Genomic DNA, 144,179 nt, shown 5'->3' with positions numbered 1-144,179 from the left:
ACAACACAAAAAAAAAAAAAAAACTTTGCTGGGAAAACATATTTAGAAACATGTTTTCTTTTGCTTACAACCATCTTTATTTCCGTCACCGGCGGATGTTTATAGCTGTTTTTCGTTCGCCAGCGCTTGCTTGGAAATCTGAAGAAAAGAAAAAAGGTGTTTTTCGGTTTTAACCGATTTTGTATTTTCGACTCCGGCGGATGTTTATCAGTGTTTTTCGGTTAAAACCGGAAAGTATACAGCTATAGTTATGACGAACTCGGCATCTCGTGAATACGGGTGGTAGAAGCCGAAATTATTTCGAAGATAGATTAATTAGGCCTGTGTGGAGCGGCGAGTCTCAAGTAAAAGAGACGGCGAGGGTATGAAGTTTCTACAAACGTTTTAATAATGTTTTAATATTCCTGAAAGGTTTGAAGACTCGCTACGAGCACATATGTGGAAAGTTACCTTGGCCAATCTATTTGTTGACCATGCATGCTGTTCCGATTTAATCTAAAGACAACATTCTTGAACCCGCTTGTCGACGCAGGAAACTATCAAAATTGTCAGATATTTCGTGGTTCTGTCCTGCACCGCGAGACGGACGCTTTCGGTGTGCTACGCCGATACCGGCACACCGTCGTTCAATATATAGCACGTCAATTCGTTGTCAGGCGAGATGCATGAACAAACCTTTTCCGCAACTCCAACTGATGTTTCGGCTTTCCAATCAACTTATTTGATTCGCAGGGCTAAGCATTCTAAAAAGGACAGCGGTCCGACTGTCTTCTCATCTCGACAACTTTTCTGTCGCTGTGCTGTCAGCACGCTACCGTTCGATAAATCAATTCGTTTTCACGCGAGATCCATGAACAAAACTTTACCGCAACGCTAACTGATCTTTGGCTTTCCAATCGAAGTATCTTTATTCGCTGGCCTAAGCAATATAAAAGGGGCAGCGGTCCGAATGTAGCGCGAAACACATGTACGACGAAACCGTCCGATCCGACGTGCGAACTGCCGGATTGACCTTCGGGGGCGAGGGTTTTCGTAGCACCAGAGAGCGTTGAACACCCTCGCCTCCGATTGCCTGATCGGACGTCGGACCGGACGGTTTCGTCGTACATATGTTTCGCGCTTGTCTCCTCACCTTCGAAAACTACTCTGTCGCTGTGTAATCGGGACGCTACCGTTTGATATAGGTATGATATAGGTATGACGACGCTCAGATAGGGGGTCGCGATCAGCCAATCAGGGCTCGGCGTTCTGACGTCACCGCTAACCCCTGCGCAAGAAGCAGACGAACTTGCCCTCCGCATGGCAGAACAAACGTATGGCCATATAAAAGTATCGCAACCGGCGGCGTAGCTGACGACGTTTTTGTCGGTTTTTATAACAGTAGCTGCCTTTGCACCGCCAAGCGAAGGGCTCGATCGCGTTGCGCCTCTTCGAACAGCAGCGCTTATGTGTACAGTCACTCGCTTTTTCTTCAACGACCTTATCAAGATTTCTTCAATGCCGGCGTCAAATAAAAGTGATCATGCTCGCCATCGTCTGCTTCCAGTTTATTCGGAGGCCGTCTGGCACAGGGGAGGAAGCGGAAATTGCGTCACAGCAGGTTTGGAGCCGCGGGATGTTCTTTTTTTTTTCCCGGCCGTTCAGTAGGCGCTTCGATGACTCCGACTCGAGGGACTCCGTTCGGAGCTGAGGGAGCCGCTACTGAACGCGCCGTCATTCGTACAGCGGAACCGAAAGGATAAGAAGTAATTTTTCTGATAAAAATTGCGTCCCGCGGGTAACGGAATCAAACACGAGCTTGAATTGTGTGCGTCTGCTGCTTCATGAAGGAAGCAATGGATCTTTTCCGAGAAGCGTTCTGCGCACGCGCGAGCGCCCGATGCCAAGCGGTGGAAGTCGGCACGAAAATTCAAGGAAATTCAGAATGAGGCTGTAAATCGACGAGTAGAACATGTAATTGCAGCATATATATAATTGTGTTAAACAACAAACGAATGTGGACGGAAAGAAAAACACGACGTTTGGGTGGACGCTACGGATTTCCCTCTTTAAAGTCGCGTTAGGCCTACCTCGTTGCGTTGGGCACGCGACGCTGCTCAGAGAGCGAAGCAACTGGTAGCGTAGCTCCCATTATCGATGGTAGCGCAGGTAGGTCACATCCTCGATTTTTAGTTCGTGCAGCCACCGCCTGGTGCCGCCGGTATTTGGAAAAGGTCCATTGACAAAACCGTGCTTTGTTTGCGTTTTTAGTCGCTCCGTTGCCGTACAGACGCTGAAATATATCAGTGTGTAAAGAAATGCTCAAAACAAACGCATCAGCGGCCCCCGAGATCTTTATCACCATCCGTGTGCGGGAGAAAAATTGAACATTCGTCGACAAAGCCACCCCAGCAGAAACTTTTGACTGCCCAATAAGCATCAGGGAAAGCTAAACATAGTGGCTTTACCCGAGGCTTGGGCAACATCGTCACGTTGAACATTTCCCTACGTCAGCTAATGTTACCGGCGTATTTTATTTGAGGAAGCTCTCGTTCTCGACGTCCTCACCAAGGCTAAAGTCCCACGAACCGTTCTGCTGGATATTCCAACAGACCCTTTCAGTGGTTCGCGCATAATACCATGCTGAGACGGATCAAGGCGGGCAGCATCATCAGTTTTCTCCAGTGTAAACCCCAGCTGCTTTGTAGTCAGCTGCTTGTGGAAATTTACGCCGTCTGTAAATATCTCTACGACAGCCGAGTTGCTTGAAGTCATCGCAAATAAAAACAACAGGTTGCAGCGACCAACCTTTTAGATAAGCACTGGTAGCGACTGCACTCTCGCATTCTCACCCATCACGTCGAACGTAAATGCGCTAGTGTCGGTTTAAGATCGGTACCTCGCTATTTTTTTTTTTTGTCTGATTTGAATTTTGGGCGTTTGTCTTACTTTGTAACTGTGCAGTGACTAGCGTCACATCCGGCGGAACCCGAAATAAAAATTAAAGTTACGTCTGACGTAACTTTACGCAAAGAATTCGAGTTACGTCCGGCGCATAGAGTTATTATAATGTACACTAGAGGTTCAAGTGGCGCTAGTGTGCTGACGCAAATTGATGCAGAGAGCAACCAGTCGAAAATTGACTTCCGGTAATGCATTTCTATGGGAAAAAGAGAGTGCATTTTCTCCCTGAGCTCGATCATAAGAACAAATATCCCAAATAATTCGTACGTACTAGGTAGTTTGGAACATTTCTCAGTCAGGCCGACGAAAAAATTGGTCAGTTACGGCGTTTTTCTCTCGAATTCATCGCACTAAAAACAGTGCTAAAACGGCTTCGTACATGTATTGATGTGCACTGTCGGACACTGTTAGTGCGAACGCGGCGTCGGCGATTTCCAGCATGGGGGATATATATGCCAAGCGAACGAAGGACATCTGGAAAATCAAGAGCGGCGGCAAGAACTACGCAGCAACACCGGATCAGTAACTCGCAGTGCATGTACGATCAAAATAAATTGAAGGCCACGTAATCTATTCAATTTTAAATAAGTGAGTGCCGCTTTATTCTTTCTGTCCTGAGCGAAGCTGCGTGTTCTACGTTCAAAATATCACCCGCGCGCTAGACATCTTTGAGAACAAGTGCGCGATAAAAGCTGCCCGGCAGAAAAAATAATGCGAAGGGACACCTTTCATATCCCACGGACTTTATTCTCTACGTTGAAGGTTTTCATCCGCTCATGCACGACGGGATCATTTTCATATGGTGACAGGACTGGCATATTATCAATATACAAGCGTCACCGGAATGCTGGTGAGCCTTGAACACACTCTATATTCGTTTCGGTCCTAATTTTGCTTTGAATCGCCGCTTGTTTTTACACACCTGCTGCGGAACACACGTTTGGGACTGAAATGCAGCGAAGTTAAACATCGCTCACTGCTGAAGAAAAATGCGCTAATTAAAGCAATTAGACTTTTACAATGTTAATTAAGACAAATACTATTCGGTACAACCGAAATAACCAAAGTGTTCCATGTTATTTTCCGGCGAAGAGACAAAAAGCACGCTCGTTTTCCCATAGGAATGCACAGGAGCACCGCAAAAGTAGACTGGTTGCTGTCTGCTTTAATTTGCGTCACGGAAGTCGCATAGACACTAGCGCCAGTTGAACCTCTAGCGTACATTATAATAACTCTATGGTCCGGCGTAACCCAATATGAAAATTAAAGTTGCGTCCGACGGAACTCCATATAAAAATTAAAGTTACGTTGGACGGAACCAATGTGAAAATTAAAGTTACGTCCGACGGAACTCGAAATAAAAAATAAAGTTCCCCCCCCCCCCCCCCCCCACTGCCCGTTTCGACCGTGTTCGCGCTAACGGTGTCCGACAGTGCACATAAATTCACGTACGAAGCGATTTTAGCACTGTTTTTATGCCACGAATTTCAAATAAAATTGCTGTAACTGACCAATTATTTCGTCTGCGTGACTGAGCATTGTTCCAATGTGCCTAGTACGTACAAATTATTCGTGATATTTGCTCCGCAGCGCAGAGAGAAAATGCACTCGCTTTTTCCCATAGATAAGCATTACCGGAAGTCAATTTCTGACTGCTTGCTGTCTGCTTCAAACTGCAACAGCACACTAACGCCTCCTAAACCTCTAGCGTTTATTGTAACAACTCTATGGCTCAAACCCACCGAGGCGGCTCGGAATTATTGTTTGAAAGTTCAACTCTATGCAGAAGCGAACTGACAACGTTGTTAACTCCGCCTCAATAATAGATTTAAAAAAAAATAAAGGATGGCGAAATGTTAGGCTAGGTGGCGCAAGGTGCCCCCCGTTACAAAGGGTATGGTCATTACCATTCATCCATCTATCTATCCATCCAGCAAAAGGGCCGCCGCCGCCTCCCTACCGCACTTATTTGACCCCTAGCGCCATCTAGGGACAGGCGCGTCGGTTAAAAAACTCTTAAAAAACAGAAGTGGTCCCCCAGGTTCCTCACGAACCCTTTCCCTTTTCATGATCCTTCCCGTGTTGAGCAACCTCTCTCGCTTGTTTCGCTTTTTCTTTGTCCCCCTCTGTAACGCCGAGAAGCGTATTTTCATAGCAACGTTAGTCGTTAGACCATTAACCCATGGTTGGCCCTTGCTCCAGTCCGTGCTTCCGATCCCGAAACAGGCGGCGTTCCTCCACCCTTCCGTGTTCCCGTTGCCCGCGGGTCCGATGTTGAGGTGATTTACCGGTATGAACTATGTGATTTTCCCCGTTGAAGATGACCTTTCACCGTTGCTTCCTTTGTCCGTTTTTCGCGGAGAAACTTACGCGCGTAGTAACGCACATTGCGGAGGTACACAGCTCTCAGTCGAACTTCGTTGTGCGCTGTGGGGTTGATGGCTGCTGTCAAACGTACAAGGTGTTCCAATCCTATCGCACTCACCTTTATCGCCACCACCGTCAGTACCTCACGCCATCGGATGGCAACACCTCTGAATCCTGTGACGTTGATACTGAAGAACCAGAAGCTTGTGGGAGCACCGACCCCCTGCATTCAGATGAGGGACCCTCTGCTCGCCGCGCGATGCCGGGCCTACCGCCCCTCCATGGGAGACCTTCGACCAATTCGTGCAGAGAGTGCAGAAGAACATCTGCATGTTCTTCTTCAAGCTAGCAGAGGAACATAAAGTTCCCCATGCTACATCAGAGAAAATCTTTGGCGATTTTCAGTGCCTTCTTCAAACCATACTAAGCAAGTATGCAAAACAGGCCCAACAGGCCGGGGAGATATTTGGTGCCAATGACCCGAAGGACAGTCGTAGAATATTTGGCAACGAGTTCCCAGGATGCTTGTTCGAACAAGTGAAAAGCACGTACCAGCGAGAACAGTTCGTCATTGGCAACCTGCCTTACGTGAAACCTGAGGACCACTCTCTGGCAAATCCTCAAAGCTTGTCTTTTCAATACGTGCCCATTGGCAAGGTGATCAAGAACCTGCTTCAAGTACCTGAGCTGTCAAAACATCTCCTACAGGAGACTGAACAAGAGACGACCGGGCCGCAAATACTGCGGTGCTTCCGCGATGGCAAGGCAATCAAAGAAGTGCAGACTGGTATGCACAATGAACCTGTGCATATGCTGCACATTCTGCTGTATACGGACGAGCTGGGCATCACGAATCCCCTAGGGGCAAAGCAGAAGAGACACAAGCTACATGTGGTCTAATTTTCGGTGCTTAACCTGCACCCACGCTATCGGTCGGAGCTCAAGAACATCCACCTCACCTTGATGGCGAAATACCAGGACGTTGAGAGGGAGGGCCTAGACAAATTGTTACAGACCCTCCTTCATGACCTGAAGGAGCTCAACAACAATGGGCTTCAGGTCCAAATGCAGGGAAGCATCGTCACCGTGAAAGTTGCGGTTGTAGGAGTTTGCGGTGATAATCTCTCCTTAAACAAACTTGGTGGGTTTTCCTGCTGCTTTAGCAGTGGCAGGGTCTGCCGCATTTGCATGGCCCTCAAGCCAAAGCTGCCAGACCTTACAAAAGAGGGACTGTGTGCGTTAAGGAGTGCAGCCACACACAAAGAACATCTGACATCAATTGCAGTCAACTCAGCACTCAAGAAGATGTATGGTGTCACAGGACCTTCTCCTATGCTGGCACTGGGACACTTCTACATCACCAAGCAGCTCATGTCTGATCTGATGCACGACCTCTTTGAAGGAGGAGTTGCACTTGTGTTGCACCACGTCCTTCAAGGCCTTGTCTCCGAAGGAACGCTTGAATTGGCAGATTTCAAGAACGTAGCTGCCTTCAAGGTGGGTTTTCATGACAAAAAAAACCAGCCCGAAGACTTGGACCCTAACTTTGCCAAGGACCATCGTGCCTTAAAGGGCACCGCCTCGCAAAAGGGGTGCCTTTTCCGGCTACTGCCCCAGATGCTTGCATCCAACATTCCCGAGGGCAACGCACACTGAAATCTGTACCTGAGGTATCGCGAGATTGTCGACATGGTCCTTGCAACCGAAGTTCCAGCTGGATTTCTACCATACCTGGAAGACCAAAATCAAGATTTTCTTCGCGCCTACCATGACCTGTACTCATCCGCCAGCGTAACTGCCAAACTGCACTACATGGTGCACTACCCTCGTATTATCTCGGAGTTTGGACCCCTCCGGCAGTTCTGGTGCATGAGGTTTGAGGAAAAACACAAGTACTTCAAAAGCATGGCCTCAAAAGTGAAGAACTTCCGGAACATATCCAAAACGCTAACAATGCGCCATCAGCTTCTGGAAAGCTATCGACACCAGACCTATGTCCTCGACAAGCCTCTCTCTGCCCTGGGATCAAGAAAAGTAGACCCTGGCACGCTGCCCCCTTGCGCACAGAGCTTGGCAATCAAAGGTCAAGTTTGGGAGGCCAAATCCATCAGCACCAGCACGGGCGACTACCGCAGGGATGCCATACTCGTCATGGACAAGACAACCAGTCTGAGCTTTGCTCAAGTGACTGCCGTGTACATAATTGATGGGGACCCAATCCTTTTTCAGGAAGCGCTCCAGGTGCAGGCTTTCCGCAGGCACAAGTATAGCTTCAAGGTGCACCGGACGGGCAACTTCTTCCTTAGGAAGCCAGGAGAAGAAGTGTGCTCGCAACGCCTTGGCTTGTACTTGGATGGTGAACTAGTCCCAAAGTGGGATCTTTTCTTTTATCCATGAATGCTGAGGCCTAAGGACTAAGTGTGTGAAACATTTTCGTAGTGCCAAGATGAACCTCCTTACTTTTATTTGTCAGTGTCGCATGTTGAGCGTTACACGAGCGCCTAAAAGGAGAACGGTGCTGGGGAAATCTGTAGGGATTTTCCTTGTCCCTACCATGCTTAATTAGCCGTGGGACTGTGCATATAATAAAGTAATGTGTTGTTGTACTTTAATTTAAAAGTACACTGTATTTAAGCACCTTTGTTGAGGTACATTGCCCCCAATGTACTTACAACTTTACTTGAAGTACATAACCTCTCAACCACGTTGCACTTGACTTTAAGAACTCTTTTTATGTACTTATCCAACACTAAGTGTGTCTGTTGCTACTGTGTGATCGACATTCAAGTCGCCAGGCTGGCAGTCGTACTGCACTGGCTAAATTTCTCGTCTAAAGTGGAGACATTTGGGACATACTTTTGATAGCCTCACTTTCTTCTGTTTGAGCTCCCATACGCTATCTCAGGTTGGAATATTTTTCTTTTTTCATCACAAATACTGTACCTCGACCAAAATATGGTAGTTCAAAATGGCTAGTCTAGGAGTAAACTCAAATTGCTTACACACAGCTTCTTGGTGGCACTTTGCATATATCCCTGCACCCAGCTAAAGTGCCACCGAAGCTAACCGACCATACAATTCAATCGGAAAACATGTGAAACCACAAACTTGGTGATGCCCCCCTTGTTTGCACATATCCTGTAGGCTTTGTTTCTGTCTACAACTGCTTCTCGACTATTACTTTCATTGTTGGCTTTAGTAACAATAGCGTGCATTAAGCTTAATTCCTGGTTAGCTTCCATTTATAATAGAAGAGACAGAGCGCATGATTGTATCCACTGTCACCTATTTGATAGTGATTCACTAAAATTTCTAAAGTAAATTAATTCGCGCAGAGGAACATATGGCTATTGCTGGTTGGTCAGCCACCCAAATGATGTGACGGGTCCCTGCTTTGGATGGGCAACTTAGACAGTGCAGTATGTCTGGTTTCCTGGGGGTCTTTAGTGTGCATCACGCAGTAGTGATACACAAAAGTGTGCCAGTACGATGCTCATCCAGATCTAAACGGGGAGGGGTTGCTATTGAACCCAGGGTGCCTGGCTTCTGCAGCGCGAAATTTAGTTCCATGTCCTCTAAGTTAAAACGCCCTAATCTAGTCACACCTGCAAAAGAGAAAACAGCACACACACACGTGTAGTCGGTGCCGACAAGGTCTTCAATACCGTATACACAAACTCAACTCTCCTACGTCACGCCGCGGTGGTGGTGCGCCGGATGCACTTCCGGCCTGGGGCGGTGGGCAGAAGTCACCGTGTCAGACATGCATTCCTGTGTTCCTTTGGAAGAAACTAGACAAAAAACCTGCCTCCTCGTCAAAATGCTGCGATGGGGGCCTTACCAAGAGAGTCTGGAAAGGTTTGAAGATCAGTTTTCATGTGTTTTCGCCCCCTCCGTTTGTCCGAGAACGTGGATAGTAGCCGTGAAAAGGGCAAACCAGACGCTGCCGAACTACGATTGCGTGTGCGGGCCACACTTTGGTGTCGCCAGATGTATTTGTTTGGTTCCAACATGAACGAGAAAAAACTCCCAAGTTGTCCGGACCACCCACGGGTTCAGTGCGTCTTCAAATTCACACGGCCGCCTCATCGTTCAAACTTTCGTCTGCTCTTTCAAAGCTGTCTGCTTTTTGTCGTCTGCTCGTTCAAACAAAAGCGACCCGTAGACCAAACTTTGACCCGGTGATTGCAATAAGGAGTAATTGCAGGCCTCAAACGACTTAAGTAGGCTCGGTGTAAACAGTAGATACAAGATGTTAATTATTGGTACCGGTGGCCATCACCGACTTGTTACGCTTGGTCTGTTACCGCTTCCGATTTTCAGTATCGACGTCGATCATCGCCGCTACCTTCTACACTTTTGCAGCACGAGCGATGTCGTGACCGAAAATAGCTACAAGAATCTCGTCATGGTTTTGGCGTCCACTCTGCAGCGTTCATGCGAATGAATCGCCGCACGTCAAATTATTGAGGGAAAATTTAGCGGCGTAACGAGCCTTGATAATTTCGCTCAGGCGATTAAAGTGGTAAGACATTGCGATGAGGACGTAGAATCGACAACTCCAACGCGAAAAAAGAGTATGCAGACTCACACAGACGCCGACGTGACATTAGAATGGTTTGTTGACACGGGATGCGGAGCTTTTTGCCCGTACTCCATTGTGCATGCGTTCGAACTGTCGTCTGCTCTTTCAAACTTGTCTGCTTTTTGTCATTAGCGCGTTCAAAAAACAGCGGCCCGTAAACCAAACGTTGACCCGGTAATTGCGATAAGAACTAAGTGCAGGCCTCAAAACGCTTTTGAAGGTGGGTTGGGGTAAGTCGGCTAAGTGTAAACAGATACAAGAAGTTGTTGATCATTGTTACCAGTGGCCATCACCGACTTGTAATGCTCGATTCTACGTGCAGTTTTCAGTATCGATGTCCACCATCCCAGCTACGGTCCACGCTTTCGCAGTCCGAGCGACGTCGCGACGGAAAATAGCGAGCAGAATCTCATCGTGGGAGTCGGGCTTTAGCGCCCATTCTGCGGCGTCCACGGGAAATGAATCGCCGCACATCACATTATTCACGCAAAGTTTTGCCTCGATAGGTTTGCTGAAGCCGCTCAAGTAGTCAGACATTGTTAGGAGGACGTAGAATCAACAATTCCAACGCAAAAAAGAGCACGGGGACTCCCATTGACGACGACAACAACGCGATTCAATGGTTTGTTTATGGGCGACGGCGGGCTTCTTGCCCACCATCCACCGCGCATGCGCGGCGCCGGTGGCGTCCGCTAGGGGCGCTCCGGTTTGTTTGTAAACATGAGTTGGTGTATACGTACGCGCGCGTAGGACACATGATACAGTAATACAGGATAATTTCACGGTGAGCTAGCGGCAGGTCTTTACAGCAGCAGTCGATTAACTTAGTTTTAAATACTATGAATACACCGTATAAATTTTGCTCGGTTTTTCGGGAAGAGGAGCTCTCCATGGCACCTTCTTGTTCTTGTGGGCAAAGATTGAAGGCACGGCATTCCACACTAGCTTATGTTTGCCACCGTTCCCACATTTTCCAGACGAATGATCCTCGTCAAACTTATCCTACAAACATTGCAATTTGTGTTCATTCATTTCTCCGAACTTTAACATTAATTATCGCAATAATATAACTTACCTCGCACAGCCGAGTACAAGAGGCAGGAGCAAAGCCCTTTCTGCTGACGCGCGACAACCACAAACGTCATAGTTTTTGGTTTTTCTCTTCCTTCGGGATACGAAAAAGTCATTTTCCTGCCTCGTACCGGTTGCCGCACCCAGTGGTGGAACTGACAAGTGGTGATTTGGAGCAGCTCTTCTAGCAGGGAACAATGCAATTTGGAGCAGATTCCCACTTTTGGAACAGACAATTCTGAGCTTTTATCTCAAAAACTTGCATATAATCTCTTTAAAAGTTTGTGGCATGGACATCCTTTGACCAAATGATGGAATGTTATGGATACGCATCATAATAAGGAAGTCGACTTTGAAGGTGATTTTTCTCTTTCTCTAATTTCTGCCAAAATCATATACTGAGGGTGCTGTTCTAGAAATAGTATTCCCAAGAAGCATGCGGTGGAACTGTTAGCATGCCAGATGGTGCTTGAAGAAATGACCAGCGTGGCAAAGAAAAAGAGGTCTGCGATGGGGCCAAGTGCCAAATGCTGAATCTGTGACATAGCACGGCTGCGTTCGCGCATCACGTCGGTGGCCATGAGCAGTGACGCTGGGCTCACGAGGCGGATGCTCCGCTGGCCTGACTGGCTGGCTGCTCGATGTTCAATCTGTACATATGATGCCGTTATTTTGATGTGATAAATGTTCTGCTTTCTATTTCCCTGTTGCCGGCCATGACGTTTTCACTCTGCGAACCGCAGAATAGAACATGGTGTCAAAAGTGAAGCTGCTTTCCAATATGCTGTAAGAGGAAGTGGTCAACAACAGCTATGCCTCAAGCTCCTGATTTGCCCAAGGCTGACAGCTTCGAAACATTCGACCACAGCCAGCTTCAAGTACGCCGCTGAGAACGAAGCCCGAGACCATGGCATCCTTCCAGGTTACACAGCCGCAGCCATTTATTTGCTTCTGCAACTCCAAATGACTGGCCAACCTGGAAGAAAAGATTCTTTTGCTACCACACGGCATCGGTGCTGCACGAAAGACCTGAAGCAAACCAAGTACGCAATGGTGTACAGTGCTCAACGAAACGAAATGGGCCAGCGGAACGCGTGGCCTCCAGAACTTGCTGCGCCATCTACCGATAAAAGACGGGCTGCCTGGTGACGCGAGTCCGAGGTGTGCAAAGCTGATACGAGCGCTCATCGGCTGTTCCCACGCTGTGCACAACCCCCGATGGGTAATCTCTGCAGAGTGATAGCCTTTTTTTATTATTTAATCGCCGCGTGGTTTTATCGCGATCTGTTTGACGCCCTGTGCATACTTTTATCTTGTCTCAAATATGAAAGAAAAGGAACAAAAGGGCAATATTTTTTTTTCTTTTAATAAAAAGCACAGTGCCATTTCACTTCACATTTATTTTTCTATAAATTGTCGGTTCACTGCCATCAGTATCCATTCGTGAAGATGCCGTCGCGAGTGCCAATTCACGAACGCTGGCGAATTGTGGCCCTATGCCGCGCGGGAATGCCCCAACGAGAAGTCGCCCGGATGACAGGAAGGACCCGAACCGCAGTGGCCCGAATTTTCACGGCGTTTCGAGACGACAACGGCCGCATCCATGACGCTCCTCACGACGTCCGCCCAAGGTCCACTACCGATGAGGAAGATCGATGGATCATCGCGGCTGCAGTCGACCAGCCTTTTATTACGGCCCGTGACATTCGAGGCGAACTTGGTCTGAATGTCAGTGACCAACTTGTGCGACGCCGTCTTGCAGAAGCGGGTATTAGGAGCTATGCTGCGTGCAAGAAGCCAATTTTAACTCCTCGACAAAAAGATATCCGCCTGCGGTTTGCCATGGAAAAGACATCATGGACGATTCAAGACTGGAAAACCGTTGTTTTCAGCGACGAGTCCTCTTTCTCAACTGACTGGCACCAAGGAAAACAAGTTTGGAGACCGCGAGGTGCACGGTATGTTACTTTTGAGCAACACGACAATTTTTAACAAGCCGGATCTTATAATTTGTGATTTTGATGTTTCAGGTATGATGCCCCTTACTTGCAGCGTGTGGGCAGGAGTGGGCGACAAACCGTTAACGTCTGGGGGGCATTGTCAGCGGAAGGACTTGGTCCACTTGTAAGAATCCAGAGGCTTAACTCCGAAACGTATTGCGACGTCATTGAGCACGAGCTCATTCCTTACGTTCTTGAGGGACCTTTCCCTGACGGATGCTTTTTTTTCAACATGACCTTTGTCCTGTTCATCAGTCAAATCGTGTGCGTGACCTTCTAGAGGAACGCGGAGTGGCGGTTATGCCATGGCCCCCAAAAGGGGCTGACATGAACCCCATCGAGAACATCTGGGGAAACATGAAGATCCAGCTATCCCGGCGAGGACTTCACTCCGTCACGACTGACCAGCTATGGGATGCTGTGAAGGAAGAATGGGACAGGCTGCGGCAATGTACATAGTTGGTGGTGAATCTTTATGAATCCCTTCCGCGTCGCATGAATGCTATTTGTGAAGCCAATGGAGAGTTCTGCAAATATTAGAGTAAGGTGCTGATAATAAAACAAGCACGTTACTTATATTATTTTTTTTCTGGTAGGCGCAGCATTGTGTAACATGTCAAATAAACTATGTTGACACAGCACACGCTTTTTAATGACTGTCAGACGCTCGCTAAAATTGAATAAAACCACGAAAAAATAAAACTATCTGCAGTAATATATTATAGCTGCAAAAGGCCGGACGCGCTGGCTCATCAATCTTTTATGGAATAAAAAATGAAGCTTTATCTTTTCTTTTTTATATATTTGAAGCAAGATAAACTCATGCACATCATCACGACAGTGTCTCTGAGGAAAAATAAACGTGGTCACTCCGCAAAATTATGGCCTGCGCAGATTATCGGGGGTTGCGCGCCTGTGTGCGAACAGCCGCTGAGCGCTCGTATCAGTTTTGCGCATGTGCGACTCGCGTCACCAGGCAGCCCGTCTTTTATCGGTAGATGGCGCAGCAAATTCTGCAAGCCACGCGTTCCGCTGGCCCATTTCGTTTCGTTGAGCACTGTACCTAAAGGGCACCCAAGCCGAAGAGGTGTTCAACACATTCACACTCAGCGACGCTAAAGAGAAGAACTTCGAGTTGGTCCTGAGCAAGTTCGACGCCTACTTCATTCCCTGTCGGAACATTATCTTAGAAAGGGCGCGCTTCAACACCCGGATTCAGCAGGACGGTGAGATGGTTGAAGACTTCATCACGTCATTGCATGCACTGGCAGACACCTGCAATTACGGGGTCCTTCGAGAAGAACTCATCCGAGATAGACTCTCGTGGCCTTAAAGATAGAAAGGTGTCTGAAAGACCAACTCGACACAGACCTAAATTTTCTGAAAGCATTGACTGTTGCATGCCAACACGAGACTCTTCGTCAGGAACAGGCACAATTGGACAACGGACAAGCACAAAAAGTCATTATAGACAACGTATGAGCCAGAAAAAGTCAGCCGTTCACGCGAAAGAATTTAGAAAAAACTCCCGCCGATGCATCAAGCCTTTCAACTACAAAGACTGCAAAAACCTGAAGTGGCAGGAAGCAGACAGGATCTTGTAGATGGTGTGGCCGTTAACATCATTCTAAAAGTGTGTGTCTAGCAAAGGTTGCTACTTGCAGAAAATGTTCAAAGAAATGGCACTTCACTACCGTCTGCCGTTCGACACCAACTGTCCGCAGCGTTTAAGAAGAACCAGGTTTTCTGGGCCTTGCAGAGCACGAAATATGGATGTGGCTGTGATCGACAGCAAGGAAGGTGTGTTCAGGGTCGACACAGGAGCAAACGAAACCATACTTCCAGAAGACCTCTTCCACACCTTATTCATAAAGATACAGCTCCAGCCAGCGAGACGTCCCCTCAACGGCCCCAGCAATAAACCACTCGTTGTTGTGGGCAAGGGACGAGAAAGTCTCGAAGATGTGTACATACTCCGAAGTCTAAAATCACTACTTCTGGGGAAACCCGCCAATGAAAACCTTGATGTTCTCAGAAAACTCGCAGCATGGGTCGGCATCATCGAAAAAGAAAATGTTGAGTCCAAATATCCAAACCTCTTCTCTGGTCTTGGATTCCTGAAAGAAGAATACGACGTCAAATCAAAGCTCGAAGCCAAACCGTTTGCTCCAACGTCTCCTTGAAGGGTACCCCTGTTACTCTATGAGAAAACAAAGCAGGAACTTATTCATATGCAGAGCGAAGGGGTGATCTCACCGGTTGCTGAGCCAACATCTTGGAGCGCGACAATGATGGTTGTGAGTAAATCATCTGGAGCACTCCGCATCTGCGTCGACTACACGTAACTGAACAAGTTCATTTTGCAAGAATGGCACCCCATCCCTGCCGTGGAGCACATGTTGGGCCTGCTTCAAGGAGCGAAGTTGTTTTCCAGGACGGACGCAAATTCTGGATTCTGGCAAATCTTAATCAGCGAAAACAGCAAGCTTCTTACCGCCTTCGTCACGCCATTCAAGCAGTTTTGTTTCAACTATTTGCCATTTGGCATCTCTTCAGCTCCCAAGCACTTCCAGAGACAAATGGCGTCGATCCTAGAAGGTCTCGACAGAGTCGTCTCCCACATGGATGACATGCTCATCTGGGGGTCGATAAGACAGCAACGCGATGAACGGCTACGACGCTTCATGAGTCGTCTCAGTACTACAGGAGTCACCCTGAACATGGACAAGTGCCAGTTCAGAAAACCCAAATTTCTTTTCTGGGTCACCTCCTAGAAAACAACGAAGTACGACCCTACAATGAAAACTTTGTGCTGTTGCTGAGATGCCCAGCCCTACGTCCAAGAAAGAACTAAGGCGTGTGATGGGAATGGCAACATATCTGGCAAGATTTGTCCCAAACATGGCCGAGTTGCTGCAGCCTCTGTCATCAATGTAGTCATCAAAACAGGACTTTGTATGAAAAAACCCACAAGAAGAAGCCTTCAAAAGATGGAAGACCCGTTTGTCATCAGATTCTGTACTCGCCATATACGACCCGAGCAAAAAGACTGTGGTGACAGCGGAGGCGTCTTCGTACGGTCTGGGTGCCGTCCTGCAGAAGGAGGAGAACGGACATTTCAAAGTCATAGCCTATGCATCAAGGGTTCTTTCTGACACTGAGTGCCACTACGCACAAATTGAAAAGGAAGGCCTCGACCAAGTTTGGACATGTGAAAACGTTTGGGACTTCCTCGTCGGAAAAGTCTTCCATCTAGAAACTGACCACAAGCCACTGGTTTCTATTTTTGGATCAAAGGCGATCTACGACTTAACAACACGGCTCCAGAGGATGCAAATGCGCCTCACGAGATATACCTACGACATTTCGTATGTTTCTAGAAAAGACCTCACAGCGGTTGACGCCCTCTCCAGGTAAACAATCCGAAACAACAGAGCTCGCCGAGGAGATACAGGGCTTCGTAGAGCACGCGACGTCCTCTCTACCGGTGACTCATCCGAGCCTGAAGCAAATCGCCGCTGAACAAAAGCTGGACCTGGAATGTAAACAGATCATAGAGTTATGCACAAGTGGATGGCCATCTCGCCGCAATGTAGGAGCAGACCTAAGGCATTCTGGCCATTCAAAGACAACATTGCCATGGGGGAAGACATCTTGATATGTGGTCCCATTGTCGTTATTCCTCGAAACTTCCGAGTCAGTCCTCAATCAGCTTCATGAAAGACATTTTGGCATAGAAAAATGTCGGGCACAAGCGAGAAATTCGGTGTGGTGGCCCTATACTGACACAGACATTGAAAACCTGGTACCGGACACGAGCGAAAAATTCGGTGTGGTGGTCCCATATTGACACAGAAATCGAAAACCTGGCAAAGTGTAACGTATGTCTGAACCATAGTCGAAACAGGAAACTGCCAATGAAACCAACGGAATTCCCAGAAAGGCCCTGGCAACGTTTGGGATGGATCTGTCCTTCTTAAATGGTCAATGGTAGTTTATAGTCACTGACTATTACTCACGGTATCCCGAGTTAGTCCGCCTGAACAGCCTTACCAGAGCAGCTGTTGTCAACCATTGCAAGTCTCTTTTCGTGAGACACAGGATTCCAGAAGCGGTAGTCTCAGATAACGGGCCCCAGTTTCTCAAGACGTGCCATTCTGAATTTGCAAAGTGTGCGCAGAAGTACAACGTCTGCCACGTAATCTCGAGTCCCCATTACCCTCAAACTAACGGGCTTGCCAAAGCAGTGGTAAGAATAATTAAAGGATCTCTAGATAAATCGAAGGATCCCTACGAGACACTCCCTGCGAACTGGACCAGTCCCCTCAAGAAGGGCTACAGCCCTTCTGAGCTGCTGATGGGAAGAAGGCTTCGCACGACAAACTCTCAGTGACAGCAAAGAGTCTTCGCCCCCACATGCCTGACGAGAAGCAGCTAACATAATTTGAGGGTGAGCATCGCCGTGAGCAGAAACAAGACTACAACTGACAACACGGCGTCCGGGATCTGCCCTTACTGGATGACGATATGGACGTCTGGTTGATTGATCTACGTCAAGGTGTCTTCAGCAGCCAATCAGAAAAGCCTAGGTCTTGCTGGGTGGGAACTGATGGAAAGTCTGTTCGCCGAAATCGCACACACACCTAGTCTTGCTTCCAAAGCAGAGTTCACGAATTGTAGACATTACCGAAGACTCGAACGCAAGCACCAAAGTGAGCGCATCGTGCCAATACCCAACTTATACACACACAAAGAGTGGAAGATGCGCTGTACCTCCGGAACGCTTTCGGACACTGTAGGGAAAGCGCAGGACTGAACTTTTGGTCAGTACCTTGGTGCTAACTAACATGAACAAACTTTTGGAGAAGAGTAGAACTGCATACAGTCCTAGATTATTTCATTTCTTTTTTGTTTCACTTTTTGAAAAAAACGGGGGGGGGGGGGGGGAGAGATGTAGGACATAGCACAACTGCGTTCACACGTGCCACATTGATGGTCACGAGCAGTGACGCCGGGCTCACAAGGTGGATGCTCTGCTGGCCTAGCTGCCTGCTCGATGTTCGATCTGTACATATGATGGCATTCTTTTGATGCGATAATTATTCTGCTTTCTATTGCTTTGTTGCCGGGTTTTCACTCTGTGACCCGCAGAACAGAACACTGAAAAGCAGAGTTGAGAAGCTTCCAGTGCTTGACGAAGGCTTGCCAGAACTAGGGTTTGCCGAAGACAGGTGACGGCTGCAGCTGCCCAGACTGTGAGAAGTGCATGGCTTACCTATTTCTTTATGGCGAGAATTGCTTCAAGATATTTCACAGAAACAATAGAAGCGAAAAATCTCCTTCAACACTGTTACAACAGGTATGCTTATTTTCATTCCATAAAAAAAAAAAGAAAAAGCCAAATTTAAAATTTTTTTGCATTGACTGGGACAGCATTTACACTTTAGAGTGTATTTTATTTCTAATGAGCGATGGCTGAAACACAGCAAAAAAGACATTTCTGGAATTGCAGAGAGTTCAGGGCTGCAAATATCAAATTTTCTTTTCTGTTTACTACTAGGCAAATCTTCACGGCAGTTTGATACTTTAGACCCATATTACGGATAAAAAATACAGGACGCGGGATGGCCAAAAAAACATGCTTTTCGTTTAAGGCTCGTCAAATTATGAGGCGCTGGAGAAATGCAGCCTTCTGCGTTAAGTCCTTATTTCAAACTCTTTTTGTTCGCCTTGCGCCCATTGAAAAGCATGCGGGAAGGGCCTTAGAACGCACCTGGTATCGCTGCGCCGCAGCATTCTTCCTCACGTCTGCTTTCCTCGCCGTCGCCATGGCAGTGAACGCCGAATGAATAGAAGCATGCACGGTACCGCCACGTGAAGCCAGCAACAGCTGACGCCATTTTACGAACGGGGTCAGACGTGCGGAACAACGCTGCGGCGCAGCGATACCAGGTGCGTTCTAAGGCCCTTCTCGCATGCTTTTCAATGGGCCGAAGGTGAACAAAAAGAGTTCGAAATAAGGAGTTAACGCAGAAGGCTGCATTTCTCCAGCGCCTCATAATTTGACGAGCCTTAAACGAAAAACGTGTTTTTTGGCCATCCCACGTCCTGTTTTTTTTATCCGTAACATGGGTCTAAAGTATCGAACTACCGAAATGGTTATACGCACTACACGGAGAGCTCATGCCATTTCGGTTACCCTTTTCGGACGGCACATGTATCACCGGGGAGCGCGTTAACTTAACCCCCCCCCCCCCCCCGCGCCTGCGTTCCTGCGTTCCGTATGCGGCTACTAATTACAAAACTTCACCCGTAAACCCCCCCCCCCCCCCCCGGGGACAGCGGAGCCGGCAACCCAAGCCCCGCTGTCCCCAATTGCACCTCCGGAAAGGGACTGGAAGTCCCATACCATTTAGTTCTGCCAAGTTTCGTTGACAACATTCGTTTTTTTTCAGTGTTAATCGTAAAAAACAAATGTCGTAAATATCGCCACATGCTCGACAATAAACTTTTTCTAGAAAACAAATATAAAAAAGCACGCCCAAACCGGGGATCGAACCCGGGGTCCGCTGCGTATGAAGAAAAACCTTTACCACTATGCCACGCCACTTTTCTTTCTTTATTGCCGGATTTTTACACAGTCAAATAGGCAGACATATTGATCAAAACATAGGAAACAGGGCAAGGCTAAACTAAACCAGTCGAAGGTGACTGATGTCGGGGGCTAGAAATGTTTCATGGGCAACAGTGCCTCAGTGCACGGAAGCCACTCAGGCTCACACTTCCGTGCTCTGTTGACTTCAACAAACAAAGATACACTTTCACTAAAATATTCCGCCGCCTCCCGCACATTATTGTCGGCATTGTGTACAGCCATTCGGGACTTCCAAATACTATGCAGGCCCAACAGCATAACCAGGTCAAAAGGAAAACCTTCCTCGGTTTTAACCGAAAGATAACAGATTCCATGCGCGTCGAGGGGGAGGCCCTTTTTCAGGGTACGTTGGAGGATGTCCCAGAAGAAGACCCCATCCCAGCGCTCAAGAAACACGAGTTCGACTGTCTCTGGCTTCTTGCATAAAAAACAGTGATCCCCTTACGGTACGAAAAGTCTCCTCGAGGTTTAGCCACGTCTTGACCGGCAGCGTACCTGAATGTAATTTAAAGAAGTCTTGGTGCCTGCTGGCACCACAAAACTAACGCACCTTAAAACATCTTGCCCTGGGCCTGCACAGTATAAGGCTCTGTATAGAGGTACAGGGAACACACTACCGCACACAGACTTATACAATCTTTTCCGAGGAACATCACTCAAACACTCAACTGAAAAACGAGATAACAAAAACTTACATGAGGCAACCACTTCCTTTACATATCCATGAATGCCACCCGACATAGAAGACGTAGAAACAATCAGCTCAGGCAACCTGCTTGCAACTCTCACTTGACAAACGGTGCGCAAAAAGGGGTTACTTACGTCTCGAAAATACATGAACAGATTAAAAACCTGGCGTAAAAACAAATGTGTCAAACTAAGCCCCCATTGCGTACGCGCCGGAAAAGATTCATCCGAGTTGATCGCTCCCACGTGGAGCCCCAGACAAACACCGCAAATACCCGGTGCAATTTCTGCACATTTGCCCACGAAAAATGCAAGACTTGTTGAATGTACCACAGTTTGCCGACAAAAAACAAATTGCGAACTGTGGCCCGTGCAAAAATATTTTCTACTCTTTTGCGAAGTTCCACCGCCTGCCGACGCCAATAGAATTTGCTGTCGCAATAATTTTCTAGAGGCACTCCCAAATATTTTACGGGGGTGGTCACCCACTGCATGTTGGCAAACGAACATGGAGTACACTCTCCGTGCCAAAATCCCAGGCATTTGGCCCAGTTAACAGAGCTGCCACTAACTTCGCAAAAACGTTGAAGCGTGTGAACAACTCGTGGTTGGAACAAAACACTGCAATATCACCAGCATACGCCAACACTTTAACTTCGTTCGCATGAAGCTCAAAACCACTGATGGAACTGTTTTCAAAAATACTAATGCAAAGGGATTCTATGTAAATACATAAAAGAAGAGGAGACAAAGGACACCCTTGGCGGACGGGTCAATTCACTTTTATATCTTTTCCAATCGACTTGTTCACCATAAGTCTCGTCGAGCAACCGTTGTACGCCATGCTGACACCTTCGCAGATAACAGCGCCGACGCTCACATGATCGAGAATGGTTAAAAGCAGGTCGTGAGGCACACGGTGAAAGGCCTTTTCCAAATCTACCTGGAGCATCGCAACGCAAGTACGCATTGCGTCGCAACACTCGAGAACACTGCGCGCTTTATGGATATTGGTGAAAATAGTCCTCCCTTTTATGTCGCAAGTTTGATGGGGCCCCACTATTTCTGATATTACAGTTCGCAACCTCCTTGCTAAGATCTTCATTAAAAGTTTGTAGTCGACATTAGTCAGACTGATTGGCCAATACGCTGTGACCTGCTGCAACTTAACCGCTTCATTTGGGGATTAGCACTGTGTGCGACGACAGAAAAGATGGAGGCAACATATTCAAATCATATGCTTCACTGAATACTTTGGCTAGGACTGCGGCAATCTCCTGTATCCGAGTCTTATAAAAAGCAGCACTTAGGCCGTCTGGGCCAAGAGACTTTCCCGGGTTTAGGTCTTCTATTGCAAAGACCACTTCCTCTACGCTGATGGTCGATTATAATAATTCTTTCGTTTCGTCATTTATGCGCGGTAAGGAACCCAAAAATTCATCTTTAAAAAGCTGGACATCTACTGGACAGGACGCAAATAATCTACCATAATATTATAAAAATGCCGAGCTCGCTTTCTTCCTTATCGCTCCTAACTGACCCGTTCCTCCCTACCCCCATTATGTCGTTACGCCGAGCATATCTTTTCCCAGAGCTCAGCGCACGCTTAGTTGGCGCTTCGCCAGTTGACCATCCTTCGGCTCTGGCTCTAATAATCGCTTCACAATATCGTTCCCGATCGAGAATCTCCAGTTCACCTTTTACAAAAGAAATATCGTTCTTGAATGCCCCAGGCACTTTAGATTCTTCATTTAGCAGTATCCGCAAATTATTACACAATAACATTTCGTTGCTTCTTTCAGTGCTTTTAAGTATGCCTGCCCGCTCTAATGCTTTCATTTTTATTTCCTGCTTAAAAAGCTCCCATCTCACGCCATATCCTAATTTTTTCTGGCTCTTCAGTGTTTCAACCACGGCCTGCACTTGGGCAGTGAAAACGTCATCCTCCAAAAGTTTCGCATTCAATTTCCACAATTCCCAGCTAAAAGCTTTCCTGGCTTGGGATTTACTACACATACAGAGGGAAACTAGACAGTGACAACTAAAGGAAACAGGGTATATGCGACATTCAAAACATAATGGTATCAAATCTAAAGAAACATACGCTCGATCTAGACGGGCGTGACTCGACCCTTGGAAATGGGTGTACTAGATTTCGCGGCCATTCCTCAAACATTCGCCAACATCATTTAAGCCGGACTCGCTGATTAAACTTAGAAGGCTCTCCGTGCTTAAATCGCGATAGGGCATTGAACTCGACTTGTTCCCAGCAGAGCAGATGCAATTTAAATCGCCAAGAAAAATAATAAGGCTCTCACTTTTGCAGTACTGATGCATGAAATAAAAAAAAAAAACATCCGTTGCTCATCAACCCTACCGGAGGGGTACAGGGTACACACAAATTACCCTCCAATCATACGATGAAAAAGAAAAATCACATACAACAAAGCGCCCTGACGCACACGTCGTCACCATCTCGACTGTTGCACCCAAACTCTGGCGTACTAACAGCAAACAGCCCGCCGACGATCGAACCGCGTGACTAACAGACACTTCGTAACGCGCCGTAAAAGATCTAGCCATAAGATTGGTCTGGTCCTCACTCTCAGCCTTGGTCTCCAGCACAGCGATGATGTCGAGTTCCTGTTCGACTGCTAGTCGGTAGAGTTGCCTCTTCCTCCTGCGATCTGAGAGGCCTCGGACATTAAGGGTCGCTATTTGGACAGGACTTCGTAAGGAGACCACGGGTTAGTGAGGACCAACACGCCTGCACCGCCGTTCATTGTGACAGTTTGTCGCGTGATCCTCCGCGGTCTGCGCCAGACCGCTGGTGGCCATCCACTCCGCTCCCGCCCGACACCATCCTCCACCTGCGTTCGAGCTAACGCAGCCGAAGTTCCTGGCCAATCGTGTCCGTGACGTCTTCGAACCTACACTTCGCAGAGCCCAGCTCAGCGTCCATCTCTGGTGTGATGGGGACCTCGTCTGACAACGGCAAAGCACCAGCCACGGCACTCTCCGTTGGAGGTACTGTCAAGCGCTCAACTGTAGGTTGATCTGCAGGAGCCGCAGTCGCCGGCTTGTCCGGCCAGCACGGGGCTGCTCACTTGGGAGAGGTGCCGGACGCGTCGTCGCTCTTGGCTTGCTTGGCCTGAATTTCATCTGGCGCGGCCACTTTCTCCGCCTCTTCCTCGTCCATCATTTCATCGTGGTCTTCGTTGACTCCTTGTCCCATAGCTTGGGCGTAGGAGCGGACACAGTCGTCACGCTCGTGGCCATAGGCGCGCCACTCGGAGCACCTGGGGGCCCGGCAGTCTTCATGGATATGCCCGGTCCTACGGCACCGGAGGCATACTGGGGCCGTCCCAGGCACAACGACCAATACCAAGCTGCCTCCGAAGCGCAGCTGATGTTGGAGGCGGTCAAGGGTGACACCCTCCCGGAGTACCAGCCTCACTATCCGAGTGGTAGACTCGGCTCTCTCGAAGCCCGGCACGTTCCAGTGGTCGGACGCTACGTCCTTCACCTTGCTGTACTCCGAGAAAGCCTTGCGAGTGGTGTCGTTCAACACGTCGAACGCCACCCAGCGTAACTTGATTCGTACCTCCTGCTTGGAGGGGTCCATGACAATGCAGGTGCGTCCCTTGACAGTGAGCCGTCCTGCGTTACCAGCTCGAGCTTGGCCGCGCAAGTCCTCAGGTCAAGCAGCCAGACATGAAACATCTGGTACGCCCTTATTCCGGCTACTTCCCCGAAGACCCCAGTTTGTCGAGCGGTTGCCAGAAATCCTCAATCCTGTATGGCCTTCCGGCCATATCGCAGTGAAGGACGACCGCTTTCTTCATTGCATCACCTGATGGAAGCTGAGGCAAAACAAACCTGGACTCACTTGAGCCGGGAAAAAATAGTACTACCGCGGCCGGCGAGGGCCGTTATCGCCGCTCCTTCCGAGCTCATGATTCGAACGTCCGACGCGTTCGGCAGCCGGAAGTAGAATGACTATGCCACGCCACCGCTTCGGAATCTCCTTGCAACCATTCGTTTTATACGAGTTTCGCGTAGTGCGTATTGCCATTTCCAGTCGAGGTGCACGACGTAGTGCGCATAGCTTTACTCATATGAAAATAAAATATAAAACTCCCGCTATATACGCGATGCGCGCGAGTCATTATCATAGCCACGGGACACAACGACGCACTCAAACCAAACCCGAGGTCGTTTTTCGCCGACTTTCAAAGTGCGCAAGCGGTGTCGCATTGCCCTGTTCTTAGCGGCACCGGGGCATTTTTAACACGAACAAGCAGTCCTAAGTGATCTTCCGGCACCGTAATATAGTCACCAGCTACGTTCGAGCAGAAAGTTGACTGCACTGATTAAAAGCTAGCAGTGTGTCGCTGACGCGTCGGCACAAAACGCAGAGCAGGTATTACAGCTCGCCGTAGAAGCCTCTCCATGCTGACAAAGCTGTCGGCGGCAGCGTGTGGCTTCTCTCGTTCATTTGCATGTGCTCTCTTGCGAATGAAACCACGCGTCAGAATAGCATGGGTAAGAAACGGCGTCTACAAGCCGAGCATGAGCGGCGACGGCGACGAACCTGGCAGCCAACTCCCACTGCAGCTAAGTTAGCTACCAGGCTGTGCTCGTCGAAATACCTACCCGATTTTCGATTCTTTTGAACTTTGCTGTCTCTTATTTCAAGTCCCTTGAACCACATACGATTGTTCCAATGGGCTTCACCAAAGCTGCCTGTTCACATTGACAGATTGGTTCAACAACGCGTTAACCCTCTAGAGCGTTCGGTGTTGCGACCTCTGGTTGCGGCACAGATACTTACACTTACACCATTGCTGGGACCATTTTGTGCCAAGCAAACTACACTTCACATTTCTTTGCTTCAATCTCACCGTCTGTTTCTTAAACACGCACTGCACAACTCCGTACTAGGGCCAGTCCTGCTTCATCATTTTTTGTTTTGTATTTGAAGTTCGCAGGGTGAATGTTTCTAGTTCCGGTATCAACCGGGAATTGAACTACGCATAAGTAATTTTACCATTGCATTACAACAGCAAATAATTAACCTCGTTGATGCCTAAAACTTACTAGTATAAGCGAAATATCTATAAGAAAATAAACTTCTTTATTTTTGTTTTACTTTTCGAAAACACGTAGCCATCATGACCCAACTAAATCCAACCCAAGCACGAGTTGATAGGGGTGTAAGTACTGGTGTGCAGTTACGCCGATCCGTTTTGGGGTGGAGAGGAGGATGCTGGTAGTTGGTGTACCATTACACCTGCTTAGTTACGAAGGGTGTGTGTGACCGGAAAGGGGTGCACCTGCGCCCGATACACCCAACTACACCCTTTTTTTCTTAGAGTGTGTGACGTGGTGGACACCGTCATTATACCCTTCGTTCGGAGTGGTCTCTTCCCCGACGGGAGCTTCCTTTTTCAAGATCTCGCGCCCATCCACACTGCGCGCACCGTGAAGGACCACTTGCGGCAGTGCGGCATAGAGGAGTTGCCATGGGTTCCGAAGGGCGCAGACCTCAACATCATTGAGAACGTGTGGGGCCGAATGAAGGCGGCCATGGTGCGGACTCCTATTTATTCCGCCACAGAAGACCAGCTGTGGGACGCAGTCCAAGCAAAATGGGAACGTTTGAGAGGAGACGCGTCTTTCGTGTCAAGTCTTTACGACTCGCTGCCGCCAAGGATGGTGGCTGTAGTCGAGCTAAACGGGGATATGACCCGTTACTGAGCCTGTTTTAGTTGACTTGATTTTTCTTTGACTGCAACCATTCAATTTTACTATCGCAGCCATTCAATTTTACTTCAGCAATAAAGTTTGCACTTTTCTTACCCGACACTACTGACACAACGTCGTCGTTACAGCAATTGGCTGCAGCAAACCTTATGGGCAGAAATCTTAGACGTCTGCACCCCACGGTCACCAACACACATATATCACAGGCCAAACGGCAATAACAATAAGGAAGACAAGAACCACAAGCTATAAATGCAGTTATCAAAGTCAGGACCACGTTAATTAATGATGCAGACGCGCTGGCCGACAATTAGTTTATGATCACCGCGCCCGAGATAGCTCTAGACTTCACAGGAAGCGGGGTTGGCGAAGCTGGCGCAGACTGACGCGAGAAGAAAAAAAGTTCCAATGTTTATTTGCTTTAACAAATACTGAAACTAAATCAGGAAAGCAGATGAGCACATTGGAAGAGCTTTCATTTTAGGGTTCACCACCTTTCGGGTATGCCGAAGTTCTTGCTATCACCAGTAGCATGCGCATGGTAGACAATAGCCGCAGCAGACAACACACGTAGCAGACAACACACGTAGCAGGCGAGGCGCGTAGCAGACGACAGGCGTAGCAGACGACACACGTAGCAGACGGCAGGCGTAGCAGACGATACACATAGCAGACGAGGCGCGTAGCAGACGACAGAAGAGCGCTCAGATGACGTGATGCGCGCGACGAGAATATAATCTCGCCGCACGCGCGATGCGCATGCGCAGTAGTTGCGCGGCAGTCCGGTAGAGCGCTCTGATAGTGCCCGCTGCCACGCGCTCCGGCGTCCCCACTAACTGTGATCAAGATTGTACATGATGTGGGCAACCGGTACGGCGTATCGGCTTCGCCGGTACGTGGTTACCAGTTACCGGTGTGGCCTACCGGCGGTGTCCGTACGTGTTTACCGGTCACCTGTACATGATATGGGCAGCCGGTACGGCGTATCGGCTTCGCCAGTACGTGGTTACAGGTCTCCGGTACAGAGCTAGCGGTTACCGATATGAGAATACAGGACTCCGGTGTGAACCGGTATAGGCCGATATACATTTGTACAGGTTTTTTCAGTAGGGACCATAAAATATTTGGATAATTAAAGTCGCTTAGTAACATTATTGAAGCATTTCGGAAACGTACCATAATTTTATTAGTTGAATCATGTAAATTGTCAACAAAAGTCGCACTGAATGATGGTGGACAATAGCAAACGCCCAAGATAAGCGTTTTGAAACGCATGCGAAGTTCAACCCAAACAAGTTCCAGGCTGCTTGGGACATCTACAGTAGACGAGATAATGTAATCGGCGACGGCAATCAAAACACCACCTCCGCGTCGTTCTTCTCTGTCACGCCGAAAAACTTAAATCGCCTGGTACACTCAAGAAGCTCGTTGCTCCCATTTTTTGCGGAAAGCCACGTTTCAGTAAGTACCACTACGTCAGCATCGCATGTGTCAATGACAGAGCTCAGTTCATCACGTTTAGGTGATGAACTGTTCGTGAAAAGAAGAGAAAATGTTAGTGAAAAGAAGAGAAAGTTTATTTTTGTTATCAAGCGCCAGTCCACTACCCTTCACGTGTTGTTATCGCGAAGCGCTTGCCGGTGATGCGTCACATTCAGTGTTCGAACTTCGATTCAGGCTGCGCTGGTTAGTGGTGCTAGCATGTTCAAACACACAGTCATCGATTGGGTTGTAACTGTAGGTCTTGTTATTTATGTCAAGTTTGTTGTATTTTAGTTTAAACACCGAGTTCTGCGTTTTCGCAAATTCAATCAGCTTTCTGCGTGCCTGACTTGTCGGAACAGAATAATCCTCGCTGACGGTAATGCCACTAGGCTTTAAGTTTGCTCTTGAAAATAACATCTGTTGTTTTAATTTGAAGGATAAAAATTTTACCATCACTGGTCTGCATTTGTTATCCGAGAAGACACCGAGCCTATGTGCACGTTCAATTCAGAGAGGTCGACACGACGTTCAGTCGCTTTTCCTCAGTCTGGGCCCAGGTTTCTGAATGAGCATCCGTAAAGCAGTAAAACAAAAAAATTATCGCGTCGTGACCTGTCCTTGAGCTCAGCCTGGCTAGCCCGTAATCGCGAGTTCTCATCAATGAGGCTATCAGACATCTGCCGTAACAATGACAAGTCTTGCTGTAGGAGGTCGCTGGACGAAGATTTAGATTCTACCGCAGTCAGCCTTTTATCGATATCTGTTATTTTGCTCTCGATTAATTCCTGCCTTTTCTTAATATCATTTACGGTGCTGACTAAACTTGATTGGTCTTTTTACATTTTTACAGTGCGCGAGTTAACACCTTGTAACATAACTAATTTAGCTAACTTGAAATAATGCACCTCAAATGCCTCTTGGCACATTTAGCATGGACCTTCTGTTGTGGCCATCATTAAAGCTTCTATCCCTTTGCTGCTGCATTTTCATTATGTGACTGTTGCAAATTTGGTTCTAAACCAACCAGCCATCTGCATCTTTTGTAGAGGGAGTCACGGTTTATACCCATTACAGTTCACGCCAGAGTAATTGAAAAATGCTGGTTATGAGTTGTAGTTTGGCGCGGTTAAACTCATGCCAGGAGCTCTTGATTTATTACTCCATTTTCACATTTCACATAAAAACAGTGCCAACAAGAACAAAAAAAGACTATCAAAGTATCAACTTCTAAGAACCTTTAGTTCAGCACCCATGAACATACAACACATATTGCACGGAAGAGATACACAGCCCTTTACATTATACATAACCTGGAACAAATTTATGTGAGCACAATAAAACTGCATGTTCGAATATTTCATTGATAAAAACATTATTTACACTGATTAAAAAAACAAAGATTAAGAATGCTGCACCGCGGAATGCCCAACATAAACAGAAAATAATCTGATAAACAACCACACACATATTGTTTTTCTACTTTGACATGCGAGCTGCATGTCAAAGTAGATTGCAGTTCTTGGGGCACAAACAAAGCAAGCTGGCAATCGACACGCAGCTCGGTGCCCGCAGTGGCGTGGATGGTGTCGAAATTAATTCTTCCCAAACCGTGACTAGTGGACTGCTCCGAGGTTTTCTTTGGAGGGCCTCGGTTGCACTCTTGGAATCATGGGTGGAGGTGGTGGGGGGAGTGCTGAGACTTCGGCGTTGGCTTCCCTGAACGATGACAGACGCTGAAGCCGTTCCAATACTTCGTTGAACAAAGTGTCCCCATACTCTGCAAAAGGAGGGAGCAATGTAATATACATTTATATATTAATTCACAAGGTAAGTGCTGTAGTCTTGAAGGCAAAAGTAAGTGAGCACTTTCTCAAAGTGCATTCTTGCAATTATGATAACCGTGCAGTAAACCACTGCATTCACAAAGCTTACATACGGTGTGTAGCACAAGAAATGCAGGAGAGGCTACACCCATAAGAACATTCTATGCACCAAGCTTGATCCCTAGGCAGCAGTGGGACGTCGTGTTGCTTTTTGGTCTTTTGGATTCCCTTCTTTGTGTACATACCTATATAAGGTCGTAAAGCTTGGAATAAACGTTAAGTCTCTTTGGAGATTTGTGCTCCTGCTGTCCTCCTTGTCCCCACTCTCCAGGGTTCAAATAATGTTTGACACATTGGCGTTTTATGCACCTAAGCGCATAAAGTGCCCAACATAAAGCACTGAGTAGAGCTTGCTTCATGTGGGCAGAGTAGCTTCTCATGTTGAATTGAACTACAGATTACTCTAAAAAGAGTTTCTTGAGACAGCTCACCATAAGCTGGCTCCGTTGTGAGGGGGAATGCTGCCAGGTGATCTTTCCGGGCTTTTGGGGCCTTCACATGCGACCTGTCTTCTCCCTCAGCGGTTTGGGCCTGGAGTCGCTTGCTATGTTCATTGAAGTGCAAAATGGCGAGGTAGGTACTCGGAAAGAAATGTCAAGTGTCCCCAGGCAATGCAAACATATACAAAAAAATTACAAGCTGGGTTACCGGGCACGCATTCCCTCATACGAAAAAGCAAGGGACTTCGGTGCAAATTTAATTAAGACGCTTTGAAACGACTCTAGTCCATATGTATGGCATGAGGGTGACACTTTCTTCAGGTCACGCAACAATGTTGGTGCCATCACCACTTTCAGAAATGCTTTATAGGCTGGTGATCCTGGGGAAAAAATGACTGGCATTGTTACCTGGATGCAGTTAAACAACAGAAACGAAAAGCTCACCTTGGCTAAGCCACTCTTTGTTTGTCAGGGGACCATGCAGACACTGAGTGAGGCTACCTTCGTGGCCATCATGAAGATCCACAACATGCCGTTTAATCGTATGCCACAAATCCAATGCCGTTGGTTCATCTCCTTTACCAACCGCAGCACACCAGTAGAGATGGTTGCTGGTGGGCTGAACCCAGCTTTTTAGTTTTTGTTGCAAGGTCGCTAACTGGCTGCTGTGAGCTTCTTCGTGATTCCTGTTAAGGTAGATTACATAATTCTTTCAATAAATGATGCACCAGCAGTTCATGCTACACGTTTGTTAGTTCCTACAGTTGCGCTGTATTTTTGTCGCTGATCGACATACCTTTTGACATGTGCCAACTGTCAAAAAAGTGTGTCATGGTCTGGTGGTTGTTGGCAATTTTCTTTTTATTGGCACTGTGCCGGTCTGTGGTAATGGACATGATGTTTATGCCTTCATCTTGCAGGTAGTTGAGGGCTCGGACAAAGCCCACCTTCTCTATCTGCGAGCTGGATTTCACCTCATCGCACTGACAAAGAAGTAGATAAGTCAGTAGCCTAGAGCAAATACTGGTACCACTATCTCATCTAATGTTTCATAGCAGTGCTCACAATGTCATCATTTGTCTGAAAAGAATACTGACTAAACAAAAATAATTTGTCATTGCGAAATGATAGATTATAGTGTAAGGACACCACTCAAGGGTTTATGTTCCAGAGTCGCATGCTTGCATAAAAAAAAAGTTAAGTAAAAACCACAGAACCAGTTAGGTGCCCTGTGATGTTGGAGGAGTCGTGGAAGTCACTCACTGCGACCATGCAATTAATCTGTCTTTAAATATAAGAGTTTGTGGTGCTGCCAAAATCCAAGGCATTACTCCAGCTTTAGAAATAATTGTTCACTATTTTACACCGCAAATATTTTGTACATGAAAACTCAGAAGGGAGGGACACTAGCCTCAAATAACCAAATCTTGACAGGCAGTTTCTAAACACAAAACAAACAGATTTCCAGCTGAAAGTTTTCTGCGTGATAGGCCCAGATAAATAATGTTTCCAAGATATTCTTGGCAACCATAAATACCCTCTCAGTGTTACTTTATGTAGGGTTCCGTGCTTTGGGTTAGCTACGGAAAATACAAGGACTGTTCTTCCAAGAAGTAAATTTTTTTATTGCAAATTCAGTTTTTTTTTTATAAAACTTTCCTTATTTCAAATTTCCAACTCTATGCGACAGGGGGCAACGGTCCCGAAGCAGCGCATCAACACTTTTTTTACACTCGGTAGGTTCAGGAATGTTCAGTCAGAAAAAAAGGTGACGAGAGAATTGTCCGGAACTGTTTACAAGATCTAACATTGCGAAAAAATGGAACCGGGCCGCATGGTGTTTGAACCTTGTTCCCCAGCGTAGTAGCTGTGTGCGTTTCCAAGTTTGCCACGCACACGGCACTATATGCACAAGCAGGAACCAGGAACATTTTCTATACCGAAATACATGAGGTATATCATTCAAGAAAAATTTGTTCTGGTGCTCAGCCAAATTAGAGTTTTTCTGGTAAAATCATCTTGACAAAAACCGAAACAGCAAGCGTTTTAATATTCTTATTTGATATATGCAAAAAGCATGGAAATCAGGACACAAATCTCATGCATGACTTTATTCCTTTTAACTACAATCACCTTGTAGCCCATTTCTATTAGTTCTCTCACCTTATGTATGGCATTTTATGTAACAGGAATGGCTCAAATAAATAAACATTCTTACCTCACCAACTTGCACTTGCTCCTTGTGTACAATCTTGTGGAGAGCATTGCAGTAGAAGCTGTATGTGCAGTATTTTGCGCTGTAGCCCGGCGAATCGCAACGCCCATCAACAGCCAGGTGCACTCCTCCTGCACTCCTCATGCTTTCTAGAAACTTTTCCTGTTCTGTGTTCCATACCTGTGTAAGAAAACTCAATTTGGAATAGTTTTTTTGGATTACCCGTAGACCTCTGATATATTGCCAGATATGTCACTGAGTTAGGAGTGTGTGCAGCTGCCATGCAGATACCTAAGGTAACAATGCTGCCACTGGTCAATCACTAGATTGTCATAAATGACAAAGCAGGCAAAGTATCGGGAATGAGATGAGACTGTGGCGTCCCAAGCAGCTAACTTTAGAGCTAAGCGGATGAGGACAACAAATAACTATGACTCCGCGCTGGACTGACAACCGAACGCTGCTTCAGCGTTCGGCTGGAGTTTGTGCTCTGCTGTCGCCTAAGGGGGAGGAGGGGCTCTTGTGTTACCACTCTGACCTGCTTGAACAATGCAGCATGCACGGTGCGTATCCCCGTTCAGCACAAACGCCCAAGTGAGTTAAGCTCGCATTCTCTGACGGCCGCTTTCGGGAGAGATCCGACACTAAAAATAAACGTCACCTCAATTACTATTAGTATTTTTACGTTCAAACGTGCAGCCCTCTCCCTTTCGCAACTTTTCGTCTGACCCCCTCCTTGTCGGGTTCATGATGCCTCGGCCTGCCGTTGCAAGAGGCTGCCGACCCCTGCTATAGACTATAGTGCTTCTAAATACACATTAGGAATTGCTAATGATCCTTCAATACTAAACGTTTGGCTGTAGATAAATGCACAACTTGTTATTATATCAGCAACTTATCTGAAATGCTTTGACCCAGTTCACTCATGTACAGTTGCACGGAAGGAAATAGTGATAGTGGGTGAATTGCTTTTACTAGACGTCGTGCCACCCCCGCACTCGATGGAGGCTGCAATTGTGTGGCTGCTGCTTCAGTGCTTCGGACCCTTACTCGGTGCATCCCAAAATTTGATGTTGTCTCCTAGGTGATGATACATATGTCATGTCGGAAACTGTCAACCCTCTTTTTACATTTCACCACATGCAGACTACTCTGTGGTTAAAAGAATGCCGAGTACATACACAGTATTCCCTGAACCATTCATCACATACGGAAATCAGATATATGACTATTTAAAGCGTCTGTTCATTCAAAGCATATCAGAAAAAATTGTATCTGCTGTCTCCATAGTGTTCTTTCAGACTGAACAGAATGAGCTGCAAAACGGTGATTTTAAAACTTACATCACCTATAGCTGGCGAAAGGCACCCCTCCTGGTACCTGTAGAATGTGCGGTCACAGATTACTTGGAGGTTTATGAGCCGCAGCATACTTAACGTGACGGTGGGGTTCACCCAACTGAAGAGAACAGCAGAGGAAAGGACAATATTCCCCGCACTCCTGCCTGCCACCTGCGGTTCACTCGTCCAGTTCCTGATATGCTCACTTGTGGGGGTTGGTCTCGTCGGCACTATAAAAAGATTTGTAATCGAAGCTGTAAATGAATTGTATAATATATAAGAACGCACTACAGTGGACTCTTTATAATTCTAACTCGGATAATTCAAACTTCGGGTTAATTCAATATATTAAAATTTTAGGTGTCCCACTATGGTTTTAATGTATTTATAAGCTGCTGAATTCAAGCAGTGTTTTTGCTTAATTTTTACTATTTCTTTGTCGCAGCGGGTTGGCCCCGTTGAGTGCGCATCTCACCTAGCACGCACATAGTGCAGTAAGGCAATACTCGCGCAAAGCTCGCGGGCAAGGCTTTTGTACAGTATGCGGGTGCTCGGTGAGAAGCATGTTCAATAGGGCTAGCCCACCTTGCAAGCAGTATACCGTCCCAACAATCTGCTTTCATTATTTTTGCTTGTTTTTTTCATTTTTCTGATTGCGTTACATTCGAGATTAAAGAAAGAATGTTTGCATATAGCGAGCACATTTATATGTTCCCTCGAATAGAATAGCGGGGAGACTTTTTAGGTTTAAATTTATGTCAAATCTGTCATTTATCTACCACCACAAGTAGGCATTGGACCTTCTGAGGTCACAGTTCATACACATTGTTATATTAAAACTAACAGGGCTTAGCAGTGGACGGTCGGGAACAACCTTCACGAGTTCAGCTGAATTTTTGTTGAAGCATGGTAAAACGGTAATAAAAGGTTTGGAGAAACTATTCGATAGTCGACTACAAATTATTCTGCCAAAACTACTACTCGTATCGAACTTCGCCAGTGTTGTCTGTGCGTATAGCGAATTGCTACATTGCCTCACGTAATTTTTAGATAAATTTTTGATACATCAAACAAAAGCTTGCGATATCCTGGAGTTTGAAATAATGAGAGTCGACTGCAGTTAGTTAAAAGGGACACTGGCATTCCAAAAATTAGTTGTTCTTTGCATAAAAAAGCTAGATTCCACTGTGTGAAAGCACTCCTTCATTTCAGGGTCACACATATGCTAGCAAAAAAAGGCAAAAAGAAACGCATAAAACCAGCGAGGTTCTTCCCAATGTCTCTCAATACAGGCTGTGAGCATGGTAGGTCACTCTGCATTTAAATATACAATGTTTCTCTAAATCCGTGTTTTTATTGTTTCAGTAACCGTAAAAATAGGAACTTCAGCTGTCCTGTTCATCAAAACATAGAATGTGGCATTCTAGATGTCTTGAAACTTGTAAAAAAATTATTATTCACGTCGTACCTGTATGTGACCTTGCTAGTAAGGAGATGAAGAGTCAATCTCTACCGACGGTCACCTAAAGAAGTGCAAAAAATGCGAGGACAAGGAAGTAGACAGACAAGAGCACACTCGCAACTGGTTTTTATCGTCGTCGTTTTCGCTCACCACCCGTCACAGGAAGTCAGCAGCATCCTGTCGACTGTGCCAGTCAACTGTCAGAGGCAGGGGGTCGGTAAAGATGGAGACGACGGGTGATGATGTTCACCCAATGGAAGTCCCACAGGAAGTCGAATTAGAAAAAAAATAGAAACTAAAAGTTGTTCGATCCCATTGGAAATATTCCGACGTTGGTTGGTTTACAATGGCCAGCATGGCGACGTTTATTTCAAAACGAAACAAGTCAGCGGTAATTTACAATACAAAGCTTCCAAAACTAAAACCCATACCCAGTCTGAAAAACCTAATCCCTCGAGAATCCTCTCGGCACCCCTTTTCTAGACTCGTAGTGGCCTTGCTTCCCTCCATAGACGGACCACTCAATTCAACTTTGTCCATTGTCACGTGGTACACTCTTACCCAAAGACCAGCAAGCTGTCAACGTGATCCCCCTCCGACACCTCAAGGGTCAAAACCAAATTCCTTGTAGATTCACTAAATGCTCTCCTGGCCACCTGGCTGGCGCCAGCCAGTTAAGTTATTGCGTTGATTAAAAGCGAAGTTTCTACACAAAACGGCGAAATACACCAGACACAAGCACACACGCTTAAAGGCCGGAAGTGCGGACAGAAGTACTACTGTCAGGGACACGGCTGTTTCTGCGCCCCAAACAGAAACCCAATCTGTTTCTTAACCACCGGGGTCCGACTCGTTTTCACCGAGCCCCGCGGCTGCTCAAAGTCCTCCGCGCGTGGGGGCGGTAGGCGACTCCCCGTTCATGCTCTCCTGCAAGCGTACCCCCTGCCGCGGCTCTGAGAGCAAAAGCCCAAATATGCCGACACAAACATAAGCAGATAAAAAAACAATGCCGACTTAACTATAGAAAGATAAGCTTTCTAAACAAAACATACTTATTAAAAACAAAATCCTGTGTTACTTAACAGCCACTTTCGTTCATAATCCGTCTTTTTTAGCCGCCTTGTTGAACCTGCGCTGTTACTTAGTTCACACTCCATTCTCTACCACAAAAGAAAGCAGACACAATCCTCACGCCTGGAAGTTCGGTCTCGCCCCAGCATCCGCGTACGCATAGGCCTCCGCCTTGTGATATCGCCTCCCTCTTGCCGTTGTCCTTCACTAAACTGCTCTCTGCGCGGTTGCGCTGCTATTTCCACTGTTTTGTCAACAAACGGGCGCCGTCGGTATTCTTGGCTTGTAGTGCTAATGCTGATGCATCAAATTTTCCAGCCTAACACGCACTCGTGTGAAAAACAGCGACTTGCGGGAGTGACAGAAGCCTACAGTCAAAGTGCAAATACCGTTTGGGAGTGGTCAGCTACTTACATATTCGCGCTTCTGTTATTTTTGCTTCTTTTCCCAGTCAGAAAGTTCACCAGACCTCTTTGGCATGTTGTGGTGCTTCCTGGTGTAAACATCAAACTCGTCTAATGTGTCCTTGTGTTTAATAAAGAGCCTATTGGGTTATGGTGTGTACAGCACACCAGATCTTTGTGTCCTGGTGTGTCCATCAGGCCAACTTATCGTGTGTCTGTGCGCAGTACACCAGCCTTGTGTATCCTGATGTGCACATCCGATCAAATTAGCGTTTTGGTGTGCAGATCACATCAGCCTATTGTATACGGAAGTGCACATCAGATCAGCTTAGTAACAGTTGTGATAGCCTTGCGTATCCGAAAGTGCACTTCAGATCAGCTTGGTGATGGCTGTGATTGCCAAGTGTAGCCTTATGTGCACATCAGAGCAGCCTAGTGTGTTGTGTCGTGCATTCAACCACCGAAAAGTGTGTCCTCGTGTGTACATCCGGTCAACTTAGTGTATCTGCTGTCCAGCACAGACCAGCTTAGTGTTTAAAAAAAAAACACGTTTAGAGTTTATAAAATGCACAGAGAATATTTGCCGTAATATTTAGGAATAAACATTTTTGTGGTTAATTAAATGGAAGAAAATCATTATCTGACAAATGCATTTCCTTTTTGTATCTCCAAGGAAGAACACGGGCCTTGAAAACCCAAAAATATCGGAAACTGCTAGGCTTTTGTCTTGCATAGGTAAAACGTTCTACAGGGTGATTTAAGGAGACGCCAGGCTCTTTAAATCGACCCAAAATTCGTTTTTTTAACCTATCACGCTATGATTTTGTGCGGCGTTGCCCACAGATGGTGCATTTTTTTCTTTTGCGAAATTTGCAAAGAGCGAACTTACCTGAGGAAAAAGTAAAGAAAGAAAAAGGTTTAGCTCCTATGGAAACGCAGCGACGCCACCGGTCTTCGAACAACACGGCGCCGTTTCGCACGAAAAACAAGAGATGGCGCAACGAACGCCGCCAACGAACGAGCATACGGCGCCGAGAGCCGGCGTCTTTAGCAGACAATCTTTTCAACTCAAAAGCGCCGCGCGTTCCCTAGGTGGCGACAGTCACCTTAGGAACGCCTTTCAGGTGGTAACAAGGAACTGGAGTTTCTTGTCTGCTAAAGACCCCGGCTCTCGGCGTCGTATGCTCTTTCGCTGGCGGCAGTTGGCGTCACGACCGCTTGCGCCATCTCTTGTTTCCCGTCTGAAACGGTGTTATGTTGTTGGAAGGCCGGTGGCGTCACTGCGTTTCCATAGGAGCTAAGCTTTTTTCCTTCTTTACTTTTTCCTCACGTAAGATCGCACTTTGCAAATTTCACAAAAAAAGCACCATCTGTGGGCAACGCTGCTCAAAGTCTGAGCGGGATAGGTTTAGAAACTGAATTTTGCGGTTGATTTGAGGAGCCCGGCGTCTCCTTGAATTACCCCGTAGAATCATAACCGTTTAGCGATACTCTGATGCCTGTGTCACGGAGCTCTTTATTATATAGTTTTTTTTTCATACCATGGTGCACACTTGGTAGATCTTAGAATGGCGCTATACTGCAACTAATTAGGCCAGCTGATAATCCTATCGATCTTTCAGAGCCATCCGTACTTTGGAGCTCCTCCCCCTCAGTGCACAGAAATAATCGAGCTCCCCCTCGCCCACTTTGATTCTCCTCGCCTACCCTTTGTTCATATGATTTTCCTGGAAACCAACCAGCGTCAAGCACCTCAGTCTTCCTCTCCTTGCCGTCAACCACTCATTTTGAAGCCTCGCGGCCACGCTTTTATCGGAGGTTCACTTGTGTGCTTCACGAAACGACGAGCATTTAGCAAAAGAACATATAACGTTAAATTCGCAAATAAATTCATGTTGCGAAAACTCCTTTTTGGGGTTGTACATTTCATTAGGTACCTTCTTTTTTATTCTCAGCACCTAATTTCTTTTTCTTTACTTTTTCCTCAGGTAAATTCGCTCTTTGCAAATTTGAAATTTTACAAAAAAAGAAGAAAAAACATTCACCATTTGTGGGTAACGCTGCACAAAGTCGTAGCGCGATTGGTTAAGAAACCAAATTTTGCGGTCGATTTAAAGAACCTGGTGTCTCCTTGCGTCACCCTGAACTTGGTGGACGGCCTCCATATTAAGCCTCTTTTATAACCCTGCTTTATTTTCATTCTAACCGCCCTTCAAAACGGTGTCCGCCGAGTAGTTTAAGCGTGATCAGCGCTGTCACGCTACAGTAGTTTCGCTTCGGGATTGCACAGCCATAATAGGCCTATTGCCATATTACCCATGCGTCAAAGAGAATGCAGGGATAGGCGTTCCACGCGCCACACGCGCAAGCTTTCCCCGTATAAAAGATTCAAAGTAAATAACCAAAATATAGTGTTGACGAACGCGCGTGCAAGATGCAATTTGTTTTAGGTACTAGCTTTAGAAAAGTTACTACTTCTGACGCCACCACGTGCGGCGCGTGGAACACCAATCGCTGCATTCTCTTTGATGCTTCGGTAATAAACCAAATCGTCAATTGGTCCAAGCGCGCCCTCAAGGGAGCGCGCGACTACCGTTCACTCTAAGACAAAATGGAGAAAAATGGTAGCAACGGCGTGTCTTCTTTTCTTCTTGAGTTCCTGTATAGGCTCCCTACGGGAGCCAGAGTTGCGCGTTCATGCATGGCATGTGGATTCAGGTCCTCACGTGACTGAATTCGGCGAATAGCAACGCCGTGCGCTAGAGGCGCGCGGCGCGCTCAAAAGCCGGGGAACGTACGCCGGAGCGTGTGCAACGTCTACTTTGTTGCACCACACTTATATGGCTCCTGACGTGATCGGATCTCGGCGAATAGCGGCGAGGGCGGCACGCGGCACGTGGAATCAAACGCGCAACTCTGGCGTCCGTAGGGAGCCTATACAGGAACTCTACTCCCTTCTACTGACGCGCGCCCCAAGCGGACACGAGAAGAAGGGAGGAACGAGACGTTTTTTTCTTTCTCCAGGCAGACGGGAGAAAGTTTTCGCCCTCCCGACTCATCTTCTTTCGGTTTCGTTTTCTGAGCACGTCATGCACGTTGTTTAATAAATTAATGTTGAGTTGATTGAGCTTTAGCGGCAGCGAAGGCTGCCTGTAATTCCGTCTCCCAATATAAACGTGCGCAACAATTTGGTTGCATTGACATCTTTACCACTAATTTTATCAAACGACCAAACGAAGCCGCTAGAAACGGCGAAGTTTCGGAGCTGCGCCAGCAGCGCTGCGTACACTGGGTAAGATGGCCATCTTCGGATGGCGGAACCCACGCGGAACCAAGCGAACCGCGCGGAACGATCTGTCGACGTTTTCGACGTTATAGAAATCGCAGGCACTGCGTCCAAGACAGGCAGGTTTTGCTGCCGGCTGCCTGGGTGCCTTCCGTGCTGAGTTCGATTCTGTTTTCCGATGTCGAGTGCCAACCGGCAATCAACGTGGTTCTGTATTTCTGCGTGTCAGCAACATAGCAGCAACATGGTAATGACACTGTTGTGCGTTGTGAACAGAATACTGGAATTATCGCCGATGTGACCGTGTGTTCGCGTATCAGTGATGTAACAACAAGATGAGATGACGTAAACTGTCGGGCATTGATGCCGCTGGTGGGCCGTGATCGGCGGGGGCGGGGTGTCGCAGTTTGATATTCCGCTCTACATTAAAAAGTTTAAGACAATTTGAGGGATTAGGCACGTGCCATCGATCGACTTACGTATAGTCATGTTGGAACGCTGGTGTGAACGGTATAAGCTCCTATCGTACTGTGGCCAATGTGACTATCGATTTTCTACTCCCTGAGAGAGATTGCACTCTGGGGAAAGGTTTGAACAGTACGAAATCATGACGGAAAGTAAGTATATTTGTAGTGTAGAATTTTAGCACTAAAAAAGGATAGTAGGTAAAATCGAAAAAAAATGCTATTCCTCATTTGGTTTTTTAAGTATACTACGGTTCGTGGAGAAACTGCCCTCCAAGTGGCAAGCTGGGATGAGCGCTAGAAGTTTTCGAGCTCGCAATGGCATAGCTCCGTACACATAAAGGGAAACTCCGCTTCATTCTCGGTTGTTAACGAACACTGCGACTCTCTTTAGTATCATCTAGAGAGACCGAATGTCAAATATTATAACGTAATACCACCTAAAAGATCACTGAACAGGTGGACAAAAACTGAGATGCGCGAAGTCACCAAAATCCGCTAATTTAGCGGGGGACGTGCGGCGCAGCCAACGTTGTATTTCCGTTGTGGCTGACGTCTGTTACATACGCAGTATTTTTCTTGGTATTTTCTTTTCCAGGGACAGCTTACCAGGCGGCGCTACGGACGCGCTCCATGTCTGAGCAAGCAGAGAGGCGAGACAGACAAAGAAAAAAAAAAAGGAACTAGAACAAGAGAAACGAAAAGACCGAGAGAGAGTTGTACGGGATGAGCAAATATGAGTTTCGCTGACACACGTGCCAACCGGTGCCAACAGACTAACCGCCTGGGTTGCCGCCTACATAGCCTGCTTCTTCGCTGCTTGCGTTGCCTGTTCGCCGCCGCCGGCTGGGACCGCCCTCCATCCTCGCCCTTCCTTTCGCATCCGCCTCCTTTCTGGGTCACCGCTGGTAGATCACGTGACTCATTGTATTCCACGTGGGTGCGTATGCAACTGACGTTAAGGGTACAATGTTGCCCGGCTGTGCCGAAGTTTCAGTTTCGGTTTGCGATTATGGTAAATAACAAATCGCACGAAAACAATTTTGCTTTTAATGAGACAAACGGTCTAGGGTTGTTTTGAAGTACTTTTCATGTATATATCACAAACTATATCAAAATGTCCGAAATCGAGCGGATTCGCCCTTTAACGCCTGCGGAAAGTCGCGGCTTTGACTGCATTCAAGTTGATCGAAAAGCGATTTCTCTACCCATGAAGCACCACTTCCAGCTCAGTGAAAATGCGCTCTACAAAGATTAATTTACCACGGCAACTGCAGCCGTGCGCGAACAGCACAAATAGAAAAACAAACACTGCCATAAAAATAGTGGCTACGACGTGCCGTGCGGGGAGACAAACTAATGGCTTGGAACCGCATTGGAGCGGCCTGATTTATTGGCTTTCAAATAATTACGACATAATCGAGCGTTTTCTTTTTATTAAGAGGTTTATCCCCTGAGCCATTCAAAATACTCTCAGAGTTATGACATTGCTGGAAAAAAATTAACGTGCTGGGAATTGTAGGAGAAGCGCTGAAGTAAACTCACTCAAACTCACACTCCCACCAGAAAAACGGTCAATCACGTCGCGCTGACTTACAGCACAAATTCTATTTTCGTCTTCTTTCTTTTTTCTTTTACCCGTGTTAAATTTGTCATCTCACTTTGTCCTCTTCTGTACAAAATAAATAGCATGAGCTTCGAGAGTGACGATATAACAATTATTTTTCCTTGAGTTACAATTGTAGCTCTTCCTTCAAACCAGTAATTGTAGCTAGAAGGAAGAGTTACAATTGTAACTCTTCCTTCAAACCAGTAACCTCGGGAGTCCCACAGGGTAGCGTACTAGGTCCACTACTATTTCTAGTCTACATTAATGACTTGCCATCCTGTGTCTCATCCCGAATTAGAATTTTTGCTGACGATTGTGTAATTTACCGAATAATTTCCTCTGTCAATGACCAGAAAGCTTTGCAAACTGATCTAAATGCTATTAATGCATGGTGCTCTTCCTGGCTAATGACCCTAAATTGCTCTAAAACAAAGTTTATGTCTTTTACTAATCACGTACCCCGGATTCCTACCTTCTATGTGTTAAATAATAATACTGTTGACCTCGTCTCCACTTATAAATATCTTGGAATTCATTTGCAACCTGATCTGTCATGGCACTACCATATAAAGCTCACCCTGGCGGCTGCTAACCGCTCTTTCGGATTTCTCAAGCGTAACCTTAAACAGGCTCCTCCTAACATACGCAAACTTGCCTTTTCCACACTAATACGTCCAAAATTAGAATATGCATCAGCCATTTGGGATCCCGAACATGCTTACATCATAAACGACATTGAATCACTGCAAAATCGTGCCGCTCGCTTCATATTTTCAGATTATTCACGTCATTCCAGCGTCACAGCACTAAAACGCCGAGCAGAGCTACCCGAACTACTCCATCGTCGCAAACTTTCACGCCTATCTCTTTTCCATAAACTTTACCACCACGCGTCACTTCACGGTGATTTCTTCGAGCCACCTGCCGTTATTTTTCCACGCCGCGATCACCCCTACAAAGTTAAACGCATAACCTGTAAGTCATCTGCCTTTTCCCGGTCATTCATTCCACGTACCACAATCGATTGGAATAATCTACCATCGCACATTGCCTCAGAAAAAGACACCACGAAGTTTCAAGAACAAATTCAAAATACTGATGCCATCTAACTTTTGCTGTTTTACATTGTTGTTTCATCTTTTCCGGAACGTGCAGAGCAAATGTGTACTATTTTGTTTTTACCTTGACTCAGCTTTATTGCAGTGTGATGAATGAGTGTATGTTTTTTTTTTATTCGTTTTTGAGTGTATCCTTTATTTTCTTTTTATTATTAAGTGTATTGATTGTTTTCTAGTATTCTGATATGTTGTTCAATGTGCACTAGTTCCTATTGGAACGATTTATGTACCCCCCCCCTATGTAATACCCTCTCACGAGGGCCTTTAGGGGTAATATGAATAAATAAAAAAAAAAAAGCGTTATTGATGGACTACTAACACAAGTGTCACTCCTTTTATGATGGTAGCTGTCTCTATTATCTCACGTGTTAACTGCTGATGGTTCTTTCCAATTACGGTGCTATTTTTGAAGTCTGCAGTGCACCCACAGTCACGGTAGTGAATGGGCAAAAGTCCCGGGTTTGCTAATCGGGTGTTGTTGTCATGTTCCCTTAATCTGTTAATTATACATGTTCCAGTTTGTCCTATGTATTCTTTGCCGCATGAAAAGGGAAAGGAATAAATCACTCTTTCTGAGCAAGGTATGTATGGGGTTCTAAGCTTTTAAGTGCAGACGGTATTAGTTTTTTGTATGGCGTTATCTTTTTTACATAGGAATGAGAGTTTGATGGGGCGGAAAAGACTACATCGATATTTGCTCGATTCCCAATCTTCTTCAGGTTATGAGAAATGTTATGAATGTAGGGGATGACTACCGGTCTTTGGTTACTGTATTTTTCGCGTGGCTTGCTGGATTGACTTGACCTTTTTTAATCTTCGGAAATTAAAAACAGCGCGGAAAGACGAGGACCAGACAAAGAAGTGACACGGACGTAGCGCTGACTTACAACTGAGTTTATTGAACGCAAACTCGCAATATTTATTTGTGGTGTCACGAACAAAAGAACATAAAAAATTCAGCCCATGTGATGCGTCACCAATAAAAATAAAACAATGATAAAAAACATTGAAAAAATAATAATGAAAAGCGCCATGACACAGCCGTACAGAGTATGTGCTAAAAATCGTGCAAGTCACGGAACCAGAAAATTCATCTCTTTGCCTGATAGGGCCACAGAAGGACTGCTTACACATGCTGCACCCAACCTCGCTATCTCAACAGCCTCTAGAATTTCCCGAGTAAGCTGGTCCCTATGACGCTTAACAACCTCACACCGTTGGAAGTCGGGAAGGCAACCACAGTCGCGGCAATGAATGCCCAGGTGACCAGACACGGTTGTGGAGACACTGTAAGCGTGCTCTCTCAACCTGTCGTTGAGACAGCGGCCCGTCTGGCCAACGTAGCGCCTGCCACACGTCAGAGGGAGAGAATAAACAACCCCCTCCGAACACGGGACGAAGCGATCTCGATGCCTCGTACTGCAAGCCGTGGCCGCCCTCGAAGAAGGGTTAACCGCTCTGCACAACCTGGACAGCTTGTCCGGGGCAGAGAATAGAACGTCGACGTCACACCTGCCAGCAATGCGTTTTAGGTTGTGGGACAGGCCGTGTACGTAGGGAATAACCACAAACTTTCTTCTTTCCCTCCCCTTTCTGTTGTTGGCCTCTTCTTCACTTCTCATAGGGCTGCTCTTGATATCTTTCAGCAAAGACTCGGCGACCGTTGTTAACACGTGAGAGGGAAACCCAGCATCTGCGAGGCGTTCAGTTTGCCTGTCAAAGCTATGTTTAATTTTATGATAACAAGACCTACGCAGCGCATGTGTATAGCATGTCCTTGCAATCGCCCGCTTGACAGTTTTTGAGTGAGCGGACTCGAATGGCAACAATGGCTTTCCAGCACGGGGTTCATAGCTCCAACAAAGATGACCTGGACATATAGTTAAATTTAAATCCAAAAACCGGATGCATCCTGCCTCAGGCACTTCATGAGTCAGAACAAGTGGCGAAAGGCAATGACTAAAAATGCCTAGACGAAAGAAAGGATACGGCATCGGCATGAAACAAAATCAGAAAATCATCTACATACCGGAAGACCTTTGCAACTTTGGTTCCCCCAAGCCGATCAAAGATGATGCGGTCAAGGCTCGCTAACAACAAGTCGCTAAGTACGGGGGCAATGCAAGAACCAATACATACCCCTTACCGTTGCAAATATATGTTACCCTCCCAAGTCGCAAAGGTCGACCTCAGATACATATCAAGGAGTTCCATGAAGCCTTCAACTGAAATTCCCGCAGCATTTTGAAAGGCAACTACACCAAACACATCGATGCAGTCACGAATGCAGGTAAGGAGTCCATTATGTGGCAAGGAGTAATACAAATCCTTAATATCGAATGAACAGGCCATAAAGCTAGTACGCTGGTTGTCTTTAAGAAAAGAAATGACATTATCGGAACTCTTCACGAGAAAAGGATCGTGAATCTCAAACAGCTTCAAACTCTTTTGCAGGAACAAGGCAACCGACTTCTGCCAAGTACCGGCCTCCGAAACAATGACACGCAAAGGGCAATCTACCTTGTGCGTCTTTGCTGCGAAGAAAAGCTCCAAACTAAGCTGTTTCCCAGCGTCAATTTTCTTAACCAGCTGTTCGAGGTTCAGCCTCTTACAAAGTTTTTTCGCCTCAGATTTTTGTTTAGTTAGGGAAACGCTGTCCTTAGGCAGGAACACAGACGAAATAGCCACAAGTGCCTTGGATTTATAAAGGTCAACTGGAAGGACAAGGAACCCCCCTTCTTTATCTGAGGCTAATAAAGACAAAGAGTTATCTTTCAAAAAGGTTGACACCTTCTTAACCGGGATCTTGCTAGCGCCAGGCGTGCGTCTGGTCAACACATCCAGTCCCTCAGAGACGCACCTCTCAGCCTCCGCTTCCGGAACTTTCCTGGCAACATCCCGGACGAGGCTCAGAAGTTCCGCCCGCGATTTCTTCGGCTCCACGGCAAACTTTGGACCCCGGTCCAAAACACGACGGATGCTCTCGGGCAGGGAGACCTGACCCAGCGTGTGGACGGTGGACCTGCTTGGCGCAGCCCTCTTGGGAGCCGAAGCACGTAGCTCCGAAAGCATGCGTCGCCAATGGAACTCAGCAGTAGCATCAGCGAGTTCGCGGTACTCACGCCACCTCCTGCCTCCGTGACCGTTGGAAGTCGTGCCTTGAAGCATGAGAAAAAGGCACTCCTTGTAGAAGCGGGCCTGTCGATGCCATTCCGAACTGAGGACCTTGCACATCCTGACTCCGTGCCCCTGCGAGGGTTTGAAGCCGCCGAAGAGTAGGATGATCTCTGGAGGAAGCTGCCGGTGGCGAACGTGAAATGAGAATCTTCGTGCGTTGCAGACGGCGATGGCGTAGACGGCGACGATGAAACAAGGCTGAACAGTGAAACAATTAAAAGGGCCCATTGTACTAGAAATGAATGATGCTAAAGTTGAGGCTTGGGCGAGTTGGTACATACTTCGGAAATTAAAAACAGCGCGGAAAGACGAGGACCAGACAAAGAAGTGACACGGACGTAGCGCTGACTTACAACTGAGTTTATTGAACGCAAACTCGCAATATTTATTTGCGGTGTCACGAACAAAAGAACATAAAAAATTCAGCCCATGTGATGCGTCACCAATAAAAATAAAACAATGATAAAAAACATTGAAAAAATAATAATGAAAAGCGCCATGACACAGCCGTACAGAGTATGTGCTAAAAATCTTGCAAGTCACGGAACCAGAAAATTCATCTCTTTGCCTGATAGGGCCACAGAAGGACTGCTTACACATGCTGCACCCAACCTCGCTATCTCAACAGCCTCTAGAATTTCCCGAGTTTCTCGGGAAATTCTAGAATTTCCCGAGTTTCTCGGGAAATTTCTCGGGAAGTTTCTCGGGAAACAGCCTCTAGAATTTCCCGAGTTTCTCGGGAAATTCTAGAATTTCTCGCTATTTCAACAGCCTCTAGAATCTGTTTAAGGAGGCTTTCGGCGACTGAAGTTAATTGATGCGAAGAATATCCCGCCCTTAGTATCCTAGATACTTGTCCTGCGAAGCTTGTTAGGCTTGAATGAGGGCAGGATTTGAAACTAGAGTTTTTTAAGCACTATGCTATGCCTCTCTTTTGCTATGCCTCTCTTTTGCAATTTAGACTATTCCTCTCTTTTGCTATGCCTCTCTTTTGCAATTTAGAATGCGCCAAATTATAATTGAGGAGTGCTTTTTTTTCCTCTCGGCTCATACGACCAACAGACATGATGGGGCTGAAGAGACAATCTTAGGTCCAGAAATCTTAAGGGTCCTAGCTCTGGAAGCTCGTGCGTAATCTCCAAAGGGTTTAAACATGTTTTAAACTTGACGAGCACATTGGGCACATGATTCGAGAGATCTTTTTCGTTGGTGTCCAGGAGTTTCAAATAGTCATCAACGTAGCGAAACACCTTTACCACAGTCGAGGAATCTAAGCCCTTTTGAACCAGTCTGTCTTGGTATGCTAGAAACAAATAACTGAGAATTGGCGCAATGCGGGACCCGACGCACCCTCCCTTTTTTTTTTTGAAGGTAGGTGTTACCGTTCCAAGACGCAAATGTTGACCTGAGGTAAAACCTGAGCAAATCAATAAAGTTGCTTTGAAAAAGTCCTGAGGTGTTCTGGAAAGCTATGGCACCATACGAGTCATTGCTGTCTTCAATGCTCTCTAAGAGGCGTACCTGAGATGAAGCATAGTATAGGTCCTTGATCTCAATCGAGAAGGCCTGGTATTGGTTGGCACTGTGTTCTTGTAGGAAGCTGATGACTTTGCATGAGTTTTTTACCAAAAAGGGTTCACCAGCGGTTAATAAATTAAGTCTTTGTAAAAATATAGCCAAAACTTTTTGCCAGGTGTCTAAAGATTTTGCCAGGTGTGAGGTGTTCTGGAAAGCCATAGCTTTCCAGAACACCTCAGGACTTTCCCAAAGCAACTCTCTTGATTTGCTCAGTTTTTACCTCTGGTCTACCTTTGCGTCTTGGAACGGTAACACCTACATTAAAAAAAGAGAGTCTGCATCGAATCCGCAATGCGCCAATTCTCATTGATTTATTCCTAGCATACCAAGACAGACTGCTTCAAAAGAGCTTAGATTTCTTGACTGTGGTAAAGGTGTTTCGATACGTTGATGACTATTTGATACCCATTGGCCACCAACGAAAAAGATCTCTCGATTCATGTGCACAATGTGCTCGTTAAGTTTAAAACATGTTTGAACACTTTGGAGATTACGCACGAGCTTCCAGAGCTAGGATCTTTAAGATTTCTGGACCTAAGATTGTCTCTTCAGCCCCGTCAAGTCTGTAGGTCGTTTGAACCGAGAGGGAAAAGACCACTCCTCAATTATAATTCGGTGCATTCTAAATTGCTAAAGAGAGGCATAGTCGATCAGTGCTTAAAAAACTCTATTTTCAAGTCCTGCCCTCATTCAGGCCTAACAAGCTTCGCAGGACAAGTATCTATTATACTAAGTGCGGGATATCCTTCACATCTATTAACTTCAGTCGCCGAAAGCCTGTTTAAACAGATTAAAAAAGGTCAAATCATACTCAGAAAGACATGCGAAAAATACAGTAACCAAAGACCGGTAGTCATCCCCTACATTCATAACATGTCTCATAACCTGAAGAACATTAGAAATCACGCAAATATTGATGTAGTCTTTTCCGCCCCCATCAAACTCTCAGGCCTTGGTAAAAAAGTTAACGCCATACCAAAACTAATACCGTCTGCACTAAAAAGCATAGAACATCATACATACCCTATTGAAAATTCCATCAAGGTACGTAATTTGGGACACTGGCTGCCAGTCAGCAGCCCTGGTGGAACGTGCCCTGATGGTCCATCAGATGACGTCTGACTGCCACTGATGGAATGTCCAATATTACGTATGTGGTGGTCTTTGATGGAACATACTGTGGTGTTCTTTGATGGAACGTATTGTGGTGGTCTTTGATGGAACGTATTGTGGTGGTCTTTGATGGAACTTATTTCATGGAAGGTGTGATCGTAATCACTGCTGAGTTGATACGATAGGCTAACCAGATTGCAGCGTTGCCAGAGAAACTAGTACATACTTTCGACTGCCATAGGATCACTGCAAGTTAACTTCAAGGAGAACAGCCAACAAAATGAAAAGTAATATGCAAAATCAAACCTGTTGTATGTTTATTAGGTCACAGAAAACGCCTGCCTTGAGCGATGCTCGATCTGAAAAGGTAAAACAAACAGCGCAGTTAGAATAATTTAAGTTAAAGCAAATGGTAACTGCAATGGTGGAACTGACAAATGGTGATTTGGAGCTCTTGTAGCAGGCAAAAACTGGTTTTGGGGCAGACATTCTCACTTTTGGAGCAAAGATTTTACCAATGCTATTGCGTCATTTCCAATGCAGAAGTTCAAAAATGCTATAACAACTTGGAACCTATTGCCGGTGCTGAGGGTTTCTGAGCAATGGTGACAGCTGCTCATATTGAATTCGAACAAAGGAATAAGTGTGTACCCGTCCTTATTTCTTGTTTTTTTCTTTCACTTCTGAAATTTGCGTTTTTTAGGCAACAGGGACATTCCTTCACAAACGGGCCCACGTGCACCCAAAGCATATTTCAGAGAAACGCCATCGATGCCTGAACCTTTCGGGACGACCGTATACTTTAATTCACAAAACGTATGAGACTCAGCTGAAGCTAGAGAGCAAGCATGCATGCTACGACAGGCAGCCCTGGTTTCCACGGATGAACACGAGCAGCGGACATATCTGAACTACGTTCGCGGATGCTTTTTGTCCGCGCTCTTCATGAAACAATACTAATGAGCTGCGACATAGCAGTAATGCCAATAGCCCATCTGTAAAAAAATTTGCCCTCTTTTACGGAGAAATTCTCTGGCACCTATGCTGCCGGAAAGGTGATCCGTAATTCTAATAACGAAAAAATTCTTTTAAACACATACACAATTCGTAAATAAAGGTACATTCCTCAAAACAGATTATGGAAAGTGCTCTACTATTCGTACCGCTATTCGAGAGCTGTCCGTAAAACAACGGACTGGAATATGCATTCCGTAAAACCTATTACGGAAATCGCTCTAGTATCCGTAAAAGTGCTTAAAAGTTGTCGATGAAACTTTTAAGGTGCAATTCCAGTCTGTGAAAAACAGAACTACATTATTTAAATTGGACAATGGGCACCAATGTATACAATCGAGAGCTGCCACAACCTGTTGTGGAAAGCAGGCAACACAGCTGAGCAATGCATCTGCAGCAAGTTTCCTCAATGTCAGTTGTTTTTTCTTCTGTCAGTTCTGGCATTCAGACCAATGTGCAGAATCGTAGAAGGTAGTGGGATTACAAAACATTACCTGCAGTCTGACTGACCGCCGCAGCCATTGCATTTTTAAACAGCGGTATGAAGCACCTTCTCGACAACACCAAACGTCACACTCACTCATCTGCGTCGGCACTCATGCTTGAAAATAAAGAGAATGCTGTTTTCACATTCCACAGAGACGGAGCTGTGCCTTTACATGTCACAATGGTGTTCACTGCTAAAATAGACCTTTGGTAAGAATATGAGCTCAATGATTGTAGGTGCAGATTTCTCCAGTTCATTTAACAGCCAGTCCCTTGGTGATGCTGCCCTATACATAAAGCAATGTTCATTATGACGCTGATACAACCAGGTTTTCTATAAAACAAGTTACAGAATTTTGAATTGGAAAAGGATCTCTTTAAACGAATATTGAGTACTCTTTCCTATGCTGCTTGCAGCAATCATGCAATGTCACCTGACTAGTTGATGAGAAAATAAGTACCTTCGAACACTTTATTGGGTCCTTGAAGATCCAAAGTAGAGAACCCCTTGGTGTTTGGCTTTTGTCTTCAGACGCTGCATCTAACATGATGTGCTAAAGCGAAAAAATAATTAAATATCTATATCAGATCAACAAGATGTGCAAATTGAGCTTGTGCATAAAACACAGCCCCCTCAACCCATTTAATTATTAGCTATGAATCTTATACAAAAGTCAAATGGACATTGCCTCTAATTGTTCATCCTGTGACCCGATATCTAAAACCAATGTTTGACTTGAGGGTCTTGTTCTCCTGTTCCTTGGTCGAAACCGATATACTTCAAGCCTAAATTCGTTCGAAACTTAGAAGAAAATGCAAGGCCGGAATTTCAATAGTGAGTTGGTTTATAATGTGAAGCATTTCTTGAGAACTGATGAACAAACCGGAAAACTCTATCCAGTTTGAGTAATGCTTTATTTCTAAGGTTCATGAGATGTTGCAGAAGAGTCTATGTAAAACTGGCTAAGCTCATATCCCAGACTTTCATAAGTTTGGGCAGCCACTCAAAATCTCCCATTAGAACGAAGGGCTAGTTGCACTCTTTTTCGTTGTCGAATCAGGTGGTCAGCCTCGAGTGCTTAGAGTGTGTGAACATAGAAACTTGATTTTCTCTTTAGATATCCCTGAAGGTCTTCACAGAACTGAGCGGGTGAAAGAGTGCATGTGTACTAAAACTGCTATCAAAAACTGGGGACTAAGCAGTAGCTTAGTCCCCAGTCCCCAATCTTACAATTTGGGAGCTCCATCCTACCCACGTTTGAGCACACCTGTGCACACGCTTTTGAGTCGAGCGAGTGGTAAACATTTACAGAGTATTTATATATGGCATGCAAGTCTGTTTGCAAGCTCCACACTTTGTGCGCCTGATTACCTCCAAAATGTGATCTAGCCATTCCCTTTACCCCAAGTGCCTACCACTCAAGGAGCTTGCTTGGCCACCTCGTCAGCGCATTCTGACTGCGCATTTCTTTTGTTGCCCGTTGAAAGACGGACCCTTCTTCATAATTTTCTCTGAGAGACTGTTCCGATGTGCGAACGATGCATTTTGGTGTACCTGCATGCCATACACTCCAATTTACAAGTTGGATTTGGAGCTGACAAAAGCATAGGGTCAGATGCACGATTTTAAAAAGCTTTCTCTCTGCATGAGCGCTCATACACACCAAGCTGTCATCATGTGCCTCTGCCGTTGCCTGTGCTAGGGTCAAATCGGTCACACAAACCATAAAACAGACCAACCGACTGGTGAAAAGTGACAAAAAGGTTCGCCCACAAATGCTGTCGAATTTAAAGTGAAAATAGGTCAAGCCGAGACAAGCAACTCATTAAAAAAAGGTACCATGAAACTTTCATTACACCAGTTATTTTATATCTACAAGAAATAAATATGTGAAGCCAACCGCATAACATTAATTTATAGAGACCATATCGGATCTGCACAGATGAGAAAAAAGCCAAACTTGTGGAAGGCCTTCTTAATAACTGTCGCCTTTGATCTAGTGAAGCTGCACAAGTTAGGATATAATAAATGTTAGGCACAGATATTCCTCCATACATTGTGGACAAATAGACATCCGACTATGACTGTGGAGGGGAGGGGGACACAGGCAGCAGCCGCACCTTTTTTCTGCGTGCACCTGGACCAAGTCGTATTAATTTGGGTTGTGGGTACCTGTACCTGCAAGTCTTGGAACAGAAGTCCGCCGAGCACAGCGATTTCTTTGCCAAGACATGAAGGCCACAAAACAATTTTCAAAGAATTGGGCGGCTAGCAGGACTAGTTGGCAGCGAAACCACTGCCACCCACCGTGGGAAAAACCCTGGTTAGATGTGATCAATATTGTCCAAACAGTTTTCAGATGGGTGCTGTCAGTCACATCAAGTTTGCTTTTCTCTCAGACATGCTAGATTTTAAAAACTGAACTATTTACTTACCAGCAAAAAAACATGTGCAGCCAACTCCACGAAATGACGTTTTCAAAGTGACCAATCGTCAAAAACTGCTCCATGCTGTACAATTCCAAATGTAGTTTTTTTTTTAAAAAAGACAAACACGAATGACAATCTATAGAAATGAGAGTTGCTTAAATCGTAGCTGGCTATAACTATCCAAGGTAATCCCGCAGTACAATGGCCACAGGAGACTGCCAGAAATCAGCTGACTTGTGCTCCAAGATATTCCTACAAACAAGACTTAAGAACCATGCAGTTCCCTTTACTTAAAGGTTACCTTATAATATGTTAGGATATATGAGAAACAGATGTCAAATCTTAGAGCAAGACCTTGTAGGCATCGACATAAACTAAGCGAAAAAATTATGGAATTAGAGGACCCTTACAATATTTGTCGCCTTGGGCAAGATACTTAAGACTACCTAATTACGCTAGTTAAGAAAAACGTAACCTATAGCAGTTACTCCTGAGAGGTAATTTTATTATATTACTTTACTTCTTTTATTAAACAAATAAACAAGGAAAACTAGGAACCGGCTATACTCAGGTTTTTTGCACAAAGTGCCTGTATCAGTGTTATTACATCTTATACTAAAGCAGCAGTGGCTTTTCTAAATTTTCATTCACAAGTTTTACTTTACTGAAGGCAAGCACATCCATTTCCATCGCTGAACAAGATTTAAACTGGCACACTCGGTGGAATGGCTTGCATGCACAAGGATTTGTTCCTGGTTAAAACCTCAAGAATACACGAAGCCATTGCCTCTGATGTTACCTTTCTCCACCACTGCTCCTCACTGTAAGCACAACTTTTGTAGGGAGTTGAAAAAAATATTCTCCTTGTTTATCTGTTGTAAGTGTTTTCTCTGCATTGCCAGCTGTGCTTTGTCATTAGCACTTGTCATCCATAATCCGAAATGCATAATCATTTTGGTCATTGTATATCCATGACAAACTAGATAAAAGGTATGCATCAGATCATGCTCCTCAATGTAACTGTAATTAGAAAGATTAGAAAATTAACTACAAAAGAACATTGCTACTTTTTATTCAGTAAAAATAACATCATACAGAACTTACTTCCCGCAAACTTAGCGTGTGACAGTTAGTGTTACCGAGAAAACAGTTGTTACATCAATATGTTGCTTGCAACGTGTCACTACTTAATACTACCTGCGATTCAAACGTCCCCGCAGGGGGCACCTGTGAACGCAGGTGTTTGGAGAGTGGCGTCTCCACGGACCCCGAGCCATGCGGGTTCGCCCGCCCACGCCTGGCTGTGTGTGGCTTTCCCGTGTCCGGGGAAAAGGGCATCCTGGCGGTTGAGTCAAATCCGGGGTAGGTTTGGACCTTTCGGGGCCCCCGGGTGAGGCAATACACCACTTCGGCCCCCGCTTCCCGTAGACGGGTGTCCTGGCTTGGCCCGACCAGGATGATTCAGTCAGTCGCCACTTCTACTATCCCCTCCCTTCTTTTACCTTTGTCTTCTCCTTCTTTTCACTCTTCTCATTTCTCTTCTTTCCTTTTTCAACTCCTTTGGTGGCAAGGGCTAACCTTGGGTGGCGACAGACCCCTTGTCCAAAACCACACTTGGTTATAGTACCTGGGCAGTGCTAATAGCCTAACGGCTCCACCAAAGCCCTTTTTGTTATGGTCCGTTAGCTATTCCCTTGTTGGGCTCCGTGGTGGGCGGCACACCACAGGTTCTGAACACTCTCCGCCTCTTATGGCTGCCCCTACTCCTAAACCCAGCAAACGACAGCCCTGGAAAAGGCGCTGCCTTGAGCACAAAACCATAGAAAAATGACCCTCCTGTGGAAAACTTTACCAAGTTCTTTGTTGTTCATTCTTTAGATGAACAAAAACCCGTTGCAAAGATATCTCCTTTTATTGTGTCGAAGGTTCTGGAACACCTTATCGGGTTCTCGTATAAGGCCAAGAAACTCCACATAAAACTTCATAGCGAAGCATTATGTAAGCTCACAAACATTGTAGATGTGAAAGTGTCGGTGAGTCCTCACCGCACACTGAACACCATCCGTGGAGTTCTTTCTGAGGACGACCTTCTGGAAACAAGTGAAGAAGAACTCCTTGAAGGACTTAAAGGCGCCGGTGTTGTCGCTGTAAAACGCATAATGTTCCGAAAAGATGGCAGAGAAACCCCATCAAGACACGTCATCCTGACCTTCGAGAAACATGCTCGTGCCGCAACAATCAAAGGAGGCTACCTCAACTGCCGCATTCGTCCCTACACCCCAATCCGCAACGATGTTTCTGCAGCCAACGATTTGGCCACAGTTCACGGAGTTGCAGAGGAAAAGAGACTTGTGCGAAGTGCGGAGGGCAGGACCACGTCGCTGACATCTGCGATGCAGTGGCCCGCTGCAGTACTGCAGTGGACCACACCCAGCCTACTGCCGCGCCTGTCCTCTGTGGAAACAAGAAAAAGAAATTCTTTCACCAAAAGCCAAGGAAAATATCACATATCCAGAGGCTAAGAAAAAGTTGTCGTTCCTCTCAAAGGGAGGCTATGCCGAGGTGGTGCGCAGGGGCCCTGCACCACGCTCAGAGTCGAGGGCCACCCAGGTCTCGCCAAAGATGCTGGCAGTGACCCTCAAGGCCCACACTCCTGAACGCAGGGGGCAGCTGCCCCCTCAGACGCCTCGAGGGAGCACGCAAGCTGCCCTCTCACAGAGTGGGTCGGCGGCAGCCGTGCCCACTGTCCCTCCTGGACCCTCCCTGAGGGAGAAGGAGCGAAGCCCTCGCTCCAACTCGCTTGGGAGGGGCTTTTCTTCTAGGGAGCGGCGCGACTCTCGCACCGCCCCTGGCTCTAATGGAGTGGAACCGATGGAGCAAAACAATTTGCCCAGTTCCTCCTCCACTCCTCCCTGTGGATCGGGCCGAGGGCGGCAACCGCCCTCTCGAACACCCGATCAACCGAAGCCTGCAGGCAACCTGCCTGCGAAACTAGGGAGATGGAAGTAGCAGCTGACGCTGCTGATCTATCCACAAACCTGTCTGACTTCGAAGACACGGACTGGCAGATCCCAAAACCCAAGAACAAAGGAAAAACGCCTGTTAAGCCTCCACAATGAACCCTCTACCTAAGGCGTTTAATTTCACCCCATGCATTTTTCTTCATGTATATACCCCATATATTTTAATTCCGGAGCTCTAAAATTTCACATTGTCTACTTTTTTATGTGTATTGCATTGTGATAAATATTTTGAGATCAAAATAACCTTGCTTTTTAATATTAATTTTATTATTCATTTTTATCGATTTTAAATTTTGGTCCACATTCTTAACGCCCCTTTTAGCTGAACACATTTTTATGGCTGGAGGCTTTTTACTGTGGAATTGCAGAGGACTTTTTCACAACCTGGATGATGTTTACTCCTTGCTTCAGGAGTACACACCCTCTGCAGTATGTCTCCAGGAGACATATTTGGGACCGTCGAATAGTAATTCCCTGCGATCATTTCAAGTCTTTCGCAAAGATCGCATAACAACGTCTGGCAGTTCCGGAGGAGTTGCCATTGTTGTGGATAGAAACGTACCAGCTGTTGAAATTTCTTTGAACACTTCTTTTGAGGCTGTCGCAGTACGGTTGATGTTAGATCGCCTTATTAGCATATGCTCCCTCTACATACCCCCTTCATCTTCCCTGACGCTGACCGATCTTGAACGCCTTGCAGACCAGCTTCCAGAACCCTATGTTCTCCTAGGAGATTTTAATGCCCACAATCCGCTCTGGGGAAGTCAACGGGTCGACAGCCGAGGATCTGTTATAGAAAGGTTTCTCTCCTGAAGAGCTGCCAGTCTCCTAAATACTGGTGAGGCCACATATTTCAGCTCGACTCACCACTCCTTTTCCTGCATTGACCTATTCATTGTTTCTTCATCCATGTTTACAAATTTTACCTGGACTGTCCTGAACAACCCACGTGGCAGTGACCACTTCCCTATCCGTCTCATCCCCACAGAGCCCCCACCTATTCTCCCCTGTTGCCCTCTTCGATGGAAACTTTCTATAGCAAACTGGGAACTTTTCCAGGAATGTGTAACGTCTTCTGTCCTGCCTGTAGCACACTCTATTGAAGAAGAAAATGAAATCATCACAACTGCCATTGTTGATGCAGCTCTTGCTGCTATTCCACAAACCTCGGGTAAGCTACCCAAGCGCCCAAAGCCTTGGTGGGATAGGGATTGCCGAAAGTCCAGAAATCGCCAGAATTGTGCTTGGGCAAAGTTTCGGCGGTATCCCACCCCCACTAACCTTCTCGCATTCAAGCGCCTGCGAGCAGAAGCCCGACGCGTCAGGAGACAAGCGAAACGCCGTTCCTTTCACTCGTATACTTCCTCCATTAATTGTTTTGCTCCAGCCAAAATTGTATGGGACAGGGTAAGGCGAATGGATGGTGATTACGCCCACTTTTCAATCCCCCTGCTATCAGCCGACGATGGAGAGGCATTTTCATCTTTGCAGGAACAGGCTGATGCACTGGGTAGACATTTTGCACAGGTCTCTAGCTCTAAGAATTACACGGAAAAGTTTTTACGCTTTAAAACCAAAGCTGAGAAGGCCCCAATCCGCCGATCTGATAGCTGTGCAGAAGAATATGACCGGCCTTTTACTCTTACTGAGCTGCGTCGAGTCATTGCCACAGCAAAAGCAACATCTCTTGGGGTTGATGACATTCATTACACTATGATTTCCCATCTGCCTGAAGCATTCCTCGTCATTCTCCTCCAGTTTTTCAATAGAGTGTGGGCAGAGGGGAAGCTGCCAAGCGTGTGGAAAAAGGCTATTGTCATCCCTATCTTCAAAACGGGAAAAGACAGAAGCCTCCAGCTATAGGCCTATAGCCCTGACTAGTTGCCTGGGAAAGACATTCGAGCGGCTGGTTAACAATAGGCTTATCTTCACTCTTGAACGGAACTCGCTTTTAAGCAATTTACAGTGTGGCTTTCGTGTTGCCAGGTCCACTGCCGACCACCTCGTACGATTGGAAACGGCCATCCGAGAGGCCTTTATAAACAAGCAGTTTTGCCTTTCATTATTTTTTGACCTTGAAAAGGCTTACGATACGACTTGGCGGTACGGTATCCTTCAAGTCCTTATCAAGATGAATATTGGCGGTAATATGTTTAATTGCTTCGCAGACTTTTTCCAGGATCGCACCTTTCAGGTGCGATTGGGTACAACCCTTTCTTCATGTTTCATCCAGGAGAATGGAGTCCCACAAGGATGTGTCCTGAGCGTTACCCTCTTTCTTATTAAAATCAACTCTCTGTCCCGAGCAATACCACCTTCGGTCTCCTACTCGCTTTATGTTCATGACGTCCAGGTCTGCTTTTCGTCATGTAATTTAGCTATCTGTGAGCGCCAAATCCAAATAATCATTAATAACATGAGTAAATGGGCTGATGAAAATGGTTTCAAGTTTTCTGCTGAGAAGACCGAGGCTGTTTGCTTCTCCCGGAGAATTGGAATGTTTCCTGAACCATCGCTTCACATAGATGGCACACCCCTTCCCCTACGACCGCAACACAGGTTCCTCGGTGTGACGTTTGACAGCAAGCTTACTTTCGGCCCCCATATCAAGGCACTGAAACTGAAATGCCAGCAGAAAATAAACATTTTAAAAGTTCTTTCACATCGCACCTGGGGCGCGGACAGGGTATGTCTTTTACGAATTTACAGGGCTGTGGTGCGCTCTACTCTGGATTATGGAAGCCTTGTTTATGGATCTGCGAAACCATCCACCCTCAAGATGCTTGATCCTATTCACCACCAGGGGATCCGTTTGGAAACGGGGGCATTCAGTACGTCGCCAGAACTTAGCCTGTACGCTGAATCGCATGAGTGCTCGCTCGAGAGACGTAGACTTTTTCTCGCTGTTCAGTACTTTCTAAGACTCCGTTCTTTTCCGTGAAATCCTGCTTACGAAATAATTAGAAACATAAACTATGAGCGCTTATTTCAGCACAAACCATCTGTAAGCCCTCCCTTAGCACTGCGTGTAAGAATTGCTACAGAACAATACAATTTTGATGCTCTCTCTCCTGTCCTTGAAATTCAACAAAGAACTGCACCCTGGAAAGTTGCCAATACTTGTTGTAATCTTTCTTTGACCAAGCAGAAAAAAGATAGAGTTGACCCTAGTGTTCTCAGGCAAGAATTCCTAGAGCTGTGTACCTCGTACAATGGCTACTAGCACTTCTTTACTGATGGATCAAAAACCACAGACTACGTTGGCTGTGCTGCTATCGGCGAGGGCTACAGATCTGTAAAAAGGTTAAACGAAAATGCCTCAAATTTTACTGCCGAGCTTTATGGTCTGATAACTGCAGTTGACCACGTTGTCAGACATCGATATAGAAAGTCTATCATTTTCTGCGACTCTCTGAGCTCACTGAAAACACTCAACTCTCCAACATCTTAGAAGCACCCTCTGCTTGTGAAACTTTGTAATACACTAACACAAGCACTGGCAAAGAAAATACAGATAGAGTTCTGCTGGGTCCCTGGCCATATTGGCATTGAAGGCAACGAGCTAGCTGACCATGCAGCTTCTCCGTGTGTAGATAGCACAGTTGACCATAACAGCATCCCTGCTACTGATTACCGAGTACCACTAAAAAGGCAAATAAAATATGCCTGGCAGAGGGAATGGGATTCCCAGCTGCAAAACAAACTTCATATGATTAAGCCCATTCTGAGCGAGTGGCGCAGTGCCAGACACCGAGAGCGTTTTTATGAGATAGTTTTATGCCGATTGAAAATAGGACATACCCACCTTACCCATAGCTACCTCTTGCGTAGAGAGAGTGAACCGACCTGTGACTGTGACTCTGAACCATTAAGTATACTTCACATTTTGATAGTTTGTCCACACTTTGAAGAGAACCGTCGAACCTGTTTTTTTATATTCTATCGGGAACATGTACCATTTCACTTGGCTCTTTTACTGGGTGACGAGCCTCTTGTCCCAGTCTCACAAGTTTTCAATTTTTTGTAAGAAACTAATATTCTGCGGAAATTATAAGTCTAGTTCCTAGTAAGGTCCGCTTTGAGGCTTTAGTCAGTCCTTAAAGAACGTAGGCTTCCTTTACACAATGTTTTTGGAGCACTATGACCCCGATGCTGCTGCGCCGAAAAACCGCAAAACCAACCAACCAACCAACCGATTCAAACGTGGCAAGTTCATCGGCTACAAAAAGCCAGCAGCAGGTGACCTAGTATGTTTGAATTTAGCTATAGTAACTAGATTCAAATGAATTTAGCATATTAGGTTTGAATCTAGCTATAGTGTATAGTAACACCAGTTGGGGTCGAAACAACGTTACATGCGACGGGCACTATTACAAAACTTGTCGGAAGTGACACCAGCTGGATCAGCGTTGTCTCCCTCTCAGAGTCGTGCTCGATCTGTAATAACTCACTTTTTACTTACCATGAAAATACACCAGCGAAGTTGACTCTGTAACTCGACTTGTTCAAATAGTTAAATCATAAAACGTTGCTTGTTGTTAAATCATAAAAGTAGCTTAAATCGCAGTTGGCACTGGACATGCAAAGTAACCCTGCAGTGCAAGCATGGCTGCAGGAGGCTGCAAGGGATCAGCCAACTTGTGCCCTGAAAAACGTCTACAAAACAAGAATGAACCATTCAGTTCCATTTTGAAGTTAACTCATAATCTGCTAAAATATGCATTAGAAATAGGCTTGATACATGTTCAAACTGGGGCTTTAGGGGATACATGTTCAAACTGGGGCTTTAGGGGCAACATGTTAGATGCGGCTGATATTGCTACAACAGTTGTCGAAAAAGTGACATCAGCTACATCAGCGTTGCCTCCCCCTCGGGGACATGCTCAATCTGTAAGAACTCAGACTCGTGACTTACCATAAAAAAACAAAAGCGAAGTTGACTCCGTAATTCAACGGGTTCAAATGGTTAAATCGTCGAACATTGCTCGACGTCTTGAGTTGCACAGTGTATTTTCTGAAAAACAAGACACAAGATTGTCAGACTGTCAATTTAATCAGGTTAGAGCAGTTTAAATAGCAGTTGGCACTGGACATGCTAAGTAATCATGCAGTGCAAGCATGGCTGCAGGTGGCTGGCAGACCGGCCGACTTGTGCTTTGAAAAACCTCTATAAAACAAAAAGAAAGAACCATGAGGCTTCACTTAGTTCAAAGCTTAAAAGTTACTATTTAAAGGGGGTGCAACGATTTCCGGACTTCGGTCAAAAATTTGTGGAGGTTGCTCTCTGACACTTCTGAAGTAAAGAACAGGAAACCGATTTCGCCTGCGCGTCCTAGCTGTTGCGTAAAAAAAAGATAGCTATTGGCAATTCGGGCACCCCTCAACTCGCTCCCAGTCTTCAGGGTCACACCTGGTTGCACTCCTAGTGACGTCATTCGGCCGTGTAGGTTCCCGTGTGCTATCTCGAAAGACGCGTCCTCTCCCTCTCTCTGCTGGCATTAGTGGGCGTTATGCTGCAGATTGGAGCCGAGCGAGGTCACGTAATCTCTAGCCGTAGTTCCTTCGGCTGCCGCTTGCGGCTGCAGGTGGGGGAAAAAGCTTGGCTTTTCTTTTGCGATTATGCAGCGGAACCGCAACATTCTTAATGAAGGAGATGTTTTCTGTATTCTCCGGGACGTGATAAACAACGTAAAAATGACGCGATGCAAATTCTTTTAATCATAAAATCGTTGCACCCCCCTCTAATAATAATACATTTAAATATCAAACGAATAATTATTTTGCGCGAGAGCAAGGGGCAAAAAAGTTTCAAGGAGATAATTTGTAAAGTGGCAGGATGCCGGTTGCTGTAATTAAACAGACACAGACTCCTAATAACACGGGATATGAATACCATGTCATGTCGGCCAGATCTGCCTTGACACTGTAGCACTCGCACTGCGTGCATGCATCACCGGTTCACAGCCGCGTACCGCAGCAAATCATCTATTGGCTCTGGGGGCTCAAACATTTTACAGATCAACCATTTTTGGTTACAATTACAGGATGACTTCCCGTTTTAAATAAACAAGTTGAAAGAAGTTTTATTTGCATACAGTTCCCAGACTTCTGTGTGGGCTTTTGTGAGTCGTTTCAGTTGCTTTTTTACGATGGTGTCCTGGAGCATTCTCAGATTGAAAATTCGTACAGCTGCCGAACCGTCCTATCCGAGGAAAGTATAAACAAAATATGACATCATTTCTTTCGATATTTGAAAGTTCTGAATACTCACAAAGCCCTTTGTTACGCTTCTCAAGATTGGCATCAGCCACATTAGAGTTGTCTTCCTCTTAGGTACATGCTACATGTGTAGGCATTCAAATTTGCAATTACCACAAAAAACATACAGGTTCAAGGGATTTCTGTGGAGACTTCATTTGAAGCCCATCAGCATCGCTAATATCTTGCGCTGGGCCGTCGTTCGCTTCACTGCTCCCATTCTCGTCAACCCCTTCTCCAGGTTGATTTGGAAGATTGGTCTAGGAGGATATATTGGATCATCTAACATTAATGCCATGCCTGCTTCATGCATACTCAGCCTGGTGAAGGTGAAGCCATTTATTTTCTACTATCAAGTCAGACTATGGTAGTGTTGGAACATGTTAAACTTGAATGAATGCTGAACAAGCACACATTCTATAGACCGACACCCTGTTTATAAGCAAGCCCGCGTTTGCCCACACCAGGTGTGAGCACTGTGCGTGCGCAAAAACCGAACTCGCTAGAGTGAAGCGTCTGCGCTGTGCCGTCGACAGCGCCGCCGCAGCTGCGTGACGTCAGTGCCGCGTGCTGGTCTATAAAAGATAACCATGCTTCCCGGCCTTGAAAGTTACAGCCTAATGACAACCAGTGTTCCCACGTTATCAATTCAATATAAATATGCAGCAGCGTAATTCTTTGTAAAATTAGTACAGCTCAAATGTTTGTGCGAGTTGTGAAAAAGGGCGCTACGGCACAATAGATGATAGGGTAATATAGATTATGTCATTCTATGACACATCCTGTGGACTTGACGCATTTCAAGATTTTCTCACATTTGCATAAACTCGAGAGTGGCCAAGGCTTCCTTTGAATAGGTAAATTGAACGCGTAAAAAGCTCCAAACAAGACGCATACCGCCTTCAAGAATGGCATTGGCTCTTTAAACATGGCCGATGCTCAGTGACAAGGAAGCAATTGTCGTTGAAGACGCCTCCTGAAAAAAATATGGGCTAGCACCTCAGACAATTTGAAACTGCAGGAACGGTGGCTATGTTCCTTACAAACAGTCTGACTGAGGAGCCAAGATTAATGCCTACAATTTTGCAGTCCGTGGAACAGTGGTATTGCGTGCCATCCTGAGTGGCGCTGTGCAAGCATTGAGCGGAGGTATATCGCTTTAATATACACATAGAATATTATGAGCATTAAAATGAATATCAATACGATGGTCTTAGACCATCTGGTTGGGGGGAATCAGCGTACGGTGACACAAGTGCGTTTTGTGAAATGAGAAATTCATCGGCTGCATTATGACTGCTAACCAACCCGTGAACGTGAAATACGCAGTGGTGATACACCAATGGGAATCAGTTCATCGAACGACGCTTCCTCGACAGATCGTTTCATCAACAACTCAAATTAATCTTCTTTTTTTTTTTAGGGGGGGGAGGGTAAGTTGCATGAGACTGTCGCCGCGAAGCGACCTGTACGGGTCGGTTAGGTGGGTTAACATTTTTGTAACGAGCAGCCGCAGACTGTCGCCGCGACGTGGTGTGAACGCAGGCGGGGGTGTGAGTTTACGCGCACTTCAGTGATACGCGAGTGGCGAAACATCCCTGTAGCATGAAATTCGCGTAACGAGTGTCGATGAAACGTTCGTGTCGACGAAACGTGTCCATAAAAAGTTGTCCACGAAACGTACAGCCGGCCGCGAAACGAATTTCGACGAAGCGATAGGGACCCCTCGGCGAAATGAGAAGGCTACAGGGCGCGCGAACAACGATGCGAAACTCGTTAAGCGCACTCACGCACTCACACGATGCGTTGTCACGTGCTTTCCTGCAACTCTCGCCAGCCAGCACGCGCGAAGAGCCTCCCAATTGCTACAAACGACGAACCGCGCGTCCTAGCGAGCTCGCAACATGACACAAGGCTCAAACGAACACCCGACTTGAGCTTTCAACTGTGAGAAGAACGTCAAACACGAACTGAGATAGCGGCGACAGTCATTGAACCCGAAAGTTTCAAGCGACGCAAATCCGTGGTTTCGTTTCTTTCGTGGAAATAAGTGTCAAAAATACGAACGTATATATGACAGTCCCCAATCAATGCTAATAAAAAGAGCAGAACAAACTCACCGTTTTGATAGCAACAGGGAGAGCTCGCACAAAACCCACCTAGCACATCAACCCCTCGACAAAACAAGCGCGGCAGTAACGTAGAGGAATATTGCCGCGCCCAGGGCTGAGAAAGCAACGCTCGGTCACGGACCTCCAGAAAGTTCTCGTTTATTCATGTACCGCATGTAACTTCTATCATTTATTCCTGCTTTTGTTTTCTAGAAAGTGCGTGTTCATTCTCGCCCGATCACGCGACGCTCGAGCCGCTTTCGCCGAATCTTCGAGATAGCTACGCACTCTAGATACGAGGCCGCCCGCGACCTTGTCGAGTCAGTCTCGCCCCAGCGCTCGATTCTGCTGACACGCCGACTTCGACGCCCGCGACGCTCTGCTTTCTTCTGTTTCCTTCTTTATTTTTGGCACAAGTTCGCCACATTAAACGTTTATTTATTTCTGTTTATTTCTTGTTTATTGGTCACGACTCACCACCCGTGACATTCTGGTGGAGGTGCGCGGTACGGCATGTCCGTGCAGCGCAGCCCTCCGAGTTCCCGCAGTACAAGTCCAAACCCCAGCTCCGGAGGACCCGACGAAGACCAGATCGAGACCCGGCCAAGTCGCCGCATCCGAGGTCTACCCCCGGAACACGGACTTCTGCCACCTACGACCAAGCCGAAGACGACGATGGCCAACCAGGCGCAGACCCCGGCCGCTTCTGCCGTTGTGTACCTGCCGATCGCACCCAGGACTCCAACGCCTTTCCACGGAGACGTCCACGAGGACGTTGAAGACTGGCTGCAACACTACGAACGTGTAGCCCGCCACAACGGATGGACGACTGAACAATACCTCCACAATCTCTACTTCGCGCTTGAAGGAACTGCGAGGCATTGGTTTGAAAACCACGAAGCGTTCTTCACTACGTGGGAGTCCTGCGCCGCGGAGTTGAAGCGAACGTTCCTCAACCACCACCGTCGGCAGCGAGCGGAGGACCTTCTCCAAACAAGGGTGCAGGGCCCCAACGAAAGCGTGACCAGCTTCGTAGAGGATGTCATGCGCCTATGTGCCCGAGCCGATCCGGAGGCAGCCGATGAGAAGAAGCTCCGCGTCCTCATGCGTGGCGTGAAGGCTGAAATTTTTGGGGGCCTTGTCCGCCATCCCCCGACAACCGTCGACGGTTTTGTGGCTGAAGCCACTAACATCGAGCGAGCGCTGTCGGCCCGAGCAAGCCATTACCATCGACTCGCCGGCGTGCCTGCTCCTCGAACCGCCGCATCTTGCCGACTAGACCTGAACGCCACCGGTGTCGACGGCCTTCGGGAAATCGTCCGCGACATCGTCCGGGAGGAGCTCCGGGAGCTGCTGCCTGCTGCCAACCAGCCGGCTGAGCTGTCGATCGCCGAAGTGGTGCGCGAAGAAGTCCAGCGGGCAATTCAACCGGAGGCTCCTGCCTGCGTAGCACCACCCGAAGAGCCCGCCCTGACCTACGCCGCAGTGGCCCGAGGGCCACCGCCTCCTCGCCGCACCTATGTCACGCCGCCCCGACGTCAGTCTCCTGCGCCGCAGCACGACCGACGCCACGACGACCAGGTCCAGTACGCCTGCCCGGAGCCTCGCGCACCCCGCAAGACTGACCTGTGGCGAACGCCCGACCGACGCCCTCTGTGCTTCCATTGCGGGGAAGTGGACCACACCTACCGCCGATGACCATACCGACGACTCGGGCTACGCGGGTTCCACCCGAACGACCCGCGCCCCCGTCATGGTGAACGCCCTATCGAGATCGACGAGTACCTGCGACGACCTCAGTCCCCCGACCCTGCGTCCCCCCGAGAGTTCCGGTCGCCGTCACCGCGACGTCCAGCTTCGCCGATGCACCGACCGCGACGTGAAAGCCTGTCCCCCCTCGCTCCTCGCCGGGGAAACTAGGCGCGGCAACCCCTGGAGGTGGAGTTGCCGAAGACGACCGACGCCAAGATCCTCCACGAACGTCGGGGGGCCCCCACTCGAACGCCACCAGAGACCAAAACGACGCCGCTGCAGTGGTGTCCAATAACCTAAACGCGTCATCGACGGCCACGACGCATCCTCACTCGTGGACACCGGAGCAGACTACTCAGTCTTGAGTGGGAGGCTTTCCCGCCGCCTTCGAAAAGTCATGACGCCGTGGGATGGACCACGAATAAGAACCGCCGGAGGACACCTCATTACACCAATCGGGAGATGCACCGCTCGCGTCGAGATTCACGGCGAAACATGCCCTGTGAAGTTCGTCGTTCTGCAAGACTGTTCGAGGGACGTCATTCTCGGAATGGACTTCCTGTGTGAATACGGCGCCATCATCGACCTTGCGGAGAACAAGCTGACGCTTCGGAAGCCTGCCCCATCGGTGGAAAATACCAAACCGACGTTAGCTGCAGTGCGAGTCCTCGCCAGCCACGTAAACCTGCCACCGCTGTCGAGTGTATTTGTGCCCGTCGGGACCGAAGGAGCCACCTGCGGTGTAGCACTGCTGGAAGGAAGCGTCCAACTTCTCCTCGGACGAGGGATTGGCATTGCAAGAGCCGTAACCGAGCTCCAGGACGGGCGTACAGTAGCCCTTGTCAACAATTTCCGGCAAGAGTCGCAGCACCTTACAAAGGGTACAACTGTGGGCTACGTCGAGGAAATCGAAGACTCAGCCGCGATCGCCGTGATCTCAGAAGACGCCTCTCCGACGCAGAACAAGACAATCACGTCCTCAGAGCTCGACATCGACCCATCCCTCCCAGCCCCACAACGACGACAACTTCGTGACCTTCTCGCCGAGTTCAGTGAGTGCTTCTCCACGTCGTCGAAAGTGCGCCAAACGACGGTTGCGAAACATCGGATAATTACTGATGACGACGCACTCCCTGTGCATCGACCGCCGTACAGGGTGTCCGTGAAAGAAAGGGAAGCCATCCAGCAGCAGGTACAAGAAATGCTTGACGACGACATTATCCAGCCCTCAAGCAGTCCGTGGGCTTCACCGGTAGTCCTGGTGAAAAAGAAAGACGGGACTCTTCGGTTCTGCGTGGACTATCGCCGACTGAACGCCGTAACAAAAAAGGACGTCTACCCACTGCCACGCATCGACGACACCCTGGACCGACTACGCCACGCCCGATACTTTTCGTCGATGGACTTGAAGAGCGGGTACTGGCAGATTGAGGTCGACGAACAAGATCGTGAGAAGACGGCCTTCGTCACGCCGGACGGACTATATGAGTTTAAAGTAATGCCATTCGGGCTGTGCACAGCGCCGGCAACCTTCCAGCGCGTTATGGACACCGTCCTTGCCGGCTTGAAATGGCAAAGCTGTCTCGTCTACCTCGACGATGTTGTGGTCTTCGCAAGCAAATTCGACGAGCACCTGAGACGACTGCGAGCCGTTCTACAGGCCTTCAAAGCTGCTGGGCTGACCCTCAAGCCTTCCAAGTGTCGGTTCGCCTATGGTGAGCTCAAATTCTTGGGCCACGTCGTGAGTGCTCAGGGTGTAAGCCCTGATCCCGCCAAGACGTCCGCTGTCGCCGAGTTCCCGAAGCCATCGGACAAGAAGACCGTTCGAAGATTCCTTGGGCTGTGCGCCTATTACAGACGTTTCGTTCGTGATTTTGCGCAAATTTCTGCACCGCTGACGCATCTGACGAAAGACGACGTGCAGTTCCAGTGGGGAGAGGAGCAAGAGCAAGCGTTCGACGAACTCAAGCGAAGGCTCCAGTCGCCCCCTATCCTCGGACATTTTGACCAGTCGGCGGAGACTGAAATCCACACGGACGCCAGCAATACCGGTCTCGGTGCGGTACTCGTTCAGCGACAAGAAGGGGCAGAGAGAGTAATCGCTTACGCAAGCCGGGCGCTGTCTAAGGCAGAACAAAATTATTCAACGACCGACAAAGAATGTCTTGCTGTCGTCTGGGCGATAACCAAGTTCCGCCCGTACTTGTACGGGATCCCGTTTCGCGTGGTCACAGACCACCACGCCCTCTGCTGGCTCGCAAACCTCAAGGATCCGTCCGGACGCCTCGCCCGCTGGAGCCTTCGACTGCAGGAATTCGACGTAACCATTGTGCATAAGTCCGGCCGCAAGCATAATGACGCTGACTGTTTGTCTAGGGCTCCAGTCGAACCTCCAATCTCCGGCGCGGACGACGATGACGACGCCCGTTTTCTAGGCGCAGTTGACGCTACCGACATGAGGGCACTGCAACGCGACGACGCGGAACTTAGCTCCGTGATCGACAGCCTCGAAGGTCGAGGAGGCTCTGTCCCACGGGTCTTTTCTCGGGACCTACCGAGCTTTGTCCTGCGGCGAGGCGTGCTCTTCAGAAAGAATTTCGGAACCAGCGAAACCCCCTGGCTACTGGTTGTCCCCGCCAGCCTCCGAGAAGAAATTTTTCAAGCGTGCCACGACGACCCAACGGCCGGACATCTCGGCTACAGCAGGACCCTTGCCCGGATTCGTGACAAGTACTACTGGCCAAAGCTTCCGAAGACCGTCCATCTCTACACACGATCGTGCCATGAGTGCCAGCGACGCAAGAAACCACCGTCAAAGCCAGCAGGTCTCCTTCAGCCGATTACCCCGCCAACCAAGCCCTTCCAGCAAATTGGAATGGATTTGCTGGGTCCTTTTCCATCGTCGACGATGGGGAACCGCTGGATAATCGTCGCCACCGATTATCTTACTCGTTACGCCGTGACGAAAGCCCTTCCTTCGGGGACTGCTGTCGAAGTCGCCAAGTTCTTCATCGAGTCCATCGTCCTCCGCCATGGCGACCCCGAAGTACTGATCACAGACCGAGGGTCATCGTTTATGGCACAGTTGACCCAAGAGATCCTGCGTTTAAGCCACACGGAACACCGTCGAACAACGGCATACCATCCGCAGACCAACGGGTTGACGGAGCGGCTCAACAAAACAATCGCCGACATGGTCTCTATGTACGTCGACGTGGAGCACAAGACCTGGGACGAAGTGCTGCCCTACGTCACGTTCGCCTACAACACAGCAGTGCAAGAGACCACAGGAGTGACGCCCTTCCAGCTGGTGTATGGCCGGGCGGTGACGACTATGCTAGACTCTATGCTGCCGCACGAGTCAGTCAACGACGGGAGCGATGACGCCCAGGTGGTTGCTCAACGGGCAGAAGAGGTCCGCCAGCTAGTCAGACTACGAATTCAAGACCAGCAACATGTCGACGCTCGCCGGTATAATCTTCGTCGCCGCGGCGTCCACTTCCAGCCCGGAGACAGAGTTTGGGTGTAGACGCCGATTCGTCGTCGCGGTCTCAGCGAAAAACTCCTGAAGCGCTACTTTGGGCCCTACAAGATCACCCGACGCCTCGGCGATCTGAACTACGAAGTTCTACCCGACGGAACGCGCCCATCTGCAAGACGTCAGCCGCGACCCGAGGTGGTGCATGTCGTCCGGCTGAAGCCGTATTACGAACGATAGGACTTTCCACTCTCGTCGACGAGCGAACTATGGACTGTGAACTCCGGCTAGCAATTCTGCTGTCCTTTTGTTTTTTGTTTTCCGTTTTTGTGCTGCATCGGGATGATGCACTTTTAAAGGGGGGGATAATGCCGCGCCCAGGGCTGAGAAAGCAACGCTCGGTCACGGACCTCCAGAAAGTTCTCGTTTATTCATGTACCGCATGTAACTTGTATCATTTATTCCTGCTTTTGTTTTCTAGAAAGTGCGTGTTCATTCTCGCCCGATCACGCGACGCTCGAGCCGCTTTCGCCGAATCTTCGAGATAGCTACGCACTCTAGATAAGAGGCCGCCCGCGACCTTGTCGAGTCAGTCTCGCCCCAGCGCTCGATTCTGCTGACACGCCGACTTCGACGCCCGCGACGCTCTGCTTTCTTCTGTTTCCTTCTTTATTTTTGGCACAAGTTCGCCACATTAAACGTTTATTTATTTCTGTTTATTTCTTGTTTATTGGTCACGACTCACCACCCGTGACAATATACACAAGGTAAAGAGCGGACACTGCCATAGGCCCCAGCGGCCCAGATAGACCAGTGACAGGTAGCGCTCCTAGCGGGCGGTATTAAGTATAATCTGATTCCGTTTCCGGTCAAGTTAGTTTCGGTTTCGGTTTGGGCGTTTTTGCTCCCGTTCTCTAATACCCTTCTCTCTCTCCTTCCTCCCCGCCTCGCTCATCTCTCGAGACCACCTTAACTCCCGAAACCGCTATTTTTTTTTTTTTTAATATTGACACACTTTTGCTTTATTTTTTACGATGGAGTCAGTGCAAAATGTGTCAAACAATATTTCAACTCACTTCACAAAGCAGAAGTATGTATATTTCTTGTTCTTTTTATATTGTAAAGCATTGAAGTTACACAATCACCGCATTGACTCCTGGCTGGTGGAGCATTTTGGGGTTAACAACAGTAAGTGGTTCGAACACATTTTATTGGACCACATTCATGTAGACATGATTTACTTCAGAAGCTCTGTATGTTTTATACGAAAGAGATCGATACTCACAAAAATAAATGGATATGAAGGACTTCGGCATTCGTACACTTCGTAATAGATTCTTAGCGGAACCAAGTTAACAAAACCCTTCCACGGAGAACATGCTGTATGATACATTCACTTCCTCGCCGACTCGGGTATGGGAAGTAAGTGCAAAAATAAATAAGACATCGCTATCATTACCAGTCATAACAGTATAATAACAGTGCGAAGCACACGCCGGATAGTACAAATTCCCGATTTCCGGCAAATATAAAAAAACACCAATTTGCATAGCCTCAAACTCACTGCGGGCGAGCCATTACCAAACAATGAGAACTCTATTCGAAATCTGACAAGATACAACGTCCCTAAATATTCCCCGAAATTGTTCAGAAAATAATTATGGCTTCAGAAAAAAGCGGCTAAAAAACTATGGACAGTGGATACAATAGTGGATACATTTTCTTTCGGATATTGTTAGCCTCTATACACTATTTTCTATCGAATTTTTTTAGAAAGTGGACAAATATTTTTGTTAGGGAGCCGTGGTACATATTCGCTGAAAAAAGGGGAAACAAATATTTGGAGAGCAAGCTGCACCGCCCACTTAATCACTTTTTGTTTTTGGTTTGGCAACCGCCTCTGTTAATACGCTATTAACAGTTAAACCTGACTCGTTCTTACTAGCCACTGAAGAGTGCAACCGAACTTTGTCCGAATTCCGGTTAAGAAATCAAACATGTCAACACGAGCGTATTCTGCAAAACAATTTTAAAAACCCTTTGTGGTACTCCTCTTGGCAAAGGCGAAAACCACCTAGACCTCAAAGTGTGCTATACAAGGCGGCACACACTCCTCGAACATGTGTCACACTCTCTATTATGGGAAGAAAGTGATTTTCTAGTTATTGAATGAAATGAAAGGCAGCCTGTGATGGTACTACTAAGTTCCCGAAGAATTTTCCAGGCACGTGGTATGCTTTAGGAACAAGACAGTACTGGTGAGGTCTGCTCAAGTTATTAGACTCATCCGATAGCAGCTGAGAACAGCCACAGCTGTAAGTTGTCTGTTCAAGCAAAAGCTTGATCAAATAGCCCCAAACGTAATAAAAACGTGGCCGAGTCATCAATTATGTAAGACCTGATGTCTGATGCCAGCTCAGAAATATCCTCTAGTGGCGGGAAGTTATCAATTGGAAGACATTCCACAATGTCTGAAATTAAACTTTCATGGTGCGAAGATATTTGCAACTCCTTTGAGAGGTCAGCCTTGTCATCTTCTACGTTTTCATTGTCCGACAGTTTGAACAGTTTCTTTATCCAGAGGTGTTTTAGTCCTGAGGTGAACTGATGCACATTTGGGTTTGTGTTGCAGCCCAGCATTTGTCGTATATAGCTCCCAAAACGTTCTCAAGAGTGTCTTGCTGCAGGCGTCCTGTAAGTAAGAACTTAAAGTCATGGGTGCTTGAAGGCTCATCCCAGAGCATGAGGACACTTTTTATAGTAACTTGCCACCCAATGATGGCTTATGGCTGCCTTCTACTTTGGAACTGCCATGCTGAAATCCATCCGAGTTACTGGTGGAGAAAATCAAGTATTTGAGATTCTCCCTTCAGAATGGCATGACGCAACTTCTGCCCTGTTTCCTTGAATTATTTTAGCTATTTAGACAATCAAAAAGTATGCACATCCTATCACAGAAATAGGCTGTAGCCATGGCTGCCTCAGGAAGTTCCTTTGCATAAACAAGAGATAGGATTACAAGAAAGATTGAGGCACTCAGTACCTGTGGGGCACAATTTTCTTCCATGTTACAGAAAGGTTTTTAAATAAATGCGTCTCTCAGTAAGTTTCGGAGTCAATTGCAAGCTAATCTCATGGATAGAACAATGAAGTTCAACAATAGAAGACCGCTCAATGACCTCATTTCCAATGCAAAGTTTGTGGGCTTGGAGATTGCTCTTGTTGGTTTTGGGAAGGTGCGGAACATCAAACGTTGACAACGTGTTCGTTGTCAACTTCAAAAAATGGCTTATCACCACACACACCAAGCTTACGTTTGAAGCCCCCTAACCACAGACTTTAGTGAAGTCTGTGGTTAGGGGGCCTTTGGCCTTTAGTGTGAAGCCAACAGTCTTAAAGGGGCGATGCACTGATGTTTGTATTTTGCGCAAATACCGCTTAGAACGAATTCCTGACGTTAATGATCCGTAAAATATACCAGTTCGTTTTCACCACACGCAATCGAAGTCGCAGAAAAAAATAAAGAAAAACGAGCAGAGTTCACCCCCTCAACTCGCAGCCAGAACAAGCGGCCCCGTCATCTGGAGCCGATTATATGCGGCCAATGTTGATCATAGTCATGCGCTGGGGTTGGCAAGGCACAGGACACGCGCTGAGTTCCAGACATTATTATGGTTCGGCTGTTGTCGTCATTGCAGCTATTTGAAACAGGACACTACCCGAACGTTTCTCGAGCTATCGATTACCACGAGCCCAACTCCAGTGTCCACGCCATGCTCGGGTCCAATCTATGAGCCGTATTCAAATATCGTCACTGAGCAGTACTGCTATCGTCCAGCTATGTCATCAGGTTTTTCAAAGGAGAGATTGAATAAAAACGCTGGGTTTTGTCCTCGAAATTACAGCGCAACAGAGGAGTTTCTTTTTCAGTGGCGTTGCGTGCGAGTATCCTTGAGTCCCACTAGTACCAGTAAGCTCGTGTAAAGTGAAAAACATTCCAATTGAATATCAATGCACCGCCCCTTTAAGCTCCCGAATGAGAGAAATGAAAAGACTGCGTTAAACAGAAGACGTTGTTGGTGTGTGCACAACAGTGTGTGCAAACGCACCTCCTGGAAATTTCAGACAGCATAACAACCAAGGCTCTATCTGCAATGTTAGAGGTTCGTTCAACACCATAATCTGTTAACCCATGGACAATATCGTGCAAGGTCGTAAGTTAAATTCTTTTTTTAAAACAATCTCATCGAAACTCAACATGCACACACGTTCAAGTGCAGCCAGACAGCCCGGCAGAAACAACAGCGCGAGAAGCTTGAACCGATCGGCTCCAAGAATTCACGCCGAGCCTGCGAGCACGCGGGCTGTCATGCGTCACCTTGATTGATGGAAAGTCGACCGAGCATGATGCAGCAGAAAGCACAGATTGACGGCACGCACGGCACAGACGAACGACGCAGGGACGAGCAGAGGCCATGCAGAATGATGCAGAGGCGACGGCGTGCAGGCAGGCAGGCCATGGCAGGCGCCATTCATCACGTGGTTTTTGTGACGTATTTGATTTAATCTATTTAGTCGTTTTAAGTACTTTAAATAATTTTAAAGCATTGCCATTTAAAAAATAAATACTTTTCACACAAAGAGTATCAATTAATTTTAACCAAATTGTAGAAAAGCGCCACGTAGCGGAGGGTATGAAACGCACTATCTGGGCCGCGAATCGGCTCCTGTGTCCTCTCTTTACGGTTACTATATTACTCTATGGCAGTAACGGATAGTAACGGCAGCAAAACGAGCGAGCGGAGATGGGTAGATGAAGAGATAGCGGCAGTGTGATTATACTAGACAAAAATCTCACCTCAAGCTTTTCAATTGAGCGGTAACTAGCGCCAACTCGTTTCGGAAAGTTTATCATTAGTTGTTTGACAGTGCAATAAATGATCCTTTAAAATGTGAGTACCGTCGTCTATTAGTCTAAACCAAATAAAACAATTTTCAGCTTGTCGCAAACAATTTTAGTTGTTTAAAGAATCGTAACTTTAGAATCACGGACAAGTCAATCGTATTTCAGATTACGGATGCTTCTCCGTAGCTTTTAATGAGAGGCTCTACGTTTTTTTTAGGGAACGTTTTTACCGTGCACAACAGATAGAAAGATATAAACTTTCTTTCCTAAACCTTTCGGACCGAGTCAAGAGCATTTCAGTCTTGCAGCGAGAGGTTCCGACAGTGAGTGCATCGCTCTAAAAGTGCTTCGGCTGTATATGAAGTTAAACCAAGCAATCGTACATCAATCGCCGTACTTCAGTTCTACTCACCTGCCATGCAGAGTAGTTTCGCGTCGTAGAATCCTCCTTTCGTTGGAGTGTCTCCGGTACAGTAGTACACCCTGTCGTCTTCAACTACACCGCTAAAGTGCCTTACATCGTCGGAACTCACAACAGGCTGGGTCTTGTCGAGTAGAAATTTTACCAAAACGTAAGACATTGTAGAGACCGGGCAGGATCGACAGGTTGGAACAAGCGGGCAAACAAAACGAGTCGAGAGCGATCGTTCATGAAAGTTCGGCGTTTCGGCGTGCTTCTGATCAAGGTTGTCGGTCGGTTGCGTGTCATATCTCTAACATCAGCGGTTTTATGGGCTCACCTCCCGAAATCGTTTTCTCGTGCATAGATTATTTTTCGTATTCATAGATTTGACGAAATCGTGGTATCCGAACAAACGTTACGTCCTTTGACCGTACGTCTGTCTGCACGTCAAAGCTTTTGGACGTACAGTCAGAGACAGTCGACGAACAATCCGAATCGCCACCAAGAAATCTTGACGGCATTTCGCTGCGGCCGACTGCCACCAGGAGACCATCAGAAAGCCGACAAGCGGGGTCTGACTGGAGTTTGACTGTCAGTCAGAGTAACTTGTTGGACAGTCAGACATGCTTGACGTACAGTTAGGCACAGTCAGCGGTCCACTAGAAAACATTGACTGCCAAACAGGGTTGCATTGATGGATTTTTCCTTCGGGTACCTTGCTCAGAAGGAGTGATTTATTCCTTTCCCCTCTCATGCGGCAAACAGTACATAGGACAAACTGGAAGATGTATAAATGCCAGATTAAGGGAACATAACAACGACACCCGATTAGCAAACTCAGGACTTTTAGGCATTCACTGCCGTGTCTTTGGATGCACTACAGACTTCAAAAATAGCACCGTAATTGGAAAGAACCATCATTAGTTAACACGTGAGATATAGAGGCAGCTACCATCATAAAAAGGAGTGATACTTGTGTTAGCAGTCCATCCACAACACTTACCCTATTGAAAGCTCCATCAATATACGTAATTTGGGACACTCACTGCCATTCAGCAGCCTTGGTGGAACGTGTGGACCATTCGACGTCATCTGATGGTCCATCAGATGACGTCTGACCGCCACTGCCAAGGAAATTTCATTAACAAGGGCAGCATTTATACAATAGTAAAGCTATACGCACTCATAAATATCGCCAAATGCCTGGATAAAACAAAATGTTCCAGAAAAGAAAAGAAGAAACAGGACCACCGCGGATCGAACCCGCGACCGCTTACGTACAAATCGGACACCTTAACCCCTGTGCTATCCCATCTTTTTTTTTTTTTTTTTTGCAAGAGGTTTATTTACATGGTTAGATACACTTTTTACACTTTTACACTATTGTGGAATATCTACATAAATTGTACAAAGAACCGGTTACGCATGTCGCACATTCTACACTCAAAATGTTGGGGCGCATTATTTTCCAAACTTGTTTTTATTGACACCGATTCCAGTTCGCCTCAACTAAAACTTCACTTTTTCTTACAAAAGTTTTTTGTTATTATATAAGCTAGGTGTTTTGAATATAACCTAAATGATGTTGGGTGAACGACTGAGGCTTTGTACAACTTCTTTCCATTCATCATATTCTTCGTAATTTTCGAGCAAGCTTCGGCCTACGAATATGGCTATGTTTTTGAAGGTTACCCAAGAAGGTTTGGCCACAAACCCATCCGTATCTACTTTTCGAGTTTTCCATACGCTATATAAACCTAACACGACGAGTGTGTCAAGAACTGAATCCAGTTGGCTTCCAAAATGCAAGTAACGAAGAATGCACTCTTCAACTTCAAAGTCCTTTTTCAGTGTCCGCTTGAAGACGTCCCAGAAAAATACAGCATCAACGCACAGTACAAAAGCATGAGTGAATGTCTCAGTTGTCTTGCACAGTCTACAGTCCGTGCTCTAAAATACGTCAAACCGACGGGATTCACGCCACTCCTTCACGGGTATCGTTCGAGAATGAAAGCGGAAAAAGAACGTCTTGCACTTAGGTGGTATTGGCATACGTTTAACCAGTTTCAGGACATCCTGCTTACAATTTTGAGGAGCCGCAAACGCACTTAAGCGATACAATGGTTCGGGAAACGAAGAGTTGATGAGCGATCTAAGTTCTTTTTGGAGCATGACTCTAAATAGGCACTAGAGAACCGTGCGTTCAAGAAATCGATAGTGTCAGCAACTTCTTTATAGAAACCACGTAAAGTGGCTGTATCGCCCGAAAGCTTTTGGTCTACTCTGGATCCTATGTACCTCACAAGAAAACCTCTTTGCATCTTTCTAGAAATGGGTGTTGTAAGGTTTTAAAAAATTTCATTCTCGCGATAAGTTGCCTCACAAAGATATGACCAAGGCCGAGGCCGCCATCTTCAGTTCGTCGAAAAAGGTTAGATCTCCTCAATGGCTCATACGACGAATTCCAAATGAATGTCGCAAAAATTCTGTTGAATTCATTAACGGTAACTTTGGAACAGTGGATGACTTGGAGCAGGTATGTGAGCTTAGACAAAAGGAAAATATTACAGACAGCGGCTTTTCCAAATATAGAAATGTACCTTAGATTCCACATGTGAGCAGCTGACTTAACATTAGTTCTTACAGAGTCCCACATGGACCTGCGATTGTCCATAGCGCTCAGGGGAGCGTCTAAGAGTTTCGGTTTGGCCGTTGACCATCGGATGTCATCGTACATGGTTGGCGTTGTTCCCCACGACCCGCACCAAGATCCACTGCTTTTCTCCTTATTCACGGAGGCACCGGACACAGAGCAGTAGTCTTCAACACGTGACATTGCTGTAGCGATGCTTGGCTTGTCGGTGCGAATGAGGACCAAGTCGTCTGCATGCGCCAGGAGCTTTACTTCACAGGCATGAAGACGAAAACCTTGTACGTTAGTCTCATTGATGATATCCCTGCAAAGAGGTTCTAGGTAAACATTGAATAGTAGAGGTGACATTGGGCAGCCTTGGCGTACCGATCTTCAAACCATGATGGATGTAGAAAGGGATCCGTTGATCAGTAGCTTCGTTTATATATCTTTATTACATAAGTTAATGCTGTTTTCAAGGATGTCTCCGATGTTTACGCGCTTCAAAAGGGCAAATAGGAAAGAATGGTCCACCCTATTGAAAGCTTTCGCCAGGTCCAGTTGTAATATAGCAGCTGATTCATGCGTACGCTGTCAAATCTCTAATATTGATCGAACGATGTGGAAATTGGTCTGTATATTTCTGCTTTTGATAGAACACGTTTGGTGATCTCCAACGATTTGACTTATCACAGTCTGGAGTCTAGCCGCTATCATTCGAGCGAGTATCTCATAATCGCTGTTGAGGAGGCTGATATGTCTATAGCCTTCAACCTGTTGTAACCTCGCAGGGTCTTTTGATTTCGAAATGAGTATTGTGTGAGCCTTACGAAACGACAGTGGGAGTGTACCTTCTGTATAAGAGTCTTTGAACACGTGACATAGAATAGAGGCTAGTTTTTCTTTCCATTTCTTTTAAGAACTTGCAGGTAGACCATCCGGTCCAGGAGCTTTGCAGCTTTTCATTTCGGTAATATTTTCTGTAATTTCGAGTACAGCGAAAGGGCGTTCAATTGTTTCGTCGTTTCTTTTTGTAATGATGGTAATCTTGTTATTATTTCACGCCGTCTGGAAGCAGGGGCATTGGTACTGGATGCAAAGATGTCAGTGTAGTTAGACACAAATGCCTGCTCAATATCGTTGTCCGCTGTCAATTCTTGGCCATTTTTCCGTATTAGTGGTGCCAGCTTTTTCTTCACGTGTTCACGTTTAGCATTAGGATGTCTCTTTGTAGGCTTTTCACCCTCAATTAGTTGCAGGGTGCACGTCCTCACAGCAGCTCCCTCATATCTTTTCTTGTCGTGTTCTTCGAGTTGTGCCTTTATATTTTTTTATTTCTTTCTTATACAGCCCCGGTTGTTGGCTTTCGAGATTGTATAGGTATAAGAGGCCTTTGTTAAGGCGTTTTTCTTCTATTTTTTCGCAATACCTTTTTATTGAAGATATCTCGACCGCAAGTTCTTGTGTTTTTATCTTAAACAGTTCCCACTACTGGCACCACCCAGTTTTAACTTCTCCGAGGTCATCAATTAAACGCTCTACTCTAGTCTTAAAGTCATCGTTTTCGAGCAGGCTTTCGTTCATTTTCCAGCGTTCCCATGACTGTAGCTTTTTTTTCGTTTGCTTGCGACTAGGCCCTACGCTGACAGCAACCATACAGTGATCTGAAAAGAAAGCAGCGATCACGTTGTAGTCACAAAGCCTACTGCCAGATGAGCCTGATACGTATATACGGTGCAAACGAGCATGAGACGATCCTTGAAAATGCGTGTATTGAAGAACGTTCGTTGTAGTAAATCTTGGACGAGGGCTCGAATGATGTCTGCACTGGAATCAGCGAATTTCTTGCTTGGAATTTTGTCCTTTGCATGCAAGACAATAACGTCGAATCTAGTGTCTGCATGTATCCTCACTTGGTTGAACGAGCTCTCCCTTTGTATGGTGTTGTTGTACGCATAAACAACGACTATGCGCCAGGGGTTGTCCTGTATAAGGACATTAGCCACGAGAAGCCTACCTCCGTCAATTCCTTCAAGCAAACTGCACATGCGGTACTCCCAACTTTTTTTAAACAACAGGGCGCATCCAGCAGAATAGTTTCTTGCTGGGCAGTGGTACATGTCGTACAAGTTCGTCCAGGCCGTGTTTGCTGAAAGCAAAGCCGTGTTTCCTGACACTTTGGTCTCTCGTAACGCGACTATATCACAATTGTGAGGTTACAAAAAACGAAGGAGTTGGTATTGCTTTGTTTTTCGTGAATTTATACCTCGGACGTTAAGGGTGCATATAGTGAAATCACTTCTCTGAGTGGTGCCAAAGCTGACTGTGGTCATTTAAACGTGGGGCCAAATCGGGCTTGGCTTGTTTTCTGTCTATCCTTGAACTTTGACCTTCCTCGTTGTTCTTGGAGGTCGGGGCTTCGCTGCTGTTCATCTCTCACAGCGATGTCGTCTTCAGAACAGCAGGGTTCCGCTGTGGGGTAGGTTTCAGTTTTTTCCACCTTCGTTTTCTTGCGCAGCCTCTCTTCTTTATCCTCAGCCGGTGTAGGTAAAGTCGTCTGGGCGGGAGACTTTCTTGGCTCTTTAACGTTTGTAGGTGGAGTGCCCCCTTGGGAACCTTGCATTTCTGCGTCGTCCAGACTGGGCGTCGGTCCACACTCCTGATGCTCTGGAGACTTCAAACTTGTTTGGTCGACAGAGCCCTTAGGATCCTGGGAATCTTCTGGCTGTTCTTGATCTTTGGGGAGCATTTTCTCGGCGTCCATGATGTGTTCGCTTACATCAACACTAGGTGAAGCATTACCCTGAAGCTTTGAGGCGTAGGTCACGACACATTCCTCCATGGAATGGCCGAACCGCCAGCACTGAGTGCAACGTGGTGTAGGGCGGTACCTACGGATGTGGCTTACTGCTTTGCAGTGTAGGCAGACGGGAGGTCGACCGGGAATGACCACCAGTGTATTCACTCCATAGATGTTGAGCATGTGGGGTACCCTGTCAACAGAGAGGTGGTCCTTAAGGACAAGAGTCACAACCCGGGTCAAGGTGGCTGTTTCCTCAAAATCAAAGAATCTCCACTTCTCTCTTGTGATTTCCTTTACCATTCCAAACGGCTCTAGGACCTTCTTAACCTCGCTGTCCGGTAGTTGGGGTGGTAACCATAGAAGTTTAAGTTTGATCTCGTCCTTGGTGGGATCGATCACGACGCACCTTTTTGCTTGATTACGAGCTCGTCATACGTTTTTATTTTGCACTTGGCTGCTCCGTTGGCGAAGACTGCCATCCATAGATGGCTCATCTGGTAGGGGCCCGGTGCGATCAGATCTTCACTCTCAATTATCGAAAAAAGAGCTTCTTTAAAGTCTGTCGGCTTGTATGGTCTTTCGGTGATATCCGCGTGCAAAAAGAGTGAGTTGGAAACCAGCATACCTGTCCGTAGACGTGGCAGAATGATCCTATTGTCCTTGTACACCTTGGAGTTTTCTTCTTCATGAACATTAACCCGGTCACCAATGACCGTCATACTACTCTCCTTCGAGCTAATCTTACTTGAAAAATCGCTGCCTTCTCCTCAGCGGTTCCCAGGGCTGCAAGGGCCCTAGGAAGTAGTTAAAATTTTAAGACAGTCAGAATAGAGCGTCCACTTATTGTCACTTCTTTTTCCTCCTCCCCCGTGCTATCCCATCGCTTTGGAAACTCGATTTGACCATTCGTTTTATACGAGATGCTTCGGCTGCAAAAGCAGTTAACCCTTCAGAATGCTCTGCAAAGCACTCGTACATCACTCGCCGTACTTCTGTTCTACTCACCTGCCATGTAGAGAACTTTCGCGTCGTAGAACGTCTCAGCATTCGGTGATCTTCTGTCAACACACGGTAAGACCTGGGAGCGGCCGTGTCAACCACCTTGGCTTTCCGCGACCATGCAGTGTCTCTAATCCTCACGACGTCCCCCTGAGCTAACGGTGGCAGTGGTTGCCCTTTTAGAATTTGAACGTGTTTCTTTACTGTAGTGGCTGTTACTTCGCCAAAGTCCGGAATGTTAGACCGAAGACGCCTGCCTTGAAGAAGTTCCCCCGGAGATCAGCCATCTTCTAGTGGCGAGGAGCGGCAGGCCAGCAGGCCTAACCAGAAGTCGTCCCTGGATTCTTCAGTTTTCTTCAGAATCCGCTTGACAATCTGCACACCTTTTTCTGCCAGTCGGTTAGACTGAGGGTAGTGGGGGCTGGACGTGACGTGTTTGAAGTCGTACCTCTTCGAGACGATGGATTATTCGTGGCTGGTAAACTGCGGTCTATTGTCGGTGCAGACTTCGAGCGGTATGCAGTACCTTGCTAACATGGAGCTGAGTGTCGCAACTGTTGTTCTTGCGCTTGTGTCCATCAGCTTCTCGACCTCTGGGAAATTGGAAAGTGCGTCAAACGCAACGAGGCATGCGTTTCCTCTAAAAACAAAGACGTCAACCCCAACCCTGCACCATGCACAGCTCGGAAGTGGGGCATTCGTAGGGGTTATACTGGTTGCTTGTAAGAGAACTTCTACATGTAGAGCAGTTCTGTATCAGCAGGGTGATGTTGCCGTTGAGGCCAGGCCAGAAAACAAGGCGTCGTGCCCTTTCTTTGCATTTATGTAAACCGAGATGACCGGCGTGAATTCTTCGTAGGATTTCTCGTCGCATGCTTCTCGGTAAGAACACTTTTGTTCCCTTAAAGAGTATTCCGTTCACCACAGATAGTTCCGATGCAAAAGGCTTGAGTTCACCTTGGAGTGGCTGGCCAGCTGACAGGCTGCTGATGCTTGACTACACGTAGTCGTTCCGAGCAGTCTCTTCAGCCAGATTTTATTGCGTTGCTTCCGTCACCATGGAACCCAGGAGTTGAATCGCGTGTGCTTCCACGTCGTCTGTGGCACCAGCCTTGTCGACCTGGCCGGCAAGAGACGCCCGTCTGCCAAGACTAGGTGCTTCCCTGGAAGATACTGCAGGACATAGTCGTATTTGAGAAGTCTTAAAAAATATTTGTAAACGAGGCGGCATGCCACAAATTCCTTTTATTGCAACAGACAGGAGCTGCTTGTGGTCTGTCTCAATGACGACCTTCTGCCCGTAAACAAACTGGTGAAATTTGTCGCAACCAAAGAAAATGCTAAGCGCCTCTTTTTCAATTTTTGCGTAACGTTGTTCCATTTGCGTTAGCATTCGGAACGCGTAAGCCACGGGTCGCCAGTGACCGCCCTGACACTGCAAAAGCACCGCACCGACGCCGTCTTTCGATGCGTCACACGTTTTCTTCGTCCCCTTTCGAGGATCGAAGATTGCTAATATGGGCGCTGTACTAAGAATCTGCGTGATGCTGTTCCACTCGCTCGCATGGTTCTTAGTCCACTCAAACACCGAATGAGTCTTGATGAGCGCTCGCAACAGCCCCGTTCTTTCAGACAGGTGCGGCACATATTTTCCGAAGTGGTTAATCACGCCCAGCACACGCTGAATATCTGTTTTGTTCCTTGGAACCGGCATTTCCAGCAGGCCTCGCACCAGATTTGGATTGGGTGAGATAACTTTCGCTCCGATTACGACACCTAGGAACTGTATTTCCGTAAAGCCGAACCTACAGTTCTGTGAGTTGAACGTTAAACCAGCTTTTTCAGCAGCTTTCAACGCTGATACTAGGCCGTTATCGTGCTCTTGCCGCGACGCGCTCCACACCAGAATGTCGTCAATATACACGTGCACGCCAGGTAGACCATCGAACACTTGACTCAGTGTCCTTTGGAAAACTTCTGGCGCCGACGAGATACCAAAACGCAGCCGGTGGTAACGTTATCTGCCAAAGGCAGCTGCTAAAGGACATATTTTCGACGTTTTCTCGTCCAGTGGTATGTGGTGGAATCAAGAGTTGGCGTCTAGGCAGCTAAAGTAGACTGCGCCGGCTAGTTCTCCTTCTATGACTTCCCGCTTGGGAAGCTGGTAGTGCTGCCTCTTCACATGCTCGTTAAATCTTCTTGGGTCCATGGAGACCCGAAGTCTGCCATCTTTTTTCTTGACCAAACCAAAGGGTTTACCTAATCGGTGGGGCGGTCTTCTCTTTTGATGATTCCCGCTTGCTCCATTCTTTGGAGCTCGTCGCGAAGAGACTGACGGAAGGACAAGGGCACCCTCCGGGCAGGCTGGACGACGGGGGCGGCACCAGGCTGCAGGATCATGCTGTAGGCTGCTTCAGGCAGCCTAATCCATCGAAAAGGTGCCTGAAATCTTTGGTGGCCTTGTACTCCTCCGAAGTTCCGATGGCGTCTACATTACGCTGCACAATTCCTAATGTTTCGCTTGCGTCCAGTCCCAGTATGGCCTGGCGACCATCTTTCACGACAAAGAACTTCACACTATTAGCAGCCTTTCCAACGACCACCTTCTGGCACGTCGTTCCAAAGCTTCTTATAACTCCTTCATTGTACGCTCGCAGGTCAGAGCTACTGGGCTTCAACGCTTCTGGCGCTCGCAGCTTTTTGTACACTGAAAACGGTAGCAGGCTGACTTGAGGTCCGGTGTCAACTTTAAAAAACTTCTCGAGCAGAAACTTGAGCTTCGATGATCCAATCGTGTTTTCCGTTTTCGCCGCCTATCTCCAGAACGTCAAAGTCATCGTCGACGTCATCGTTCACGTCATGTCTGCTTACTTCACCAACTACGGTCGAGCTAGGACAGCGAATCGCGAAGTCATTAAGCTTCCGGCATGAGTTTCATTTTTTTCCCTTACGCGGGACACCGTCTGACTTCGTGTCGCCGATTGGATTTTCCGCAGCGTAATCGCTTTTTGTCTTTTTGGTCCGCCTTGCTGCGTTGCGGTGCCGCTTGTTGTGAGATGGCATCAATACTATGGGCATCCTGCGTTGCCCAGGAGGCGCTGCAAAAAATGACTTGTTAGGACTTGTTTTGGGTAGTACAAACTTGAGCGACTCAAATTGCCAGACATATAGAAGCGTGCCTGCTCTAGGGCGCGAAACACGATAACAAAAAAAAAAATTGAAAAGAAACGAAAAATGCTGACTAACGCTGTCGAAGAAAGGCCAAAGCTAGGACGATAAGAGCGTGAACCAAGAAACGCCGTATCACGCGTCCCAAAGAAACATGGAGGGGAGGAAACAAAAAAAAAAAACGTCGGGACGCCAGATGTTCTAACGTCACCACTTAGAGATACGAGACGCGTACCCTAGCGGTGGTGGCATGAATCCGGAACTTACGATTATCTTGAGGCGTTGAATGTAGCCGATTTCGGACGCCCAAAGGTGTTTTTTCCGTTCTTCTGCACCACACAAAAGGAAAAAAATCACAGCGAAGGCGCCACAATAGTGGGAGTCCCAGCCAGGTGAGCTTGTACTACTCAAAACGAGGGCGCCACAGTTTGTTCAAAGCTTCAGCGCAGGAGGCCCATTGGCCGCCTTGTTCCAGACTTGGTTTCGTTTCGCCAGAGTTTTCGCTACTTTGCACATTTCTTCTGTCTTTAGCAAACGTTAGACCCTTCTCGCAAAGCATTTTCTCGCGAAGCTTCGAATCTTTCGTGCCGAACACTATCTGAGCCCTAATCTGGACACTTGGCGAAAAAAGCGGCGAAAAACCTGGCGGCTGTGATTGGCCGACGCCTCACTTATCCTTGGCGCCGGCGAATCATAGCCGTCAGAGTTCTCGCCGTCTTTCCTGCCAAGTGTCCAGATTAGGGCCCTTGGTCTCTGATCATTGAGTCATGCAGTTCTCCAAAATTGCACTGGGCGGCTAGCTTTTTCAGGTCTCGAATAAACTTTTCGACGGGTTCTCCCTCGTCTTGCGCTCTTGAGCGAAACACGTAGCGTTCATGAACTTCATTGCTCACCTCGGAAAAGTATGCTTCGAAATTTATGTCGAAGATTGCGTAATCGTCCTGGTCTTCCCCGTCCTCAAACTCGAAGTTGTTGAAGACGTCAAGTGCTCGTCGCCGGCAACGCTCAGCAGGACTGCAGCTTTTGTAGCTTCACTTCTTAGACGTTCTTTCGGTGCCGTATAGCCTTCAGGAACAGCTCGACCTTCTGCTTGAAGCGCTTCCAGTTTTCGAAGAGGTTGCCCGACAGTTATAAGGGCTCCGTTGTTTTGAGCAGATCCATCGTCGTCACTAAGTCCGACTAAGCTTGGGCCCGCGCCGGCTGCTTCTGGCACCACGTATCATTGGCGATAAAGAGGCAGTCGACAGAATCGTTTGCAGAGCAACAAGAACATAGTTTAATGGACGTCGGCGGTATTTATCAGATAGCGCCGGGTGCACTGCGCATGTGTAGTGCCTTGTCATGCGAGGCATTGTACATGATAAGCCCTGATACACTGCGTTGTGTTATTAACGCGTTAGCAAATAGTAGCCACGTCAGAGGCAGAAGCTGACGGCGTCCGTTTTCGAACAAAAACAAAACAGTGAAAAGGGAAGCGCGCCACATAGGAGGAGAGTAGAGGACGTCAAAGGCGAGAAAGAGGCGACGTCACAAGGTGGAAGCCAATGCGCGAGCGGATGCTAGGGCGAGTCTCAGCTTACAGGCGAATGAGACAGAGAAGCGGAAGCAGCGTCATGGTCGGCTGGCCGAAATGCCGCTCAAGAAATGGCAAACCGTCGCGGGTTAGCGCAAGACGCAAGCTATGGCAAAGCGGGCTCAGGGAGCCCGCTTCGCCTCAGTCTCTGTCTTGCGCAAACCTGCGGAAAAAATAAATTAAAGAAAGGTCCATTGGTGGATCCTTTGGAATTGCGTTGGCATGATCCTTGGATAAAACCACAGACGTCCGCCTTTCGGAAATGCTAACACGGACCCCGCAGCGAAGCCAAAAAGGGGCAGGAAAAACTGAGAGGCAGCAAAATGGAAAGCGAGAATTAAGATAAAGCCAAAAGAGAAAAGCTGTCGGCATTAGCGTTTCCGAAAGGGGGACGTGGGTTGCGTATCCCAAGGGTCATGCTAAAGCATTTTCTAAAGGCCCATCAATGGATCTTCCTTTAATTTTTGTTTTAGTCTATAATTACAGTTGTCACCTTCGGAAAGGACTCTTTCCTTATATCGTTTCTTCTTAAAAGTAGCCCCCCCCCCCCCTCCTTTTATTCTGCGGCTCTCCCAACTTTTGTAGCTTTGACTGCGGCTCTAACCCCATGTCCCTCTGGCCTTCACTGATTTATAACAATAACGAAGCACGAAATTGTGATGAATAAGCCTTTTTATGTTTTAACTCCTAATGAACAAAATTTTCTTGCCTATAATTTTTCCGAAGAACCAGGTATCATGTCCACCTGCTTTTGGAAGCTTGAGGTTATCTATGTTTTTTTTGTATTCGCTAGGTTATAAATTTAATTGTATTCCTTATTTCTTTCATCGCATGAACACCGATGTTTGTAGGTTGCTTCTTTGTATCTTCTGCTTTTGAGTATAATAGGGGTCGTTTCGAGTCGTGAGTAGTGCAACCTGAATCGACCGAGCAATGACCCAAAGATGCTGGTGGCTGCGTCTCGACGCGATAGGCTAAACTACCAGTTAGAGATGGTATGATAAAGCGAATACCATGGCCACTGTTATGCTACCTAGGTTGTTATTTCTCCATTATAGAAGCCCTTCGACATGATTCACATTTACGCTTCGCTACCGCCTATCTATGCATTTAGTTTTCTCGTTATTTTGGGCATGTTGCCTTTGTCCCAGTCAAATATTTTGGTACGATGCCTCAACAGGCAAACGTGATAGCAACTAAACAGCACCGAGGCAGTAAGCGCTCAGCAATGGTGTACAGTTCTCAACCGCGATCAGGCTGTGTCGACAGTATAATATTGCCATCTCTATAAAAATCATCTGGTAAGCTAGTTTTCTATACATCTTAGTAAAACTATTGCAAAGACAATAAGGGAAAAATGTAGGTACGGGGCTAGAGCGCTATTTACAGCTGGCTTTTAATACTGCGAGAGAAAGACAAAGAAGAAGTACTGATATTTAAAAGAGAAAAACTTAAATAAAAATGTGAGAAATTATCAATGAAAGGTGGAGCGAAAGTAAAAAAAAAATTAACAATACCAAAAGAAATAGACAAAAAAAAATACAGGGAAGAAAAAGGAGGTAACGTCTAAGCTTGATGTCTGGCCACGCTGTCCAAAACGACAGCCACCTCCAGGACACCGGGAAAAACTTGGTTCGTGGCCTGAATGGCGAACACATTTCTCGGTATTCATGTCACAGTTACTTACATTCTGTTGTCTGGGCCGCACCCAACACGCCGCCGGACTCACACCTCAGGGACACAGATCAAGGTATTGCCGTTCTTTCTTCGATAGGGCCACTGACAAAGCACATATGCATGTGCCTCCATTTTTCATAGTGAGGTGCGCTTCTTAAACTTCCCTACCTCTTTTTTCTCTGAAACGCTACAACACTTTTGTGCTGTTTAACAATGCAGTGCATTGGCAGTCCCGAACGTCCACCGCTAAATATCCAGCAGATGAAGCCTTGAGGGCGAGGTCATGCTCTCTCATTCTGGCGTTCATGCAATGACCCGACTGCCCCACAGACTTTTCTACTTGAAAAGGGTGTTTTGTAGACAACTCCACTGAAGCAGCCCAAATACCTGTGTTGATGATTTACATGGCAATCAATATATTTTTTTCAGTTTTCCTATTTATATCTGGGCAGTCTTTTGAGTTTTTCGGGTACCGCAATTGCTACCTGGGCCTCAACTTTGAGGCTACTTTATTAGATCATATAACAAGCGATGAATGCAGGTTAAAATGGCAGGACGCCGTCTCTTTTCTTTGTTTTTTTTCACTTTTTGTAACTTGAGCAGCTGTTCAGCAACATCAAAAAGAACCGAACCGGGAAATCCTGAACACTAATCGCTGTACCTGCGCTTCAAATCTTTTCCAAGTTAAATGCTGAAATGAAATTTTAAGCGCAGTGCTGAGGCATCTGGTTGCAATCGATCTTTCTGTGATCTTTGAATGAGCGTAATAATACGGAAAAAGACTTTTCTTCGAGCGTGGGTAATATATACAACACGTGGGATCGTCGAGGAACGATAATCTCAGGTCCAGAAACAGGAGGTTGGAGTTCCCAGGTGTCTCTTCGCTGAACTTCAGAGCATGTGCTTGTTCTAAGAAAGAAGATCGTGTTTGGCTGATTATCTGCTTTTCGTTGTCAACAGGTTGTTCTTTAAGAAGGACAAGGCAATCGACCACGTAACAGAAAATGTGGGAGACGTATGGGCGCCGCAGATCTTGTTGGCTATGGCCATGTCACATGTGGCCATAAAAATGTCGCAGAAGACAGGAGCCACGCACGATCGTATGCATATTCCTTTCTTTTGTATGAATGATGCATCGTTAAACGTGACAACGGTGGCCGACAAGTAGAACTTCAAGAGCTTTCAAAAAAATTCAAACTAAATGCCCCATTGGCTCTGAAAAGAGATGGCCCAGTTTTCCTCGATCATTCTCATATTCGGGTGAACATTTCGACGTGTGGATAGGAATAAAACAAATCTTCAACATCCAGGGAAAATGTGTAAATGTGTAAATGTGCAAACCACAGAGCCACCGTCGCTCTCGCTCTTTGTTATCGCTAGGGTTTGACAGTGCTCAATCGCAATGCAAGACACGCACAGAGCTACACTCGTTCTTGCAATGCGCGACCTAATAATGATATCTGTTGAGGAGACGTGCGCACATTAGCCTCGCGCAGCGCTTGCTCGACGGCACCAGTTTCTGCAACGTCGAACCATACTCACTGCGCGTCCCGATATCGGCACGTATACCTACGCGCGAACACAACAATCCGGCGAAATCTCTGTTCGCAAAGCCTGGTCCAGCCGCGGAATTTATCCCACCTTTGGCCTGGAGAAAGCAAGAAATACCCAAAATAAAATCAAAAGTTGCGAGCAGAATACAGCTTGATTTCTGTTTAATTGAGTTGCAGATCACACGCGTACACTCAATACCTGATCAGCCGAACTGCAAGGCAGTATGCCTAGTTCTGGCACTTGTTTGGCGACATTGGCCCGTACTTCAGAAATGATAGAGAGCAATTCCGAATTTTCCGCCAAGCCCGGCAGATGCCCGTGATAACCCGCCAACCCGCATAGGTGGTGGCGCAACCTATGTGATGTAACGCAAAGCAGACGCCCTCCGTCTGCGTTCTCCGTGGTCATAGCCCTCGCCCCCGTAGAGATTTTTTGTTTTTCTTCTTCTATCTTTTCATCCTGGTAAGCTCAAGTTCTGAAACTTTGGCATCTTGCTTGGACCCCTGGGGTTACATTCTGGCGGAGTTTGAGCGTTCTGCGATGCGTAGTTCTTTTACGCGGGCCGAAAAGTAGTGTTTATTTTTCTCGATCGGACCCTGTTGAATGGAACATACGTAATGAAATAGCGTTTCGCTTTGTATTTTCATATGAAATGTTTTTGATTACCACTAACTGCGATAATGAATCCAAGTTGATGCAGGTAATCTCAATAAATAAACAAATACCGATCACCAGTTTGTCAAAGAGGTCGCCCGCATAGCTCAAACGGGTCACCCGTATCAGCCATTATGGTCACCCTTTTGGCAAACAAGACACTTTTTCGGGCGAAAGGGCCACTAGTCTGGGCAAATGGGCAATTAATTTATGCAAACTTGTCGCACGTTTTCTCAAACAGGTGACCATTTTTTTACAAACGGTTGGCTGGTGAACGGCAAACTGTACCGGTTTAATCAAGAGGCTCTCAGGAACCCATTTGATTCTGAACGTAGTAATGGCGGCATAAAGACGCCTGTTTCAGCCGTGGCGGCATATATGTTTCCGGAAAGCCTGGAGCGCCGGTTCATCGATTTCAAATCGTCCGGGTAATGCAAGTAATTATATTTATATTTCATCGGCACTGATGTTCGGTTATGCTAAAACTGCGAAAAACAATATATATATATATATAACGGGCATGGTGGCGGGAGGCCGAAGGCGTGGGTATAAAACTGAGAAGAAAAAAACCCTTCGTGAAAAACAGCAACAACGGACAATTTAATCTTCGACGTTTCGGCCGGAGTCCGGCCTTCGTCAGGAAGCTTCCAGACGAAGCTTCCTGACGAAGGCCGGACTCCGGCCGAAACGTCGAAGATTAAATTGTCCGTTGTTGCTGTTTTTCACGAAGGGTTTTTTTCTTCTCAGTTTTATATATATATATATATATATATATATATATAATATACATATATATATATACACACATATATAATCGCAAGTCCTATCTTAACACACTCCCCAAACTCCCGCCCTGCAAACCTATGCGTCTGGATCAACACCACATAAACAAAATATTTGTAAATATACTTTAATCAGGATTCAGTACAGTACGCAAAAGGGAGCAAAGGGAATCGTACCTAATTAAAAGTCTAACAAGCTTCGAGCGGGTATACACGAACTCAACTCTGTAACGTCACGGCGGGGTGGTGGCGCGTCGGTCGCACTTCCGGTCTGGGGCTGTGGGCAGAAGTCTACATGCCAGACGTGAATTCCTGCGTTGCTTTGAAAGGAACCAGACAAAAAATGCACTCTCGTCGAAACCCCGCGGCTGGGCCCGTACCAAAAAAGTCGAGAAAGTTTTGAAGGTCAGTTTGCACGTGCTCGGTTCGCCCAAGAATCTGGATATGTGCCGTGAAAAGGAAAAAGCAGAGGCCATCGGACATCGATTGCTTGGGTGGGAAGCACTTTGGGTTGAATTCAGGGATACTTGTGGTCGTCAAATTTATTTGTTTTGTTCAACATGAACGCCGGAAAACCGTCAAGTTGAGCGGACCACCTGTGGAGTACGTTCAGTGTGTCTTCAAGTTCAAACGGCCCCCTGGTCGTTCGAACTGTCGTCTGCTCTTTCAAACGTTTCTGCTTGTCTTCTGCTTTCTTAGACGACGCCGGCCCGTAGAACAAATATCGGCCCGGTACTTGTGATAAGAAGTATGTGCAGGCCTCAAAAGACTTAAATTTGAAGGTTGGTAAGCAGGCTCGATGTAAACAGTAGATACAAGGAGATGTTGATCATTGTTACCAGCGACCATTACCGACTTGTTATCTCTAATTAACTTGGTCCGATTCTGCTTGCGATTTGGAGTATCAACGTTGACTATCTCAGCTACGGTTCACGCTTTTGCAGCCCGAGCGGCGTCGCGACTGAAAATTGCGAGCGAAATCGCATTATGCGAATCAGGCTTTAGCGTTCATTCCGCGTGCGGCGTCATCGCGGAAAGAATCGCCACATATCACATTATTCACGCGAAGTGTTGCGGTGTAACGAGCCTCGGTAATTTTGCTGACGCCGCTCAAGTAGTCATACATCGGCAAGAAGACGTAGAATCAACAGTTCGAACGCAAAAAAGGGCAAGGGGACTCACACCGACGCCGACAACATCGCATTCCAATGGTTTGTTCATGGGCAACCGCGAGCTTCTTGACAACACCCCCATCGCGCATGCGCGGCGCCGGCGGCGTCCGCTAGGTGCGCTCCGGTTTTTTTTTTAAATTTTATTTACAATAAAATAATACACCAACTCATTTTTGTAAACATGACCCTATTGAAAATTCCATCAAGGTACGTAATTTGGGACACTGACTGCCAGTCAGCAGCCCTGGTGGAACGTGCCCTGATGGTCCATCAGACGACGTGTGACTGCCACTGATGGAATGTCCCAAATTACGTATGTGGTGGTCTTTGATGGAACGTATTGTGGTGGTCTTTGATGGAACGTATTGTGGTGGTCTTTGATGGAACGTATTGTGGTGGTCTTTGATGGAACGTATTTGATGGAAGGTGTGATTGTGATCACTGCTGAGCTGATAGGATAGGCTAACCAGATTGCAGCGTTGCCAGAGAAGCTATTACATACTTTCGACTGCCATAGGATCACTGCAAGTTAACTTCAAGGAGAACAGCCAATAAAATGGCAAGTAAAATGCAAAATCAAACCTGTTGTATCTTTATTAGGTCACAGAAAACGCCTGCCTTGAGCGATGCTTGATCTGAAAAGGTAAAACAAACAGCACAGTTAGAATAAATTAAGTTAAAGCAGGTGGTAACTGCAATGGTGGAACTGACAAATGGTGATTTGGAGCTCTTGTAGCAGGCAAAAACTGGTTTTGGGGCAGACATCCTCACTTTTGGAGCAAACATTTTACCAATGTTATTGCGTCCTTTTCAATGCAGAAGTTCAAAAATGCTATAACAACTTGGAACCTAATGCCGGTACTGAGGGTTTCTCAGCAATGGTGACAGCTGCTCATATTGAATTCAAACAAGGGAATAGACCCTTTCCGAAATTCAGTGCCATCTGGTGGCTGAAATGGCGGTTTTACTTTTGCCATACGAATGGCGGCAATGAACCCGTAGCCCGCAGTATTTTATCGGGCACCGTCACTTTTGCATGTCAACGGCAGACGAGAATAAACTTTTCGCTATACAGGTTGTTCGGGATCATCTCTTCCAGTGTCGATTCCCACAACGATGCAACCAGTCAGAACGAAGCGCCAACCCAGACAGACACCTTGATAAAGTTCTATAAGTCAAGGGGTGTCGAAGTTGATTTTGTGCCACTAACAAATTCACTGGGCTCGAATTAGAGAAATGAACACTTACGCAGTGCTTGCATTCAATTCCGGTTTCGCAACGTGCTAACGCGTAGAATGTATAGGCCTCTAATCCTCAGCTTAGGAGTATCTTCAACCATGTTCCTTCATCAGTAAATAGAAAGCCGCCATTGGTATGGCACATATGCCATTTTTCAGATGATGATGATAGGGATGAAAGTGGCCAGACTGAATTTCGGAAAGGGTCTATAAGTGTGTACCCGTCCTTATTTCTTGTTTTTTTCTTTCACTTTTGAAATTTGCGCTTTTTAGGCCACAGGGACATCCTTCACAAACGGGCCCACGTGCACCGACGACCGTATACTTTAATTCACAAAACGTATGCGACTCAGCTGAAGCTAGAGAGCAAGCATGCATGCTACGACAGGCAGCCCTGGCTTCCACGGATGAACACGAGCAGCAGACATATCTTAACTACGCTCGCGGATGCTTTTTGTCTGCGCTCTTCATGAAACAATAATAATGAGCTGCGACATAGCGGTAATGCCAATAGCCCATCTGTAAAAAAATTTGCCCTTTTTTACGGAGAAATTCTCTGGCACCTATGCTGCCGGAAAGGTCATCCGTAATTCTAATCACGGAAAAATCCTTTTAAACACGTACACAATCCGTAAATAAAAGGACATTCCGCAAAACAGATTACGGGAAGTGCTATACTATCCGTAACGCCAATCAAGAGCTGTCCGTAAAACAACGGACTAGAATACGCATTCCGTAAAACCTATTACGGAAATCGCTCTAGTATCCGTAAAAGTGCTTAAAAGTTGTCGGTAAAAGGGAAACAGAGCAGGCTTTCCGTAACTTATATTACGGAAAGCACTCTTGGGTATCCGTAATCCTATGGGGAGCACAAGTTTGTCTGCTTCTTGCACAGGGGTTACGGTGATGTCAGAAGGCCAAGCTCTTATTGTCTGATTGAACAAAAAAAATAGGGGGTAGACCTCATGGTGTCTAGCATTGTGGTCTACCTACTATATCCTCCCAGTCAAAGCCAATGAGAGCTCGTCACCGTTCTGACATCACCGTAATGTCTTTGCAAGAAGCAGACGACTTGCTCTCCGTATAGGGCAGTGTCAATAGAAAGGTGGGCTGTAAAATGAGCTAGAAGAATTAATGCCTTCATCCAGCAAGCTGAACTTATCAAAGGTTTTCTTTTTGTGACACAGATTCCCATGAAAACTTTTAAGGTGCAACTCCAGTCTGTGAAAAATAGAACTAAATTATTTAAATTTGACAATGGGCACCAATGTATACAATCGAGAGCTGCCACAACCTGTTGTGGAAAGCAGGCAACAGAGCTGAGCAATACATCTGCAGCAAGTTTCCTCAATGTCAGTTGTTTTTTCTTCTGTCAGTTCTGGCATTCAGACCAATGTGCAGAATTATAGCAGGTAGTGGGATTACAAAACATTATCTGCAGTCTGAACGACCACCGCAGTCATTGCATTTTTAAACAGCGATATAAAGCACCTTCTCGACAACACCAAACGTCACTCTCACTCATCTGCGTCGGCACTCATGCTTGAAAATATAGAGAATGCTGTTTTCACATTCCACAGAGACGGAGCTGTGCCTTCACATGTCACAATGGTGTTCACTGCTAAAATAGACCTTTGGTAAGAATATGAGCTCAATCCTTGTTGGTGCAGATTTCTCCAGTTCATTTAACAGCCAGTCCCTTAGTGATCCTGCCCTATACATAAAGTAATGTTCATTATGACGCTGATACAACCAGGTTTTCTATAAAAAAAAAAGTTACAGAATTTTGAATTGGAAAAGGATCTCTTTAAACGAATATTGAGTACTCTTTCCTATGCTGCTTGCAGCAATCATGCAATGTCACCTGAATAATTGATGAGAAAATAAGAAAAGTACCTTCGAAAACTGTATTTGGGTCCTTGAATAGCCAAAGTAAAGCCCCCCGTGGTGTTTTGCCTTTGTTTTCAGGTGCTGCATGTAACATGATGTGCTAAAGAAGAGAAAACAGAGAAAAAATAATTAAATATCTATATCAGATCAACAAGACGTGCAAATTGAGCTTCCGCATAAAACACAGCCCCCCTCAGCCCATTTAATTATTAGCCATGAATCTTATACAAAAGTCAAATGGACATTGCCTCTAATTGTTCATCCTGTGACCCGATATCTAAAACCAATGTTTGACTTGAGGGTCTTGTTCTCCTGTTCCTTAGTCAAAACCGATACACTTCAAGCCTAAATTCGTTCGAAACTTAGAAACAAATGCAAGGCCAGAATCGCAATAGTGATTTGGTTTATAATCTGAAGCATTTCTTGAGAACTGATGAACCAACCGGAAAACTCGATCCAGTTTGAGCAATGCTTTATTTCTCAGGTTCATGAGATGTTGCAGACGAGTCTATGTAAAACTGGCTAAGCTCATATCCCAGACTTTCATAAGTTTGGGCAGCCACTCAAAATCTCCCATTAGAACGAAGGGCTAGTTGCACTCTTTCTCGTTGTCGAATCAGGTGGTCAGCCTCGAGTGCTTAGAGTGTGTGAAAATAGAAACTTGATTTTCTCTTTAGATATCCCTGAAGGTTTTCACAGAACTGAGCGGGTGAAAGGGTGCATGTGTACTAAAACTGCTATCAAAAACTGGGGACTAAGCAGAAGCTTAGTCCCCAGTCCCCAATCTTACAATTTGGGAGCTCCATCCTACCCACGTTTGAGCACACCTGTGCACACGCTTTTGAGTTGAGCGAGTGGTAAAAATTTACAGAGTATATATATATGGCATGCAAGTCTGTTTGCAAGCTCCACACTTTGTGCACCTCATTACCCCCAAAATGTGATCCAGCCATTCCCTTTACCCCAAGTGCCTCCCACTCAAGGAGCTTGCTTGGCCACCTCGTCAGCGCATTCTGACTGCGCATTTCTTTCGTTGCCCGTTGAAAGGCGGACCCTTCTTCATAATTTTCTCTAAGAGACTGTTCCGATGTGGGCGAACGATGCATTTTGGTGTACCTGCATGCCATATACTCCAATTTACAAGTTGGATTTGGAGCTGACAAAAGCATAGGGTCAAATGCACGATTTTAAAAAGCTTTCTCTCTGCGTGAGCGCTCATACAAACCAAGCTGTCATCATGTGCCTCTGCCGTTGCCTGTGCTAGAGTCACATCGGTCACACAAACTATAACGCAGACCAATCGACTGGTGAAAAGTGACAAAAAGGTTCGCCCACAAATGCTGTCAAATTTAAATTGAAAATAGGTGAAGCCGAGACAAGCAACCCATTAAAAAAAAGGTACCATGAAACTTTCATTACACCAGTTATTTTATATCTACAAGAAATAAATATGTGAAGCCAACCGCATAAAATTAATTTAGAGACCACATCGGATCTGCACAGATGAGGAAAAAGCCAATGTTGTGGAAGGCCTTCTTAATAACTGTGGCCTTTGATCTAGTGAAGCTGTACAAGTTAGGATAGAATAAATGTTAGACACAGATTTTTCTCCATATATTGTGGACAAATAGACATCCGACTATGACTGCGGAGAAGAGGGGGACACAGGCAGCAGCCGCATTTTTCTTCTGCGTGCAACTCGACCAAGTCGTATTAATTTGAGTTGTGGGGACCTGTACCTGCATGTCTTGGCACAGAAGACTGCCGAGCACAGCGATTTCTGTGCCAAGACATGAAGGCCACAAGACATTTTTCAAAGAACTGGGCGGCTAGCAGGACTAGTGGGCAGCGAAACCACTGCCACCCACCGTGGGAAAAACCCTGGTTAGATGTGATCAATATTGTCCAAACAGTTTTCAGAAGGGTGCTGTCAGCCACATCAAGTTTGCTTTTCTCTCAGACATGCTAGATTTCAAAAACTGAACTATTTACTTGCCAGCAAAAAACATGTGCAGCCAACTTCACAAAATGACTTTTTCAAAGTGACCAATCGTCAAAAACTGCTCCACGTTGTACAATTCCAAATGTAGTTCCTGAAAAAAAAGACAAACACAAATAACAATCTATACAAATGAGAGTTGCTTAAATCGTAGCTGGCTATAACTATCCAAGGTAATCCTGCAGTACAATGGCCACAGAAGTCTGCCAGAAAACAGCTGACTTGTGCTCCAAGAAATTCCTACAAACAATACTTAAGAACCATGCAGTTCCCTTTACTTAAAGGCTACCTTATAATGTGTTAGATTATATAAGAAAACAGATTTCAAATCTTAGAGCAAGACCTTGTAGGCATCGACATAAACTAAGCGAAAAAATTATGCAATCAGAAGACCCTTACAATATTTGTCGCCTTGGGCCAAGATACTTTATATAAAAAGACTACCTAATTAAGCTAGTTAAGAAAAAAGTAACCTATTACAGTTACTCCTAAGAGGTAATTCCATTATTTTACTTTACTTCTTTTATTAAACAAATAAACAAGGAAAACTAGGAACCGGCTATGCTCAGGTTTTTTGCACAAAGTGCCTGCATCAGTGTTATTACATCTTATACTAAAGCAGCAGTTGCTTTTCTAAATTTTCATCCAAAAGTTTTACTTTACTGAAGGCAAGCACATCCATTTCCATCGCTGAACAAGCTTTCAACTGGCATACTCGGTGGAATGGCTTGCATGCACAAGGATTTGTTCCTGGTTAAAACATCAACAATACACAAAGCCATTGCCTCTGTGGTTACCTGTCTCCACCACTGCTCCTCACTGTACGCACAACTTTTGGAGGGAGTTGAAAAAAATTATTCTCCTCGTTTATCTGTTGTCAGTGTTTTCCCTGCATTGCCAGCTGCGCTTTGTCATTGGCACTTGTCATCCATAATCCGAAATGCATACCTAATCTTTTTGGTCATTGTCTATCCATGACAATCTAGATATAAGGTATGCATCAGATCATGCTCCTCAATGTAACTGTAATTAGAAAGATTAGAAAAATAACTACAAAAGAACATTGCTACTTTTTTATTCAGTAAAAATAATGTGATACAGAACTTACTTCCCACAAACTTAGCGTGTGACAGTTAGTGTTACCAAGAAAACAATTGTTACATCAATATGTTGCTTGCAACGTGTCACTACTTAATACTACCTGCGATTTAAACGTGGCAAGTTCACCGGCTACAAAAAGCCAGCAGCAGGTGACCTAGTATGTTTGAATTTAGCTATAGTAACTAGATTTAAATGAATTTAGCATATTAGGTTTGAATCTAGCTATAGTGTAAAGTAACACCAGTTGGGGTCAAAACAATGTTACATGCGACGGACACAACTACAAAGCTTATCGGAAGTGACACCAACTGGATCAGCGTTGTCTCCCTCTCAGAGTCATGCTCGATCTGTAATAACTCACTTTTTACTGACCATGAAAATACACCAGCGAAGTTGACTCCGTAACTCGACTTGTTGAAATAGTTAAATCATAAAACGTTGCTCGACGTTTCGAGATGCTAACCGTACCTTCTGAAAAACAAAACACACACAAGACTGTCAGAATGCCAGTTAAAGCAAGTGAGAGTAGCTTAAATCGCAGTTGGCACTGGACATGCAAAGTAACCCTGCAGTGCAAGCATGGCTGCAGGAGGCTGCAAGAGATCAGCCAGCTTGTGCCCTGAAAAACCTCTACAAAACGAGAATGAACCATGCAGTTCCATTTTGAAGTTAACTCATAATCTGCTAAAATATGCATTAGAAAAAGGCTTGATACATGTTCAAACTGGGGCTTTAGGGGCAACATGTTAGATGTGGCTGATATTGCTACAACAATTGTCGAAAAAGTGACATCAGCTACATCGGCGTTGCCTCCCCCTCAGGGACATGTTCAATCTGTAAGAACTCAGACTCGTGACTTACCATAAAAAAAGCGAAGTTGACTCCGTAATTCAATTGGTTCAAATGGTTAAATCATCAAACATTGCTCGACGACTTGAGGTGCACACTCTATTTTCTGAAAAATAAGACACAAGATTGTCAGACTGTCAATTTAATAAGGTTAGAGCAGCTTAAATAGCAGTTGGCACTGGACATGCTGAGTAATCATGCAGTGCAAGCATGGCTGCAGGTGGCTGGCAAACCGGCCGACTTGTGCTTTGAAAAACCTCTATAAAACAAAAACAAAAAAAGAACCATGTGGCTTCACTTACTTCAAAGCTTAAAAGTTACTATTTAAAGGGTGGTGCAACGATTTGCGGACTTCGGCCAAAAATGTCTGGAGGTTGCTCTCTGACACTTCTGAAGTAAAGAACAGGAAACTGATTTCGCCTGCGCGTCCTAGTTGTTGCATAAAAAAAAAAAGATAGCTATTGGCATTTCGGGCACCCCTCAACTCACTCCGTCTTCAGGGTCACACCTGGTCGCACTCCTATACTCCGCGACAACTTTTCTTGGCAATGCAGTGGAAGGTACGTCCCGCGTCCCCTCTCCCATTTTGAGTGTACGCAGGCTTTCCTCCTCCCCCATTTCCGGGGAGAGGAGGAGAGCCTGCGTACACTCAAAATGGGAGAGGGGACGCGGGACGTACCTTCCCCTGCATTGCCAAGAAAAGTTGTCGCGGAGTATAGTCACGTCATTCGGAGTGCCGTGTAGGTTCCCGTGTGCTATCTCGAAAGACGCGTCCTCTCCCTCTCTCTGCTGACATTAGTGGGCGTTATGCTGCAGATTGGAGCCGAGCGAGGGCACGTAATATTCTAGCCGTAGTTCCTTCGGCTGCCACTTGCGGCTGCGGGTGGGGGAAAAAGCTTGGGTTTTGTTTTCGATTATGCAGCGGAATCGCAACATTCTTAATGAAGGAGATGTTTTCTGTATCCTCCGGGAAGTGATAAACAACGTAAAAATGACGAGATGCAAATTCTCTTAATCATAAAATCGTTGCAGCCCGTCTAATAATAATACATTTAAATATCAAACGAATAATTATTTTGTGCGAGAGCAAGGGGCAAAAAAATTGCAAGGAGATAATTTGTAAAGTGGCAGGATGCCGTTGCTGTAATTAAACAGACGCAGACTCCTAATAACAAGGGATATGAATACCATATCATGTCGGCCACATCTGCCTTGACACTGTAGCACTCGCACTGCGTGCATGCATCACCGGTTCACAGCAGCGTACCGCAGGAAATCATGTATTGGCTCTGGGGCTCAAACATTTTACAGATCAACCATCTTCGGTTACAATTACAGGATGACTTCCCGTTTTAAATAAACGAGTTGAAATAAGCTTTATTTGCATACAGTTCCCAGACTTGTGTGTCGGCTTTTGTGAGTCGTTTCAGTTGCTTTTTTACGATGGTGTGTCCTGGAGCATTCTCAGATTGAAAATTCGTACAACTGCCGAACCGTCCTATCCAATGAAAGTATAAACAAAATATGACATCATTCGCTTCGATATTTGAAAGTTCTGAATACTCACAAAGACCTTTGTTACGCTTCTCAAAAGATTGGCATCAGTCACATTAGAGTTGTCTTCCTCTTAGGTACATGCTAGTTGTGTAGGAATTCAAATTTGCACTTACCATAAAGAAACATACAGGTTCAAGGGATTTCTGTGGAGACTTTATTTGAAGCCCTTCAGCATCGCTAAAATCTTGCGCTGGGCCGTCGTTCGCTTCACTGCTCCCATTCTCTTCAACCCCTTCTGCAGGTTGATTTGGAAGATTGGTCTAGGAGGATATATTGCATCATCTAACATTAATGCCATGCCTGCTTCATGCATACTCAGACTGGTGAAGGTGAAGCCATTTATTTTCTACTATCAAGTCAGACTATGGTAGTGTTGGAACATGTTAAACCTGAATGACTGCTGAACAAGCACACAATCTATAGACCGACACACTGTTTATAAGCAAGCCCGCGTTTGCCCACACCAGGTGCGAGCACTGTGCGTGCGCAAAAACCAAATTCGCGTAAAGTAAGCGTCTGCGCTGTGCCGCCGACAGCGCCACCGCAGCTGCGTGACGTCAGTGCCGCGTGCTGGTCTCTACAAGATAACCATGCTTCCCTGCCTTGAAAGTTACAGCCTAATGACAACCAGTGTTCCCACGTTATAAATTCATTATAAATATGCAGCAGCGTAATTCTTTGTAAAATTAGTATAGCTCCAATGTTAGTGCGAGTTGTGAAAAAGGGCGCTACGGCACGATAAATGATAGGGTAATATAGATTATGTCATTCTATGACACATCCTGTGGACTTGACGCATTTCAAGATTTTCTCACATTTGCATAAACTGGAGAGTGGCAAAGGCTTCCTTTGAATAGGTAAATTCAACACATAAAAAGCTCCAAACAAGGCGCATACCGCCTTCAAGAATGGCATAGGCTCTTTAAACATTTTCCGATGCTCAGTGACAAGGAAGCAATTGTCGTAAAAGACGCCTCCTGAAAAAAATATGAGCTTGCATCTCAGACAATTTGAAACTGCAGGAACGCCGAAGGTTTATTTCAACGTTTCGGCAAGAGTCTTGCCTTCGTCAGGAAGGCAAGACTCTTGCCGAAACGTTGATATAAACCTTCCGTGTTTTTGTTTCTCTGACTTGGGATCTTCAACTTTGTGTACTCCACGCCTTCGGCCAACCCTACGCGACCATACGCTATATATATAAATATATATACATTGTGGGCTTGGCGGCCCATCATCGGGCGAAAGAACTCGAGCTCCGCAACGACAAGCGCAGGCAAGCCCGACGCACCGCCCTGACCGGCGCAACTCGGTGCGGTGCTTCGGCTGCGGTCGCCATGGCCACTTCCGGCATGACTGCCCCGACCTGCGGCGCAACCGTCCTGAAGCCTCGAGAAATGTGTTGACCCCTGAATGCCTGTCGGCCGCGGTGACCATAGACAACTCGGCAATACTTCCATCGGTATGTCGAATTCAACCTGACCTTGAGCTAGTTGAGCCTCGTATGATAGTTACAGTGCTCGGAGTAGCTGTGGCAGCGCTGATTGACACCGGTGCGAGTCTGTCGCTTATTGGGGACTACCTGATTGAACGCTGCAAAGAGCAGAAAGCCAACCTGCGCGAGACTAACGTGCGCTTACAGCTAGCGTCAGGACCAGAAATGCTCGCGAGTCAAGCCGTGAGGTTGCACATCGAGTTCAACGAGAAAAAACGCCGTCAGCGCTTCGTTTGCTTACCTGGTTTCACGGTACCGAATATTTTGGGGCGAGATTTTATTTTCGGGGAAAACCTGGTTCTGGACTTTCCGAACAAGGGCTACCGGTTGGCTAGTGACGCGCAACTGATCCCATTTACTAGACGAGAGCATTGTGTCATCAGTGTCGATAACGTTGGCGTTAGAACGCCTGCTTTGCGGCTCCCATGTGCGGTAAGCGATTCTTTGCAGAAGTGTCCTGCTACGGACCAACAAAAGCGGCGTCTCCAAAGACTTCTTGATGAGTTTTCGCCGATGTTCACGGAGAACCCCGGCAGAACCGGTGTCTTAAAGCATTCAATTGACACCGGGAATACACGGCCTCTACGCTGCAACCCTCGACCAATCAGCGTACGCAAGCGAGCCCTGCTGGACAAGGCGCTCCAAGAGATGATCGACACGGGTGCAGTACGTGAGTCACAGAGCCCTTGGGCCTTCCCGATCGTCCTTGCCCCCAAGATGAATGAAATGGCTCGGCTTTGCGTCGACTATCGACGCCTGAATGCGGTAACCGTTCGTGACGCCTACCCATACCCCTCGATTGAGTCGATCATGTACAACTTGGGAAACGCGAGTTTTTTCACGACTCTTGACTGCAGTCGCGGTTTCCTCCAGATAGAGGTCGAGCCCGCTGACATTGAGAAAACATCATTCACATGCTACAGAGGGTTGTACGAGTATGTGCGCATGCCTTTCGGCTTGAGCAACTCTCCTGCCACATTCCAGCGTCTAATGGACATTGTGCTTGGAGACGCACGGCACAACTACGCCATGGCATATATGGATGACGTAGTAGTCTTTTCACGCACGTTTGAAGAACATCTTGTGCACCTGCGGGCTATTCTCGAGCGCATGCGGAATGCTGGTTTGACAGTTCACCCGGGAAAAATGCAACTGGCAACATCTCAGGTTAACCCGCCAGGTTTTGTAATCGACGATAGGTCGCTTCGCCCTAATGAGGACAAGCTGAGGGCCAAAACTGAGTTTCCTCCCCCACATGATGCAAAGAGTTTGCAGAGATTTCTTGGCATGGTTGGATTTCACCGCCAGTTTATTCCCCACTGTGCAGAGCTAACGCGGCCTCTGAACGAACGGCTGCGCAAAGGCGTCAAATGGCGTTGTACGGAGGCGCAGCAAAATGCTTTCCTTCAACTGTCCAGAGCTATTGCTGAGACAGCATCTTTGAAGCTCCCAAACCTCAACCGTCCGTTTGTACTGCAAACCGATGCGAGCGGCTACGGTTTAGGTTCTGTGCTTCTTCAAGACTTTGATGGCGTCTTTCGACCCGTAGCGTTTGCTAGCCATACGTTGACACCAGCTCAACGGAATTACAACGTCTGCGAGCTTGAGTGCCTAGCCATCATATTCGCCCTGCAGAAATTCAACATGTATCTTGATGGCGCGCGCTTTGTGATCCAGTCGGATAATGCCGCCTTGCCTTGGCTTCAGCGGCTGAAAAATCCAGCAGGACGATTAGCACGCTGGGCACTTACGCTTCAGAAATATGACTATACCATTGTGCACAAGCCAGGCTCACAAAACAAAGTTGCAGACGCTTCGACGCGCGCTCCGCTCGGCGAAGAGCACGTGCCCGAGGATGCCAATGTTGTGGCTGCGATAGATGCTGGCTCGCGCTAGGGTACTTGGATTAGCCGAGATGAGCTTCGTGCTGCACAGCAGAACGAAGGACTTTGTCGCAGGGTCTCTGAGTGGTTATCTTCACGAGACCGACGTGGCAACAGAGACGCTGACATGGGTTTTGACTCGTACTTGCTGGCCGAAGACGGTCTGCTCCTCCGGTACATACCTCAGATCGACGACGAGGAGGGTGGCTCCACAGACACTCCATTTCGAGCCGTGATACCTCGCCGACTTCGCACGTCCTTCATTGGATACTACCAGGACTCTGCTTTGGCTGGTCACAGTAGTGGCTGCAAGACTTTTGAAAAGTTAAGCCGTACTGCAACTTGGCCAGGAATTCGTCAGGACGTGCTGAGGTACGCTCATTCATGCCCGGTTTGTCCGAAAGCCAAACCGCGCGGTGGTCAGCCCCCTAATTTCATGCAGCCAGTCGTGAGTCGGTCCCCGTGGGAATGCGTTGCTGTCGACGTCATGGGCCCTTTCCCACGCAGTCCGCGTGGCAACCAGTACCTGCTGGTTGTCACGGATCACTTTAGCAAGTGGGTGGAGCTATTTGCATTACGGTCGCTGACTTCCAAAAGAATCTGGTCGTGTCTGATGGAGACGTTCACACGCTTCGAATTTCCGGCGAAACTGATTGACGACAACGCTACTTACTTTGCCAGTAAAGTGTTCCGAGACTCATGTGCCGCATTGGGCATACAACACAGGCGGACGTCTCCCTATCACCCACAGGCAAACATCACAGAGCGGGTGAACCGAAACCTGAAATCGATGTTAATAGCTCACACCAAACGTCACCCTGACTGGGAAGCAAAGCTCCCAGACCTCGCGTTCGCAACTCGCACAACTGTTAACCGGTCTACAGGTTTCACGCCAGCTTGTCTTAACTTCGGAAAAGAGCTGACTTTCCCGCTGGAAAACACTTGCACGACCAACAACCGTGGCGCTGCTCGCTCATACGGTCAGTTTGCAGGAAGCCTACGACGCAGACTCAGAGACATCGTTCGTGATGCCCGGGAGAGCTTGGACGCCACACGGCTTCAGCAGGCTGAGCAGTACAATCGTGGCCACCGGGACGTGCAATTCGAAGTTGGAGACCTTGTACTCCCACGGACACACCCACTTAGTGACGCCTCCAGAGGTTTCACAGCTTCCCTGGCGCACCGGTGGGATGGTCCGTATCGAGTGCGAAACAAGGCCTCACGCCTTACGTACACGCTTGTCCATTGTGAGTCTGGTCGACACGCCGGACCTGTTCATGTCACCAACCTCAAACGGTATTATGAATCAGATGACGAACTTCTCTCGCAGGTGGAGAGTGATGCCGATCCGGGTTATACTTAATTCTGCGAGGACTATACCTGACGTTGATGGCGAAGACGAAGATCTAAGAAAATGCGCGTTGCAATAGACTTGAGTGAGAACTAGAGCTCTCCCGAGTGATTTTCGGCGGGGTTTTGTGAGGTGGACGGGCAGACTTGGATAGTGTCCTCGCAAATTTAATTTGTCTATTGCCGCGCCCAACGTTATGAATGCTTTCTCGTAGAAGAAACCCCTGTAGAAGACCACTCACGGGCTCTCTTTTTTTTTTTCTCTCTGCTCTTCAAAATGTCTCGCTACCACCGACGGAGGCGCTCAGCTTCCCCCCCACCGCCACCACAGCCCTGGGGACACCATGGCCGTCGCCCTCCGGCTCCGGGACAACATCGCCGCCGGCCCTTCTACCGACGCCGGGGCAACTCCCTCCACCTGGACCGTGCTGGGCCCCCAGGGCCTAGCCATCTCATGGACCTCGAACCTGCCCTGGGAGGTTCAGCCCCGGCCCCTGACCACGGACCCCTCGGCCGAAGTCCCGGAGCCGTTTCGGGGAAACACTCTTACCGACCGCCATCCCAACGACCCGGTGCAGTTCTACGATGAGGAGGAGCGCCGGCTCCTGTGCCCCCTCTGTGGGGTGCCCGAGATCCACAGGGGCACCCACCAGGCCGGCGCTCTCCACCGGGCCCGGGAGTCGGCCGCCGCCGCCAGGGCAGCCGTCTTGCGCCTCGCAGCCATCGACGAACACAACCTCCAGCGGGCCCTGGCGGTCATCCGGTGACTAAGACCCGCCCCCCTCCGCCCCCCTTCGCCGGCCGACATCGCAATTAACATTGACGAAAACGAAGAACCCTTCTAACCACCCCGTTAACTCCAACGAACTCGGGGGGGGGGGGGGGGGGAGTTTGTGGGCTTGGCGGCCCATCATCGGGCGAAAGAACTCGAGCTCCGCGCCCGGCGCGCAACGTGCGCGGGAGCCACGCTCGAGGCTCGGGGCTCAGCAGTCCGTTCGCTGCTACAAACAAGTAAAGGTGTGTTTTATGAGATCTGCCTCGTAGGTCCTTCTTGCGGGTGAGCAGTAGCACCGAACCCTACAATATATATACACCAACTCAACTCTCCTACGTCACGCCGCGGTGGTGGCGCGCCGGACGCACTTCCGGTCTGGGGCGGTGGGCAGAAGTCGCCGTGCCAGACATGCATTCCTGTGTTCCTTTGGAAGAAACGAGACAAAAAACCTGCCTTCTCGTCAAAATGCTGCGATGGGGGCTTTACAAAGAAAGTCTGGGAAGGTTTGAAGATCAGTTTTCATGTGTTTTTGCACCCTCCGTTCGTCCGAGAACGTCGATAGCAGCCGTGAAAAGGGCAAACCTGACGCTGTCGAACTACGATTGCGTGTGCGGGCCACAATTTGTAGTCGCCAGATGTATTTGCTTTGTTCCAACATGACCGAGAGAAAACCCCCAAGTTGTCCGGACCACCCACAGATTCAGTGCGTCTTCAAATTCACACGGCCGCCTGATCGTTCGAACTTTCGTCTGCTCTTTCAAAGTTGTCTGCTTTTTGTCGTCTGCTCGTTCAAACAAAAGCGGCCCGTAGACCAAACTTTGACCCGGTGATTGCAATAAGAAGTAAGTGCAGGCCTCAAAAGATTTAAGTAGGCTCGGTGTAAGCTTTAGATACAAGATGTTGATCATTGGTACCGGTGGCCATCACCTACTTGTTACGCTTTGTCTGTTCCCGCTTCCGATCTCAGTATCGACGTCGATCATCGCCTCTACCTTCTACACTTTTGCAGCACGAGGTTCGTCGCAACCGAAAATAGCTAGAAGAGTCTCATTATGGTTTTGTACGTCCATTCTGCGGCGGTCATGCAAATACATCGCCGCACGTCAAATTATTTATGCAAAGTTTAGCAGCGTAACGAGCCTTGATGATTTCGCTCAGGCGATTAAAGTGGTAAGACATTGCGATGAGGACGTAGAATCGACAACTCCAACGCGAAAAAGAGTATGCAGACTCACACAGACGCCGACAACGTGACATTCGAATGGTTTGTTGACGCGGGACGCGGTGCTTCTTGCCCGTACTCCATTACGCGTGCGTTCCAACTGTCGTCTGCTCTTTCAAACTTGGCTGCTTTTTGTCGTCAGTTCGTTCAAACGACAGCGGCTCGTAAACCAAACATTGACCCGGTAATTGCGATAAGAACTAAGTGCAGGCCTCAAAACACTTTTGAAGGTTGGTTTGGGTAAGTCGGCTAAGTCAAAGTGTAAACAGATACAAGAAGTTGTTGATCATTGTTACCAGTGGACATCACCGACTTGTAATGCCCGATTCTACTTGAGGTTTTCAGTATCGATGTCCACCATCTAAGCTACGGTCCACGCTTTTGCAGTCCGAGCGACGTCGCGACTGAAAATAGCGAGCAGAATCTCGACGTGGGAGTCAGGCTTTAGCGCCCATTCTGCGGCGTCCCCGTGAAATGAATCGCCGCAAGTCACATTATTCACGCAAAGTTTTGCCTCGATAGTTTTGCTGAAGCCGCTCAAGTAGTCAGACATTCTTAGGAGGACGTAGAATCAACAATTCCAACGCGAAAAAGAGCACGGGGACTCCCACCGACGCCGACAACAACGCAATTCAATGGTTTGTTTATGGGCGACGGCGGGCTTCTTGCCCACCATCCACGGCGCATGCGCGGCGCCGGTGACGTCCGCTAGGGGCGCTCCGGTTTGTTTGTAAACATGAGTTGGTGTATATATATATATATAGGGTGTTTTTTAAGCTTAACAGATTTGTTTTAAGAAAGCCGTGAAAGTTACACTTATGCCGCTTGTGGATGTGAGTTATACGTCCAGGGGGACATATTATACAGGGCTGATCGTAACGATCAGTCGGCTAATGACATAAAATTCGTCAATTAACTTTTAGAATATTGAAAATAGACATATGTATCCCATAAAAAACTTGCTCAGCGTCATCTAAAACCACTAAATCAGTAATTTTCAGAAAGACTTCGAGCGCGTGAGAAGCGTAGTAGTGCACTAAAGTTACCACTCATGGAGCAGTTACAAAGCTAGCGGTTGCGATAAGGCGCCCGCGCGATTTTTCCGTCTCTTATCTAGCCCCAGCCTTGTACCTGCTCCACGAGTAGTAACTTTAGTACAATACTATATATCTAAGTAAAAAAAGCCACCGAGGCTCAAACAAACTTGGATATTTTAATCGGACTTTTCGGAGGGGGACCGTCCTTCTTGAAGCGTGACATTTTTATGTCACGCTTGGAGAAGGAGGGTCCCCCTCCGAAACGTCCGGTTAAAATATTCAAGTTTATTTGAGCCTCGGTGGCTTTTTTACTTATATGCGAACGCCTCGGCTCCCCACAACTTAATGATGTCATATATATATATATTGTGACGAAGAAGACGGCGACTCTGGGGCAGTGGCCTGCCTGACCATCACGTGCCACGCTCCGCGCGCACTGCCCGGCTTCCATAAAATCCTTTCTATCACATTGAGTGGACGTGTCATTATCATTTGCTGCCGGCCGCACGTCTTCGTAACATTTGGTGGAGGTGCGGGGTACTTCATCTTTCGTTCATCGTCATTATCGCTCCGGAACTTGGTTGCAGCAGTCTTGCGCCGCAGCCGATCGACTTCCAGACCATAGCCCCACCGCACAGCCCCCGCCCCGCGAACTGCCTGAAATGACGAAGTGACTGTGAGAGAGGATCAGCGAATGTGAGTTACAAGGACTTTTAGGAAGAGCCCCGTGAACAAGATGAAGTATGGACGAAATTGAGATACAGACGCAAGTTTATTGTCCCCTGTCCTGTCCACAGCCCCGTCGGTGTTGATAGCGGTCGAATGAATTCCCCAGCCCGGATCGTGACACTGTGGGGCTGTGGCTGGCACAGAGATCGGCAATGCTGTGGAGAGAGGCTGCAGGCTCAACAAAATCTTCATTCTACGCGGCCGGCAGCAGTCATACATGTCTTTGGCCTTGTCTTCTGTGTGTATGTGTGTGTTTTCAGTTTACTCTCGTGTTTTCTTCATTCATCGGCCGGGTCGTCCTCTCTAAAGGAGGGGGTAATGTGACGAAGACGGCGGCGACACTGGGCCAGTGGCCTGCCTGACCATCACGTGCCACGCTCCGCGCGCACGGCCCGGCTTCCATAAAATCCTTTCTATCACATTGAGTGGACGTGTCATTATCATTCGCTGCCGGCCGCACATCTTCGTAAAAAAAATATATATATATATATACACACGATGTTTGCGATCCAATATTTTTCAAAGAACTTTTAAAACGTTGGCGTTCTTTCTTGCCTAAATTTACTTACTCATCTCGTATCTCTCTCCCGCAGATGACGTGACTGCGTCGAACATTATGCTTCTAGACTCCGTTTCACCTCAATCAAGACGCAGCGAAGGTAGCACGGAAGCACATATCTGCAAGAACATGGAGCATTGCGAGAACACGCGTGCCGGTGCAGCAGTCAAACTACGAGCTCGCGCTGACCGCTTGCTTCGCTCGGGCGCAAGCCGAGCTTCTGGCCGGCGCCATTTCCAGCGTTCGAGCGTGCTGAAATGCGCGCGATTCGCCTGCTTTCCGAGGCTGCAAACACGTCGTGCTGGAATGCCTGAGGAGAGGGTGTGGGGGTGTGCCGGTGTCCTGCGCCCCGACCGGGCCCCCTCCTTCCTCCCTGCTCACCTCTGTGGCATCACCCGAGGGGGAGGAGGGCACCAGCTGCGCGCGACTGTTGAGCCTGCTAACGCTCCGCGCTGATAAGCATGGCCTCCGAGATCCGAAAGCGCGCGGGCTGGCAGCCGCTTGTTTATTTGTCTGCTTGTTGTCCGTTCCAGTTCAGACTTCGTTCGTCCTACCGGTTTCGATCTGCCGCCTTTCCTATCGGTCTAATTAGGATGTCTCTCAGCAAAGAATTCGACGTGCATCAACCCTATCAGTGTTCAAAAAGTCCTACGCGCATATCGGCAACAAGGGATTCGTCAAATAAGTCTGGAATTCTTCCGGTTTTGTTCGGTTCGGCAAATGACAGCTTGTGCACTACATCGTGTTGAAACTTCAACGAGCACTTCCTTCTCGTTCTTGTGTTTATGTGGTTGTCCTCGAGCGACCGTGTCGACATATATCTGGGATTACATCTTTCAAGCACGCTGTTACTATGGTAAGAGCACTGCAACTTACCTGTTGGCGACGATTGACCGGTCTGCGCGTACACTTCCAGATTATCTATAGAATTATGCAACATCTATTCAGCCGAGACAATAATATTTCCAGTTGCTTGGAGATAAACATTATGATCTAGATTCTGGAATTACCACGGTTCTAGTATACATTGCAGTCTTCTCAGTTGTATAAAAGCTTAGTAGTGCCTCTTCACATTTCACAGATCACTTTCACGTTTGTACTTGTCTACGGAATAGGTTTTAATACACATCTAGTATAATTGAAAACAAATGTTTGTGTGTGTTTTATCCACCCATTTTCAAGCACCTGCGCGAGCACATTGTTTCTACGGGTCTCCTTCAAGTTATAAATGGGTTTATTAGTTTCGGGACGTTTAAATAACTTTAAGATAAGCAACCTTCGAAACAATCCCATTTAGAGCTAGCGAATAATCTGCCTCACTATCCGAATGGCCCGTTCAAATGTGTGGTCACGTGCCAGGTAAGACGGGTACCGTATCAAAAGGGCATCGTTTCAAACGGACACCGTTTCAGACGGGCACCATTTCAGACGGGTACCATTTGAAACGGGCACCCGTATCACGTTTAATCCAAACCAATCGACAAGTTTTCCGCCCGTTTGATTCATACGGGACGAGCAGTTTTTCTCCGGCTTAAATTTGAATTTTTTTTTTCAGTAGGTTTCTGACCTTCTACTTTCGCTTTCCGAACGATTCACAACAAATCGCGCAGTGAGAGGCCGACGCATGAGCCGCTTTGTTCACACTCACCATTTCCACTATTTCACTTAGAATCCATTCGCAAGCTGTGTCAATTGAATAAGGATGGCAATTAACTTTTTCATGCATTCCTCGCCCCGGTACAAAAACTCCTCGACGGTGCGCGATACAATGAATCGGATTTCGAGTATGCTAAACGGACTGGGGATGTCCTTCCTCTAAGCCTGATCCAAGTTTTCCGCGTCCACAATGGCCAGAAAAGCGATGACGCCAAAGTAGGGTAAAGGGACATCGGGTATGCGCCCCGGAAATACGCTTCCCCCTTCGCTGGACACTGTTCGGAGTGCCTTGCTTTCTTTACAGATAGATAAATGACTGTACAGCGCCGTGTGAAAGCAAAAGCCCATCATACATCTTTTACATCAAAAACGGTGGCTCTCCCTGTTCGCAAAAATTCTGGCAAAATTGTTGATTAGGGCTGAGCGAACGTCTACTAGCAGTGAATCCACGTGCCTCTCCAAATCATTATCGTTGACTTTGAGTGAGTAAACGAAGTTTTGTTCTCTATCGCAACCGTACGCGTTGGCGGACAGGGAGTTGTTGCTCTCGAAAGCCTGCACGTCTTGCTAAAACGTCACTCGATAACTGGTGTGGAACCAATACTCGGTCAAGTGGTCTCGGTGGCAAGAAGCTCTCAATCGATTAGAGGGCGTGGGATGGAGACCGGCGAGCAGAGAAAACACAAAGCACATGTTTCTTTCCGAGTCAGTCGGTTGCTCGTTCACATACACCAGACACTTTCTGCTTGGGAGTTCCCTGGGTAACACAAAACTTGCACAACCGACCGCCTGCGGAATGTAACATCCAACGTTGATTGTGCAGGTCTGAATGGCGACAACGACAAGCCCGGATCTACGTTCTTGGTAGTGTTCGAGGCGAGTGGACATATCGACGCATCCAATCTGTAGAGCACCTAAAATGCTACCTTCGTCTCAAACGTGTGGACCAAAGAATGAAAGTAGTGCACGCTGAATTCGAATTTGTCTTCAGAATTGAGACGAGTTATTTCTATGTTTAAGGTTGTGAAAAAACGTAATGGCATTTAATAATGCCTAAAAACATTGGCCATTGCGTCGGACTGAAGACGAAAAAGTGCGGATAGATCGTGGGACTCATCGTCTCGCTCGTGGAAATGCGTAGCATAACGCGCAGTAATGTTTTGAAAAGAGCACAGTTGTTCATTGGAAGACAATCCTGCTGGATAGAAATGTAGACCTCGGCCAGGTGAACTTGTAACGCCTCCACGGGGTAGTACTGCTGCCTGCCTCGCACATCACAGAAATGACAAGGTACCATTTATTTTTACTTGTTCTACAACCCACAATCCTCGACGGAGCACTAGAAATTAATGACTGGTTATTGCTCGTCACCGCTCTTTCCTCCATCAATAGTTCTTCATCGTCCTCATGCTCTCGATGTCTTCCCCGGTCAGTTCGGCGAACCATTGGGGTTAAAATATCCTTACCACCTCGTTTTCCAGCTGGAGAGTCACACACCCAGGAATGGCCCGTAGCGCCCGTTCATCCGACTCACCTCCTGCACGGGTGGCTTGACGTTGCACGGGATTGAGCCAATCCTTAGAGACACAGACGATGGCGACGATTGCAGTGAATAGAGCTGGTTCAGGATCCTTTCAATTTTGAGTTGACCAAAGGGGGGGGGGGGAGGGGGAGGGGGCGTGGCTTGGTGTGAGGTAGCCGTTTGAAAGGAATCACAGCGATCCTTGAACTACAAAGCTTTCCCTAGCATTACCTTTTCTTCTCGCGAGAAAACAATGAAGAGACGAGAAATCCCTCGGAATTTATACCAAGCGGCTTACAAAATGACAACTCGCTGTAAATTTAACACGTGCGTCACTAATCTCTATATGTTAAGAGGAAAACGAGACTGAAAAAAGAACGTTCAGCTCGGACCTTGGAGAACCCCTCTCATTTTTATCGCAAATCCATCATTGGATGCGCTATATTATTAATCGACGCGCGAATGGCGCCGAGTACGGATCAGTGCAATTGCTGCTCCGCCCCGTATCACGGCAGACAGCAATATTGGCGCTGCTCATCGTGCTCTCGCCGCTTCCACTGCAAGTGTCTCAAGGTGCGGGCCGATGAATCCGATGTCTTCATACAATCAAGGATAAACAGCTACAAATGCTGCGATTGTTCACGGCGCACGAATCCTTCGTCGAAAAGGCTTATCAGTGAACAAGCTGATGACAGCGGAGCGACGCCCACCGATGGCGAGACGGGACCGATCATCAGCGAAAGGGACAGCGCTGACACTTCACCGGCTGCAGTTTCGTCAGACGTTTATGGCCTGCTGCTGAGGCTTACGGCTCGGCTGGATATTTGACGACCGAGATCAAGCTTCTACGTGCGGACAACAGTGCGTTCCTGGTGGAACTCGCCCGAATTCGCTAAGCGGTCGTGAACCAGGCAGCTGCGCAACAGGCAATCGTGGTTTCCCCCGATGACACCGCACCCGTCGGCTCATTACCGGCGAAACCGTCTTACGCTTATGTGGCGTTGGCTTTCCGGCCCCTAGCTCCGCCTCGGGGACAAGCCCGGCATGATCCTGGGAATGTCGGAGCTCAGGCGGCACACTTCTCGTTGGCCACTTCAGGCAGCGGTGAGTCTACCAACATGGCCCATAACAGGGGTTTTCCGAGTGCTAACCCGAAGCGCCATCCAAGGCCTCAGGCCTTTTTTGGTCAAGCCAAGTATTGCACCATCAGAGCGGTGCCTCTGCCACCGCCTTCCAAAAGCTTGTTTGTGTCCCGTCTGGACCCAGCCACTAGCGCCACTGACGTCGAGTCTATAGTATCAGCTGCTCTCGGGTACAAGCCAGTGATTTACACGCAACTGAAAACAAAATGCCCCAAGTAAAACCCGTTTCATCTTGTCGTTGACGAGCCGTCGTTGCAAGTGTTGAGTTACTTGAACTTTATTGGGGGAATATCACCACGGACATGGTGACATCCAGCGGCGTGTCGCCACACTTTACCACCAGTCAACGTGGCAGAGGGGTTTGAAGTACGCTGATAGGTGTGGCGGCGCCCTCAAGGGCCACCATGTAGGGCTATCACCAACTATTATCTGAACTTGACATAGCGTAACAGAGCGGCGATTCCTCGCATTTCTCACGATCGCATACAACGTCTGAGCACGAAAGAGACACTTGCATCCATGGCGCAGCTTGTCCCTCGTCTTGTCCCTCGGCAGACGGTGGTTGAACACCTGCCGAGGGACAGGCACTAGAAGTGGCATGATGTCAGGTGACATGATGTCACAGACATCCGCAACCATCAATGGACCTATCCATAGAGCGATGAAGGACAATCGGCCAATGATGGATAAACGGCCGATGATGAATTTATTGATCGATTATTGCAAATCGCATTTTTTTCCGATATCAGAAACAGGTGTTTCTGTCATGTGAATAGGTTAGGGTAGGATTTGCTAATTGGTCGCGCGTGGTCAACGCCCTTTGGTCGGGGCGATGTACGTGGGTGATCGCTGAGGGCGTGGCCACTGATGCCCACGACCTGTCACTGGCATGGGAGAGGGGGAAAGATCCCCGCCCACCTGCGTTGTGATCGGTCCGTGTGCGAATACGTACAAATTTTCGAAATCCAAGTACCCGGTTTCCGACATCGATCCTATTTATGATAGGTTTCCGATATCCGGGAATATAGTTTATTGTCATCGATGCTTCTATTTTGCGAATCCGTACATCTCATCTACTATTCCCGTACCTTTACGAAAGCCCGTTTAGAGTGGTCAAAAACCGCCCCTGGCTTTGTTGGCTCGCGAACCTGAAAGATCCCTCAGGACGTCTCGCACGGTCAAGTCTTCAACTTAAAAAAAATTCGACGTTAGTCTGGTCTACAACACCGGCCGCAAGCGCAGCGACACCGATTGTTTGTCGAGGGCACCTGTGTGAGTTGGCGTCTGAGCGCACCGACAACAGCGTCGACGACGACGTATTTCTTGGCGCGGTTACCGTGAAAAACATTGCAGCACTGCAACGAGATGATCCTGAACTGCGTGCACTTATCAAGCATCTTGTGGAACGGGGAAGTGCTGTTCTAGATGTCTTCGTATGATACCTGACAACCTTCGTGGTTCGAGAAACTGTACTGTACAAAGAAAACTTCAGCAACACCCACTCGACGTAGCTGCTGGTTATCGCTGCGAGTCTTCGAGCGGAAGTCTTCTAAGCGTGCAACGACAATCCGATCGCGGGGCACCTGGCTTACTACGGAACACTTGCAGGGATTCGGGAACAATAATTATGGCCAAAGATTCCGAGGGCCAATCGCCTCTACGTCTGATCGTGCCGCGAATACCAACGACGCAAGAAATTGTCGACGAAGCAGGCAGGACTCCTGCAACCGATCACCCCACGACTACGCCGTTTCAGCAGATTGGAATATGCTTGGTTGGACTGTTCCCACCATTGCTGCAAGGGAACCGGCGGATCATCGTCGAGACCATACATGGTACGCCGATACAAAAGCGCTCTCGTCGTGGAACCGCTGTGGAAGTAGCCAAGTTCTTCATCGAGGACATCCTCCTCATGCACGGTGCCCCCGAAGTACTGAGTACAGATAAAAGGTCGTTGTTTTTGGCACATCTGACTCAGGAGATCCTCCGGCTCAGTCACACCAGCCATCATCGAACGACTGCGTACCATCCTCAGACGAACGGGCTGACGGAACGGCTAAACAAGATCATATAAGACATGATCGCCATGTGCGTCGACGTAGAGCAAAAGACGTGGGACGAGGTCTTATCTTAAGTCACGTTTGCCTACAATATAGTAGTTCATGAGACCACTGGAGTTACACCTTTCCAGTTGGTCATCGCTCGTCGGAAAGTAACGAACTTGCAGGACGTGATGCTGCCCCATGAGCCATGTGAGGATTGAGGCGACGACGCCCAGCTGGTCGCTCAACCGGCCGAAAAAGTCCGCCCGCTCGCCGGAATCCGGCTTCAAGACCAGCAGCGTTTTGACACTGGCCGCCACAACCTTCATCCGCGGGATGTTCACTTCCAGCCCGAACACAGGGTGGGGGTGTGGAAACCCATTCGTCGGCGACGTTTCGATAAAAAAATGTGAACCCTACTGAAAAAACCCGTATAAAAATTCATACTGGATGACCCGTATATCTCATACGGTGTTATGGGATACGGGTCTCCCGTATGATACTGGGAACCCGTACCTGTACAGGTTGACCCATTCAGATACAGGAACCCGTTCAGATAAGGGGCCCGTACCTGTACGGGTTGACCCGTTTAGGTAAGGGAAACCGTGCCTGTACGGGTCGACCCGTTTAGATATAGGAACCCGTACCTTACAGGTTGACCCATTTAGATATAGGAACCAATATTTATGCATGTTCATCTGTTCAGATAGAGAAACCTATATCTTTAAAGGTTTATCCCTTCTGACGCAGTAATAGGAATCAACATGGTGTCCAACGTTTGCAAACGGATGGATGGATCTTTGCAGGTTTAACAATTCGCATGCATTTGTCATGCAAAGAATGAGCATGAGCCAGGTCATTTCAGGTTATACGTGTATTTAGAGAACGCAAATTGGCATCTGCAGAACACCAACAAGAAGCTTAACCTCTAAGCAAGCTTAGAAGTCAAACTTCTAGTTAATATCCTGCAGTAGGATATTAACAAATTTGCATACTGCAGTAGATTCACCCGAGCTGTCCTCTTCCCTGGAGAGGCCTCTCGAGGATGCCTCCATAGGTACTCGTTGAAGGCATCTGCATGGGGAAAAGAATACAACAATCAGTCATGTATATCTACAGTTCCCTGAAAAATTTAATATTTTACTTCCTGCAATTATAAGTAAGCAATTTCCGCTACAATTTATGCTTTGTTAATATCTTGTGATACCATGTAGACCCCAAGAGTAACTTCTTACGATTACGCAGTCTGCTTAAAACAGCAGGCATGCATGATTCGGCCCGAAAGTTTTGAACCAGTTCAGACCGAGTTCAGAGGAGTGCAGAAGCAGTGCGCAAGTCGGGCTGCGGCTGCGTGAACTTAAGCTGCAGCGTTACAAACGACCCTGTAATTGGTTTCCGAAAGACAGAAGAGTTGCCATCTGTTACTGCATGAACGCTGAACTGACTTCGGCCAGCGCAAGATTCTGTGGAACTGAGGCTGAGCTCGTGCAGCACTGGAATAAATCTAACAGGTCAGTTCAGCGTCCATGCAACTTCGGGTTGAATCTAATGAGTCAGTTCTTACACTATTTGAACTAGATCGGCCAGTTCAAGCAAATCGAAAAGACCTAGTGTGACTTTCCACAACTATGCACTTAAAGTTTGCTTGCAACAGTGTGTTCCTTGCATTTCAGTGTTTATGAAAATTATAGACCTTGGAGCAGGGGACAAAAAGGAACGGAAAGACACGAAGCTCCAGAGCTTTGTGTCTGTCTGTCCCTTTTTTTCCCCATGTTCCCGGGTAACCACGTCTATCCTTAACCAGCTCGCCTGCCTGTTAACTTAAGTAAAAGTATGTTCTATAAATCTAAATATGTATATTCAATTATGAACATGGGCCTCTGATTGCCTACAACCTCTAATAGCATCTTCGATCAACTCGCACCAGGGTCGCCCTGAAACCAGCACAGTGCACAGCGCTCCTCGGTCGTGCAGCGCGATGTCGGTGCAACATCGAGGACAAACTGCGCCGCGCCGGTGCACCGCGGCGAGCTCCACCTTGCGTCACTTCGCGTTTTGTTCGTTTTTTCTTGCATAGGTCAGCGCACGGTGCCCGTCTGCTGTCAATTTTTTCTATTGTTTTACTCGCGGATTTGACGGTCCCACAGAAATAAACATCGTGGACGTGACTGTCGATGGGGTCACGAAGGGGGTGACAATTCCATATGTATATGTTGGCCATCATTATTGGTTCAAGAAAACGAAACACCAGATAATAGCCGTACCTCGCTGTCATCGAAACGCCTCGCGCCGCTTTCCACGAAGTTCGTGCTTCTCGGGCGCTCCTTGCCACCGCACCAATCGCCAGTAATCGCGGCGATGGTGAGAAGCTCGTCGTCTCGACGTCAGAAGACCCGAGGAGTTATCTAGTGCAGCTGCGAGGCGTGTTCGTTTTTGCAAGATCGCCATCTCGATAGTCTGCGCGTCTGCTACTCCCGCCATCTTCTCGATTCCCGCTCCTGGCCGCAATGCCTGATGGGACTGCCCCCCGGCGCACCGCCGATTTTCTTGGTGCGCGTTGGGGCAACGAAAAGCCGCACCGGGAGGGTGCGCTTCGTTGATCGAGGACGTCCGGTGCGCACCGGTGCACTTGATCGAAGATGAAGGGGCGCACCTCAGTGCCCCGGTGCGCACCGGTGCGGATGATCGAGGATGCTATAACTTATTTCATGCCCAACAATGTCACCATGGGAACAAGTAAAATGAACACTGAACACACAATTCTCGACCGGCAGTCTTAGTGCGAAAGAAAGATTTTGACCTGCAATTGTTGTTCTGGGCATGTATATAAATTGACAACACAGATTTGATATCAAGAACCATTTAACTAATCTAATATCCGTGTTACGACCCTTCAATGGTCTATTCATACGAGATAGTTCCCTGGTAAGAAAACTGAGCACTAGAAAGGAGGAACACCCACGGTGAGAAGGCGGTTCAGAAAAAATGGGCAGTACTCAAAGGACAGAGCCAAACATAGTTCGGTTGTAGCAGTTCTAGTGAACAAAAAGACTCACTTTCACAACTTTGCTAGTGCCAGCTTTTCGTTCAAAAGAAAAAATAAATGCCTCAGCAGAAGGTCCTGCAAGCAGGCCACTGATATCATGGACCTCCCCCAAAACTTGCAGGGATTAGCAGATATTTGCAATGCGGAGCATGTTACTGTAAAAAAAAAAAAAAATACATCAGAAAGCACCAAGGCACCTAGATGACCGTGACAAGGTCACTTTACTTTTCTTCATATATTAAAAACAAAGAGGGAGATAGGGCTTCTTCATTTCGGTTTTGCGCTCAGAGCTTCACGTTCCTAAAGCTCGAACTAGTCGACCCGTGACCTTTCAACAGCCTATAACACTGAAAGTTCTGAAAGCCTTGGAATATTTTATCACATTAATTTTGTCGTAGCAGGTTGCAACTTCAGAAGCCATAAGGTTTGAGTGACTCACCAAGTATGAGACATCTGTGAGAAGTGGGCACTTACTGCTGCCAACTTGACTGGAGTCAGGGCCCTCTCGGCGACAGCGCCCTTGAAGCGCCGGCATAGCACCCCAGTCACACTCAGCCCACGCAGGTTCTCCCTGCCGAAGATCCACTTCGTGGCCTCTTTAACGAACATGGAGTCTCCCCGGGATCCCCTCACGTAGAACAGTTTGTCCTTTTCCACCAAGACACCATGTCAAAGGTGAACCTAGAAATAGATAGAAATGTTCTACAGGAAATGCAGCCAGCCATTGGTCCCGATCTCATTGATCTTTCGGAAACTTGTGCAGACGTCTGCCGCACAATGCCACTTTTTTCGGACGCAGGACATGCAAGGCAGCTCTTCACGCAACATCTTGGGGGTATTCTTTTCAAAGCCAATCACAGAAATTCACCACGGGCACTCACTACTCGTCTCCAACTTCTCAATGTAAAGAACACCTCATCTTGAAGTACAGAACAGAGAGTGGAACAAACATAACTGCAAAAGAATCGCATAGCAAACAGTTCCAGCCACGCATGTCGTCTGCTATGCACACAAAAAAAACACGGAGGGGAAAACAAAAAAGCTCACGGTCGGGTGTAGCCACGTGACTTCCGCCCACTCACTCTCTCCTCTCCACTTCTCCGACCTCCGTGCGCGGGTTTCAGTTTCAGTTCTGAGCAGTTGCGTTTTTTGGCTTTAATAAAAATATATGTGACTGTTGCAAAATATTAATTTGGTAGTCTTTCGACACTATTAAAAATCGGCTGGCCAAAAATGAAAACTTTTATTGGGGGGTTAAGTGTCCGTTTAAGTGAGTTCAGAGTAAAGAGAGAAAGCGAAAGGAGGGTACCAATTATAACACAATTTTAATTGGGCTCCTTGGTACATGATTTATGAAAAAGCTCGAAATAAGACAAGGACACTAGATAGAAAACGTTTCAGAAAAGTGCCAATTAATTGGGAAAGAAATATCTTATCAGTGCCCGGCCCTACTCTTTACATTCAACAGCATTCTGAAGCAGCCCGATGGTTCAATTTAAGGAAGCATATAAATAACCTCATTCAAGGAGCTGTGGAAACAATAAAATTTAGTCACTCGCCCAATATCTGGAATGCATATTCCATGAAATTCTGAACTTACCTCGTCATCAGCCTCTGCAAGCACTGGCACACATTCGGGAAATGCCTCCGGCGGGCCTGCTACAAGATCCGCTGCTGGAACAGCAGCATCAGCGGCCGGTACAGGTCGAGCGTGATCCACACCAGCTCGCACTACGTGAACTGAAGCAGGAGCGCCAGCTGCAGGAACCACTGCTGGGCAAGCTGGAGGAGCTGACCCAACACCGCCAGACGGGACATTGTCCACTGCAACATAATAAAACACTCTTTAGAAACAAGACACAGTTCAGGAGTCAACCGACTTTTCGGACGCCAAAAATTCAGACAAGCTTGATTATTCGGACTTCAGCACTTTCCTGGTTCGTTGATGGCATGAGGGCTTCATAGTACTTCATGCCACAGAAGACTACCGGCAGTGTGCTTATTTGTTTTTACGTAACACACCGGGACTGGAAAAGTAGCGCAAGCAGGACACAAAACAAAAGGATGAGAAACAAAACCAAAGAAGAAAAAGAGGAAGAAAAGAAATGCGCTCAAGTTCGCCGGCAGTGGGCGGCAGAGAGGTTGTTTAGTTTACAAAAAAAATACCGGTGAATAGCTAATGAATATTCATGCCAAGCATTTCCAACGGTTTGCGAGATATAAGCTCAATCTTTCTGACGAAATCCAATGCTGTAGCAGATCGTCTGCTCACCTTTTAACCAGTTGCACAGTTGCGTCGCTAGGCACAATCTGCCGCCCGATTAAAGTTCAGCCTTGTTGGTGCTGTGGTCATGCCTACGACCAGCTTCCTCACTCCCTTCTCCTCAACAAAAAGAACTCCTTTCTCCCCAATGACGAAAGGATGTGTGCTGGCCAGGCTCATCAGAAAGCGCATATTTAAAATGTTTTGACTGACAGAACAAACTTTCACTTCAAGCCTCATCTATGCGCACAGACCATGGTGTCTTGGTATGACATAATTGTTTGACATACTGCAGAACCAGAAAAATATTTCTTCAATCAAAGCAAAAGTGCTGCCGAGCAAAACGGGCTCATCGCCATCAGCAACAAGAAACAAACTCTCAAAGCTCCATTTGCACCCTAAGAGAAGAAAAGAGAATTATAGACACCTCTTAAACTCATTGATACATTGAGGCACCCCTGTAGTATATGCTTACTTCTGTTTGCGACCAAAAACAAAAAAATTAAAATTACTTTTGATCCCTCAGATAAAGTGTGAGCACATAATGTGTAGTGTGTGAGGTAAGCAACTGAAAGTGCCTCCACGCTTACCTAGTAGTGCCAGCAGCTGCTTCTTGATAGCGTCCTCTCTATCTGGGGCTCCTGCTCCAGGTTCAGCACCCTCTGCTTTGCCGACCTCAGCTTTTCAACCAGTCGGGCATGCTCCCCAAGCGACACAGCGGACGTCCTGTCCTCTGTCTTTTTTTTTTTTTTTCTTGTACTTGCCACCCACTGCAGGGGATGGCGACATCAAAATCTGGAAAAGAAAAAGGTCGAGGTGTTGTAATATTTATTTAATATAAACTCCAACACATAATTGGGACACACATAGTTCACACTAAATTGCTCCCCCCCTTTATTTTTTGGGTGCAGGTTTCAGCCCTATACCTGTGATTGCCCCCTCCCTGAAGAAATGCTTCCAGACGCCCCTGACAAGATATCCGGTATTCACTGTCAGTACAGGAAATAATTGGTATATCGTCCTTTACATACTCTAGTGTGTAAAGGACGATACCTGTTGTCAGAAAACACTGTGTAGGTAAACGGAATAGTATGATAAAATATTGTGTTAAAAGGTACTTCTAAGTTAGAAAGTAAAATATGATAATACTACTTTGCTCCCAGTGAACTTTCTATGAGGAACGTAAACTCTCAGTTGCTTTGTACTTGCAATTCAGTGCTTTTAAATACGATAGCATCTATAAGCAAAGCATATGCACTTTAGGCGTCAGTTGGTCCGAGGATTTGTAACTGCTTTTGAAAACAGCATGTGCCGGCACATTATAATTCAGAAAAGAAAAACATGCCGCCGGCACTGCGCCTCAAACCCACAATCGTTGAAGTCTAAGCCGGGCATCGTATCCGCTTCACTACGAGCATACATGGGTAAGCATTTGCGAAAGAGCTACTGGTTGCAGGCAAGAGCTGCGTTGATGCACGTGCCAGTGACTCAACGCCGTTGTTGCCATAGCAATGTGCGCCGCATCTGGTCGCAGTCGCACATAGCCACATCTGAGGAGAGCTCTGTGAACCAGACTTGAGTATCATCTTTCGTTGTCGGTATGCGAAAGGAGGTCTCACCAGAGGAACATTAAGCAAGCGTGCTGAGGCACAGTGAAAGCAAAGTGCCTAGGGTACTTCGGAACAACATAAAACATGTTTGTTGAAAGCTGGAGAGGCAAGTAGCAACAAGAGGACCATTGAAGCGGATGAAAAGATTAAAGAGAGGAAACTTCGGCTGCAACACAAGCAGGACGCCAAACAAATGAGGACGTCTTGCGATAGTGGAGAAGAGATGTAACTTCGTGTACAGCGAGATTTTGACTTGACTTAGAGCAGGTGAGCACATCTCGTAAGACTGAAGAGTGTCGAATTCAGATTTAATGCGGTCGAGAAACGAGCAGGAGAGTGTCTCTTGAAATTGAAGAGGGACAACTGCAGCTACAGCACAGTCGAGACCAGGAGTGGCCAAGCTGCGGCACTTTGTGTGTTAAAGTGCGGCTTGTGGTCCACTTTCATAGAGCGTTCTACCCACCGGATCTGTGTACCAGAATAGCAAGCAATTTAAAAAAGTGTCTGTACAAATAGTCCTGACCAGCCATAATGAATGGACACAATTACTCATAAAGCGAACAAAATGCAAGATATTCTTTAGCCTAACCGTTCAATTTTACCCACAATTACTGCCCACTGGTAATGGAAGTGAAGTATGCTGCTGATTTGAAAAAGGGAAACAAAAGACGAACCCCCTCCTTCTGAACAGAGTCGAAGATGAGGTAAGAAAAACAGCCTAAAGGCACACATAAACCTCGAACCTTGAGTTCAATACCATAGGGATGGCCACGTGCTTCTTTTTCAAAGCAGCAGCCAGCTCAGCTCGTGTCTCTGTAAAACAAAACATGCACACTGAATTACATCTCAAAGTCGTCGTGTTCGTCCCCTTTCCCTTCTTGTATCGGGGTTTATAAATATGACCGTTCACCAGCCAGCCTGCGCTATAACCCTTGTTTCAAAAATTATTTTTTTCGATATTTTTACACATTAAATGCACCACCTAGTCGAACTTATGTGGCAAATTTGTCGAGTTTACAACGCCGATTTGTTGCGATTTATTTTGAGTGTCGTGGCTACCGTCTGGAGCGCCCTGTAGTTAAACAACGTAAAACCCTTTGCTCTTGCCGCCCAGTTCTTCACAAATCGGGCGCAAAAACCGAATCGGGCGCAAGGACATATTCGTGCCCACCACATTTCGCGAATTTTAGACGCCGGAACGGGGGCCCACGAAATTTCCGCTTTCCACGTGTCCTTAAATTTCGCTAATTTTTGGACGCGTGGAATTTGCAAAAAGTCGGGGGCTGGCGAACATTAGGGAGTGTTCGTAGACCGCGTTTCCCCCTCTGCAACGAAGATGTGCCTGCCCGCCGATAGTCTTGACTGTAGAGTTCCGGGTATATAGCGAGTTGCGGAGGGCGTTGCGGGACAGCGAAAACGATCTACGAAAACTCCCTATTAACGGTTTGCAGTATACGTTGCGCTTCGAGCCCCTGATGCGTAGACAACAACTTACCATTCCCCGGCGCACGCTCCAACAGCCTCCCAGTAGACGCTTTTCGGCACGTCGGGGTCGAAGTCGCCAACGCTCGCCGGTTTGAACTTCTTGATACGGTTCACCACGCTGACTATTGCCATCGCGCCATCAATATAAATCACGTACGCTTAGTACATATCGACACCGATACACACCGATCGAGATAGCCCTAACGTCAATGCGGCTTTGGTTCACAGCACTGGCTGGCACTGGCCGGCTAGCCAGCGGCGCTGGTATGTAAGGATTGGATTGGATTAAATAAATAATCTGATTAGTTTATATTAATACTATTATTACTCAAAATAGTTTTAGAACATTTAAAAGCATAGAAACTTACCATGTTAAGTTTATTTATTGTTAAGAAAAACATTGTCCGTCGTTGGTTGTTTTTCTCCACTCTGGCTTGCAGCTACGAAATCCAATCCAATCCGACGTCAATAAACCGAAACCGAAACTACCGCGGTACAGGGCTCAAAGCTATGAAGCAAACTCTCGTTTATCTCGGCCTCGCTTCCCATGGATTTGGTTTTCTCATTTTATGACTTTAAATATGCATGTCATAAAATGGTTGAGTTTGATAGCTGAAACTGTTAAACTGAAATGACCTAATATGTGATTTTCTGATTAAAATTCTTCATTGAAAAAAATATCACAGTTTAGTTTCGCGGTGAGCGCGTTCCCGTCGAGGTCTGATAATTTCTGGTCGCGTTAAATAGACCGATCTCACCGGCCAGTTTGACTACGCCACCGCTGCCACAATGCAGCGAGGGAACTTTAGTCTTTGGGCACGTGCGACAACCTCGCTGGAGCTCTTCGCGTGCAGAGCACGAGAAGGCACGAGCCCTCGCGTGCACGGCCGTCTGCCTCCTGTGAACTAAAGTTATGGCGGCTTTACGCATGCGCCCAACGCTTAGTGAGATCGGTCTATTGTGTATACCGCTAGAGCCTGTACAAGGTTACCGACCGCCGGTTTAAGTGCCGGCGCCGGTAAGGCGTTACCGGTCGCTCCGATACGTGGTTGCTGTTAGCCGCGCATCGATTACTGGCCACCGGTACGTTATTACGGCCCACCAGTGTGGCGTACCGGCTTCGCCTGTACGTGTTCACTCGCCGCCTGTACATGATATGGGCAACCGATACGGCGTATCGGCTTCGCCGGTACGTGGTTACCGGTTACCGGTGTGGCCTACCGGCTGTTCCCGTACGCGTTTACCGGCCGCCTGTACATGGTATGGGCAGCCGGTACGGCGTATCGGCTTCGCCAGTACGTGGTTACAGGTCTCCGGTACAGAGCTACCGGTTACCGATATGAGAATACAGGACTCCGGTGTGAACCAGTATAGGCCGGTATACATTTGTACAGGTTTTTTCAGTAGGGAAACTGTTCTTTTGACCGTAGACGATACTTCGTCGCCTCGGGGACCTCAAATACGGAGTGGTGCCCGACAAAACAAAAATATCATCATGACGCATACTACGATCCGAGATGGTTTACGTCGATATCCTTAAGCAGTTCTACACTATGCAGCACTGATAAGTTTTTGTTTTCCAGAGGACGTTTTTAGCTTACCAATATTTTGTTTTGTTTTCTGTTGTATCGGGGCGATGCAGTTTTATACGATGAGTAATGACGCGCGAATGGTGAAGATACGCTTTTTTGTTCATCTGTTCACCCCGAGTGTAAACCATAAGGAGGCCAGGATAACCTTGTCTAGTCAGTCTCGCTCTCGCCTCCTGTTACGCCGCCCATTCGCCGGCCACTTTTTTTCATTTCTCGACGCTCGTTCTTTATTTTCTTTGGCAGAAGTTGGCTGATTAAAATTTTCTTTTCAGATCAACATTGATCGCCTTTTCGCCTTACTCTTTCACAATATTTTCGCAACAAAAATATTTGTGCCTCCTGTGCTCTATTCTTAGGATATTACAGGGAACTCTCATTGAAAGGAAAATTATATGAAATATCAATAACGTTCAGCAATTTCATTCAACTGCAGGATTACTCGTCCTTATAATATTTAGTTATGAAGACGCTAATACAGAGATACTCAATCATAGCAGTTTTTATTCGCCGTGTGAGTCTTTTCAACATTTTGTGCGGTTTAATATGAGGTTTCGCTTTCTTAACTTTTAGATGTTGCCACTACGTAGATTAAGTTCTTTATTATGTTACATTTAACATATGCACATGACAATGCAGTATATGTTACATATGTAGCAGAATAATCCAGCATTTTTTTCTTGTACACCTGGTCGCTCATGGTTTGTCGACTAAAGTGCAATAGTAACTTTCCCACTTGCCATCATATAGGCCTTAACTTTTAATAATATATAAAAAAACCAAGAAATGTTTCAATGCTAAGATTATGTCATTAAAAATACTCACGGCGGCAAAAGATTAGAGTTCAAATTGTCCAACCATATTTCCCTGCAAGAAAGACGCCGAAGACAAGATGAGGTGAAAAATAGTAAGCCCAGTAGCTTTAAGTAATCCCAAACATCAGATAAACCATGCTCTTAAAGTATTCCCGAGCAGCTGGCTGAAAGAAGCGCAAGCAGTGACTATGTCACGGAGCTTAATGAAACTTAAAATTTGGCGCTGCTGTTTCCAATATAATTACGTCAAAGTAATGTATGTTGCGGACAGGGCCGGATTGCTGAGCAATGCTCGTTTCGGGTGGCAGAGCGTATTTGGAACAAAGTACAAAGTTTATGTTAGTCTGAAATCTCAGGGTGCAAAAAAGCCATAAAAACCTATGGTAGAGCCAAACGTGGCTGTCTTTAGTCAGGGTCTGAAGATCACGGCGCCCAGTCACCAAAGCAGCGCCAAAATAACGCATTATTGCTGGTAGCTCGGCTGTCATCAGGCATCTTTCGACTTAAAGCGCCTTGCGAGCGCAGAGTTAGGAACCACTTTTAGTTGTGTAGTTTTTATGGGGTAACTTTGGGCTAAGAGCGAAGCAAGTACTAGGTTTACGATTCACTGCTGGTCCTCAGGTTCCTACACATAAACCTTTTCTTAAGTCTGGCATTTGGCGATTACTTGGCAAGCGAGTGAAAAGCAATAGAAACACCAAAGATGTACTCTTGCATTAACTTCTTGGAGCTAATGCGTATTAGGCCCTAGTCAGGATTATAGGATATCCAAACCTGTATGAATTTAGGTGTTTCTCTCGCGTGATACACGGGGCATCTCTCTCAGCGGTTACAAAGGAGATTTTGACGTAACGTTACCAGTTCCGAGACGACAAGATTCTAAATATAATTAACATTTCAAGAAAATGGTTGCCCTAATTCCATCCTTACTCTGATTATCCAAGTAAAAGTTTGGGCGGAAAAAAAAAGGTGAGTACTTTTTAAATGCACTCGAAATTATCGAAATTCGTGTCCTTTAAATTTGGGAAGTTAAGCTTTCTTTTTTTTTTTGAGGTTGCGCTAATTGAAATCTTCGCCCCCCCCCCCCCCCCCAAAAAAAAAAAGAAAAAAAGACAGCGTTTACGTCAGCAGAGCGAAATTCGCTCGCACGCTAGGTAGTTTCTTCTCACAGAGCCGGTCACGTGACAATGAAATTCCTTCTGCAACCATTCTACTTTCCGGTTGAGATATCTGTAGCAGCCAGTGAATCGCCCAAAGTCCAAAAGGAAGGATCTACCCGATATCGACTTGAGCGTGTTCTTAACCAGTGTTCAACTTTGCATCTACACAATGTTTAGAACAGTGGGAGCTGTAAAACTCTCGGAATACTCCCTAGATAACTCGAGTCACGAGGCTATATCCGTGCCTTAATCAATAAATTCTCTGGATGCAACGTTATAAACTGTTCTATGAGGGTAATCTAACGTCCAAACTTGAGTTTTAATAACGGAGATTTGTCTTTGTCAGAGGGGATCTAAATTAAGAAATTAGAGAAGGTTAGAATTCCGACGAGTTGTTCCGTGGTCGCTGAACTTTCTACTAAAGTAGATGAGAATTCGAGAAATGTGATTCAAGAGTTTTTACGCACATACTTCTCGCCTGATGATTCGTTCTTCCCCGTTCTTATCGCTCGATGCCGCCATCTTTTAGGCTGTGAAGCAGCACTAAGTTTCACGGGATTCACTACGTTCTTGGCTCCTTAGACTGTCGGGAACTAGACAATCCCAGATAAAGAAGGACGGGTGCAGAGATCCAAAAACAAATATAGGACTCCCAAGAAATACCATAACTAAAACTTCCTATCAGAATAATCTATATGAAAATCTTGGATCGTCCTTGAATGAAACGATTGCTGTACGTTTCGAATTGATTAACATGCGACTGATTAGGTATTCCTCAAGCTATCAGACTAAATTTAAACTGATAGGAACATGGCACGCAATAATAAATGGGACTATCATATATAATTCCAACATAAAAACAATATAAGATGCATCATCAAGTACCTGCGATTTTTATTTCCGAGATGACTGTATTTACCACTTTGTAATTATATTCCTATTTACCGTTTCTTGAGCCTAATATTGGAATGCTGTGCAGAGAACGCCATACAATCGGCAGAATACCTATGGATACATTTTTACAAGAATGCACTATTAGAATGGCACGTTAAACTGCAACGCTGAAGTTGGGGACCCATATAAGGGGGCTGTACAACGTTATATTTTGATGACTGTTTTATATTTTTTTTCAGACTACGAAAATACGTAGCGACCAGGCGCAGTCACAAATTAGGGTCTAACTCTCTAGATAATCCGATGAGGTGATAGTGCGTGAGTGCAGCTTTGATGAACTGTTAAGCTCGCGTTCTTCTACTTTTGAACGCATTGCCGCAGAACCTTGTCCCACAGCACGCACCAACGCGCTGATCACAAACCGCACCGCGTTGGCCTACTCCAAGTGTGGGCAGGGCGATTGCCCACAATCCTGTTTGGCGTTAAGTGCCTGCACGTGCGGCGCGCCAATAGTATCTTCGCCACAGCAACATGACGTCAGAGCCGCGAATTGGCGTGTTCTTGTGTCGTCGTCTGTATTTGATATTTGCAAACTTATAACGGCGCCGCAGATAAAAGAACGCGAGTTTTTTTTTAAATTAAGAAGCAAATCTTACCGTTAGAATAGCTAAGAGGGTTTCTCCATCTAACTTGAAAAGGGCCTGTTTCCGCCAGGAGGGGGCCATTTGATGCAAAGAAGTGAGGCATAAATCACACAAAAAATTATGCTCGCAATACCTACCTCAGTGACATGTTCTGAAGCAGAAGTCACACTGCTCGTACATCTTACGAAATACGGGGTATTCCCGCACACCTGGAATATACCTACTGCTAAATTACCCAAGCCTCAAGGAGAATGCAGGGATTGGCCACGCGCCGCATGTCCTGGCTTCAGCAGTAGTAGGTTTTCTAAAGCGAATGCCTAAACAAATGGCATCTTGCACGCGCGTTCGTCAACGCTTTATTTTGGTTATTTACTTCGAATATTTTATACAGGAAAGGCGTGCGCGTGTGGCGCGTTGAGCACCAATCCATGCGTTCTCCTTGATGCTTAGGTAATATGGCAAATGGACTATTTCCTGCGAACACGTTTCAAGATTGTTCGAATCGTGTTTTTTTAACAGCATCTTTGGTCTGCCCAGCGCTTTTTATGGCCAATGTAACAAGACCCTCATTCAAGCAGAAAATGCGCCTCAGTCAATGTCCGCATATTCTTTTAAAGGATGTAAAGCAGTGCGACGCGCTTTAAAGTAATACTGAAATTATAACCCCAATTAATTTTAAAGTGTAGATGGGAGAGGCATTAACAAAAATGATTTCCAGAAGGAAAAAATATTCTAGCAACATTTACACGGTTAAACGCCATTTTGGTGGGGGTAGTCCTGTTCTAGACTCTGTTTATAACAAAAGGTGCTTAACTAGCTAACCTCCATTTCTCGACTTTATTTGAGAAATAATTGACTAGTGGATTGTTTGTGTCTCTGCCTTCGGTTGCGGTTTTTATTCGACATATCTTCATATGTGAGAAACAAGCGAGGTATTTATCGTGTGTTTATTTTTATTTTTTTAATATTGATCGCAAGATCACATTCGGAAGCCACGGCTTCCGGTGTTTGCGGACAGCCGTTTGTACACCGCGTAACTCGTTGAATTTGTCTATTTTGATCAGTGGGATTTGTACTGCATTCACCGAGACGCTCAGAGAAAGATCACAATCAAAGTTGTTTGCCTCAAAAAACTGTCGCAAATACACGCCTTCCAAAGCACTGCGCGGAAACATGTTTCCGTAGCAGGACTGGCCTAAACTTTTCCTTTCACGTCAACTGTTTTGCTGGATTTGGCTTGATTTGATCTTCTGCACGTTTCAATGTCAGATATTTGTGTCCGTTCTCCTCTCAGAATTGTGTAACAGACGTTATTGCGACCATGGTTTCAGTACAGAGAGGTAAGCAACACTGGTAAGTACAAAGTGTAAACTTTGTACTTACCTGTGAATGCACTGAATTAATGGTTGATGCCAGCTATCAAAATTGTGTGCATCGACATGGCAGATGGATACGATCTGTAAAGATCGGTAATCGGTATTTATCACTAAAACTAAGGGTAAATGCCAGTGTTCGAAATTCGTTGTCGTAACGTGGCCGATGGACGCAGTGGATAAAGTGTGAAGACCGATTATTGGTATTATCCCCTTCAACACCGCCACTAAAGCAGTGAATCGAGGGGAATGTTAGTTGTCTGAATTCGTTGCATCGATTTTGGGGGTGATTGCGATGAATTGACTGTGGAGACCTGTTATTGGAGTTTGCCGCTGGAACAATGCCAATGACAACAGTGAAAAGAGGGAAGATAACTGTTACCGGAATTCATTGCACGCAATGAGTGATGGATGCGATAAATTATTTGTAAAAAAACGGCTACTGTTATCTTCCCTGGAGCATGGCAGGAGACTGCAGTGATTAGTAGGTGGATTCCAGTTATCGAAATTCGTTTCAGCAGCACCGCCGATGGATGCAATGAATAGACTGTAAAGACCGGTTATTGGTGTTTGCCTTGGAACATGGCTGTTGAATGGTTTTAATAGAGTGAGCATTCCTGTTATCGGAATTTTTTGGAGCTACGTGGCCGGCAGATGCGATGAATAGAATGCAAAGACAGGTTAATTATTTTCCCTTGTACATGGCCAGTGAAGACGGTAAATAGAGGGTGGATGTCACGTATTGAAATTCGTTGCAGTAATATGACCGATGGATGCAATGAAGAAATTGTGAAGATACGCTGTTAGCATTTTCCCTTGAACATAGCCGGTGAAGGCTGTGAATAGTGGGAGGATTCCTGGGATGGGGGAATTATTTTGGGCAACTTGGTCGTTACAGGCGATGAATAGATTGTAAAGACAGGTTATATTATTTGCCCTTGAATATAACCAGTGAAGACTGTGAATAGGGGAGGGGGGTTGTGAATTTCTGGAATTCGTCCCAGCAACATGGCCGATGATTGCGATGAATATACAGTAAAGACAGATTATTGGTTCCGCCTCTGAAAATGGCCGGTGAAGTTGGGAATAGATAGATGACTCCTGTTATCAAAATTCGTTGGAGTAACATGGCCGATAGATGCGATGAATAGAATGTAAAGGCCGGTTATTGGAAGTTGCCTCTGGAACATGGCAATTGAATGCAGTGAATAGAGGGTGGATGCCAGATATCAACATTCCGTGCAGAAACGTCGTCCCCGATGGAAGCGACGTATAAACTATAAAAACCGTTTATTGATATTTGACAATGAAACATGGCTAGTGAAGACACTGAATAAAGAGTGAATGACCCTTCTCCAGGGTTTATTTTCGTCATTCTTGTCCAGCTCGCTTGCAACTTTGCATTTAATTGCATTATAATCATAACCTTAAATTGCAAGCTTCCCCCTTGTGGTTGTTAGACTGGTGGCAGCTGATAAAACCCGTTTGCACGACTGACGTCTTACCCCTGGTTAGCTCAGTTGGCAGAGCGCTTCACTTGTAATGGGAGAGCTTCCGGGTTCGATACCCGGACCAGACGGCTTTTTTCGGTCGCGCACCAGTCACCTAGCTGTGTTTGGAGACTCGTGTTTGTCCTTTGTCCCTCTTGTTCCCCGTCTCCAGGGTTCATTTTCGTCATTCTTGTCCAGCTCGCTTGCACCTTTGCATTTAGTTGCATTAGAATGACAGTCATCAGAATTCATTGCAGCAACATGGCACATGGGTGCAATGAATGAACCGTGTCGACCAGGCAATATTCGCCACTGAAACATCTCCACTCAATGCAGTCAATAGAGTGTGGAGGCCAGTTGACGCGAATAGATAGACGCTGACAGACGCTAGTAATGGAGCCTAGCTCATGCATGATAAAACGCTGCAGCGTTGCCTTGATGGTCGCACCTTGCAAACGCAGAAGTCAGCATCACAAGGCTGCGTCTCGTGGACGCGCTCGCGCATTCTCGTGGGGAAAAAGGCCTACAGATGATAAATGGAGCGCCGTCTAACTCGTGTGATTGCGTGATTGCCGCGGGGGACGGATCAGGGATCCACCACTAATGACGTCATGCAGATGCGTTGTCTTCTTGTTTGACTTGCTTTGTGTTACACAAAATGAAAGACGCTTACAATTTTCTCTGACGCCGAATTAGATCGCAGCTCTTGCGGATAAGTGGAGGGGATAGTGGGAAGGGTATGACCCTCCTTTTTCCCCGCTAAAATTAGCAGGAATATTGGCAATGTTAGATACGTGTGACGTCACGTGCCGACATGTATGACGTCATAAGTTGCGTGACCTTACAAGTCACTCGTTTTTATAATAACCTCACACGTGACGTCACGTGTGGCGTCACGAAGGTAACGTCATGACGTTACCCACGTGACCCTCACGAGGGTAACCCTTGTGAGGGTTACCCTTACGAGGTCTTTGGCTTTGGTGTCCATGTAACTGCGCGTTGCATTAGAAGACGTGTGAAGTCACAGTCGACGTCGCGTGTGGTGTCACAAAGGGTACCTTCGTGAGCAGGGGCTCAAACCGAAAAATATAACGTTTAGGATACGGTTACGGTTACCGCTTCCTGATGATAATGGTTTCGTTTCGGTTTTTTACGGTTTTAATCTTTACGGCTTCGGTTACCGGTTGCAGGTTCCTAAAAACCGGTTTATTTCGGTTTTTATAATAATTTGTTTAATTGAAATTCTAGACAGCCATTTTATAATAAATGGTTTAAAGTACTCCCAGAGATACAACAACATGAAATTCAAGGAACTTAGAACAGTCTTAATACTTCTAATTAGTCAAACGTTGCACACGTTTTAAGCTTCAACGCTTGTTCACTACATCTACTTACATTATATAGTTTGATAGCCGAGCATACACGTTACTTCCGCTACCCATTGATTGATCATCGCATTCTATATAATAAAAACGAAAATAAACATCCCTGCTTTGTTGTTTGGGATATATATATATATATATATATATATATATATATATATATATATATACCTACATACATACATACAGGGTGTTTCATGAAAGGTGGACGAATTCGATAATGCAAAAACTACGCGTCGCAACAAAAACAGGCTTGTGTCGTTTTGGTCTGGGTCAGGGGCCTATTTAGGAAAATTATTGAAGTCCGGGATAATTTGATTGTTAATCATTTTTGCGTAATTAACTTTTTTTAATATTGGGTCTAGGGGCAAGGTTTCAATTAGAGAATCGCTTAGCGTCATCAAAAACACTAAACCAAGAAATTGTAGAACGATAGAAGGCATGCGAAGCATTTTACGGCTTTCTGAAAAACCGTACGAATTCGACGGGTTTTGAAGTTTCGGTTTGCTATCGGCGCGCATCTGGGCCCCGGCAACACCGCGCTCCGTGGAGAGATAGTGCAACTAACCTCTGCTGCGCTGTCATCGCGCGACGCCGCAGAGGCTGGTTGCACTATCTCTCCACGAAGCGCGGTGCCAACGGGGCTGAGATGCGCTCCGATAACAAACCGATACTTCAAAACCCGTCGACTTTGTGCGGTTTTCTAGAAAGCCGTAAAATACTTCGCGTGCCTTCTATCGTTCTGCAATTTGTTGATTTAGTGTTTTTCGATGATGCTGAGCAATTTTTTAATTGAAACCATGCCCAATATTAAAAAGGTTAATTACGAGGAAATAATTTACAATATAATTATCTCGGACTTTAATAATTTTCATACATAGGCCTCTGGATCAGGACCAAAACGACAAAAACCTTTTTTTGTTGCGACGCGTAGTTTTCGCAATATCGAATTTTTCCACCTTTCGTGAAACACCCTGTGCATGTATATATGTTGTAAAAGGCTAATTTTTCGCGGGCTCAATATTTCGCGATTTAGGTCATTGCTGAAGTTGGGGAATACTTCGCAGGACCTATTATTCGCGAATTATTGGCAATTCGCGAAATTCGCGAACATTAGGTCCCTGCGAAAATTAAGTCGTTTACAGTATTCAAAAATATGCAGATAGTTGAATAGTACTCCATCGAACGAATCAATGTTTTACGAAACCGCCGAAAACTGAAACTAACGGCGGAGACAGGATCTGAACTTTAGGCCCCTCGATGTCCGGTCGAGCGTGCTTATATTATATTTTTTATGCGGGCTGTGAGCTACTTAGCATTTTACATTTCTCTTTACGGCTCTGCGTTTTTTCTTCTTTGTCACCTGTTTCACAGAGCTTTAGACCAATTTCCTTTCACCCAATTGACTTTCTTTCTTTCAGCATGTTTGGTCGACTTTGCTGCACTGCTCACCGCTCCACCTTTCCCCGCTACCCGACAGCACATGGGCAGATGCCTCCGGAGTCTATTTTGGAGTACTTGTAGGGGACAGGGTGCAGGATATCATAGCCCCTCTTCCGAGGCCATTTTACCTCTGGGAAAGACTCGCCGCATTATGGTGCGCGTCCGTTGGTGAGAAAGGGACTCTTCTACACACGACAAGACAGCTTTGGCTCTAGCGCTACACCGCGGATGTGGACGAGCTTTGCCTTGGGCTATTGCAAGTGCTTTCTCTCTTTTTACAACAGCGGAGCTGTTAAGGGATAGGTTTTTTGAGGATCGTATCCACCCCCCCCCCCCCCCCCCCAAATAAATGAAGACACCGAACTTTGGACACCTACCGCCATCTATGAGGGACGGCAGCAAGCAACGTATCTGGTTGCCTCTGTTGCTCATGAATGGCGGCAGCCTTTCCACTCTGGCTTGCCGACTTGCGACCGGCCATTACTTTCCATTGTACAGCTCCGCTGGTGTTCCTTCTTCACCAGAGTGGAAAGACTGAAAGTTTTTTTTAATAAAGGTGTCAATTAAGTGGGTACCGTCGGTCATGTGCCCCGCCGACCTGCTGTTGCGCTAGACACGCGATGGCGAGCCGGCGGGCCATCGAGTCTTCGTGCTCTTGGTGCGAGACATCGTTTTCTTCTCGCGCTGAGGACGGCAGAAGGATCGAAGAAACGTCCGAAGGGTTTTCCGAGGTTTTTCAATGAATGTCAAGAATTAATCAAAGGAACAAAAATGGCACTGGCAATAGCCCGAGGCAAAGCTCGTCCATGGCCGCAGCGCAGCGCAAGAGTCCAAGCTCTGTTCTCCGTATGTAGAAGAGTCCCTTTCTCGGCAATGCACGGCGAGTCTTTCCCGGAGGTTATTGCTTTCGGCAGAGGGGCAATGATTGCCTGCGCACAGTCCCCAACATCTACGTCATAACCGACTCCGGAGGCATCTGCCCATGCGATGTTGTGTAGTGGGGGGAAGAGGGAGCGGTTGGCCGTGCAGCAAATTCGGCCAAGCACGTAGTAGAAAGGGAAGCAGTTGAGTGAAAGAGGAATTTGGTTTGAAACTTTGTCGAACAGGGGACGAAAAAAAAAGAAAACCAGAGCCATAGGGAGAAAATTAAAATGCCAAGCAGCCCGCCGCCTTCTGGAGCCCCTTGAGGGTAAGTGAGGGCTCCAGCGAACGAAGGACACGAGGAATGGCTCGAGGAATGGCTCGGAGCCGTCCTGGCGTGTGCGAAATGGTGTCATCGGCTGTGTCGAGCCTGAACCGAAGAAAACCCATACGTTGGGCGTGTTCTGCTCGTGTTGCTTAGGTTTAAGAGAAATCCCGACCGCAACAAGTGCTCCACAAGGAGGCGCACCGTAGACGCCAACTTGTCTGAGTCGGGACGGGTGCACAAGAGGTTGTCTATGTGAGACAAAGCCCAAAGTCCATGCGCGCGTATTTCTCTGGCAATGGCTGTTGTCAAGAGCGCCATGTAAAACGGCGCCGGGCTTATTACGAAGGGCATACGGAAAAAAAGTCCGTAACGGAGGCCACCTCTAAATCTGGTCAGGTTACGGGTGGAGCGATGAAGCGTGATATGGTAAAAGGTCTCGGCAAGGTCGAGCTTCACCATATACGCTTAGGGCGGGAAGGGATTTACTTTGATGACCTCAATTAGCGGAGTAATTCGGGACTGGGGTGCCTGGAGGTAAGGAGTAGTTGCGGCGCAGCCAAAAGCAAAGCGGGACTCGACGGCTGACTTGGATACGAAGAAGACGGGGTTGACGTACACATCTTTATGTGTACCTCAACATGTACAGAAAGATGTAACTAATCTTTATCGTAAGCCAAAAGATCGGCAAAAATAACTCCACTACGAACGTGACCATCCCCGTCATTGTAATAGTACACCCTACAGCCCGGCCCACCGCTTCAAACGTGTACGCTCACGGCAAGAGGATTTCCCATCGAGCTCTGATCATCTAAAAAACGCACTGGAAAAACAAAAATATCTTCTGCGGGTCATTAACGACGTAATTCAAAAAGCCGCCCAACTAAACCGCGCTGACCTTCTTGAGGACCGCCCTCCTCAGTGCAACGAGCAGCGCAAATTTATGTCTAACCTATAGTATGAATTTCCCCAACGTAAATAATATTTTAAGGCGACATAATAACATTTTACAACAAAGCGAACGCTTCAAACGTGCGTTCCCATGAGCTCCTGGGGTAATTTACAGACGTTCACACACCCTTAGAGACAGCCTAGTTAACTCCCGAATGAATTCGTCCCAACCAAATAACGGGTGCCGACCGTGCATGAAAGCAGAATGCCTGGTACGCAAACATATGCGAGAGACGAACAAGGCCAATAGCACGGATTCCAAGTTCTAAATAAAAATCCGAGGGCAGCTTACATGTTACTCTTCAAACGTAATATATCTGATACAATGTGAGACGTGCAAAAAACAATATATTGGACAGAACGAGACAGCGTTCAGGCTACGTTTTAACAATCACAGATCACACGCAAAACCCTGCCGAGCCTGCCAATTTCAAAACCTTTCACCCTCCAGAACCACGTATTCCATTAATTATTTGTTACACTTTTAGAGTCTGGATTCAAATCAAATCGGGAGCGCGAACAACGCGAGTCATATATTATATACCGATTTAACAAAATAAGGAAAGGAATAAATAGAAGCCCAGGAACACTTCCATCAATTGAGGCGCTCTCCAATAAATAGCATAACGACCATAAATAATATACCATTTGGACTTAGGATTTTGTGGTACTGGGTTTAGAGGTAGAACTAGACAGTGCGTTTTCGTTTCTGTGTTGCGTTGTTTAGTCAATTCCCGTACATCCTCTATTTCCGTAGTTCCTACCACTTCTGATGCGTCACCTATGAATTTGGCGACCTCCGTGTGCCGCTTCCCCCGCCTTAGATTTCGTCCCTTACTTCGTGTTCTCTGTGCGCATTTATTTTTTTAAGCGAAGAATCATTTGGTCAGTCACCTACTCTCGTTCTCTCCTTTTTTTTGCGACCTATGTGTGCGGTTGCCCCCAACTTAGAGTTCATCCCTTACCTTCTTTTGTGTGAGATTCTAAATGGTGCACTCCTATCTGTTCTCCCTACGCACTTTCTTTATATGCGAACTCTCTCCCCTCTCAAAACTGTATAAATAGAATAACATTTTTCTTGTAACCCTATTCCTGACGAAGACCTGCCTCAGGTCGAAACGTCGAATAAAATCCTCCTGGTTTGTTTTCTACTGCCACCCTGCATCTCTCTCTCTCTCTCTCTCTCTATATATATATATATATATATATATGAGACGAAAAAATCCTTAGTGAAGACAGCAACAACGGACGATTTATTCTTCTACGTTTCGGCCGGAGCCCCGCCTTCGTCAAGAAGACAAAGGCCGGACTCCTGCCGATACGTCGAAGAATAAATCGTCCGTTGTTGCTGTTTTCACTAAGGCTTTTTTCGTCTCAGTTATATATCCACGCCTTCGGCCTCCCACCACCATGCCCGTATATATATATATATATATAAACGAACATGTGCAGACATCGTCTGCACATGTTCTGCAAGACGACGTCGGGACGGACGTCGTCTTCAACGTACGGTAACATGGCATCTCGTGTACTTTTGGCCGCTCTTCCGTATACGAGACTAAATTGCGTCATTCCTGTTGTCTCTTCCGTTGCCGTGTTGTACGTGAAAGTTACATTAGGTAAAATGTCGTCCCACATTGTATATTCGACGTCCACATACATTGATAGCATGTCTGCGAGTGTCCTGTTGAGGCGCTCAGTCAAGCCATTTGTTTGGGGGTGGTACGCAGTTCTCCGGCGGGGAGCGGTTTGGCTGAAGTGCAGAATGGCTTGCATGAGCTCGGCCGTGAAGGCTGTTCCTCGAAGTGTGATGACGATTTCGGGAGCACCATGTCGCAGGAGGATTGCATGCACGAAGAATCGTGCTACCTCCATAGAGGTGCCGCTGTGAAGGGCCTGTGTTTCCGCGAAGCGGGTTAGGTAGTCGGTAGCCACGATAACCCATTTGTTACCGGAAGCAGAAGTAGAAAAAGGACCCAGCAAATCCCTTCCTACTTGTTGGAAGGATTGCATGGGCGGCTGTATGGCCTTCAACGGTCCTGAAGGTCTTGTAGGGGGCGTTTTTCGGCGTTGGCATTTTCGGCAAGTGCGTACGCAGTGAGCAACGTTGGTAGCGAGGCGCGGCCAGATGTAGCTTTCATGGATCCAGACGAGGGTCCGCGTAAATCCCACATGTCTCGATGTTGGCTCGTCATGCGCCACTTGAAGGACTTCGTCGCGGAGGGCTGTGGGGACGACGAGAAGGTACTGTGCCTTGTTAGGCGCGAAATCCTTCTTTACTTGCATGTCGTTTGGCAGACAAAATGCGGATACGCAGCGCTTGAATACTCTTGTGACTGTGGTGGTTTTGCCTTCAAGGTAGTTGATAAGCTTGTATAGGTCGGGATCAGGTCGTTGTTGGTGAGTGAAGGTACTAGCACTGATCGTACATAGGAACGTATCTTCGTCGTCCGTGTTTTCTGATGGTGGGCCGACAGGTGCACGCAAAAGGCAGTCGGCGTCGGATTGTTTGCGTCACGACTTTTGTAGGACTATGAAGTCAAACTCCTGCAACCGTTAAGCTCCAGCGTGCGAGGTGTCCGGAGGGGTCAATTAAACTGGCGAGCCAAAAAAAAAAGTGGTGATCAGTGATTACCTTGAAAAGCTTACCATATAGGTAGGGGCGAAATGTGTAGATCGCCCACACGATGGCGAGGCATTCCCTTTCGGTCGTGGAGTCGTTTTTTTTCGACTTTGGACAAAGAACGGCTGGCGCAGGCGATAACTTGCTCAAGTCCGTTCTCGTGTTGAACAAGAACGGCGCCGACGCCTACCGCTGGTATGAACTGCTGTTTCGCCGTTCTCGTCGTAGTGGGCAATAGCGGGCGCGACTGTAGGCGCTGCTGAAGCTCCCGGAATGCATCTGCTTGCTCTGGCTCCCAGGTAAACGACAGGTCATCGTGCGTGAAGCGCATGAGGGGCTCGGCAAGTTGAAAAAAAAAAAACCTTGACAAAACGTCTGTGATAGCCACAAACACCTAGAAACCTACGAACGGCTTTTTTGTAGGCTAGCTGCGGGAAGCGTGCAATAGCTGCAGTTTTCTGGGGATCAGGATGAACTCCACTTTCACTAACGATGTGTCCGAAAAATTTTAGTTTTTCGTAAGCGAAGTGGCACTTCTCCGTCTTAAGTGTTAGTCCTGAAGACTTAACTGCTTCAAGTACCATTTCCAGTCTCGTGGGTGTTCATCGAAGCGCGTGGAGAACACGACAGCTTCATCGAGATATACCAGGCAGGTCTCTCATTTAAGCTCGGTCCACACAGGGTCCATAACTGTTTGAAACGTATCTGGCGCTGAGGGGAGGCCGAAGGGAATGAGTTTAAACTCATACAGACTGTCGGGAGTTATGAAGGCTGTCTTCTCCCAATTCCTCTCGTCGACCTCGATCTGCCAATATCCAGTCTTGAGATCCATCGAAGAGAAACACTTGGCGTGGCTTAATCGGTGTAGAGTTTCGTCGATTCGGGGCAAAGGATACACTTCTTTTTTGGTGAGTTTGTTTAGCCGGCGGTAATCAACGCAGAACCTGAGGGTGCCATCTTTTTTCTTCACAAGGACGACGGGTGATGCCAAAGGGCTTTTTGAGGGTTGAATAATGTCGTCGGAGAGCATCTCTTTAACTTTATGTTGAATTGCCTCGCGCTCTTTCAATAAAACTCGATTAGGAGATTGTTGGAGGGGGTGTGCGTCCTCGTTAGTTATGATTCGATGTCTCGCGATCGGGGTTTGCCGGATTTTCAAAGAGGACTAAAAAGAGTTGTGGCAGCGTTGAGGTAGGTGCTGTAGTCGATCCTGTTTTTCCCGAGGCAACGCAGAGTTTACATCGAATGCGGGAGCAGCCTCTTCCGTCACGGAAATTGTCGAGGTTGTATCGGGGAGTGTCAGGGCGTTACTGACCTCTGCGGTGTCCTCTAGGGAAACGAGTGAAGTGCCCCGGCTGAGATGTTGGTATTCCGAAGGGAAGTTTGTTAGCAAGATAATCGCTTGTTCTTGTTCAAGGGAAACGACTCCCATCGCAAACGAGATTCCTCGTTGAAGCAGAAGAGATCTGTTGCTTTCAACGACTCCCTCGTAATTACTGGGTACGGCAGCTGTTACAGAGACAAGGACACTTGAGCGGGGTGGTAACGTAACATGCTCGTCGAGTAGCGCAAGCGACGTCGGCTGGATGTTTGGCCGGATGGCGTGCTCTGTAGAAAATGTGACCGACTTTGATTTGAGACCGATGACAGCGCTGTGCTCAAGAAGGAAATCCATACCCAGGATAACGTCCCGCGAGCGCTGGTGCAAGACGAGGAACGTCGCAGGATAAATGAAATGGCGGATTGTAACCCTCGCTGTACATCATCCGGCGGGAGTCACAAGATGACCTCCCGCTGTACGAATCCGAGGGCCGTCCCAGGGGGTCGTCACTTTCTTCATAGCTCTTGCAATCTGTTTGCTGATAACGGAGTAGTCAGCGCCCGTGTTGACGATAGCTCTTATGCCGCCTCTGTCGAGAAATACGTTTAGGTCGGGAGTGGTTGGCGCAGCGTCGTTGGGACGTCGTGACGTCGAATCGCAGCTGCGTCGGTGCTGGTTGGAAGCATGCTCGCCACCGCGTTATACAGCAGCTCCACCTCCAGGGGTTGCTGCCCTCAGCTTCCCCTATCGATCGACTCGTGCGGTCGATTTGCCTGCAGCTCTTCGAAATTGCGCGGGGCACGAGAGAGCGCCAGGCTACAGCTCCGTGCAGAACCGAAAAAAACTGAGACGCGCTGTCACGCGCGAACAATCGAGGCGTTTGTTACCTGTGGCATATATATATATCATACAAAACGCCAATGGCAAACCTCCGACATTCATTTTCCTTTCCGAGTTGTTTCAAAAGTATCTCTCTCGACACGTTTCAGACCAAATGAATACAAGGTTTTCTTTACCGCCACCTCTGCACGATGGTCAATTTACCTCGTTTCATCATCGGTGGTTGTGAGTTTTGATAGAACCGAGTTGGATGAACATCTAAGAATTTCAACTTTTAGTTAATGACCTGAAGGCAACATGCACGGAATACATTTAGTGATATAGGAGTATGGCAGGTTTAGATAGACTTTTTTATTATATACTCGTCCACTGATTCCAAACAAATATTCTTAATGCTAAAGGTATATTGAACGGAAATATATTACCAGATGCACCACACGCTGATAGTAACTCTGTCAAATGGCCACGACCCCATTTCAAGATTCCTCCTCCAGGTTATACTTGAGAAAATCTAATATTTTTATTTTAGAGAGCAGCTCTTAGGCGCCCGTCTCCGTCACCGTCGGCGTAACCAAGGTCACCCCAAGGTCACGTGATCCCCCAAGGTCACGTGCCCCCCAAGGTCACCCCAAGGGCACCCCAAGGTCACGCGACCACCCAAGGTCACCCCAAGGTCACGTAACCCCCAAGGCCACATGACCCCCAGAGAACACGTGACCCCTCCCTCAGGGTCATGTGATCCCCCATGGTCACGTGACTCCTTAAGTCACGTGACACCCCCCGAGGTCACGTGACTTCCTCCCCCCCGAGGTCAGGTGACCCCCCGGAGCATATTCAAGAATGAGGGTAGGAGGAGGATGGGGAGGAAGGGTCTACCCTTCCCTCAGTACCCTTCCCTCCTCCTCCTCAAGAGCTGCGCTCCAATTCGGCGTTACAGGGAGTTGGAAACGGCTTTAATTTTTTAGGTTAATATTAGTTAAAACCGGTTATCGGTAAATGATTAGCGGTTACGGTTACGGTTTTTATAAATTTCAAATAACGCTTCCGTTCCGGTTACGGTTACTGAAAATATTTCGGTCCTAAACGGATTTCTTTTTCGGTTAAGGTTACGGTTTGAGTCCCTGCTCGTGAGGTTTACCCCTGTGAGGGTTGCCTTCGTGAGAATTATCCTCGCGACGATTACCTTTTTGAAGGTTCCTCTTTTGAGGGTTACCCTCAAGAGGGTTGAGAGGCCCTCATCATATATTTCAAATAAAGAATCGTTTACATAATAGGCCGGCTATTGTGTTCCTTTATAGTTCGCTTTCCGGCTTTCTTCTTCACTGTTGCTCTCGTATAATTTTCTGCAGAGCGAGATTCTCGGGACTGGTCACGCGCATCGTTACTTAACCTCTCAGTGACTACAGAAACCTCAACTTAGTTCCGGGTTGAGCTGTCTGCAGAGATTTGGCATTTGGGTCACCAAGGCATTCAGGTTCTCGAGATGACGTCAGTGCAGTACATTTTAAAGCTCACTTCCCTGTTACTTCAATCCGCGCCTATTATATACAGTTTACTTACATACAGGTATTGCCTTGACGTGGTGATGATATCCTGCAAATATTAGGTATTATCTTGTGATCCGACAAGTCAAATGCATAAGTTTTTGATGTCTCTGATATAAACGTCCAGCCTTTCCACTCTCGCGAGTAAGGAAGACCAGCGGAGCTGTACTCGATACACTGCCGCCACCCACACGAGCCCGTTTCCCGCTTCTCCTCGTCCGACACGCCACCGATCGTATATACGTCTCCGGTGAACAACAGTCGGTCGCACACGGCGCACGTGACGCCAAACGGGCTCTGCACGAACTCCCTCCGCAACCTCGCCGTCGCACCCGGGAAGTGTTCAGCCCGCGTGGAGTGCAGTTGTCGCCGGGCATCGCGCTTGCGCTTGGCCTGCGTGGCATGATCGTCGTCCGTAGCGTTGGCCCGCCGGCGCCCTATACACCGCTGGCTCTGTTCTCGGTGGAGGCTTTCCAGGCGAGCAATGTGATCTTCTCTGGCAAGAGAATCTGAAGCGCTGGACGGAGTGAAAGTCGAGGTGACAGCGGCTTTGCGGCGGTTGGGGACCCATTAGCGCTACTGCGTACGTCGCCGCCGATTCCGCCGCCAGTCTTCGTTCCCCGAAAGAACGCGCGGCCGAGCAATCCTGAGTCCAAACCAAAACTAATAAAAACTTAGGAAACAGCCCGGAAAACAGACGAGGACGAAGATAAACATGTGACAAGCGCTGCGCTCGTTACGTGTGCTTCTTCGTCTGTTTTTCGCGCTGTTTCCTACGAGGAATTCCCACCAACGCGCCCAACTACCCAGTCTTCTATGATAGCTAGAAAGGTTGCCGCCATCTACGAGTGACGGCGGCAACCGGGCTGGTTGTGTGCTTGGC

General features: G+C 46.9%; 1 non-coding gene and 2 pseudogenes across 1 annotated transcript; 1 reads left to right on the top strand and 2 right to left on the bottom strand.

The window, feature by feature from the left end:
• The first annotated feature begins 5,640 nt into the window (after positions 1 to 5,640).
• Positions 5,641 to 6,966, top strand: LOC120846667 (annotated as a pseudogene).
• Positions 6,967 to 29,151: 22,185 nt separating this feature from the next.
• LOC115317523 lies at positions 29,152 to 32,241 on the bottom strand. Its single transcript, XR_005717090.2, has 6 exons — positions 32,101 to 32,241; positions 30,679 to 30,865; positions 30,327 to 30,554; positions 30,091 to 30,262; positions 29,874 to 30,022; positions 29,152 to 29,336 (listed from the first exon to the last, which is right to left on the bottom strand). It is a non-coding gene; the product is annotated as an uncharacterized LOC115317523 (transcript).
• A 1,115-nt stretch (positions 32,242 to 33,356) lies between these two features.
• On the bottom strand, positions 33,357 to 138,491 carry LOC120846666 (annotated as a pseudogene).
• Between the last annotated feature and the right edge of the window lie 5,688 nt (positions 138,492 to 144,179).

Source organism: Ixodes scapularis, unplaced genomic scaffold, assembly GCF_016920785.2.
Source record: "Ixodes scapularis isolate PalLabHiFi unplaced genomic scaffold, ASM1692078v2 PGA_scaffold8__174_contigs__length_109621045, whole genome shotgun sequence".
NCBI lineage: Eukaryota > Metazoa > Arthropoda > Arachnida > Ixodida > Ixodidae > Ixodes > Ixodes scapularis.
The sequence above is the reverse complement of the archived record's forward strand: the minus strand, read 5'-3'. Positions and strand labels throughout refer to the sequence as shown.